The following is a 143445-nucleotide window of genomic DNA, read 5'->3' as shown; positions in this document are numbered from 1 at the left end:
TGTTCTAGGTACAGCCTAACATGATGCTTAACTTCGTCACTACTGCCAGGTCACTCACATACCATTTCTGCAAGTATACATGAATGGGCTACAAGTAGACTTCATCACTAAGACCTGTTTTTATATGAGGCAGTCACACAGAAACTGCTCACTTACCTTTGTTAGCTGCCTCTTCCTGTAACTACAAAGCTCGTCCACATGATAGCATGCTTTTTGAAGACCCTGCCTCATAGTGAAGTTGGAAAAGCTGCATTTACTTATTATGCATTGTGGTCTTGGAACTTGGAAGCTTCTGACTAAATGACTCGACTGACTGAATTTAAAGCCGCGATTTTCAACATTGTAACTGAGGAGTGTGAATGCTTTTATTCTCTGTTTCTACTTGTTCCATTGTTTTTATGCTGTGACACTTCACTGCTGTGTACTTTTAATATTATTTATGCCTGCAATGGTAATGAGATTGTGACTGCTGCTGACTTTTGAACAGGTCCCTCTTGTAAATTAGATTTTAATCTCAGTTAAACAACCTGTAGAAATGAAAGATATATAATATCATTTTTTGAAAATTATCATAGGCACACAGTGAAACATCGGTCACCCCAGGCATTTTAATGACAATTGCTATAATTTATAATTAAGGTTTCTGAGGTGTGTGTTTTAAAATAGGGGTGATGATGACTCAGATGAACTGAGTGATTTGAAAAATTCTAACAAGTATTTTCATCTCATCATTTACACCTTTATGTTTTTTTGTTTTTTTGCAGTTTGTTAGACTTGTATACCCTACTTTAGTAAAAGCACACTTGTACATTCACTAAAGTAGGAATTCTTATGGTCATACCCATCTGTTAGCAGTCTCATGCAAACTTCAGAATGCATCTCCCTCTCTCTCTCTCTCTCTCAAGTGCCTCTGTTTTAGGTGTTCTGATTTCTGTTAAGTTTGTCTAGTTGTGGTTGAAGGCAGTATCGCGGTTTAAACAGACAGCCCGTGTGACATGGTCGGCCTCCCGTCCCCGTGTGATACATCGCGTATTCCAGGAGAGTACCTGGTAAGCGTCATTGAAGCAGAATTTACATGTTCGGAAAAACAAGTTTGCCAGCCCTTCGCCGTTCTGCGGAGCGCTGTGCGCTGAGTTGGAGCTGTTGGCGCTTCTTTTCTAGGTCAAGGGCTCTCCCTGTGGCGTGCTGCCAGTTGTATCCATGGTCTCGTTTAATCCAGGGAAATAAATCAGGCTTCCACTGAAACCCCTGCTCTGCTCCGCCAACTCCAGCTCAAACAGACACTCAGGACACAGTTCACTTCACAAACCCCCTGAGGGAGGGAGTGTGTGTGTGTGTGTGTGTGTGTGTGTGTGTGCTTGTTTGTGTGTGAATGTGTGTGTGCATGTGAGAGTGTGTGTGTGCACGTGTTTGTGTGTGTGTGTGCATGCGAGTGTGTGTGTGTGAACGTGTTTGTGTGTGTGTGCATGTGCGTGTGTACGTGTCTGTGTGCGCATACGCATGTGTGTGCAAGAGTATGTACAGTACGACTCTGTGCATGTTTTGCATTATTTTGCGGTCTAACCCTTTGAGGTTCTGCTTTTTGCTCCTGTTGCAGTGCCACTCCCCGTCGCAGGGTCTGTTTACCCGGCTCAAGGACGTGCAGAGACTAATTTGCTCATTCTGTGAATCCTCGACATGGACCCAGCCCCAGAAAAGCAGGGAGCAGAACTTTCATAAGAGCTGCTCCCAGAGGGCTGGACTGGGCAGGATTTCAGTCTCCCGTCCAGCAGCCAATGAAAGGCAGAGCTCTGAGCTCTGCAGCTTATCCCTCAGGCTAAGTGACTAAATGAAGCGTGTGTTCAGTGTGCTTTTATTTTGACTCACAAAACATGTTTAGGTACTTTCAGAGTAACAACCTGGCATGGAAGTAACATGCGCAGAAGGACCCAACTGAGATAAGAACACTATTTCTTGTTTTTTTTTTTTAATGATCCTGACAAAATAAAAGACAAAATGAACATTCTTTTGTCAGACTGAGAATCGGTTCACCTTGCTTATGTAAACGGTCCCCAAATCAAATGGAATTATTGAATTAGCGTGTCAATCACTGGGTGATTTGCTGAGAGGCTACTGATTAAACAAACTGTGGCCATAACGGTAAGGACGAATCCTAAAAGAGGATTTCCTAAATCAATTTTGGGTTGAGGTTGCAATAAGTACACTGCTTTACTGCTAACCCTACCCCCCCCCCCCCCCCAAAGCTCACCAACAAACAAATAATTTAAAAAGGGGAAGCAGATTGAATAACTGAGACTCAGCAACAACTTGGAACTACCTGTTCAGTTAGATTACAGCCCTGACCTATAGCTACCTGCACCCTGGAACTGCTGTCACTCGACTGACTGAAGGTTTAAAGACTCATACGAACTTTGACCGAGACTCCTGCTCTCCCTTCTGCAGGACGTCCGCCAACCCCACATGAAAAGGTTACTGCTCCCTCTCACATTGTGGGGACTCTGCTGTAGAGAAAGTAGGCCCACTGCTAACGCCTGCTTGCCAGAGGGGGAACCTGCTGGCAACTCCGGGTTCTGCAAGAATAGAAACCACATGGCAGGCTGACGCTAGCTTCAGAGGAAAAATCCATATTGAGAGAGAGAGAGAGAGAGAGAGAGAGAAGAAAGAGAGAGAGAGAGAAAAGAGAGAGAGAGAGAGAGATGCATTCTGAAGTTTGCATGAGACTGCTAACAGATGGGAATGGAACCATATAAGGTCTCTTCCTCTGTGGTGCGTTTTAACAATACTGGAAGTGTAGAGACAGCCTTTCCCCAGTTAACACATCACTGAGAGCTCTTCCTCTCTACTGAGCATAAGGTAGCAGGCTGGAAGAGTTCACCTCATTACCACCTGCCTCACAGTGCCCTCACTTCTCTCAAACCCAGGACTACCACGCACTCGCACTTCTGAGTCACCCCAGGCAGCTGCAAACAGAAATGGAGCCGCAGAAAATACGAGGAGGGCACAAAACCAGGCATTCATTTTGGGCTGGTGTTTTGCTGGAATGTCATCCAAAAGCACGATTCTCTGTCATTGGTCTGTACATGGAACACGAGACGAAAGACGCCCCCTGAATTTGTGAAAAGGGCCGTCAGGTTTTTTCACAATGTTTATCAGCTACTAAAGGCATGTAAACCTCCCTGGGTTATTTCACAGGTTTTCAGGCAGAAGTGTTGACGGGTATATCCACAGTAACAATGTCAAGGCGCTAACATGGATTTAACGGGAAACGGAAACCTTATGAACTATTTTTGTAAAAACAATGACGTTTTATTTTTATTTTTTTAAAGTAAGTTTTGGTTGCTGAAGGACAAGACAATGCTGCAGGCTGTAGAGTAGGGGAGCCAACCCATATACAAGCCCTCCCATCAATCCCAAATCCCCGCCCCCTCCCCACCTCATGTACCCGGCAGCATAATTCCCAGTTGTGACACTTTCAGCACTGTGATCATATTTCTTACTGCATCCCTCTCAGCCTTCCCCTGTGTGAATAAAGTGAAAATATAGAAGAGAGGGTGGACTGTTTTCTCGATGAAGAAAAAGGATGAAGAGAAGAGAGAGCTAAATGCCTTTCCCTGCTTCCTGTGTACTCAGTAGGAAGTGCGAGTGACCCCTCTTCGCCGCGCGTTAGCAGAGGAGATGAGCTCAGATGAGTTTGAGCAGCCCCTTGCCGAGACGCTGCTCTGCTATTTTTAAACGTCTGTCAGCGTGCAGCGCTATGCGCGCACGTTGTCTCACATTGTGCCGTCTGTGATCGTATCTCGTCGTGTATCATGTCACCATTTCGAGAACATTTGTAAGTGACTTTAAAACGTGTACTTATCAAAGACGGTAAGTCAGACTTTTCGCACAAATGTTTCAAATGGCTCCAACAGTTCTGAACTAATGGTGAATTTCAGGGGCACTGCTTCTTCAACAACAATTTGAAATACAGAGAATACACACAAACACGCACACACAGACACACACACACATGCACACACACACAAATATATAGAGAGGGCTGTGCATTACTACTATCTGTGTAATTCCCACTATAAATATGTTCTTGATATTCTGGATACATACACACTCTCTCTTTCTCTCTCTCGCACACACACACACACACACACAAACACAAATATGCAGACACGCATACACACACAAAAACAAATGAACACATGTGCATGAACCAACACATGAATATGTACACAGGCACACACACAAACACCTACACAAACACATACACATGCACGCGCACACACACACACACACACACACACACACCACTGAACTGCTATTGTCCCCTGGCTGGACTCCACTGCTGTGCAGCTGGAGACTCCCCCTCCCCCACCCGTAGCGTGTGAGGTTTTGGAGGCATGAGGCCCCAGACTCCTGGCATACAGTACATTCCTCCATCCAGACTGATGGAGTGCCACGTTTTCTCTGACCCCCCCCGCCCCCTGCCGCCCCCCCCCGCCCCCGGACCCCCCCCCCTCCTACCCTCACAGGCCATCCCACCAGCCCTGGCTGAACGCTGCTACTTAGAGCGGTGCTCAAACGGGGAGAGAAATGTTCCGGGCTCATCGCGGCGCGGCGAATCCCAGCAGACTTCATGGTTTTAGCAGGTGCTTTTTAAACGAGCGCAGCGGGCGCGCGGCAGGCTTGTTTTCCTTCCTGACAGCATAACGAGCGTCTATTTCTGGCATACTAAAAATGCAGAGGTGGAAAAACGAAGACTCAGCTCCCAGCGCCTCGGCTGAAGCACCTCACTTGCCAGCAGAAAGACATCCAGGAAAACCCCGGGCCTAACTCACGCACCGCAGGTCTCTGCGGGGCTGCGTCACAGTCAGAGCAAAGTAGCTGCCGCCTTTCATCTGCGCCATTTTCTCCAGAGTTAACCCTGCGTCTCCTGCAAAAAAACAGCCCTCCGACGCATGTTATGCGACTGTCTCTCGCGTGCTTTTTTCGGCTGAGAGTAAGTGATATATGGTGTGTGTAAGGGGGTCTGATGACTGTGTAAACAGGGTCGTCAGCAGCCTCGCTCTTCCCCGTCGGAGGAATCCGATACGCTCTCCGCCAGCATTCTTTCTCGCCTGTCCTCCTGGCGAAAGTCTGCCTGGAGTCTGTCTAGACTAACAGGTGGCCATAACGGGGGCGATGACTGGGAAAAATTGTGAAACTCTGGGAACACCACAAGCCGGGAGTCATTTTCATAAGGAATGGTATGAAAGAAACTTACTCATTCAAACACTATGACTGCAGATCTGACTTAGTTTTGTCAGAATTGACATTTATATTTTTACATCAGAGGGCTGTTCTCAAAAACTTGAAATTTAAACTTTAACTCTCCAATTACTCCAGTAGTAGTAATAATAATAATAATAATAATAATAATAATAATATTTAATTTAGAATTTCTGGTTAGCATAATACGTATTTAAATATATTATGTGTGTTGACTATATAACCAGTCTTCCTGAAGTAAAAAAACAACTATAAAGAACACAGTACAGCTCACACAGCTGCCTCACAGTGTACCCGCAGCTCCGTCACCAAGTGCTTAGCTGTGACTTTCCCCCAGTCCACTGATAGTACTACTCACTGCAGCTGACAGCACATGCTGAGGCAGCACATTCCACACTGTTACTACTTCAGATGTTTGTGGCCCAGGAGCTCTCTGATTGGTGGGTGAGGCTCTGACTCAAGGGATTGAGGCAGCCAATAAGGAACTGGCCCCGGAGAACAGGAAGACAACTGCATAGTAATCCAACGGCTTTTTATTTCCAGGTCAGACTTTTTTTTCTTTCTTTTTTTTTTAGGTAGAATGATTTTAAAGCAACTAACTTTGTTGAGATTAATCTATAATCTATAAGCTATAGCCCTTTGGAGTATTTTGAGCTTTTAGTTCAATTAAATTTAATAAATGGCCAGCCTGTCCCTAATTATTGCCCCCCTCCCTCTCTCTCGCTCTCTCTCTCTCGCACACACTCTCTCCTCATGCCTCACTACGTGCCAAAAATGTCCATCTGCCTCTCAGCTGAGGGCAGAACATACTGTCAGCGAAAGTCACTGAGCCTGCCTCCCAGCTTCTGGGAATCAAAATTATTGAAAATGAATAACACAAGTGTTATACAGTCGTGTGCTCACTGTCTGCAGTAGTCTGAATTCTCTGCACCATTCAAACAGCTGAGAGGCAAGGTCAAGCAAACATGCCTCTTAGCTCTACTGTTTCCAGCTCCTCTCTAAGACCAACTGTTTCTAACTTCATCCACTGCCAAAAAGCAAGAGATTTAAGTAAATTTAACACAGTGGCAAACTGCAGAAGATGCATGTTACACCGTTCGTTGTTTCTCTGTCACTGAAAGTGTTACAACAGTTCAAATGACATAATTCAGGCAGGTCTGCACATCTGAGTGAATAGATGTTGTTCTCAGCTTGGTATTCTGATTAGCAATATCCTCCTGTTTTTTTTTCAAACCTGTCTTTAAGTTGCTGTTTTTCCTCAGGTTTTGGCATTGAGTTTGTAATTCATTGTCTTTGTTCTACTAATACAAACAATAATTGCATGTGCTTACTTCAGGGCTGGGCGGTTCCTGTCCCCATGGACCAAAGGGAGTGTTATTTTTTTCCTGCTTCAACCCATAATTGTTTCATTAAATTCATTATTTCAGTGGGAGGTTAAGTCATCTTTTACAATCAGTGTAAATCCATCTCATCAGCCGAAAGTTAACTTTAAATCCTGCGGGACATTAAAAGAACATCCCACCCTGACTTACACTCAACCAAACCGCGGCACGTAGCTGAGATGGTGACTCAGTGAGTTTCAGCTGTTTCAGTTTGGCTGAATTTCTCAAGGGGAGACCACAGTTGTGCGTTTTGTTTCAAATGTACACTTTTTGCCAGGGTTACTGTTACTGTTACAACAACCTCTGTGATTCCTTGCAAATGCATGAACAATGAACCATGTAAGAAGCAGTGTAATAACTATTTACTCATGGTTAACCTCCCGATTAATGGACTGAGATGTTAAACTCCAACATTTCTCTTTGAGTTGAAAAGTCACGGCAAAACATGTTAATTTGCTTGATCCTGGAAGACTCCAAGCTCCCGTGTACAATCGCACATATTTCATAATGCTTGCAAGCGTGGGACATTAAATATTGACAGATCTGTTAATGAAGGACTTCACAGCTAAGTGCAATCATACGTATTTTGTAATAAGCTGGTTCACACCCACAAGTGGTTTGTTAGATTGCTTTGTGACCGCGTGCGCCAGGGGTTCCCATCCTGATGAGAGCTGATTTATTAATAGCTTGCGGCTGCAGACTAAACTGTCACTGGTTCTATCCATCTAATAGAGAGGCCCGGGCCTTCTGTCTACAGCAGTAGCAGCAAGCGTTTATTGATATTGATTTCAACCATAACCATGGGCACTCCACAAAGCTTTTTTATTTATTGATAAGTCCGACAACAGGGATGAGGGAAACAGTTTACAGCTGAGTGGATAAGACTGATGAAATGGAAAAATGAAAATATCTCACTGAGTAATTAGGCTGTGTTTGGACATGGGGGTAGGGGCCAGCCTTTCTGTATGTGACTCACGTTCTGATTCACGTTATGGGATGCATGATCTCACCGTCTCAGAGAGCATCTGTCTACGTGCATCTATAGCCAATTTAGACTATTTCATGTGTCTGTTTGCTTGTTCAGACCACTTTTTAATTAGATGCAATATGTATCGCATTTAATATTGATGACTTATAGGTAGCCCCCTTATATATTGAACAGGGCATTACGTCACCAGCTGCCCTCTGCACAAAGGTACACCAATGGCCTAGGATCCTGGTCATGTGACAGTACTGCCACTGGCTCAGCTCAGTAAGTACAGACAGCTACTCAAACTGTTAATTTTTGACCATGATCAATCATGTTGACCACAGTGCACACCTCCACTTTTTATAACCTGAGGAAAGGCATACCGAGGGTCCCCATATGAATTAAGACAAAAATGCCACTGCACTTGAGCACTTGAGATTTTTTATTGAGCACATTTTTTATTTCCACCTAAGACGCTAATTAAGGGCTCCGTTTGAGAAAGTTATTTGACTAAATCAATGCGTGTGATGACAAACGCACAGTACCCTGAATTTCACTGTGTCGAGAGAACAAAAGAGAACCTGCCGGGACTGCGGTGCTCCAGGAACGCAGGTGTTTGGCGTTCATCAGAAAGCGTGAACCCCGCCGACCCCTTTAACCAATACCACATTACATCACCTGTCGCGGTCTTCCCCTGTGGTTAGGCGCGGCTAACGTTGTTGCTGCAGCTGCGTTTTGACGTCTGTAGACCTCAGCGACAGGAAAAGTGCAGGAGCGGAGATTAGCAGCAGATAATGAGCGGACCGCACGTACCTGCCCGCCGCTGTGTCCTCATTCAGCTTCACGGTAAAAGCACCGATAAGGTTGTGGCAAAACCGGAAGGTGCCAGACTCATTCCGAACGCATGCGTACAATAGCAGGAACTGCTCCGTGCATGGATCCTTGTTCGTTCTTTTTTGTGTTGTGTTGCGTCTCGATTGAACTGCGTAAGCGTTTCCACGTCCCCTCAGTAATGACTAACTGTCCAGTCCCACAGTAGTGGTGTCGACCGGTGAACCGAACTAATCACAAAGTTCAACCTCACTGAGAAGCAAGGAAATTTCATCTGAAGAGTGACAACGATGTCTGGTGTCTAATAAAGATTCCCGCATAGGCCTACTGGAACAACTGGAGAAATAGAGATTGATACGAGAGTTGGTCGTTGGTCTCCTGACCAGTCGAGTCCATGTTACCAATACACATCAATACGGCAAGCTTCCAAGGGTTCCAAGCTTACTGCCTGAAGTATAAAACAACTGGCTTCACAGAGTGATGTATGAAGTAGTTAATCTGTGGATGGAAAAAAACAGTAGTGGGGAATCCATGTAATCAGATGCTCATATGACCCAGTGCCTCAGTGAGAAATTTAACAAAGCACTGAGGGGTATCCTAAGCTATTCTATCTCCAAGATAATAGATCAGTAAGAATTCCCACTGGCTTTCTGCCTGAGCATTGCAGTTATAACGCCATAACTGCCTTGAGAATATTTATATTCCTTCAGCAGTCCAAATCAAAAGCTTTCTCACCTCCATGGAAAGCACAAGCGGCCTACTTTTTGAATGATGTGTGCAATAAGTGGCATGTGCATGGGTGACATCACAATAAATCAAATGTTTAATATGCCTTTGAGCAACAGATTCATTTTTATCGGAATCATTACTGGTTTTTGCACAAATATCAAAAAAGGCAAGACAGTTCAGTTTTACAAATTATTGTTTGGCAGCTCAATCAGTTAAGATGACTTTACCCTGCCATCGCACGTCTGAATGCGAAAGTCAATGGAAACCATGGGGAGGATCGTTTAATGTCGGCATGGTTTCCGTCCGTTACTACTGTATTAGTTCTTCAAAGTTTTTGAACTAGTTTCATTCCGACTACCATTTGTTGTCAGTGAGAGAGCTGCCTCTCTCCAATCAGTTCAAGGTCTCCTAAAGTGCTGTGCTACTTGTGCAATGTAAAGAGGTCGCTCCCGTGCTCCTTTCACAGGTTTGAGTAGTGGAGCGGTGATTCGAGAGCCACTCTTGGTGATTACAATTTGGAGAGAATTTTGTTGTTGTTTAAATTGTCACTAGTTGAAGTGCATTAAAGAGTGCAGTTGTACTTCTATAGTGCTCAGGTCTAAAAGAGAAAAATACCCTTAAAAAGCAGTCATTGAAATTCAGCCATCAGAGTCATAATAATAGTGAGATGGTGGTGATTGCTAATGTACACAGATTTATGGAGGATATTTGGGGAATCATTAAAATGTTGGACGATGCCCGTTTGGCCAGATCGAGTGAAGTGGTCGATATATGATTTGTGCCTGGTGCATAAAACCAAGCATTAGCCCTGAGTTTCATTTTCTAATATTTATTGACTTATGTAAGACAACATTATACATAAAAGCCAAAATAAAGACCATTATGTATATAAAATGTATTTATTTTGTGGCCTTGAAGTTCGAACATTTAAGATTCCGTCATAAATAGTGCCACACAGCCCAGAACATTCTTTATGCTTTCTAATGGTTGCAGAACTTCCTCTATTTCTGTGACCTCGCAGTCATCATGAGTGACCCCCAGCAAACAGAAAGGGCGGGGACTGGCAGCTCTCCGAAATGTTGTTCGGAGCAACAGAGTCCTGGGTCAAGCAAACGAAAGAGCACAAATATTTCTCTGCTGTTCAAACATTGACACTGAACGATAGGGCCAGCTGCACACCTTAAGCGACAGCCAATCAATGCAAAGCTCAATGAAGTACCACTTCCTGTCAAGGTTCAGCACTGCCTGCCAGCTCTCTTCCCTAGAAGCACTCAATCAAATTCAGGCAAGTCTCCAGGTCTTTTTTCTACCTCCGATGGAAAAAGTCATGCACCATATTCAATGCAGTCGAAAACAGAAATTCCCCCAATGTTTTCCATGTAATGAAACCAATTATTGCCACTTTCAGATGTATGATGTGACATATTGAACTTTGAATTTACATTTGCAAGTGGGAACACTTTGTGTATTTCACATTTAACTTGAACTGTCACATATAACTATAATAATTATAACTATAATTCCCCGCATTCTGAGATGCAGGAAGTACATTCCACAGTATATTGAACATACATCGGCTTCCCTCCAGCTTCTTTAAATAGGCAATTAAAATTCCTTTTACTGAGGTAGTAAAAGTTTGCGGGAGTACCTCAACAATATTTTCTTTGTAATCTCTATAAAAGGCTATAAAAATGATCATGTTTTGCTTAGAATATTTTTTCATTAGCATTTCTGATTGCCTGGCACAGGTCTATTTTGTGAGGTAAATTCACCACTGTAATAATTTCTCAGAAAATCCCTGGCCGGCCGTACTGAAAGAGCTTGTAAGGCTGGTCTATTTGACCGCGTGTCCAGTGTCCTCTGCAGATATTATACACCACCTGTTTTGATGCCCTGTAATACTTGTTGCTAGGGCAAACGGGCAAGGGCAGCGGTCAGCCCACCTATCAAGCCTCAGCGTTTCCCATTGGCAGGACGAGGCGCGGTCCGCTGGGACGAGCGCAGCCAGGGGAGGCATCAGCGTGAGGAGCAGGGGAGGATGGGTACGTGACCTCACCGGCCCGGCACGCCACGGCGGGCTGACAGAAACAGATGCACCGCATAATCCGGCTTCATCACATCGCGTCCGCCAACGCAGACGCAGATGGGCAGAAGGCCGTCGCGTCCGGGGGAGGGGTCGGGGCTGAGAGACGAGCGTGACGGCCCGCCTCCGGGAACGAAGACGCATTCCGCTGGCGTCTCTGCGCACGCTTCCGTGCGGGAACACGAGAGTGAGACACGCGTGAGAGACTGCGCACTCGTGCGCGAGCGTACACTCGACTGGCGTGATTTCACGCTTGTGCACACGCACACGCGCGATGTGTTCGCGTACGCTTACGGGCGTACTGTGTGTGTGCGCAAGTGCTTGTGTAAGCACGTACGTGCACATGTGCACATGTGCGTAGAAGCCATTCAGACAAATTTTGCGAAGGATCCGTGGAAACGTGCTGTTTAGAAGAGTTTCCTCACTGTGTCCTCAGATAACCCGTGCTTGTTTATTTATTTATAAACACAGTTTTCGGTACTGGGAATTTCCCCTGAACTGAATGACCTCCAGGGACACCACAGCACAGAGGGACATTTTTTCAAATAAGAACTTTGTTCTTAACTGACCTGCCTTGTAAAATTAAGGTTTAAAAACTAAGAAATAAATAAAAATGAAAACAAAGAAGCAGAGAGAGAGGTGGGAAAAACAATCAGACTTTGACATGGAGGAATATTAAACAGGACTTTTCTCTTTCAGCTGGCAAGAACATGATCATCTTGCATTAATTCATGTATAAAACTGAATGCGCAGTATATGAATTAACATATTTCTTTCCTCATTTCTTATTTAATGGACAGTACAAAGTAATATAAATATCACTAACATCAGCTAGTTGTTTTTATGTTTATAGGGCATTGTTCCCTTGACCACATTACTTTATTAGATCATTTAAAAAATGTCCCCCATAAACTGCATTCATTGCTAACTACAGTATAGAAAAAATGTCCAGCAAGACTGGATAATTGACTACATTATTTGGCTAAAACGGAACATTGGTCTCTCCTGCAGGCCCTGGCTCAATACTCTGGAAGGCTGTAAAAGTAGTCGCTGGGTGGCTCATCCTCGTCAGGCTCTGTTCCAGTCTGCAGGCAGGCCCCACGGTCTGGTATACCACCTGGGCCCTGCCAGGGCTGGCTGTGGGTGGCAGCATTTAATGCATAACTGGCTGCAGCGTGATACATGGGCAGAGGGGCTCAGTCACCAAGCCCGCCGCTGATCAATCAGGTGCCCACGGTCTGCTTTCTGACAATGCACATGCGTCTTCCTCCCAACTCCAGGCCTACAGTATGAAAACAAACCATCTAATGCTTGTAGGAGTGACTGTCTGAGGCCTCTTGAACTAATAGAGGTTGTGGTGTAATATAAGTGGCTTACGAATACAATCAGGAATCCCAAACTGAGAAATTGTGGGAAATCATGTCTTCAGCTTATAAAACAGATGCTATTTTCATCAGCCCCGTTTCTCTCAGCCACACATGTATTAGTTGATCACTGGCGCCCACTACTGGACACCAGTAAGAATTGGCCCAGTATCCTGATACTGTCCTGCAGGCATTGACAGCAGTACTGAATTTACGTTTACATTTCATTTCTGGAATGTAGCAGATGTTCTTCTTCAGCGCAACTGAAACATTATTGCATACAATGCAGTACAGCTGGAGCAATTCAACCTGAAGTAATTCACATTAAATACGATGATCCAGAGTACATCGACAGTCACACAGCCAGCAATTTTACCTTTGGGTTACAAGCCCAGTTCCCAGCAAACAGTATACACTGCTGCTCCGTTAAAAAAGAGCAAAGCTATATCCCACTAATATAACAAACAATACAGGGGTAGTGGTGTTTAATTTGTACACCATTGGTCTTTCATTTGTTTATATATACTGCATTATCATTATCATAAAAGGTGATTGACAATTAGTTCCAACAGTTAAAATAGTGTGCTTTTACTCTTGTAAAATGTGGACAAGTATACATACTGATTTTTGTTGGGAAAGGTGGCATCAAGCGATTTGCATATGCTCAACATGATGATGTCACTGGCAACTTAACTGATCACTGGAACCAGGGAATAGTTGATTTCTTTTTTTAAAGGCAGTCAAACTGCATAGCAGGTTGTGTGCTAACTACAGCTGTTCATATTACTCTTAATATTTAAAACAGCAAATTTTCAAGCATAGGTTATTCCCTGAAAATTGGTTCAGTTAACTTGTCCTTGATTTCACAATTCTGGGACTGAACTGACATTCAATGGTGGTTGAAAAGCCGGCTGACATTTTTGGCTTTCTGTTGTTTTTCCCTATTTTGTCAACTAATAAAAGAGCTGTAATATGAGTGTCAAAATGTGACACACATTGTGAGTTTTAATAGCAATAGTAGACTCCTGATTCCTGAAATAAGATTGCCATAATATTACTCATTAATCTTTTAGAAGTAGGTCTTTTTGGGCTTTTAAAGTATTAACAATAACTGTGAATAGACTATCTCAATTAAGTAAATTCACAGAAACGAAAACCAAGCTATTGAATGTCGAAAGAGGTTGATTTACGAGAGCACGTTGAATTATTTTCTCATGAATTTTAAAACCGATGCATAAATGCACTGACAAACTCAATATTTTAAAAACATACATTCAATACATTCACAAAGACATACATACTGTACATACATTCACATGCTGAAAGGCTGAAAATTCAGTTTATTCATAAATATTTCATTGCTGTAACAATGTGTAAATACTGCTGAAATGTCACTGAAACATCGTGAGATCGGGGCGTGAGTCAGACAGGCGATCGTTCAGTACTGTGCAACTCGGCCAGTTCGGGTTCACAGCTGCAATAAGTAGCTTGAGTAACGATGTACAGCCGTGAGCCTGGGACACCGCAGAAACGACAGGCATTCCACTGCTCGAACAAACCGGCCAGACAGGCAAGCCTCAGAAAAGCATCTAGAAAAATACCTCTCTTTTTCACAAAGATAAAATCATCTTTCTCAGTGAAATTACACGTAGCCTACTCCGCGGTTAATGCGAACCTCCGGTTACGTCAGAAACGAGTCCTCAGCCGAATTCCCAGCAGCCTTTGCAGTGAAGTTTATGCAAACCGAAAGATCTTCAGCACTTATATTGCCCTTTAAAGCAAACTATTGGATCAAAACATAAATGCGTCGTCCCCAAATGGCTTCACTTTTCAAAAAGGAAAATTGAGCAATGGTCTAAAAAAAAATAGGAATTTCTCCAGCGTTCTTTTAAAACGTACTGCATTTATCTTTACTTTCAGCTATAATTTTCACCTGAACGGGCGCTTAAGCAAAGAAACATCTAGGCATAGCCCTCATACATGCCTACAGCTGGTCATCCGAAATGACTGTTAACCCTAACAGGCCATAAATAAAACAATGCGACATGACCGTGCAGCTACAGATGTGGAGGACACCGCGATGGGCAATGAGTCATCTAGGAGTTCCCCGGGCATTCTGGGAATCCCCCCCAGGTTCCCAAGGCCGAGGCCCCACTGCATCCCGGGCCGGTCACCTCGTGCCGACGCGCTTGACCACGATGGTGCCGGCCACCACGTCGTAAACCGTCCGGTTGTGCTGGAAGAAGAGCAGCGTGATGAAGGCGGGGAACAGGAAGGGGATGGAGAAGTTCTTGATCAAGGCTCTCACCGTGGACCTGCGGTCAGGAAAACAGGAAAGGGGGCCACGGTGATCTGGGGCAGCTGATTGGACGGCTCCGGTAAACTCAAGACACACAGGTATGGAGTCTGTTACACATGTTAAGCCTCACACACAATCCTGGCCCATCCCAGGCTACTTACTGAAGCAACCTTGGGTCAGCTCCAAGTGCATGCGGTCAGTCTAATGAGGTTTACCACAGACTATCTGATTAATCCTTCACTGTCTTTGTCAAGGATGCTACATTCCGGGGGGATTTCATGAGGAGCTAATGGGCTAACATCTGCAAATACATTTAGAAATATGTCACAGAATCAGATTTCATCCAGTTGAATACATTTCCAAAAGTTACTCAGCTAATTCCTTAATTCACCACCCTGCCCCCCCACCCTGGACGGAGTGTAGCACAGTGGGTAAGGAACTAGACTTATAACCGAAAGGTCGCAGGTTCGATTCCCGGGTAGGACACTGCCGTTGTACCCTTGAGCAAGGTACTTAACCGAAATTGCTTCAGTATATATCCAGCTGTATAAATGGATACAATGTAAAAATGCTATGTAAAAAAAAGTTGTGTAAGTCGCTCTGGATAAGAGCGTCTGCTAAATGCCTGTAATGTAATGTAATGCCCCCAAAAGGACATCCCTGTAATCCAAATTTAAGCAAATTTAATTAGTTTCATAATGAACTAAGCTATAATTATCTACACACAGAGACTTAATGTGAACCCTGAGCAAGAAACCAGCCCTGCGTGTTTCCAGCACAGGGAAACCGAGCAATTCACATCATAACAAGGCTGAGTACATCTATTTCCCCTCTATTTTAAAGTGCAGGTAAGACACTGTTAAACATACCACGATCTGAACAAACTAAATATTATTTAGTGGCATACTACACCTTTTGACCTCTACTGCGAAAAACTACTGTTTTTACTGCTATTATATTGTTTTCTATATCTTCTCAATTTTATCGTCAATTTTTATTTTTATGGTAGGCATTAAGTCATTTATTTATTCATGCAATAGGTACGTTTGTAAACCTGGTCTAATACAGGACTACAAAGTTACTTTAGGTCATCCCTGTAATCCTAGATTACAAGATAAACACTTTCCCTGGGGTTCATTGCTTCATTTGCGGACAGTTCAGAGAAAGTGAACAAGTTTCCAGCTTCAAACTCCTGATGCCCGCACTCACGCAGAGAGGGACACGCTGGACGCGGGCACCACCCGAACCCGGCTGGACTGCACCGGGACGGAGGTGTCACACGAGACCACCTGCAGGCCCAGGAGGAACTTCCCAGGGGTGGCTCCGTCAACTCCAGAGATGCAGGCGATCTTTAAGGAAGAGGGGGGAAAACACGGTAAATCCTGTCAATTGCTAAGGTAAGGTCTCTTCACCTTTCTCGCAACGTTCAGTTCTGCACTTCCCATTCTAGTCACCCCCTCTCTCTCTCTTTTTAGTCAGGTCTTGGTATTTGCTGTTAATGTGCCAGTCCCACTTTGATTGCTGTTATTGGTCAGGTGGTGATATAACGCATTTAGAAATTAAACAGAAACAAGTTTGCCTACAAAGTGACGCCCTGTCTATTTCTTGATTATATATTTTGTAAAAATGTTCAGCTGGTCTATAATCACACTCACGCACTCTACATTTCAGCTGTTAACGAGGCTGTGATTAAAATGTATTAATGCAATTATGTTTTACAAAGCTAAGTGATTTGGCATCTTAGTCTTTTGAGAGGCCCTGGCTCCTTAAATATTGTATCATAAAGCCACTCTCAGACTGTTGAGGAATCATGGGATGGTAAACAGAGAGATCCCTTTCCATTGTGATTTTAAAAAAGAGCCATTCAAATTAGCCTCTGCACCACAGAGGGTCACAAAAACATCCCTAACAGCTTTAGCTCACATCTACAAAGATTAAAACACAAATGAGAGATGAAAGTATGAACTAGGAGCTTCATTCTTTGCAAAAGAATGAACTGCGGGATCATGGGTGGTGTAGTCCGCTACGGTCCTCTGAGATGCTCTCGCGCAATAGCAGTTCCTCCAGTCCATCAGACAGCTGAGATGTGCTGGTGCCAGCTACACAGTCCTCTGGAAAAGGACCTGCTTGGTGCGGCTAGCGGACTGGAGAGCGCTAACATGCACTCTCCTGAATGCATGGGAGGACGCCGCAGCATCGGAACAGTTAGCCTACTATTACTAATGGACTTGCCGAAATGGTGGAAAGAACAGAATAGATAAATAAATGAGCTGTTAAAGAAAATTATAGAATGAACTGCCAGGCTCACCTCGTAGAAGCACACCAGCACCCTGTATATGAGAGCGACCATCATTATCTTCTGCAGGTCCTCCAACGAAGTGTCTTCAACAACCTCTCCCACGATATAATGCATAGCAAACTTTGAAAAATCCCTATGAGCAAAACAACATTAGACATATCAAATGAGAAATTCCTTTTACAGTATGCTTGGAAGTTTCATGTCCCACTATGCCATTCAACAAATGATTTAAATGATTTTAAGACCTGGGCGCCATATAATTTCCTGGCTAATGCCGAATGAAGAGTTATGAACAGTTATGCTAAAAAAAATAATGTGACAAAAATAATAGCAAGTCATTTGAGGATATAATATAATATAATATAATATAATGGTTACAAAACATGGTTACAACAAACACTAATTGTTTACTTCTTGTCGTAAAGTTTTAATTTAGTATATTCATATGACAGTTAACTGGTGAACTTTTCAGTGCATATTGTTGCTGATAAATGTTAGAAAGTAATGTGAAAATTTAAATAAACCTGATTTGGTGGGTTTATCAGAAGAGAAAACACCTAACCTACATAAACACACAACTCCTTTCCAGAACAGAGCCTTGCCATGTACCTCACACTCATTTTGAGTCTTAATATTGGTAACATGCAGTAATGACAAACTTTCGTTGAGAATGTCCAAGTCTTTTAACTCACTTCGCACCACTTAGCTGCATGATGCCCAGGACAATGGTTGCCTTCACACAGAAGAGGATGATGAAGTCCACCGTTTCAGCTAAGAACCGGCGCAGAGGAGAGGGGATGGCATATTCCTGACCTGGAAAGTGCAAGCCAAATGCCCAGCATCCATAAACAGTTTAAGCAGCAGTTTAAGGATAAGTCTTTCTTTGTGTGTGTGTGTGTGCAAGCACATACGTGCATGCATTTGTGTGTGCTTGTTTGTGCGTGTGTGTATAATATAGATGTCACATTTCATGTTTAAAAAACTACAACCAGGTCCCATCAAATAGGAATGGACAAATACAAAGCAAAGATACCACAAAAACTAGGTCAAACTTCTGACTGAAATATATCTGTATGTGGACATTTTTATGTGACAGTATCTGCATGTTGCCATTTCAGTACAAGAGTGTTTCAGAGTGCGAATGCTTGTTTATATAAAGGTACATCCTTTGATGCTGTTATTTTGATACAGTGTGCAATGGAATGAGTGGGGTGTGAACTGCCCCTCCAGACCACCCCTAAGGGAACATAACAAATCTGACTTTGCAATGCCCATTCAGGTCATTCCTCCATATAAATAAACTTCCCATTTGAGAAAATACCCCTGAGGGTAGGCTGCCGCAGCCCCATACTATGAGTCAGTTAGACGTCCTCTGATTACAGATTCCGACTCGCTATGAAATGAGCTTTATTAATGCTCTATAAATTTCCCCCACCTACAGTATGTAATGTATTACTCCATTACATCGCATACCATCTCCAGCAAAACTGGCAAGTGGGTACGGATCTTATGATGTTTGTTTATTAAAATGCAGGACCAATGTAATCTGTAAGTGGCTGTAAATCAGAAAAGGCTTCTGCTTTTTTCAAAAGCTCATCTCTGGAGAATTGCTGGTTCTGAGCCACTGGATGAGCTTTGGTAATTCACCAATGATTTTAGCATTTATGTTAATGTACATGCCTTGTCATCATCGGATGCTACAAATAAAGAAATATCCAAAAGAAGAACAAGACCTGAAAACATAAACTTTGGTCTACATGCGAAGAAAACTGCTGAATATTTCAGAACGATAAAACTAATTTAAGGCATAGGCCTAATCTAGCGTTCACCATACATCGAAAAAATGTGTGAGTGGTAGAAAAATCTTCCATCAGTCACTTTATTAGCGCATATGCCCATTGCAGAGGTTGTTCAGAAAAGGGGTTTCAATTACGGCATCTGTCCACCCTGCGCAAGGTTGTGCAGCGCTTAATCCTCCTCAACCTAGATCGAGAGAATCACACCTCGTCTCCACAGTTACACCATTACTGGCGGGGAGGCGGGGGTTTTACATCGTGGAAGCCCAAAACGGCTTGTTAAACAGCAACATTAAAGAAATATGTCAATATTCCAAGTTACCTCGTTGGTGTACATTCCCATTTTGCGTTATTTGCACGGGCCTGGCGGTGTTGGTCACTGAAGCACCAGCTGTCACCTGCTCCGTCCGAGCATCAGCGGCGAATGCGGGGGAAAACGAATGGGGAGAGGCAAAAATAAACGGATTATTATGCCAATTGCTGGCATCTGAATGGGCATGGCCGGGTGGCCACAGAGTCGCTGCCGGCGTTGAATTCACTGTATGTGGAAAATAACACGGAGGGAACGGTGGAGCAGAAATCGCCGTCCAGATCTGCCAGTTGACATATCCGCAATAGTACTGCCACATCCATTCCTGCAACTTTCGACAGTATTCCGTTGTTGTCACGTTTTCATCTGTAGGTCGATCTTGTTGGGATTCCGAGGTGTGCTGATTGTCTCCAGTAATGTTACTTGTTGCCATGTTACCTTCACCGTAATATCTCACCTTGTTGACGTAGCAAAAACGGTTCTCTTTAACGGATAAACCTTATCCTGACACAACCATGCTGAACGGTTTTCGAAACATCGGACATTCAGAGACCTAACCAATGTGGAAAAACCATACAAACATGTTCTATTTCATAATACCAAATGTTACCCCATAACAATCATACATTCCAATCATGTTTAAATGCGTTATAATTGATTAAGGTCACCGTATTTTATTGTACAATGTTTGTTTAAAATCGTAATAATAATACCCCTTCACTTCAGAGATAATGGTATGGACCAAACGTAAAGCCTCCTTAAAGGTCAGCAATATCCAAAGAACGTTCTATGGCAACGGGAGCTTTTGTTCGTAAATGGATTTAGTTAGCAACGGGATTTATCCCTCAAGCGTTGATTCTGACCTAGAGCGGTTGCATGCACTTGCGTGCCAAACAGCTCTCTTCAGTTGTCATTGTCTAAAATGCATAAGCTACTTTTATGGGCAGTAACTGTACAGTCTGTCGGAAATTTGGGATACATAGTAGCCGGTAAGAATGAATAAGTAGGTGGGTCCTGCGCATTGCTCTTTGGTAACAATGCAGCATGGTCACTCCCTGTGCTAGGTAAACCCTCTTGGGTTCCCAACACAGATCCGTATCTGAAACGGAACCAACTTCTGACATCTGAATGACAGCCTGTATTCTAGCGATGTAAAGAGTCGGGGAGAATGTTATCACGTTACCATGTGAAGGAGATTAACTAACCCACACTCAGATTTGTACGGAGAAAATTCATAATGTAGGCTACATTGCGCACAATGCAGCATGGCGTATCCATGCACAAGTTAGTAGGCTACCTAGTTGCAATTTATTGCTCCCTACTATACAATTTATACTTATATTACTATTACTACTGTACACTGAGGCAAATTGTACCAACAGCAATGAAGTTGAATGGGCATTTTAAATGGAACATAAAATAAGCTATTATTTTCAGGCATTAATGCAAATCATGACATGAGATTACAGCCTTGAATTAGTGTTCTGTAATTACTGAGTACTTTGAGGACAACAGTGCTGAAAAGTAAGTTAAGTGAAAAGTGCATCATTCCTCGTTTACCTGTAGAAAATAAAACACATAACGTCATCACAATTAACGTAAACAATGAACATAGCTATAGTTTTAATTTACAGCTAGTCTGTGGGCTAACGACAGTCAATGCACACACAGGCGTTTTCGCTTGTATGAGACCCAGACGAAACGTTTACAGGCCAAACATCCAAACATCGGTCAAAGAAACATCAGTAAACGCTTCTGGAACTGGAGAGTGCAATTTCTTTCTCTTTTTTTTTTTTTTTTGGCTTGAACAGCATGGGTAGCAATATAGCTACTCTGTACTCTAGTAACAGATAAACTAACGTTAGAAGAAAACCCCTAAAGATAACGTTCAGCATAACTATAACAGTGAGCTAAATACATCAGCTAACTGTCATAGCTAACATTGTCTTGCTAGATAGTTTGGGGGCGATAACAACATAAATAGAACAAGCAAGATAATTAGGCCTACCTGTCCAGCAAAAAAACTGCAAGCTCAGCATCACTTTTGAAGCACTTCAAGTCAATTAGCTCTAGCTGAAAAGCCAGACCGATGTTCTCATTTCATTGGTCTATCTATTGTGTTCAATTTCCTTTATTTGGTTATTCAATTGTTTTCTAATTAGGTAGCAGTTTCTTGTAACAAGATGCGTTCGTTGGTAGGCCTGCCTTTGTCGAGGGTTAATGCCTGATATCAGCTGTATAATATGCAAGGAAAACTATGTAAAAAGTTTAAGTCGCGGGAAAGTTAACTGAGAATATGAGACTGGGGCCAACGAAGAGACCGTTTTTTTTTTGTTGTTGTTGTTGTTTTGTTTTGTTTTTTTGCCTTTAAATTTATCGATATCTGTGGGTATATGAAGGAAATTTAACCAAACACAAACAAAAGTGTTCTTAATAAACTTTCATGCTGCACCGTTAAGAAAAATTAAATTAGAAAAAGTATAAATAAAAGCATTTCTAAGAATTCCCCACAGCATTTTTAAGAATTCACCACAAGACGGCAGCAAACTCCTTCTTTTTGCAAATGCTGTTAAATCTGACCGTTTGCATGCATGTTTTTGTAGTTCCAGCCAAAATAAAACATGGTGCACGTAGTGTTTACGAAGGCTGCCAATTTAACATAATATAGCCAATGTGATTTGTTTCAAAATTGTAAAAATTGTTTTTTATTACAATTTTAATAATTCACATGGAAATTCTCATGGGAAACAAACCCCTGAGACCCAACTTGGTTGAGGCATGTAGAGCATAAATATTCTAAATAAAGTTGTCATTAAAATGATGTACAAATTTATAAAATGTGAAAAACAGATATTATTAGGGGTGTTTGCAATATCTTTTACCACACTAAGGCTGGAATTGAATCAACCTTAAATTTTGTCCTTAACATTAACATTTGTCCTAAAACTAACTCACCAATCTGTTTTTGTGAAGAAAAGGTGTATTCTTGCATTTATCTGTTTGTCCAGTATTGACTGAATGTATGCTTAGCTGTCTGTAGTCTGCTTGTTCAGGTAGATATCTGTGCTGGAGCATTTAAGTACATGACCTCATATGGGGTAACAAATCATATTCCAGGATCCTAACTAATCCACATACCTTCCCATGCAATTGACAATTCGAATAGTGAAACATGTATTTGAAAAAGGCATTATCGTCTTTTTTTAAATAATAATCTACAAGATTCAGATTAGGGATTGTGAGATTTGCTTTAAGAAATATTTGGTGAATAATTTTTTTTTCCATTTTACTCTTGATGTCAAACCTTTCTCTGGCAATTTAGATTTTTTGATACATGTAATACATCTTACGGTGTTCTGTCACCCACATGGTAATGAAGTGTCATGATATAGGAAGCAAGTTGTTACATGATGTTATTTATTTATTTTATTTATTTTATTTATTTTATTTATTTTATTTATTTTATTTATTTTATTTATTTATTTATTTTTTTGGTGGGGGCAGGGGTGTTCTTATGACAGCATAGGCTGATTTCTCTGGCCTGTTCATATTAGCTTTAAATCTCAAGATTCAGTCCGGCTTCATCAAGGGCCAAGGCTCCATCAAGTATTAGGTCAATTAAGTTCTCTGACATCATCAACACAAAATCAGTCACAGGCATTCTGCTATGGCTGATATGGCTATTCATAATATAAGCATGTGTTCTCTTAATATGATTTATACTGCAGCACTTTGTTAATCATGAAAGGGATTAACTTTGCTCCCCCATGATTCAGAAACGTACTTCTTTTTACCTAATGGGAGCTTTTACACCTTAATCCCAGTTTCTCCACGAGGAGTCAGCTGCCGTCTTGCAACAGAATATGTCTGTGGTTGGGGGGTTGGGGGCTCTTGCTTGCCTGCATAAGAAACACAGCCATCACAGCATTAATTCAGAAATGTATCTAACTGATAAGATTAGAGTGTGTAGCCTGTGCTGCTAATTGCAACCAGAAATAGTCTGCAAAGTCTCCTCAAATGACTACGCGCTGCTGACATCCTGTGGAAGAATTTGGGTGGGTGGAGCAGAGTTTATCACTGATACATGTGTTTTTTTTTTGTTTTTGTTTTTTTACATTGGTACATAGTTCTCTAATGAGAGATTCTGTTCCTCTAGTTGATTTGCTGTGCTGTTAGCACCTACAAGAAGTTTTATTAATAATAAATATAATAAACAGAACAACTGCATGATTCAGCTGTAACCTTAGAACATTAATGCATTCAATACTAAAAGATAAAAAAATCCAGCACTACTTCAATAATTTAAAAAAATGTTTTGCATATTACTGAAAACACAAATGAAACAGTATGTAGCGGAGCTTTGCTGGACACTTAAAGGCTTCTCAGCATTCAAGGAGTTGAGTTGCCAAAAAAGTTGACGCTGCTACATTTTCTTGAGGTACTTTTGTCCTAAATGAATGCCCATGTTCTTGTTTTGTCACATTCATCTCTTAAAAGCTTTGTTCACACCAGTGAACAAAATTGCAGACTTCTCGCATGAAGCCATCAGTGAATAGGTGGCTTGTGTGTGCAAAACTCCCAAAGTTAAATGAACAAATAATTATTGTTTTTTATTCTGCAGAAGGGGAGTCAGTTCATGTAACAGGATGTGTGTCCAAAGTTCCACAGAGGGGCATTTATACCATTCATGTCACAACATTCATGTTTACCTTGAGCATTAGCAAATCATGCAGAACTCCTTCCCCACTCTCCCATGATCTAAACCACAACAAAAGTTATAATTATGAAAATATTTATTGGTCAGTTAATATGGTATCAGTTATATTATGCATACATATGCAAAAGCCATAGTGTACCAGTATTATTGTATATAAGAGGACAGGACAGTAGTTTCTTTCATCCTGCGCATAGTCCTGACAGGACTGGATGCCACTCTTATTATCGACTCTCATGTTTGCACCCGACAGCAGCGGGGCAAAAGGTCGCAGACCGCCGGTGGAATCTATTCCGGAAACGACTGATTTGGGATCAGACAGTCGTAGCAGTGGTCAGCTGTGAAAAAGCGGCGGTGTATTAATTTCTCCCTCTTTGTCTCCCTCTGGCCGGGCCGTATTTGCTGACGGCGCTGGGCCGGGCCCGTGAGTAAGCCCTAACGACCGCGCGGCCCGCTGAATGGGCCATCCCAGGCGGAACGGAATCGGCCCGCCAGAGGATGATCCCCTGTGACAGGCCGCCGAGTCACGGGCCAAAAGTAACGGGGGCGAATAAAAGGCTGCCCCGCAGCATTCGCTGACCCCTGTGGAACGGGCCAGCGCGGCGGGATTACGGCACCGGGCCGGCGCGTCCGCTCGCGCGCGGGTCAGAGCGGCCCCGCTTCGCCCCGTCTGGGCCGCCAGGCTGGAGGTCGTGGGGTTCCTGCGCGTGCCCGGGCCAATCGTGGCTTCGGCTCTGAAATGCCTGGGCTATCATTCGCTGAAGACGTGGGAGTGCTCTTGCTCTGGGACCGTCTGCGAGGGTCAGGGTGAACGTTACCTCCGCCATTTCAAAATACTGCGAAGCCCTTAAACTATGTGAAAGAATAATACTGTGTGGAGGCTGTATTACTGACCCTATCCACAGGAGCTGGGCTCCTAGCTGCCTGCATGCATATACTGCTGTATGATCAAGGGCATTCTGGTTAGTCCAACTGATGGAATTACAGCAGACACAAAACCCCCCTTCTCTAACAAGGCAAGGCACAACAGACCTTTAATCTCTCATAGAATGAAGTGGGAATAACAGGTCAATCCCCGGGTAATTAATTGAATAATTTGATTCTCCGTGTGTAAATAGAAATAAAAATATGTCACTTAATGTATTTTGTTTTTGTGTGTCCTCAGCCATTTTCACACAAGGAAAATGAAAGGGAAAGAGGTTTTTTTTATCAACGAGGCACATCAAATTAAACTTATATTAACATTTTTGAAATTATAAGCATTTGAGTTGAAATAATATGTTTTTCTTGGCTGCTTCTGGTAAATTATTATTTTTCTGATCAGATATGTTGCAAATATTTATTTAATCAGATCATTTATATAGGTGTTTGTTTACACATTTCTGAGATACTGGGCTAACCTAAATTATATTATTGCGGTCACTAAATAGAGTATTAATGATAATGATGTCCGTTAACATAAATGTAATAGTGTGACTGTACAGTCATATAATCATGTGTTTGTTTTTACATATATTGTTTTTACATATATTTTAAAGTTGTGTTTTTAAAACTTTAAAATATAAGTAAATACTTCTCAATTATTCCAGTGTCTGATATAGGGTTTCAGGTCAAGTGACCATAATACAGAAATGCAGTTCCGTGTCTGAGATTGCCAAGAAGTGTTGAAAATCCATATCATGGACCTCCTGATGGGTTTGTGAGTACAAATAGCAATTAATCATTTTGATACATACGGCAAGAAAAGTTTTCATAAGCACAGCAAATTTTTAACAGTTTTGTCAAATGAATAGTGAGATAGGGTAGGCTTTTTATCATCCAAATTAATGTATATCTAAAAGCTCAGCTCTAGCTTTTAGTTGAGAGTCATTTATTTCACATTGCTGACCTGTTACCCTGTTAGAGTATGCTGCTAAATCCCTTGATGAAGACTGAAGTTCACTGACTGAACCTAATTGGAATTTCTTGAAAGTATTCAGCGCCAAGGAATTTACAATTAATTCTCTAAGGCCACAAAGGAAGGGGGGTTCAAGGGCACTGCAGATATAATGCATCTGCACGACAGAAAAGCGTGTAATGAGGTCATATGAGCTCACAGGACAAATGAGCCTAAATTTGAGTTTTTAAAACTAGTGTGTTAACGCGTTAGAAGGATGTGTCGTTGGTTTGCGGTTATATTACATTGTTTGAATGCTTGAATTCTGTTATCGAATACAGCTTAGAGCAGGGGGTGTGTGGGGGTTAGCTTATCTTGCATCTGTCTGCAGAGCTGGCTATTTGCTGAGTAACTGGCATTGAAAACAAATGCAGGACCCCACCTGAGAATCAAATCTCCTGTGTTGTCTTTGCACAAAGACATTTTGAAAGAAAACACATTCAGCTAATCACGCTGTCTATGGTTCTATCAGATATTACGTTATTTGGGCAAAATAATAAATTGTGATTTGGCTTTATTTAGAGATTCCATGAAAAAAGGAGCATTTTGTTTGGGGCTATTGAATGTCCTACAAAAGAAATAACAGAAAAGCTAAGGTTAGATGACCTTTGAGTTGTTCACATCCTTACTCGGCTATTCACATCTAGTCTTGAGACATAATGCCTGTGCTGGACACTCTGGAGTGATTCAAAGGCAATGCACTTGCACTTTATCCTTACATTCAAATCACATTTTGAAATGAACATATGGCCCAATTGTTAAATGTGCTGTGAATTTTCTTCCTAGTATTAATCATCAGACTATTGTATTGTTATTTTCATATTGTTATGCATGTTCAATTACTGGTTTTATTATAATTAATAATTATTATAATTTCTTTTGGTTATTTAATGACATAAAGAAAAATTATAATATTTATGTCTCATAGGTTTCCCTTTATTTACAAAACCTACATATTTTATGGTGACTGGTTCATTTTGGGGCTTTTATTTAAAATAAAAGGACTGGTTGTATTTTGGAAACAACAGTTGTAGCTAGATTTGGCAACTGAAGCATGTGAAATGTTTGGAAACATTTTGCGGCACATATATTTGAAAGGGAGCTCCCATTAATTAAACGAATTGCATATGCTTGCCTGGATCACAGGGGCATTTAGAGACAAAGAGTCTTGTGGCTTCATATGGGATTTGGCCTCAATCCTCCTATCACACATTCCTTTTGTCACACTGGGGATAAAGCTCATTTGGTCCCAGTATACATTTGGGTCTTTTCTTTGGGGGCAAATCACATGATTCTGCTTTTTTTTAAGTAGCCCATGTGAAAGATGGAGTGCCCGAGACATCAGGGTTGACATTCAAAGATCTTCCCTTTTATTACAATGAATAAAGGAAATATTGTATTTATATAGTAGTTTTCCAGATGTTCGAAGTGCTTTACAATGATCAGGGGGAAACTCACATGAATCACTACCAATGTGTAGCACCCACCTGGGTGATGCACGGCAGCCATTTTGCACCAGAAGGCTCACCACACATTAATTGAGACAGAGAGGGAGGGAACATTTTTTAGGTGATTAAATCAGGGGGATGATTGAGAGAAGCTTGCAGAGAGCCAGGATGGAAATTTAGCCAGGATTCCTGGGAACCGGGGAACGCCCTTTTTTTTGGAAGGAGTGTCATGGGGTTTTTCCTGACCACAGCCTTGGTCAAACATCTCATCCGAAACACAGCATCTCCTACAGTACAGTGTTCCCATCACTACACTGGGCCATTAGGAATTATTCTATTATAGCAACACCACTTCCAGCAGCAACGTGGTTTCCCCCTGAGGTCTCCCATCCAAGTACTAACCAAGCCCACACCTGCTTAGCTTCAGCAATTCAGCAGGAGCAGGGCACCTGGAGGTGTGACTGCTGGGAAAACCAAGGGAGCAAAGCAGTCTGCCTGTTTGCTATGAGAATGAGCTGCAGACACAGCAGATTCCCTCTTGAGAAATCTCTGAAGGTTTGTTTTTGCCTGACTTGCTGTATTGTTCATTGCATACTGGACGTGAGTCATTTGCAAACTGGGAAGCAGACCAGTTCAAGCCACTCATAACATGACTACAATCCCACATGACCAGCCAACAAGCCCTGTGTCAAAACTTTTCAATCTGTGCAATGAACAAAACTGACCTGTAAAATGAAACAAAAAAATGTAATAATTTAAAGTTCATTTCTTTTTGTACTGTGTTTGTTGTGAGTAACTGATAATAATAATAATGCATATAAATAATATATGAACCATAAAATAAGAAAATTGAGAGGGAACTATGCAGACTCTCAGCCCTTAAAAGCATTAACTTCACCTTTTGACCTCATGTAAACAGACAGAATTCACAAGAAACTTCATGCGTCCACACAAGCCCCAAACTTGGGTTATTTTGCATTTTTTCTCTTTTTTTCTTCTTTTTTTAGCCAATACACCCTGGACAGTTCACCAATCCATCGCAGGGCCAGCTGGTGGAACGTAGAGTGAAAACTTTCACCTTCCGACAGAGGTCATTGCAGTGATGAGATGCTTTCTTAAAAGTAAGTATGTATAGTATTATGTCACAAGTCAGATAATCTAAAACCAACGTACACTCTCAAAGACTATTTGACAGCTGTCATTCTCCAGTCAGTGTTTGACTTTACTTTGAATTTTACCCAAATGTAGGGAAAGGGTAAAAGTTGGCTTTACGTGCTGCTCGCAGAAATGTCAGCTCAAGACAGATGACTTCCTTTTTCCTCTGGGCTCTCACAAGCAGAGCACGTCGGTTATCTTCCAGAACATTCTGTGGAAGGACACCACACATGCCTGGGTGTGCTTGTGTACCCATTGTTTCTAAGCGCATTCATTTATAAAAGCAGAAGTTCCTGAAGGGGAAACTGTTACCATGCCAATGAAAAGTGAGAGAGAACATTGCCTTAAAGATGGAATGTACGACCTTGACTTCGTTCAACACTATGCGGCCAACATGTCATGTTTGAAACATTTTGTGATTCATATTATCCAGGTTTGCTATTTCCTGTTTTGCAATAAACAGCTCTCAAATGGACAATCTAGATCTTCTACATGTGGACACATCAGAACAGAGTTATTATGCACAGGAGATTTGCAGTGGTGTACTAGTTTGTATATCTGGGGTGAGCAGATCTAGGAGCCCAGACAGGGTGGGGGAAAGAACATGCACTCTGAAAGTACATAATATTCCCACCAATACAGCTTGTCACAGATTGTACTCCCTTCCATACATTGTGAGTGAGTGGGTTCATGCTGGAGACAGCTTTACTGCATGAGTGCGTTAGTCTGCCAACAGTGCACTAAGGTCAATAGACATACTAAAGTACTATAATGGATTATGCAGTTGAATATGCTATATATGGTATATTATTATTATATAATATTGTTCACTGCTATGGATGCTGCTGTCATATTGATGATTATAACGTGCTTCCTTCTGTATTTTTGGATATCTTCTCATTGTTTGTTGGGAGCTTGCAGGAACACTGCACTTGATGAGGACAGAGGACAGGGCCCAGCAGGTGCCCTGGGTGGGTGATGCAGCCAGGGTGTCTGTGAATTCTCCACCTGCTTGTGAAGGCCAGAGCGGCTTGCTGGAAGCCCAAACATAAACATAGAGCTCTTCCCCAAAACTGTCTGCCCCTCCAGTCTACTGACCACCCGGATTCCACAGGTTCTCAGCCTAGCTTTATCTCCGGCATGCCGGAGGCAGACAAAACCCCCACCCCCACAGCAGCACTCTGGGCGGTCAGCACCCAACACTCCCTTTCCAGGCGGCAACAAGATGGAGGCCGGTTCTGTTCTGTTTCAAGGGCTCACCGGGAATGTCCCTCGCAATCTTTAAAACTCCTCAGTCATCTTCATTTTGTAATGCACACCGGTAATCCTCTGGTCACTGAATGATAACTCATTGCTTTTTAATATCCAGCAAACTGTACAGAATCTGTTCAGAATCAAAAATCAGCTGGAACGGTGGTCCCCACCTTGCTGTCACACACAATCCACTCCAGTGATTTTGCCATTCTTAAGTTGTTGTTTACTAATTGTATTTCCGAGACGCCACACAGAAATCTCACCGAAATTATGCTATCACTTGTGAATCCCTGATTGATTGCTTGATTGGTTGTTGGTCTGATCGACTGATTTAAAAAGACATTTTTACCATGAAATATCATTTGTTATGACAATTTTATGGTCTCTTTAAAAAGGTATGCGTAGGTTGTTATGGAAATGTAGTGGTTAGGTTCAAATCTCAAATTGGGCACTAATGTTGTACCTGTGTGCAAAAACTACCTACACTGACTTCTTCAGTAAAATCCAAGCTGTTTAAATATATGGCTGATGAAAACATATGGTGTGTACATTACTTAGGGACGTGGGGGGAGGAGTGGGGTTGAACAATAAGTAAAGAAATACTTAATGAATTAGACAGAAGTTGGAAGTTTCCCTCTTAAAATAGAAACAAAAAAAGCAGTCAACAATTGTTTGTATTGTAATTTTCAGGAAATTACAATCCGGCAACCAAACAAGTACAAACTGACTGTGAATCAAATATACAACCGCCACCAAATTCTGAATTTTAATTGTTGAGTGGGGTTTGCAGTAAAGGCTCATTTTGTTACGTGTAAAGGAAAAAGAAAAATGTCATTGCATGAAAGGCAGACTTCAGAGGAATCAAAATATCATGCGCATGGTTGTAACCCTGACCTTGGACCCTGGATAGACACAACCAGGCAAGGATGTTCCACCGTGCTGTGGAAGAAAACAGGCCGGGGAGGACGGATGGGTGTGAGTGTTACACTGAAGTGGTGATTTCCAGATGTTTCACAGGGGATGTGAGCTCATTCCTCTAAAGATACATGTCCTGGCAAAACAAAGTCAATAAGATACAACTCTAGTCCACAAGCTGCATATTTCTCTATGTCCCATTGGTGTGAAATTGTATAAAATATGATGTGCATGCGATGTAATGACATACAGAAAATTCTGGCTATAAGTAGGCCATTAAATTTGTGTGTTTGACTAAATTCTTGAAGGGCTTGGGGAGAACTGTTCAACGAAAAGAATATTAAGTATAATATGCACATGAGTATACTGTGGCTGGTTCGAGCACAGGACTCAACAGATTAATCAATTTATGTTTCCCATGGAATGTGACTGTGAATAAAAATAAACTGTTATTTGTTTTAATCTTCACATTAACGTGCCTCACGTCTCCTTCACACATTGTCTTCAGGTTCATATAGGAGTAGAAGCAAACTCATTTCCCCACAGAATAATTACTCTTGGCCATTGTACAGTTGCAAAGGATTGTGGGTGTTGAACCCTGTGCTATTTAAGTAAGATCATATCTGCTCCTTGTCAGAACAGGGAAGCTCCTTATTTTCCCCTCTCACACAGATGACAAATCCCTGGCAGGGACACTGGAAATACGGTTCGCATGCATGTTTGAGTGATATCGTGTTACGTGCAGCTTTGAACGGATTCACGAAATAATGGAATCATTTACGATTCTCAAATGATGCTACATACATTCAAAAAATGAAATACTTGTCCGTTCTGCATCTGGCCTTCTGTGGTGCATTTAAGTGATGTTCTCGATATGGGGTCTTAACTATAGCTGCTGAAATGTAGGCCACAAATGATGACAGACCATGAAGATTCATAGTGTTTTAATGCCTTCATACTTTGGTTTTCAATAGCTGTGGAGTGAAGACTGAGGACTGACTTCTATTACCACTTGGAATCTTTCCCTTTGTCAACTTTGTACAGCCCAGGCTGTGACCAAATTCATTGTGCTGTGATTGTGGCAAATGGGAAACATTACCCACAATACTACCTGTTTTTGGCTGCTTATGCCATCAACCATAATCAGTGTCAACCCATAGTTTTCCTTCCTCCCCCCCCTCCCTCAGTGCAGTACTGGAATCTTTTCTGCTGGGAGCCAAAGGCGGTAATTCATGATGAAGCCACAAAGCACAAGGGAAATGTTTTACTGTAGAAGGAAGGGAATATATTTCCTTGCTGAACTTTGACATTGTGTCCTTTAAAAAACTATTAAAGCACCGATCCCCTGTATACATAGTGAACTCTTACCTTCCCCCAGCTGTGGTATAGTTTAACGCTCATGCCCCATCTTTAAATGTTGTTGTGTCTGACAACCACGTAAGTTATAGTATGTAGAGTAAAGAATCTATAACACAAATGCCTTGCCATTGAAAGTCACTTACTATTGCAGACAAATTTAATCATTCCTATGAGGAATTTTTTAATGGCTGCAAAGAAAGATCTGAGAGTCTGTTTACAATCCTTTACTTTACCTTCCAGGAAAATTATCTATCAAATATCAATATCAATTTTTATCTGAAACTGTTTTTGCTCAATTGATAGTTTCAAGCAAAGGAAGCTATTTCATAATATGCTGTTCAGCTTGTGTTAAGATCACGAAAAATGTCTTAAATTAACATAAAGAAAATGTTATACAATAACCACTTAAAAAAAACTGACAGAGTGATCTCTTCCTGCCCTGTAGAATTTGTGACTAATTTGTCAATGAATTTTGTAACATTTTGATTGGCTTACATCAGCTTCTTTCACTTTTCAGTTTTGCGGTAGAAAACGGTTTGCCATTCTGTGAGGGTAAGCAAGTTCTCAAAGATGCAGATTCCAGAGAATCTAGAGCACTACAAAAGCAAATTGGGTATTTAAGATTTAGAGTCACTGCCTAGCTAATAAAAAAGTTAAACGCAATATTGAATTGATAACATATTCGTGGCCAAGGAGCTGGATTTGTCTTGAGTTCAAAATAATGATCAAGAGGCTCCAGTGACTCACATGTTCAAGAATGTTTGGCAAAATCATGTGATGCATGGAGGTACTAAGTTTTGCCTTTGTAAAACGATTTGCCATATTGTATGGGTCAAAAATGCATATGCGACTTTCATACTTTTCATACACATACACAATAGTTTTGGAATATTCAATATTTTCACATTTTCACAATGTTTGGGCATAAAAAATAATAACCATGAACTATGAACAAACACACAACTACATTGTGCAAAAATGCAACAATGGACAAATGGTTTGGTTATTCTTGAACCTCCAAATTCAGTTCTGCATTAACCTCAATAACACTTTATGGTCTTTATGGTCCAAATCTATGTTTCAACTTCCACACACTTACTATCCACATACTATCCAGCCTGTTTGCTGTGTTCTAAACACAAACACAAGCACTTAAAAATATCCTAAATTTACTTTTGACCTAGGACAATACCTCCTGTTTAAATATTTTAAAGTTAAGCCCTACAAAGGTTGTGTAACAAAATGTTTTGTAATTTGCATATTACTGTATTACAAATCTTTAACACTATACATTTTGGTAATATTTAATTTCTCAGACATATACAGTATCACTCTTGAATGCACTGTATATGTACCAGAATGTACCTTAATGTTATCTTGTATAAGAACATAAAAACATTTGAGGTTACTCAGTAGGGAGCTGTATGTCTTGGCACGTTGCCAGCAGCAACAGCATGCGCTCAAAGACTCCCAACATACGCAGGCAAATGAGAAGGGGTGCACATTTCACTTTGTATCAACAGGCAGCAGCTATGCAAACCTGCATTCAATCTAAGCTCTGGTCGGAACAAGAGATTCAAAGACATATTTGTGTATTTTGCATTAAGGGGTCACTGGGGTGAATGGAAAATATTGCCCAAAAAATCAAAACAGTACTTGGTGAAATTTGTTGCTCTGAAGACTGGCTAACACAGAAAACATGCTACCATTTGGAATAGACAGACCATCATAGAGCTTAGATTGAATCATCCACTTGTGTCCATACTTCACCAGACCGGCTATATCAGTTTAAAGTGTGCCGACCCAAATACACAGTATGAAGAGTTATTATGTGACATTATACTGATGAAGCTAACAGATTGTTTCCAAATGTCTGCCGCCAAAGCAGGAAAAGATACGTTCACTCCTGAAATTAGGTTTTCTGCTCTATAACACTTTGTTGGATATGATCAGAGATACATTCATTCATTAATCACTCATAACAAAGACAAAGCAGTTATTCATGTTCTGGCTTTATCCTTCTGCTTTTCAGCCACAAAATGGCTACCAAAGAGTTTTAAACATTTTTAAGTGCGATAGGACAAGCAACTCAATGTGTGCATTTATCCTGTCATTTTGGTTGGAATTAAATACAGCTATTTCTTCTCTTTCAAGAAAGATTTTTTTAGATCACAAAAAAGAATGGTTTTAAATTTTTATTAAAGCACCACAAGATGTTAATACTGAAGGAATCATCTCAAAATACAGGGCACAGGTTTGCTTTGGTGTTACAAAATAAGTGAGACACAAGCAGCCATTTTTAGTCTTTTGCTCATTGAACTGAGCTGGGCGTCTTCAAATCCAGCCGTCACAAGGGTCAAACTGCATCAAGCCTCCTTGACGTACGTTCTCGTCGCCACAACTTTGCCCATCGTACATTTCTGTAAGGGAAAGGCATAAGAGGTTAAAAGGCTGCACTTGTATCCTACTGTCAAATGCCGAATTTGGCAAGAAAGCTTGAACACTCAAAATATCCACACAAAATAAAATGTTGCGAAAATACAAAACGAAATTCAATCCAGAGCAATGCCACTAAAGCAGCCCAAATGAACATTTCTCACACACAAGCTTATTGAAGACTTTGTAGGCTACTTAAAATTTATTATAAGCATGCCATCTGTCACATAGAAAAAAACTGAACAAACCCATGCACACAACAATGAAACTTTTTCCAGTTTATCCAGTTATTTTTGTTTTCAACTGCTAAAGAATTGTGGAAGTTAGGAACATGCATTTCTGGCAATTTTTTTACATCAATGTGTCCATGTTTAGGCAAAATGTAGTTTTAAACAGGATAGATGGGCTCAGTCACAATCTCTTGGTGGTCTTCCAAATAAAATGTATTCAGTGGACGCTGCATCGTACAACCTACATTTCATTTCCATATTGCATTTTACATTTCATCTCATTTCTCCCGACCAGACAAAGGGAACATGCTCTTACCGCTATCAATTTTCCATCAACAACTTCTCTCTCTAGCGTCGTTTCTTTTCCATCCCAGGACTGTTTCTGCACAAGTTTGCCGTTTTCAATGGTTACTACGGTCTACAAATAAAAAGAGGAAACAGATCCCGTTATTTCGGTGTCAGCGTGCTTGCAGTAGTCTATTCCCTCAAAGCACGAGGACAGCAGTCTAGAATAACACCCACCTTGGTTTTTCTGTCGTCAGCGGTAATCTCATCGCATTCTTCATTCAGTTTGAATTTGAACTCAGTGGTTTTGAATGTGCTCTGAGACTTCATACAAATTACTCCTTGATCCTCTACACTGAACGTCAGGCTTGGTTTGGCCATATTCCCCACCTGACGAGTGGCAAAACCTACACCTGCAAAATGTACAATAAACAGTTAGCGCCCAGCGTAGCTTGGGAAGACCTAAAACGGCCAGTGTCTGTACTCCATGAACACAAGGACAAACTGCAATATGCGATAATACAGAAGGGGTGAAGTACAATAACCAGTGCATAAACTACGTTTGAACTGGCTTTCGAAATTCAATTTAAATTGTTTTCTTATAATCATTTCATGATTAATAATTTCATAAAATAACTTTTGGATTAAAACTTGCAAACGCATGTATTTTATTGTTTAATGAGGACATTAAATAAAAATCCTAAAACGCATCTTACCCAAAGCCTTCATGTATTCATCGAAGTTCTCGCTGGCCTGCATTCGCCATGTCCCTATGAATTTGTCAACCATTTTTATGCTTTAATTTCACTTCTTAGATAATTCACAGATGCGTAAATTCCACTTCAACTATAAGTGGGTAGATTCATTTGATGGTATTTAAAGGCATTCCCGTACACGTGTTCGTTTCAGCACACCAATGAACGCATTGAACGTCACATCAAGTGATTTCATAGGAGAGCGGTTTAAAGAGAAACTGGGAGAAAGGTTTGATACGCAACCGAACACAAGATGCGCAGAGCATTGCCAAATTACATGTACTAAGTCAGAGGTTAAGCGTTTCAAAATGTAGTAGCAGACAAACACGGGAAATGTTTGTCCCCTGGAAATATGTGGGCGTGACAGAACACTTCGGAAACATTAACAATCAAGGAAGAAAGATGCTGTTGCTGGCTGTAAGGGTCGGCTGATTTGTGTGTATTCGGGAATTAACGCTCTTAACGCTAGCCAACATTTAAAGAAATTGCTTCAAAAATTCAGCTTTTGAAACCAGAGCTAGCAACTCCCACAATGCACAGCTCTATACAGTATTTATTAACAAAGACAACAGTTTTAAAGGGTGATAAACAAAAAAAGTATGCAAACCTAAACAGGTGAGATATTAATTTCCCACTAAGTTTTTCTCCCAGTGGAGGTTTCTTTCGAATTATGTGCATTATTTAAAAGTGCAATGCTCAAACAACTGTAAACCAGACGTACTACAGTGACATTTACAACTACAGTGACAGTACTACAACTACAGTGACATTTTATAAGGTTGGTCTTACATAATCAAATTTGATTGCAATCCAATCTTGTTCCATAATTTTGCTTTTCATTTTCTTAAATGACCTGAGGTTTTTTCAATATAATAATGTGTTTAAGGACAGAAAATTCAACAAGGCTAGTCAAAAACAGATTTAAAACAAAAGATGTATGTTAAGAATGCTACGTGCAAAAAAAAAAAAAAAAAACACACTATATTAATTGTATCATTTCACTGAACAAAGAATTCAATAAAAAAGAAACATGCATCCAGTTTACTTCAAATCTCTTTTTTATTTAATCAAAACACAAATTACAGATTTTTACATGTATGTACACACACACACACATACACCCACACACACACACTCAGAAATAAAGAACCAACGGCCAGGCTACTTCTTCGACGTCTCCTTGGCCTGAGGGTCTTTGGCTTGACACCTCGACTGAAGAGCTGACAGCATTTCTGCACAGGTCAGGTGTGCTCCTTTCATTAGCAACTTATCTCCATCTACTGTGGAAAGAACAAGAAAATAACCCTCAAAGTGGACTTAATGCCAAGCACAGCACAGCACAGCACAGCACAGCAAAATGTCTTCAAAACAGTTTTCTGCTTCACAACACATAAATATATACAGCGTGTCTTTCACTGTGTCACATTTAGACATTCACATTTAGAGTGAAACATTTATCAACGCATAACCTTTGAAAAAGACTCGATGAGACTTTTTCTCAATTCCTTGGTAACTGAAACAGAGTGGGTTTTGGTTGCTTTTGTGAACTGCAAGCCCACAGTCCTTTGCTGTAGTGATATATTCAATTGTGTGGAATGAAATCCTACCTGAGACAGGGTTTCAGTCAGCAGGACTTTCCCTGCTTCACTGTGTATGAGAGACTTCTCCTTTCCACCAGCTGCACATACAGCACAGCCCTCAAACACAACGACTGCACAGCTCAGCTGGTGGAGTGAGCTGGCAGCAAGCTCAGAGGTCAGCCATGCTAGTCTGCACTCTCCCAAATGATGGTGGACATTCCAGTGATGGGATGGGCCTACATAGACCACTGGGCATTCCAGTTCGGAAGAAGATGTATACTAGGGCATACACATTTCAATAAAAAGATATGGACAAAAGCGGCTAGGTGCGTATTTGTTATAATGAGTGTTCAGGTTCTAAATTGACTTACTGAAAGTGATGTCAATGACGGGCTGAGATCTGTCGTGTTTCACCTGTGCCTTCACCTCACAGTTCATGTTTGAAGACCTGGCTTTCTCTGACCCAACCCTGGTAAGGAACTCCCTGTATGAAAAAAAGCAACAGGAATCAATGAGCACCAGTCGTGTCTGCAAGGCCAGAACTCACTGTGATTTCAATGACTTCCAAAACCCTGACAGGACACTGCTCCATCATAAGATCCACTATCACATGTGTGACGTTGAGTGTCAAAGCACAGAGAACAGACAAATTGCTTAACACTCTTGATCTTGAGTATAACTGTTTGGACTTCAAACCACATTAAGTTCTTGCATATTACCAAACACTAAAACCATGAGGTAACTGGACTATTGTGATTCAGGGTCATGCAGGAGAACACAGTCATTGTGATTAAGGAACTTGGCTCATGAAAAGAAAATTATAGATCTGAAAAATTAGATACACCTTTCAATGAAATACATTTGAGAAGGGTATTTATCCCAAATTTCTTCAGTAAATGGTAATTCATGCCACACACACACACACACACACACAAAGGAAAAAATAATTAGCCCTGGAACATAATCACAACCTCAGAAAAATGCACTGTCGGGGATGTTCTGATAGGTTTATCTATGCAGTTTGGTACCATGCCTATTTTAATGAAAATACCTACTTATTTTAACTGAAAGCGAATATGTTAAGACAAAACACATTTGACATTAATTTGGAAGTTTTTGCCAAATGATAAAACGGTTAGCTTGCTAGAACAGCAGAGCGCTACAAGTTTTTGCCTCTTTATTGATTAGGCTACACATTGCACACTGTCCAAAATAGATCTCAAGTGTTCTGTGGATCCAGATGCACAGACTATTTTCAGTACAATTCATAACTATGTACGCAGAAGCACATCTGTGGAATAGCTGAATCATTAGGTACGACCACCCATAAGAACACAGCAGGTTATAAAAGGAGCTTTGACACAATTGAAGGAAGAGCAATCGAAACAGTGCATTTTAGGAACAATAAGAGTAAAGGTTAAATTCATTTTACGCCTATGCCCCCAGTTCTGCTTGTGACGTTTCAGGCACAAGTGCCACATTACAAAATGTAAAGACCTTTCTTTCCAACACGGTTTGCTTATGTGCGCTACAGCATGCAAATTTAAAATATTCTGATTTCCAGTTCCAGTGCAGTAATACCCTTACAGTAGAAGAGCCACACTGGAAAGTGAGCCAGTGTTGGATATCACAGGGTAATTCTGCACTTCAACAACACAAGCCCACCTTAGCCACTGCTCCATTAACTAGGCATGCTGGATCATTATTTCAGGAAGCAGGAAGTAACAGGAAGTGTAATTTGTGACCAGTGAGGTAAAAGGTAGTTTGGTTGTGGGTGTGCTACCAAAGTGGCACGATGCCTCCAGTGCTTCAGAATTACGAGCATGAGAAGGACACATCCCATGGAAGCACGTGTAACCTGAGTGGCTATCAGCTCAGTGCCTATCAGCTCTGTGCAGCTTTAGTTTTATCACAATTTGGAATTGTCAATTCTACTCATCAACCTCCTCATCACTGAAACATGCTCCATCGATTCAGGAGAGTGCAAGAACAGCTGGCCACAGCTGGCATAAGCACAGTTTGCCCGAGAGCAACACAGAGGCAGGAGAGAGTGTAATAAAATCTAGAGAGCTAAGTAAGAGAGCTGACCAGCATGAGGCTATAAGGAAAGAAGACTTAGGAGGCAAAAAGTCTTGTTAGTACATTTCCCACTTTTACAAATCAGGCTCTTCCCTATTGCTCAGAGTAAGAATACGGAATTAAAACCAACACCGACGGTTTCAGTCATTTGTAACTGAAAGCGGATTTGGTGTGATGTACTTTCACCTATTTTATTTAAATCGTTCTTGTTACTTTTACACAGGTAGTTGTTTTAGTAGTCTCCATTTCTTTGCACTTTGCCATCGTCAGTTATTCACTCCATCATGTAGAACTGTAGAAGCTGTTGTCTCAGATATATATGACCTTTAGTGTTAAATGCAATTACAGAAGCAATACAAGGAAGTTAAATTATGCTCTGACGCGGGCATCTCATTTAACCACTTGTGTAGCGTGGTTGAGTGACGGTCTCGAATGTCATACTAGTTGGGTAGCTAGCAGAGAAACGGCTACAGCTTCCATTTAATCAAGAAGCTAGTCAATGGTTAAGTGACAGTCCAGTTTCTTGCGTAGTATACTTTCACGTTAAATGCCCCACGAAATAATGTTATTCAACACAGTAAACACGTCAAGGCACGAAATATGCTCAAGGTCTGAACGCTGCTAGATATGATACGACCTAGCTAAATTAGCAACTTAACAATATAAATTATTTACTTCGTCGTATATTAAGGAATTAAATGGTTGTTTATAAACGGTTGTTTATAAACTATCTGTTTAACTGATTATTCCTACCTTGTGGAACGAACATTAGATTCGAAAGGACAAAACTGCACTACAATTTTCTTCACAGCCTTCAAAACCACTCCAGCTTTAGGGGCAGCCATTTTTGCTAAAGTGACCTTTCAACTGTGTGCGTAATTTTCAAACTACGACTCCCACAATTCAATTGACGCCTTTTGTCTGCGCTGACGATGCGCAAATAGAGATGTAAATAGGGAGGTGAAGCGGGTGATTGCTATCCCGTCTCTTTCAAGTGTACGTGCTGAAACAGATCACTCAATTTTAGCAGAATGTGTGCATTATCTGCGAAACATGACACCCCGAGTAACAGTTAATTCTACACCGGTTATTTCTTCCAGTCTAGATTTCATCCGTGAAACACTAGTCTAGATGATACAGCCAAGTCAAATACTGTATATGCATTTATTTCTGATACGTAGGTATCAACTGGGAAAAAGAGAACTGAGAGCTAAAGATTTGTCACTTTGTGTTGAATTATAATGTAGCTAATTGACCAGTTTAGGAAATATATGGCATTTATTCAAATCAATTAAGAGCCCCCTGGCAAAGAAAAGAAAAGAAAAGAAAGAAAGAAAAACCCAAGGGCAACGCTGCTGCAGATAACGGCAAAACAAATGTATTATGATGTATTACTATTGTCTTTCACGGGTAAAAGCATCCGCAGCTGTTGTTTTAAATTCGCAACAGTAGATGGCGCTAGTCGATTATATTTTAACATTCCAAGCTGCAGTGTTGAGGTTCTGTCACTAATTGATAGTTTAATAAAAGCGCTAGACAGCAGATTGTATGGCTTGTTGAAGTGATAGTAGATAGGTGAAACCACCACTAATATATTACATAGTTTAGAAAACTGGAATATTTTTCTGCATTGTATCTTTTCACCCCACAAAAGCCAGACTCTATAATACTCCCTATTTAGGAGTATGTGCTCCAGAAAATTGATGTGTGCTAACTGGGAAAATTTTTTAGGAGCAAATATACTATTCAGGATGCATTAATGTGCTCCTACATTGTTCAATTGTTCCTTGATAAAAAACAATGTTAGTGCTGAGCCTTAAAAAATCAGGTAAAAAAAAAAGCCACAGGCACTTTACTGCACACACAAACAGTGCAGCACTCTTACGAAATAAAGGAAGTAAAAATCAAACGTAAAAAAGCACTGAGAACGGTTTTTAAAAAATCAATTTCATTTTCAAGGTTGTTGCTTTAAATAGAACAAGATAGCACATTGCATAAACAAATTTCAAAAATTAGATTGCTCACATTGCACTTATTATTTATTAGACACGGAATAGTATGAATCACACATCCAGTACTTTCTTACACATCTATTCCGGTGGTCAAGTATTTTTGCTAAGGTTTCCCTAGTTTTTCTTTGGTCTTACTAAAATTGGCTACTGAAGAAAATGAATTAAGTTTTTTTTCTGTGAACATTGCCAAGGCATAAAATACACTTGGGACTACATTGCACAGCAAGGTGATTACTGGGAGAAGTCCACTGAAACCATTGCCAGCTTATATCCTTGTCTTCCAGGCTCAATAGAGAAGACACTGAATACAGTCTGTTTACTGTTTTGAGAATCCAATGACATTACTCTCCTCCGGCACCTCCAGCCAGATCCAGATCAAGGGCTTGATCAGTTGTATTGTGTGCTTGAGGTGGAACACATCAAATATATGGAATCGGCTGTGGGTACCTAAGGAGAGGTTTGGGAACCACTGGCCTAGATATATTGCAAAAAGAGAACCTTATAGGCAGGCATATGAGGGAATCTTGTTGACGGGTGGCTTTACATTTTAAAAAGCTGGCCATTGGTTTTGGGTCTAAATAGATGGAGAATTTTAACAGCTCTCCGTTTGCTATTTCCCATTCTACTCGCTTGTCTCTGCGTTGCTAGTTTTGTCAGGTTCAATGTGCCAGCGTGTCACTTAAGCAGCGCTTTACTGTGTGACCGGGACATGATTTAAAAACATTTAAAAACTTTTTTTACAAGAGCCTTCAAACATTTAGTTTACAGCATCACTACAAGGCTGTCACTTACAGGTATGCAGTTTTGATTTGCAAGGATCATAAGGGTTTGGGTCCAAACAGCAATCTAGAGCCATGAGAAAGTATGTGCCCCCTTCGTGATTTCCTCTATTATTGCATATTTGTCACACTGAATGGTTTCCGATCTTTAGAGAAAATGTAATGTTAGACAAAGGGAAACAGACCAAACACAAAACACATTTTTAAAAAGATTATTTTAATTATTTAATGAAAAACGTCATCAAACACCTCGTTTCACTCATGTGGAAAAGTAATTGCCACCTTAGTTACTCAGCCAACCAAATAACCAAATTTAATTTATAATTAGATTCAGCTGATTAAATACAGTTAGGCTTGATTGCAGCCAGTCTTGTTGAATCTAAACCTCACTCATACTGAACATTACTATTAGTGTGAAGTAGTCACCACAAAGATTCTACACACACACTTTGCCATGATCAAAGGAAATTCCAGACGAGATGAGGGAAAAAAAGTTGTTGAAATATACAAGTCTGGAAAGCCATTTCTAAGGCTCTGGTACTCCACCGAACCACATTGAAAGCCATTATCTCCAAATGGAGAACACTTGGAACAACTGTAAATCTTCTCAGGAGTGGCCAACCCGGCAAAATTTCTCCATGGGCACAGCAACAACTCATTCAGGAAGTCACAAAAGGTCCCAGAAGAACATTCAAAGAACTGCAGGCCTCTCTAGCCTCAGCTAAAGTCCGAGTTCATGACTCTACAATAAGTGACTTGGCAAAAATGGGATTCGTAGGAGAGTAGCACAGTGGAAACCACTGTTAACCACGAGAAACATCAATGCTCGTCTCACATTTATAAAAAAAAAAAAGCACCTGGATGATCCCTAAGCCTTTTGCAATAATCTTGGGCAGATAAGTCAAAAGTTGAACTTTTTGGATGACACAAGTCTCATTATGTCTGGTGTAAAGCAAATACAGAATTTCACAGTAAGAACATCATCAAGTACAGTCAAACATGGTGGTGGTAATATGATGGTGTGGAAATTCTTTGCTGCCTTGGGACCTGGGCAGCTTGCCATTATTGAAGGAACCATGAATTCTGCTCTGTAAAATTCTTAAGGAGAATGTCTAGTCATCAGTCCATGAACTGAAGCTAAAATGTAATTGGGTTATGAAGCCAAAATTCTAAATGCAGAAGTAAGACCACATCTGAATGGCTAAAAAGGAACACAATTTAACTTTTGAAGTGGCCTACTCAAAGTCCTGACTTGAACCCAGTAGAGATACTGTTGCAGGATCTGAAACGAGCAATTCATCCCTGAAAACCGACTTGTTTGTCTGAATTACAGCAGTTCTGCAAAGAAGAGTGGGTTAAGAGTCCTCCACAATGATGTGAAAAACAAATCAAATTATAGGAAGTTGTTATTTGTTGCAGTTATTACTGCTAAAGGTAATTACATTTAAGGGGGCAATTACTTTTTCACATGCGTGATACAGGTGTTTGATAACTTTTTTAATTAAAAAAAGAAACAATAATTTTTTTACATGTGTTTTGGGTTTACTCAGGTTCCCTTTGTTTAATATTACATTTTGGCTAAATACCTGAAACCATTCAGTGTGACAAATATACAATAAGCGGAAATCAGGAAGGGCCAAATGCTTTTTCACAGCCCTGTATTATGCAGGACAGTACAGCAATAGGATGCTGAGTAACATTATTTTCTTACTGCCCCACACCCTAGTTCTAAACTTAGAATTAAACTTGCTTTCATAAAGTCTTTGGGCTCTTCCTGTGAGGCGAAGATTTTTTTTCTGTTGAGATGACACAAAGAACTCAGACTATATTTAGACAAGGGCATGAAACACACACTTCCTATCAACAAGATGGCTCCTTTTTTTCTCTTATGGAACTGTGACAACTGAAACTACAGTGACCACATACAATTGTGTAAAAATAACGTAAAGAAGGACAAGCACAAGAACAGCAACAATGCGATCAAATTCGCCAGGGACGAGCAGGCGAATAAGCATGAGGGTAAAATGGTTCACATTTATTTTCCCTTTGTATTCCCACAATTACTACAAATATAGTGTTTGGGGAACATGGCCATACTGGGTCTACAGATTTTATATTTGGCCATGTAAAAATCGGTGAATGTAGGGGAGAAAAACTAAACTGGTTAAAGGAAAGTCCTAGCTGTGTATAGGCTTAGACAAATTGCCTTTACAGAATTAGGAATTAAGTGTTTCATTAATGGGAGTTTATTGATGGTAATCCTCAGTCTTGCAGTGATAGAGAATCTGACAAAAGTTTGTAATAAATACATAATAAATACAACTACAATATGTGCTTATTTATTGTGTCCACATGTTATGGTTCTTACATTCTGTGTTTTTATGTGTGCATGAAGGTATCATTACCATCAACAGATGAACAAATATTCCCATCCACAGGTGTTCACACATGACACAGACAATAAATGTGCATGTAAGTATATCATTCTATATATCTGTTCAGAAAACTAGACAAATAAATTCAAATAGACATTCCAGTAATTCTATGGTCATATAAAGTTTAATACAACATCAAAGACAGTTTGTAAACTAACAATTAAAAACTTTCAGAAAGGAAAAAAATGATGGTTTTGGACCTTTAACGAGTTTTACCAAACACTGTCCAGATTTGTTCTTTGGGAGCATCCTGAGTGGTTGTTTATGAACCATAGCTGAGACAGAAAACATTTTTTTTTTCTGCTACTGTAATCTGCAGTAGCTGCAGCTTGAGACAGGAAGCTTTAAAACAAGCTGTACACTGTTTTGGCGATACTGTGAACAGGCAGTACGCTCTTTGAGAAAAAAGTAGAACTTTCAAATTCACGTTAACAGAGTTCCGACTTCCCTCACTTGTACAATATTCTTGAAGGAGTTCTGGCAAAGAAGAACATAGGGCTTGACCTATGAGTTTGACCTGTACCACATGTTCTGCTGACTCTACAGCCTTCAGTTGAGAGGAAAATGCACAGGAGTGGTTAAGTGAATTATTGCAGTACACTCTTTTCATTGAGGCAAAAAGACAATAACAAGACATAAGCAGATTGTGACGTGTGTAAAAATCATAATAAATAATTAATTTGAGTGTTAAGATTTTAATTCAGGACATACATTGCTTTGAAGAAAAGCGCATAAAAGATGCAGTATAAATAAACATGCACAGAAAACATCCACAGCAAAAGCAAAAGATGAGTGAGATGCTGGACGTGGTTGTACATACCACCCTGTGTGTGGTAAAAGGTCAGATCCTAATTCAACACTCACATTACATGTTTGGCAACTACATAAATATTATAGACATTCTCTCTGTTTTATGTACAAAGAATATTGTCATTCCGTACCAATGTCAATGTACTTGGGGAAGTAATCTCCAAGACTGAAGGTCTTGAAGGCGGAAGGCTGAAGGATCCTACTATGTAAAGCCTTTACCAGCTGCTAATATAAATACTTAATCCAACTCAGTCATGAGCCTGTCGTTGTGGCCTCCCACACTTCCATTAGGTATTGCCTAATGTGCTGGTAGGCATACCACTATGCATGACAAGTAAACACACTTGTTTTTGGTTATTCTTTAAGAGACCACTTCATTTTCGCGTTCCCCAAAACAAAATGAGAACATCCTGGTTTGTAATTAAGGATACTTCATGTGTATAACATCCACCAACAAATCCGGTTGCATAATAAGATAAAACAGTGGACTGTACATTGCGATTTGAAGGCAGCACTGCTGTTCATGCGTGAAAAGGGTTAACCAGCTGCGGACCACAAGTCCCGAGAGTCATAGCGAGGTTCCTTGACAATCGCCGCTATATCTGTCACTCCTCCCCAACATCTTGGCGGAGAAGAGGAGGAGTATCTAGCTGCATAGTCTAAATAGCACAGTTCTGGTATGTCATGAAGGCTCTTGCGTGCGAGACGGGGTATTGTGTGAGAACGCAGCTTTCTATTTTGAATTATCGCAGTTCTTGTCTGAAAACAACAGAATGTAGCCTACAAATCATGATTTAATTGTAATTATAAATAAATCGTTCTCTGTGTAGGTGGTGATACTTGAGACTACAGAATTAAGAAGGCGAGTGTGCATTTAACATTAATCGGCTGTAATCTTATGGATGATCGCTTTTGGTAAGTGATTTACCTTACCTCTCTGACCGCAAAATGCTTTTGAAGTTGATCATCCCCCTGCTGTCTTCAATATGTCAGGGTTTTAATTAAGTGTACTGTTGCTATGGTAGCTCCGTTAAACTTCATTGATTTGCTGTTTGTGCGCAGCTTGTCAAAGGGGGCTTCATAAAGTAGCTGGCTAGCAAGCGATTTGCTTTGATTCGAGGTAAACGAATTTAATAATTTGGTTTCTAATTCATTAGGACGGGAAGGGCAGGGGCACCATTTGGAAATCCGGTATTCTAAGCATCGTTGTTCGGTCCCCACATGTTTTATTTGCGAAATTGTGAATTAGTTTGCATGCGTTATTGCAACCAAGGCAAGGGGGAAATCTGAGCTAGCTGTCCAACTACAATAGTGCCGAACTAACATAGCAGCGAGCTTTTTTCTGGCGACTAATCAAAGTTGGAACCGGCAGCATTGAACGCGGATTTTATTAGCAGGTTTTGTGGTCGGCTGTTTGCTCGATATTTTACCTGGGAAGCTAACGACTTCAAAATCCTTTTGTTAACTAGCTTGCGTCTCTGTTTACTACTGCACGTTATTGCGAAATGTGAAAATAAATATTGATATTTTTGTATTGTATTTGAAAGGTACCAAATTATAAAGTCACCGTGAAAAGGACGAGGTTCACTATGGACTTGGGATGAATGTGCATGCATTAATTCTTTAAAAAAGACATTTTGCCCCATGTGTAAAATAGAGAGAGACAGTTTGTATCTAAGGGGAACTAAAACAGAGCATTTAATAATCAATTTCCAATAGATATCTCTGTTGAGATTACTTTAATTCAACCAGGCTATGCATAATTAGCACGAGCTATTTAAAAAAATCCCTCCTGCTGAAAAAGTTAGCATAGTCAACAAATGAGCTCTGTGCAAAGTGCATTTCTATACTCAATTATTTTGGAGGTTATATTTATCAGCGTTTATGCTGCTATATCAGTTTTACGAACAGTTCTAACCACGTCGATTTAGACTGTTTTATTATATCTCAAGATGACGCAATGTATGGCATACCTACCATTTGTAGTTCAGAGTTCAAGAGTTCACCCAAGACTGCAGTAAGATCAGCTCCCTCTTTTTTTCTCCCAAAAAGAATAGTCAGTGATTAATTTTTGCTTCAGTTGATCTTTCACATGTCTGCTCTTTAAGCATCACAGCACTAATAGTATTTCATAAAGTTTGTTAGGCTATTATACACACGCAATAATGGCTGATTTCCTTAATCAATCGGTAACCACACTTCCTCAGCTCCACCTACTGGTAATTTAAGTCAGGTGATCAGCTGGGCATGGTTTTATTGTGTTTGGGTACCAGTGACTACATTTGTATTGAAGTCAACCTGGCTTTTTGATGGGTACTGTTGCCATCCTTTTAGGCTGCATATAAAAGTGGCCCCACCATAGGCATTTTTTACTGTTCCTTTTTATTTCATTGCACAGCACTGCATTGAAAGTCCCTGTGGTCACTCAGGGTCACTCGTTATCCTTGAAGAAAGCATCTTGCTTAAGTAGAATACCTGGCCTCACAGGCTATGGAGAGAGTAGAATCTTTCAGGGAACGGTAGTCCTAGGGACAACATATTTTGTTCTTGTGTTTCCCAGTCAGGCTTCACAGAAACTGGTTCTGCAGTGTCAGAAAAGCGTTGCAATGCTTCTCAGTACCAAAAGAGGAAGACCGAAAGAGGAGAGTGAAACTTACCACTTTGTGTCAAGTGACTGGTTCCTCAAGTTTAGATTGGTGCTGTCAACCTCACGGCAGCTTCCAGTGATAATTTTAACCCTGTGGTAACGTATAATATTTTCTGTTGTTCAAAATTAGCTTTGGCTACATTTGCCGCTGTCAAACAAACGTCTAAGGACAGAATGTAGCTTAAACAAGTGGCTTATTAGACAGACTTGTAATCAGTACTTTGCCCTTTTCCACTTTAACTCTTACTGTTCGTCTTTGTTTATATTCTTTTCAACACAAGTCAATAACTGTTCATGGTACATCTGCCTAAAGAGAGGGCGAATGGGTGGGGGGGACGGGGGGCAGGTAATTGATGCCTAAAATGCTATGAGGATGGAGAGTTGTAATATGTGCTAATGTATTCTGATTGAATATGATCAATACCATTTAAATTATTTATTTGTCTTAATTGGATGATGAACATTGGAAGCACTGTTCAAAACATTTACCTCAACTATTTTCCATTTTAAACACCTGTTCATTTGCTAACCGCAAATGTAAGTACCCTATCACTTGCCTTGAAAACGACTCTTCATCATCTACGAGACTCTAATATTGCATACAGTCCAGACATACTTGCACACTGTTTGCTTTTTAATACTCATTAAGATTCAGCAACCATAGATGCCAGTGTATGGTATAGAAATGTATATTTAGGCTTTTGATCTAAAATGGCTGAAAGCCTATTGTTTTGATAATGAATTCCTTTTTTCTACTCTCACTTCCCCACATAAAAGTTGGCAGGCGTACTGGCCATAGTTTTAGCAGTCTGTACAAAGCTTCTCGTGGCCCTGCTCTATGCCCAGAGGCATTGCTGTCACGTCAGCGGCATCCCACAGCGTTTGCTCATTCACCACGCACTTGGCGCACTCGCCAGGCGTAGACTCGACAGTGCTCGCTTGTGATGCCCAGTATGGTGACTACACAAACCCGCCAAAATTTTCGGTGAATTGTTTGAGGCTTGAGCGCGCTGAACTGTCACAGTCCGCTAACGCACGCAATGCACGTCTGTGTCAAACATGGCCGCCAGACATACTTTTACCCATTTCAATATCTTTGTACATAATTCATTTTCTCATGTCACGTCTGTCACTGCAGGCAGGACTGCAGGTGCGTCCAGGAAGACCAAGCCACGCCTACATACGCATTGCCTAACATTACTATTGCGTCCATTTCGTTGGCGTCCTCCCATTCAACCAGCGTTTGTCGCATTTCTCAAGACCTTGTTTCCGGTTGTACACATGACTGTAGTTCTCAGGGGCCAGCCTGTCAGTCTAAAAGCTTTGTGGTTGCCTGCAATCTCTGGTTGCTCTGTTTGTGATTTGAGTAGTCTTGAGAAAGGAACCGAGACACTGGGGTTAACGAAAACCCACTTTAGACCCAAAGGCAAATAAACAACTGAGTAGTCAATGCACTACTGTACATAAGGGAAATGAGTAGGCTTGTGGCATTAATGCACAACACTTAATAAATCAGTGCTCTTTTCTGTGGAAGAGGTAATAAATGATTCATTTGTCAATATTTTACATATGAGTTACTTTGTAAACAGCTGGTGTAAACAGTACCTGGAACCGTTGACTACAGAAGCAGCCTTACCAGGTCATTGCTGAGGCTTAGCTTCTGCTGACCTATGAAGAACGAGGTCTATTAAGCGTATTATGACCTTGTAATACAAGGGTGTCAAACTCCTGTCCCGGAGGGCCACCGTGTCTGCTGGTTTTTGCTGTGCTTCAGCACGAGTGATTCATCTGAGTCATTGATAGGCTAGAGTGCACACACCTTGTTCTCGAGGCCCTAATTGGCTGCTGATCGAAAGGAAACCACAAACACCTGCAGACACTGAAACCCTCCAGGGCTGGAGTTTGAAGCCCCTGTTGTAATGCAATGTGTGTGTGTTTTCCCTGCATGGTCTGGATGTGCCTATTCCCATGGAAGGCAAGGTTTATGTCACTGGTTATTTAATGGTACAGAGTTGTCAAGATCTCCCAGTGTTAAAGCATTTCTTAGCTACGCTGATGGCATCTTTCAAGATGACATTTCCCCATTGCCAGAGCATGCTTTGTCTCTCAATAGTCTGAGGACCGTGACAGACATTATCCATATGGCCTTCTGAAAGGATACCCGAGACTGTTTTATGCTACCATCAGCTTAGCATAGGCCCATTTTCTTGTGGAAGAATTTAGGCGTATTCTTCCTGCGGAGTTCCATCCCCCTAAGCACGTGTATGTCGCCATGATGTCTGCTCGATGTAAAGCAATTCATCGGTATTATGTAGCATTTACAGTATTTGTTCACTGGCCCTTCATCCCCGTTACGTTTCTGTTTGACACATCGAGCAGTGACGTCCCGGTGAGAAAACGCTCTAAATACTACACCGTATCAGTGAATCTTATTACATCGCGTAGACGTCGCGGTGTCCATGTGTGCTTACAGGGATATGCTGCAGACCAGGGATACCCAAATCTGACCATTGAGGCCAGTTGTACTGCTGGTCATTCTTCCTCCCTAATCAGGACTGCTTTAAACCTGGTGAGTTAAATCTCTGGCCAATGGTTGGCATTAATCAATTAATTGCTCTCAGGTTGAAAATAAAACCAGCAGCACTACAGGCCTAGAGGGCCAGATCTGAGAGTTCCTGCTGTTGACTGCAGTGCTTGCAGGCTGTACTGGCCACATACCATGACTCATGGGCCCTATTAAGAGGCTCTACATTAGTGACTCTGTTTTTGTTCATTACTCTCCTATATAGCACTTTCACTGTGGATATAAAGTTCCAATAAAACGTGAAAAAGAAATCCGTTTTCATATGATGTTGTTGACATTCTGGCAGTAATGATGAAAAGTACCACATAATACAGGCTACATTTAAATTCATATAGTCTACGCAGTTTAAGTAACAACTAAATAAGCATTGACACTTGTGCTGCTGAGCGAACCAAACACCTGAAAGTGTGTGAAACCGCCGTCTTTGTCCGTGTTGTGCGCAGTGACGGCGTGTTCACGCGTCGCTGCGGCGGCGCGGGCGTCTTGTCTGGTCTTGCCCGCTCAGGGGTGTTATCAGGTGGGCTCCTCTGCAGTTTCCCCAGGATAACAGGTAAGGTTTTTTGCTCGTCGCCTAACTGAAGGTCTGCCTGGTGCTCAGACAGAAATTGTAGGTTTGTACAGAAGCTGTCAAAAAAAGAAAAGGTTCAGGCCCTCACTTTGATTAAATGACAGCTTGTCCCCATCTCCCGGCTTGCTGCGAATCCTAGACCCAAATTTGAATGTCTGCGGACGGCACGGGCTACTGCAAGCGCATGCGGAGGCTTTAATGCATGACAGCTCTCGTCTCACCAGGGTGGCCTTGCTCTAAATGCCTTAACTGCAGGAGCGCGTGCAGCGTTGTTTTCCGCCGTTTTCAAAGCCTTTGTGTTCCGATGAAAAAGGCAGGCTGGCAGATTGCAGGTTTACCCGCCTGCTCGAGCGGCGTTTTAAGAGTGCGGCGCGCGGGCACAGCAGGCTCCTCCTGCTGGGTCGGCACAGCGGGGCCGAGTCGCGGCTCGGCGCCTGAATCGGAGCGGGACCCGCGGCGGCGGGCGCGGCGGGCGTCCTTCTGCGGCACGGCTCCCCGCGCGTCCCCGCCGCACCACGGACTCCCAGCAGCCCCGGCGCTCGGTCTGCGTACGCGCTGCAGCTGGACGGGATCGCCGTCTGCAGGAGCACTGCCCTGTTGTTCCGTTGAAAATTCAGTCTTGTGACAGAAGCTAAGCCCTGGGGAGGTCATTTGTAACACGAGTGGCGAAGGAGAAAAGCAAGCCTGTTATTTGTCATATCATACTACCCTGTACAGTTAAACAGCACAGGTGTGTGTGTGTGTGTGTGAGGAAAGTGGCTTAGATTTTTCACTGGACGTAAGTCAATCCGCGCTGACCCGCGAGAGATGGCACTGATAATGGGGCTGCGGCGGACGTGGAGGTCACGTATTTCTCCTCGGTCCCTCCTGGGATGGATGCAAGCCCACAATCGCTGTGATCTGGGTGGTCTTGGGCGGGAGAAGTGTGCGTCTGATATTTTTCACCATAATTGTCCTCGGTGCTCCACACAGCCTGCGCATTTTACAATTAACCGGGCCTCCCACTTCCCTTTCCTAATCGCTTGCAGGGGAAATGGGTTCGTTATCTAGCAAACACATATTAATAAGAATCTTTCAAAAACACAGCCGCAGACAACAGGCTGTTAACGGCCCTTTTAAGCCGAGATATTCCACCTTGGAGCAAAAGTGCACCGTTAACGTTGAGGTTGCTTTGTTAGAGATATTTTTTCAGGCCTTCGGTGGCTTTGAGATAGCTGGAGTCTGAGGTCTTGACAGAGGTCAATGAGCTGAAGGGGGCTGCTATTTCTGTCTGCTTGATGGCTCAGGGTGAACCCAAGTGCAGTCTTTGCGACCTGTTCAGCAGTTGATGCTAATAGGTCCTGCTGTGACAAGACCACAGTAATGCTAACCGAAGACATTGTCAGAGGCCAAATGTTTCCCACAAGAACTCCGTGAGCGGCATTGTCCCATCAAACCGGCGGTAAACAGAGGACTGAACTTTCTCTGTAGTGACACCTTCCGCTAAGACCAATTCTTCGCTAATTTCTCACTCTTAGAGTCGTCCTTTCTCAGACATTGGGACGGAGGTTACTGCCAGGGGCAGAATCTTACAGATGGCAGTCAGCAGCTGTTAAGTTTGAATGTGCAGACAGACTAAAAAGCTTGAGGCTGACCATGGTCTGATGTAAATGAATAACATTACTTGAGGGCGCTGTACATGTTAACAGTAAATCCACAGGGTTATTGACTGTGGGAGAAGCCATTCTTTAAAGTGATGCAGTTAAGACCCATAACATTGCATTTGTAAATGTTTTCCAGGTTGTTAAAAAGAGGCAAATCTATAGTTGGATATCTGCCAGGAGGACAGTAGGCTATATATACACGTAGCTTCCTCTTTTTCACAATTCCATTCCGCTTTGTGATTGGTAAAGAATTGAATTTGCAAAGCTAAGGCACATTGTTTGAGGAGAATGCACAGTATGTGAACTCGATAGAAAGAAGGGATGTTCTGGGTCGGGGATAAACCGGTTGGGCCTTTCTACCAGGGGAATACCATTTTAAAAAAGAGACTGATTCTCTCAGTGTTTGGTTGAAGTCGAAAAGCATTCTTAAGTCACTGTAGCACCAAGTAGGTTAACTACATTAAAATAATATATTTTTTAATTTGTTTGGTCATTTCATTAGGAAAATCAAGGTGACTTGGGAATACAAGGCCAATGTGTGGCCAGTCAATTGTGGTGTGGATGTTTAGGTGGTCAGTAAACATCCCAAATTTTATATGGGACTCTTGATGACCACAAGATGCTTCTAGGACAGCACCTGCTGAAGTCCAGTGTCTCTATCACCCTACTGGGGCACTGGAAATTGTACTCTAGAGGGAACCCTACTGGTCTATTTCTAGCCTGAATCCCCCATCCAAGCAAGCACTAACCTAGCCTAAGGACAACACTGCCGAGCAGTATGGCTGCTAGCCTCAGTTTGTTCTTAGGTATTCAGTGACATTGAGGGAATTTTTCAGTATGTGATTATGATATGCATGGTGCTATAAAGCATAATGAACAATGTGTTTGTGAGATTTTCAGTGAAGCTGGCCGCTAAGCGATTTAAGGTGATGAGCCGAGCCAAGGTGGCTCCTGGCGGCGCTGAAACTCAGCAGTGGTAGTCCTGGTGTCAAACCCGGCCTCCAGGGTTCCATGTACTTCACTTATTCCACCCACCCATTTTGTGATTAATCCTGGCCTGTCCACTCCAGTTGGAGTGTTGTGAGTATTAGCGCATAGAGTGTGCCCTACACGGCCGCGTATCAGTTGCATTTTATCTGCTGATCTCAAAGTTGCGGTAAAGATCATCTTGTGATCTGATGAAAAGCTCTGTGCCTCTGTAGTGTTGGCGTGTTTGCTGAGTAATAATCAAAAACCGGAACTGCCTGCTTTACAAAAATCGTTCGTCTTTGCAGGAAGGTGGTAGAAGTCACTTGTCGAGGCTTCGCCCTAGGAGAGGAAAGGGCGAAGGATGTTCCAGCTTCTGCTTATTTCTGATGTTCTCTGCGTTTCTGCAAAATGGTGCTCCCCAGCTGGGTGCTTTCTCAGGGTGTGACCCGGTGAAAAGAGGCCTGCCCACATCTCAGCTCAGTGTGGCTGCACGAGCACTTTCCTGTGGTTTCTAGTGCTGCTACATCCTCATTCATCTTCTGCAGTGATGCACGCTCTGACTTTGAAATGCTGGAGGTTAGGTGTCATCGTTTGCTGCGCGCACAAAGCTCAAATGTTAGTTTTTTTTAATTCTGGCAGCTTATACAGCAGGGCTGCCCAACCCTGTTCCTGGTGATCTGCCATCCTGTAGTAGGTTTTCACTCCAGCTCTAACAAAGCACACCTCATTCATCAGCTATTGAGCAATTGATCTTATTGAGCTGCTTATTAGTAGAATCAGGTGTGCCAAATTATGGTTGAAATGAAAACCTACAGGACGGTTGATCTCCAGGAACAGGGTTGGGCAGCCCTGGCATACAGGGAACGGTTGTATTCAGCAGGAATGAAAATGACGTCCCCAATGTCTGGCTGTTTCAGCCATTCTAGGTCCCACTAGCAGCAGGTAAACTGCTGCCTGTTGGTGGACTCTGTTTGGTACACTACCCTGCTTCTCTGACGATGGCTGAACCTTGGCTGAAGCCGCAATGCATTGATGGCGATATTTCCGACCCTGACTCGGTACAACCTCGGTGGAGCTTTTCCCGATCACTTCCAGCTACGAGCTTAAACAAGCGTGGTATATTTTTTAGATTTTGTTGTTTGCGTAATGGTAACGTTGTTGAGACTGAACATCCCCTGAACACTACCGGTGATTTCGTGTCGCAGCGCTCGGAGACGTAGCGTACACGTTGAGATTTGATGCTCAACTTTGGTCCCCGTGTCCAGGGGCGCGGCTTGTCCCCAAATCCTCAGGCTACCACCGCGTCCTCTCCTCCCCGACCTCCGACGTTCCGGCGCGTTCGTCGCGGCCGCCCCTGCCGCTGTGGGAGCTCGGCCGCTGTGCCTGTTCCCGTCTCTCGTCAGCGGGAGGCACAAAAGAGTGCGGCAAATCAGAAACTCACCCCCTCCCCAAATAACTCCCGCATCCTCCCCCAGCTGTTAGGGCGCTTCCGGTGCAACGAACCAAAGTTAATTAACACGGAAAATTTTGTCAGCATATTTAACCCTGCCTTCATCTGAAGGGCTTACAGTAACTGCGTCTGAACAGGGCAGATAAAACCGCAGCTGCTGAACGTTACTGCCTGAAATTAAAACAGGGAATATGACTACAATAACTCTATTACATATTTCTACCTGCTCATTCATCTGTTAATTTTTTAGGGAATATTTAGGGAAATTTTCCTCTTCCTGTTTGTTGTTAAATAGTGACCAAGTCACTAAATGGGAGTAAACGTCAAAGGGGAATTTCCTGGATTGTGTTGTGGAAGGTATTTTTTTAGAGGTCCAGCTGAGTCTCAACTGGACGGCTTGATATATGTTGATTACTTTTACTCTCCGTCTGGCCGAGCGGGTCTGTAAACATCCATCGTCTGGGCTTCCTCAGTGGCTCCGGTGGGCCTGGAACTTCGCTCTTAGAATTACGGGCCTTGGCTTTCGTTCTTCATTCGGAGAAGCAGAGAGCCACATTCACAGAGGCGGGAAGCGTTGGTCCCGTTTGAGATCAGGACCCTCTGACAGGGCGGAAAGGAGCGGTGGGACGAATGGGGTGGAACCCGGGGACTGTCTGAGCTCCTACCGAGGGGTCTCTCATGTCTCACCCCACCCAATCAGAACTGACAGGAGGCATGAGCAGGTGTGCCAGAATGTATCATGTGACTTCTGGGTCGGCCACATAAGTGGAGACTAAAGAATATGAAGTCATCACAGATTCTATATCATGTGTTCACCCCGCCTCTGTTGAGCTTCTCACTCACGTTTGCAGACCAAGGGAAAAACCTTTTCGAACGTTTTCGAAAAAAGGTTATGGAATTTCCCTTTTAGTTCTGTTGCTTTCACTTCCGTGATTGGAACTCCCCAGATCATTAATGATTTAACGAAAGCCCCTGCAGGGCGGAATCACTTGGTTATTTTTAAGGCCGGGCTGGGATTGAATGTGATACAGGGAAACTGCTGAAGCTACTCCAGAGCAGCGTCTCTCCCTGCAGGACCGAGATTTAGAGAGAGAGGTGCAAAGGCTTTCCCTGTGTGCGTTACCTGAGCTGGTTTTGGTGCATGAGTGTTTGCGAGGCCTGCACTCAGCAGCACAAGCCTGACCCCCCCCCCCCCCCCCCCCACCCCACCCCCTTACAGAGAGAAGACCTGGCCGTCTGTTCGTCAGGAAGCTAAGCATTGTGGGAGTGCTGAAAGGCCTGCTGGAACCCTGTAAGCCCTGGCCTTAGTCACAGTCACATAGTCACAGTTTTGCGATGCCACAGACCAGGTGTAGTGTGAGTTCCTGGTCATTCTCACAGGAACTCACGCCCCTGCTGGGTGTTAAAGTACTGTTTACAGATGTGACATACCCATACAGATGGGCCATATTGAGAGTCAGGCTAATGCTGAAGACGTGGTGTACATTTAGCTTCCTATAATGCAGTATTCTGTACACTTCACCCCATGCCCATTCTCTACCAGCCTGCTCCCTGGCCTGTTTATGACCGGGCACAGAAATGGCATAAAGTGCCCAATAAGATTATGTTAATGTTTTAATTAGGTTCAAATCATATTAGATTGCAGTCATTAGTAGCCTCAATGGTAATTCTATGAGATAATTAATGTTTAGTGTTACGTTATCACTGTATTGATAATCCTATTTATGTTGTTAAATAATTATGGTTTATTGTCCAATTATAAGCATGTTATGATTATGTTTATATTGTTGAATTAGCTGTGTTTTGCTAGTGACCTTTCTCTCCCTAAATTTGGGTTCTGGACTGTACAGATGTGAGCTGAGCGTTTCCAGTGGCGACAGCCAGTCGGTGCCGTATCGCATTATTGAGTGCGTGTCCCTTCGGAGGGTATTCTCCCCTTGGTGAATAATTCATGTGTTTTCACATTACCTGACTGTCTGTAATGGTCTGGGAGTGCGCCGGAGTCATGTTCGGTCCACAGGGGCCACACTCGGCGCTGTGGCCCCCGGCATCATAACTCTTGTGGAGGCCTGTCATGTTAACGGCTCATAACGTGGGCCTGAAGACCCTCCAGCCAGACCCAGATCACAGGCATAACTGGATCAGCCAGCTTTGCGGGAGCTAATGCGCAAATGGTAATCAATCCCTCATTCGACCAATCCTCTGAGTCTTACTCTCATAGTGGTCATAGTGCATCGGCTAATCAGCCTGGGATTGGTTTCAAATGTAGTTTTTCTTCTGAGCTTACTGCAAATATCTGTAAAGGAAATCTTTGATTGGCATTATAAATTAGCATCATAATTGAATATCAGGTTTAATCGGAAAGATATTTTTCGTATTGAGTGTCACTGCTCATCAGTAGCATCCCATTTTGTAAGCCAAGATCCGTGTTTTAGAGGAAGAAGATTAGGCTAATTGGGACATTGGAGTTTGAACAATGATGGGGTATTGCAGACCGTAATCATCATTTACCCACTGAAGAAGGAAAAATTGTATTTTTACAAATCTGACGTGCTTTGTATTTGAGCTGGGAAGTGTGAATGTGTGTTTCAGTTTTGCACATCAATCAAAAAACAAAAACTGGATTGAGAAACTCGTAATGAGACAAGAGCTTAAAATCTGTTGAATGTCATTAATCGGCTCTGGCAAGCCTCAAGCACATGAAGTGAATTGTGCTTCGTTGGTTTTGATATGTGACAAAAGGCAAAATATCAATGGTGACATCTCACTATTGGCAATGCAAAATGTGAAATGTGTCGCATTTTTGATACTTCTGTTTTCAAGCTTAGAAACTGACTTTACAATCAAGGGGAATAATTACTAAGAGGTCTGAGTGTTGCAAGTGAGCATAGCCCTATTATTACTTTAATTGAAGTTCGTTGGAAATACCATACGCCATCCTTTGGGACTCCAAAGTGAAGTGTTTTGTGATTTGCCCACAATTTTCTGTGCTTTTGCAGAAAATAATTAAGAAATGTCTTTAAGTGGCCTTAAGTGCTTTATTATGGATTGAGAACCTTCCTCTTTGTGTTCTGGCTGTACGGCAGATCCATGCCTTCAAAGAGTAGCACTGTGGGTTTATTCTGAAATATTCTGACCGGGCTTCATTTTATGTTGTCAAAATAGGACCGCATTTCTTGGAAAAAAAAAAAATTGGTGAAAATAACTACTGTGACAGAGCAAAAAAATCCATGGGTATTATTTCTCCTGTGGATTGGTTTGAGAGTAAATGCTGTACAAGTGTGAACAATCAATGGGAATGCTTTTCAGTTGGTGTCCTTGTCCTTGAGTGTGTGTATATGTGAGTTTGTCTCTAAAGTAAATAAACCTTTGATTACACAGAAGTCTGTGTGCAAACATGGTGAATTATTTGGCACCATTGTCAAGATCCTGCATCGCTGTTCAGTGACGTCACTAAAAGCTGGAGTGTCATTGGACTGAAAAGGCCTTAGATGACCTGTTCTGCTGCACAGGGTGGAGTAGAGCATTTGTGATGGTGTGAAAGGCCTTAGATGACCTGTTCTGCTGCACAGGGTAGAGTAGAGCATTTGTGATGGTGTGAAAGGCCTTAGATGACCTGCTCTGCTGCAAGGGTGAGGTAGAGCATTGGATGGTGTGAAAGGCCTTAGATGACTGTTCTGCTGCACAGGGTGGAGTAGAGCATTTGTGATGGTGTGAAAGGCCTTGATGACCTGCTCTGCTGCACAGGGTAGAGTAGGAGCATTTGTGATGGTGTGAAAGGCCTTAGATGACCTGTTCTGCTGCACAGGGTGGAGTAGAGCATTTGGATGGTGTGAAAGGCCTTAGATGACCTGTTCTGCTGCACAGGTAGAGTAGAGCATTTGTGATGGTGTGAAAGGCCTTAGATGACCTGTTCTGCTGCACAGGGTGGAGTAGAGCATTTGTGATGGTGTGAAAGGCCTTAGATGACCTGCTCTGCTGCACAGGGTGGAGTAGAGCATTTGTGATGGTGTGAAAGGCCTTAGATGACCTGCTCTGCTGCACAGGGTGGAGTAGAGCATTTGTGATGGTGTGAAAGGCCTTAGATGACCTGCTCTGCTGCACAGGGTAGAGTAGAGCATTTGTGATGGTGTGAAAGGCCTTAGATGACCTGTTCTGCTGCACAGGGTGGAGTAGAGCATTTGTGATGGTGTGAAAGGCCTTAGATGACCTGTTCTGCTGCACAGGGTGGAGTAGAGCATTTGTGATGGTGTGAAAGGCCTTAGATGACCTGTTCTGCTGCACAGGGTGGAGTAGAGCATTTGTGATGGTGTGAAAGGCCTTAGATGACCTGTTCTGCTGCACAGGGTAGAGTAGAGCATTTGTGATGGTGTGAAAGGCCTTAGATGACCTGCTCTGCTGCAATAAGGGGGAGAGTAGAGCGTTAGCGTTAGCGATGGCATGGCAGCCGGTGATCCTGTCTGGTGTCTGTCTGCCTCTGCAGCAGGAAGAGCAGAGCAGGAGACGACCGTTACTCTCAGGAGCTCACTCCAGAGCTGCCCCTCTGCCCCTTTACAAACCCCGCTCACACATTCAGCACAAGGCCAGCTCTACCCACTCTCACATACACCACAAGACCTGCTCTACCCGCTCCCACATACACTGCAAGGCCCTCGACCCGCTTACCCATACACATTCGCTGGCATGCTCTCACACCGCATGGCACGCTCTACCCACTCACACATACACCACAAGACCTGCTCTACACTGGAAGGCCCTCGACCCGCTTACCCATACCCATTCGCTGGCATGCTCTCACACCGCATGGCACGCTCTACCCTCTCACACATTCGAGGCCACCCCGATTCAGCACCTGAAACAGAATAATGGAGAACACGACTTTTCATCTTTAGTGGGGAAGGTTCGTTTGTATTAGTCGCTGTACTAGGAGGTTTGTTTTAAGATTTCAGAAGGTAAATGGAAACCCGCTATGAATATATTTTTGTTAGATTTGGCAAGGCATCTTTAAGTAAACACAGATTTGGCAGGCGTCACAAAGATGTGCTGAGGATATGAGCCTCATATTTTTTATGTGGATGCCCTATGACCTTTACCATCACGATTGCTGTCCATACGTCCATTGTCATTCCATCCATTATCTGTTGGCAGCTAAATCTCAGGCTCCATGTTTGTGAACATTGGGTCTGCACATATTCAGTTTTGGGCAAGGGGTCTTAATGTATAAATAAAAACAGTATTGACAGGATTTTATATTTAATTCAGTTCCTTTGGCCCGTTACACATCCAACAAGGTCAACTCAAGGGCGCAGTCAGGTTTTGATACCAGACCATAGTGCTCATCTTTACACCATCTTTACCTGGTGTTTTAACAGGACAAACCACTCAACAGCCCCATTAGTGTGTTATGAGATGTGATATATGAGATACGGTATTCGTATTATGGCTGATGTAAATGTGACACAGAGCTGGGTATAAAAGACACAAAAGAGCCCATTTTGCTGTTCTTGTAGAGGGAAAAAGTGAACATCTTGTAAAACAAACTCTGTTAAAGGTTAGCCTGAGCAGAAACTGCCTGGAGTGCAAAGGAAGCAGAGCCTCCCGCCTGTTTGTATGAACTCCACTGCAGACCTCACACAATGGACCATCAAAGCACCGACGCCGACAGCTTCAAAGCTAGCCATGGCTACAAAAAAAATTATTATTCTTTTTTTTTTTTTTTTGGACTCCCCTTTATATTATCACACAGTGTATACTCCCCGATTGGGCGGCTGTTTCTGAAAAGATCTGTGTGTACGTGAGACACCAGGAGCTGTAGGTAATTAAATGTGCTTGGCCCCCCCCCCCCCCCCCCCGCCCCTCTGAAACGGACACACAACGATCCTTCTGTGGCATGAGTAGGCGGCTCAGAGCCCTGCACAAACAGGGTTGGTTTTTTTCTGAATGAGTCGCGCTGGACAGCTGTAGGCTCCACATGCACAGATGCGGTCAGCAGGGTGGTGTAGTGGCTAGGGCGCGGGACCACTGGACTCCGTACACTCCTTATTTCTTTAGCCTGCCCACAGCTTTATAAACAGGCCGGCTGATCAGCGTCAAAGTGTGGTTCGGATCATAGTTTGTAATGAGAGACGGAGACTTTGGGGCGGCGGGGGGGGGGGGCTGAGAAGGAGGATTGGAATTTTGGCCTCTCTGGATTTGAGTGCCTCGGGCCAAATCTGAGTCTCTTTTGATGATGTTTCCATGTGTGTTCAATTTTAAGTGCCGCATTCCTTCGTCCTGTTTGCGGCCCGTGCTGGTATGACAGGAAGCGTGTGCTCCCGCCGCGAGGTCGCGGTTTAGCTCTTTCCCAGCGTCGCGATTCATTCCTGAACCCCCTCCGGCCCCGCCCCCCCCCGTTCCCAGCCCCCACCCCCGCCAGCTGCACCCCCTCCCCTGGGGCGTCTTTCGGCAGATGAGCCCGGTCTTGTGAACGGAGAGCGGCCCGTGACCTCTGACCCGAGCGCCGCTCCCCCCACCGGCGCTTCAGGGATTCCAGCGCGGCCCCTGGGAGAGATGTTTCATTCGGCTTTATTTTTAGGCTCCGAGGGAAGCCTTTCCCCTCGGCCCCGGCTTTGTGTAACCCCCCCTCCACCGGACCATGCCCCCCCCAAGCCCCTCCCCCCCACGAATGTGTATGGGACGTACCCCCCGGGACGCGTTCGGGGGAGAGATGCGCCTTTAATCCCACGTCCCGGGCCCTGCCGGCAGAAACCGTGCGGAGGAACGCGTCCATCACTGGGTTGGTCTTTTACGAGCTCGGGCCCTGTGGGCTTTCTAATGACTGAATATACCGGCCGGCGGCCGGGAGCTCTGTATTCACTCACGTCGATACTGCTGACGCAAAGCCGGACTCTTCAGGCTGTACGTGCGTCTCTCCCCCAGCACCAGGTTCCTCTAAAAATACAACATTTTAAACGTTTTGTTCTGAGAATTATTACAGAATCCCCTTTTGAGAATGTCGCTTTTCGACCGAGGCTGCTAAATGACACCTGCTCGCTCAAAATTCCCATGGTGCACGTGTCCTTTTAGAGAAATGAAGGTTTTCGTTTCATTTCTTGTGTTGCATATCAAAAACAGATATGAAACAGATGTGTAACAGGGCAGATACAGCAGGTACTCTATTTTCTTGTTGTCGTTTATTGCTGAACAGAAAGGCCCTTTTGTGCGTGTAATTTAGCCGTTACTGTCATGGAAACTCCAATTTCTCAGTTCTTGCAGTGAAAATAACCTTCCCCCCCGGGGCTTCAGAAACACTTGAAACTGCAGAATGGATGCGGCTGGCTCACATTTTCCTGTGATAAGAAAGGTTTTGAGCTCTAATTGCAGATGGGGCCCTAGAAGAGTAATCTGATAAATGTGTGGTACCTCGGCGTAAGTGTCCGCTTTAAAGCGGCAGAGCGGAGCGGGGGTGGCGGGCGCCATTTCGCTAACGCCCCGCGTCACGTGGCAGTGTTGACTCCGCTAATAGAGGAGGAACAGGCAAATATTGGAAGATAATTGACGATTCTAATGGAGGGCTGCTCTGGAGAGGCTTTCTGTGGACATAACGCGGGCACTTTGATGCGATAAGGACGGAGGGGAAATTGGATTCGGCGGGGTGGGGGGGGAGGGTGGGGGTCGAGAGCTGGCCCATTACACCGCGAGAGGGTTCCAGACTCCGCCGCAGCAGGGCGGGTGGAGGCTGGGGTGCGCTGCAGGAGCCCCCCCCCTCCCTCCCTCGTTCCCAACACCCCACTGTGGATCCGCCCCCAAATCGGAGACCCCTTCGCTGAACGGAAAATTCCATTGTGGGGTTCTGGAGCTGCCCTCCTGTGTTTCGAGCACCGTGACCTCCGGGACCCTGGAAGCCCGCCCCTGTCTGTTCATCTGCGAATTTCACGCCTCAGAGACTAACGGGATTTCTCTGCGGGCCGCTCCTCCCTGCCGCCCTTCTGTGGTTCCCGCTCCTCCTCCTCCTCGTGGCGGATTCATTTCCGCGCCCCGCTTGGTTCTGCTGTTATCAAATTTGTGAAAACAGCTTTGCAACACAGGGTTCTGTCCATCGTACGTGTGGGATATAGGGGACGGTAGCGAATGCTACACAGGTTTAATTTGCACAGATATGGCCTTGTTACCACAGTTAGCATAACAGTAAGCTCAGCCCAAATGTACAGTACAAGAGCAGCTTACAGAACCAATGGTGTACTGATTTACCTCATTTAAATTCCAGTGCCGCTGGACAAGATCTCACATCTGTTGCTAAAAAGAGAGGCTGCAAGCTCACACGGCTCAGTACCCAGAGTGTTGACATTCTGTGAAGTCGCCAAGATTCTTAAAGCAAAAACGAGTTACAAAAAAACAGATTTTACACGTTCTTACATTGGAATTCTTAGTGTATCAGGTCATCGTATGTTTTTTTCTGTCAAGGGAGATGAATATTTGGAGGAATTCACCTGAAGAATACAAATTTTTCAGAGCTTTAATTTTTATGCTTAGTATATTATACACAGGACATATTTGTCTACTGTAGATGCGAGAGGTGTGGTTGTGTTTTGATTGTTTTTCCTTTTCGTTTGGAGGCGAGCAGGTGAGCTGCCTTCTAATTCTGGGAGGTGGGAAAGGGTTGAGAAGGGAGTTTGGTTAAACAACATAGCATGCCACATTCTTTTGTATGTAAACCAGAAATCATAACATCCTGAAAGTAGGTGGGGTGTGGTCACACTGGCTGTACAGTGTAGTGTTAAAAGTAGGTGGGGAGTGTGGTATGGTCGTACTGTTACAGGTTTTCAGTTCTGTGGTCGCGCCGGGCTCCTGAGTGCTTGAACCCTGGAGCTTCCAGTCCCGTGGAGCTCCTCTGATAAATGATGTGAAAGAAAGGTCAGTTTGGGGGGGGGGGGGGGCGTCGGGGGGTGCCAGGAATCAGCAGAGCTATGCTCTAGTCACCCCCTGCCCCCACCCCCCACTCACACACTCATGCACACAGAGAAGTGAAAATCGAATAAATCAAAAGTAGGGAGGAAGACACGTTCCTCAGCAGGGACATCTGCCAGCTTCACTAAATCACTCTGGGGCTAATGGATCGCAGAGGGTCGTGCTAGAAGCATTCCGCTCCCATCCAGTTTGCACTGTACCCCCCCACGCCCACATCATCAGTACCGTTCCTCTTCCGCTAGCGCCCGCGATGCTAGTAGCGCTGTCGCGGTTGTTGTGCTGTGTTGTGCTGTGCAGTGCAGTGCACGCTGCAGGGGGGCGAAGGCGAACGCGCTAGGATCTTCTCTCGCACGCAACCGGCCCGGGAGCGAGATGACGAATCCGACTCGACGCCCGGCCTCGCCTTTTCTGGCGCGGTTAGCCAGACGCGCCGCGGGACGGGAGTCTTCTCGCTAACGCGCCCCGGTAATCCCCTTCATCCGGCCCGCGGTGCCCGTCCGTCGACCGGCCCGACGAGGTCCCGCGCGTGGGCTTTCGCTCGAAGGCGAGACCCGGCAAGTTTGGCGCTAAGCTGGTCCCAGACCATTTCTGGGTGTTGCCTTCATGGCTTTTTCACTCCGTCAGTTGAAATGGGTCTTTCATGTCTGATTTTCCCATGGCCTTGCCAAATGGCTTTCATTGTCTGCCATTTGGACACTTCCTGTTTAGACTCTTTGCATTAGTAGATTTTCAGGGTGCAGCCCTTTGACCGAGCCAAGTCCCACCGTGGCCATCGTCGTACATCTGCGAATGATACAAATGTGAACTGGTTTAATACTTTGTGAAAACACCCCTGGCAAAGATGACAGCCATGAGTCTTTTCGTATAATTTGTGATAAGGTTAGAGAACACATTTGGAGGAAGTTTTGACCATTGCTCCATGTAGAACTTTTCAGAATCATTGCTATCTTTGGGTTTGCGCTCATGAACCCCCCGCTTCAGTTCAGACCACAGGTTTTTGATGGAATTTAAGTCTGGAGACTGAGATGGCCATTGGAAAACATGGATGTTGATTTCACTTGAGCATTTCTGTTTAGATTTTCATGTATGCTTGGAGTCATCTGGACAGTCTACCTAAGTCCTAGCTTCTTAGCAGAGACAACCAAATTTTCAGCCAGAACTTCCTGGTAATTTGTTGAATTCATTGTGCCATTGTTGTAAAATAATGTCCCGGGACCACTGCCAGCAAAACATCTCCAAAATATCAATGACCCACCCCCATATTTGACAGTAGGTATGAGGTGCTTCTCCTGTATGCATTCCTCTTTTGCCGCCAAACATGTTGATGGTGTGTATGGCCAAAACGTTCAGTTTTAGTCTCATCTGACAATAGCACTCTCTTCCAGTCATAATTCAAATGAGGTTTGGCAAGCTCCAGATTCTTGTTTTTTTTTTATTGTGCTCAGTAAGGGCTGTCTTCGTGCCACCCTTCAAAAGAGTTAGTTGGTATGGAGGTGCCATTTTATGTTTTTTTTAGACTTGTTAACCGCAGGAAACAAACTAATCTCTGCAATTCTTAAACAGTGATCCTTGGGTTATTGATGGCCTCCCTCACCATCTTCCTCACCATCCGTGGGGACACCATGCACGTGCTTCCTCTTCCTGCCAAATTTGCAACCATTCCGTATGTTTTACACCTTTTTATTATTGCCCTTACAGTGCTAAGTGGTATGTTTAACCGTTTGTGTCTCTTTCTGTACCCATTACCAGACTTGTGACGGTAAATTACCATCGGTCTCTTCTGAATTGACAGTTATTTGGCTTTTCCCATGCTGATGGATGACAAAGCGATTTTGTATGCTTGTTACCTTATTTCTATTCTCAAGTGAAACAGGAAGTGATGGATTTGACCCAATATAGTTCCTTTAAACTGAGATGAACTAAAAGATGAACTACTTACAATAATTGTTAGGGGTGCCAATGATTATGGCACCTATGGTTTTCAGAAAAAATTAGATTACTTAATAAAAAAACATTGACGCGTGAGAGTAAATGTATTGAAATAAAAGTATATAGTTTAGCCTTATGTTTGAACATAACATATAGATTATCATCCGTGTCATTTATTATATGCAGCCTTTTTTCTTATTTCATTTTTATTAAGGGTGCCAATGATTCTGGAGCCCACTGCAGCTGTTCTGTGTGCTGAGCCCACGGTGACGAACCCTGCTAGTCTCTTGCTAAGTGGCCCTGAGTGGTTTAAAACGGCTACTTGTTTCTGTTCAGACATGTTGGAAATACTGCTGAGCCTGTACACTCTGAAAATAGCTAATTCCTCTTTTGTGGCCATGCTAAACTGTGGGGCTGTGTTTAAGGCTGGGTCTGCACTACACCCAGAAGCATCAGCACCTTTACTGTAGCTAGCTGTGCTTTTATGGAGTACAGTACAGGGGTCATGCAAGAGCGCGACTAAGGAAGCAGAGCATGTTTAGCTGTTTGTGATTAAAAAAAAAAAAACAGAAGATACTGACTTTACCGTTTTGTGCTCTCCTTCTGAAGACAAACTCTCGACTCAGACCCATCTTAACGTCGATGCTTTTTCTTCAACGGTATGTCTATGGAATGTTTTACGTTCACGTTAGGTGTTTTCTTATTGCAAAAAAAAGTGACATTTGAATTTCATTTGTAAATCAAATTTAAGAAAGCGGTGTTGACGGAATCCGGGAGCAGGGCACAATGGTGCGCTGTTGCCTCATGGCTAGAAGGTTCTGGGTCCGAATCCTGGAAGGTTCTCTCTGGTTTCCTCCCACAGTCCAAAGACACACGTGGGTTAGGCTAATCGTTGAGTCTAAAACTGCCCCTAGGTATGAGTGTGTGGGTGAATGGTGCGCGTACCCTGCCATGGGTTGGCGACTTGTCATTACCTGCCTCTTGCCCAACGCAAGCTGGGATAGGCTCCAGCTCCTATCTTTGTGGATATTTAGTAGTATTAAAGGTTTTTTTTCTTTTTTTTTTTTTAGTTTGGCCTGCCTAACCTAAATGTTTTGACTTTACTATACCAACCTCATGTTTGATGCAGTGGTCGTATTTCAGGTTTAGGTTTATCTATTGAGCATGTCTGTCAAGCAAAATTGCCAGTTATATTGTCTAGTTTATTATTAGTCTATTGTTTATTATATTGTGTAGTTTCCTCTTTTTTTGTGAATGCAGAACTGAGAGAGAGAGAGAGATACAGACAGAGAGAGAAAGAGAGAGAGAGAGACTAGCTTAGAGTGTGTTAATGCTCACACACAGACAACATTGTTCAGCAGAACTGCACCGGCAACATAGTGAGTCTCTGCGCTTTGAATGCTGAGCCACAGCCTGGAGACCGTAACCGGGGTGACGGAGAGGAGAGCGCGCTCCCTGGGCGCGTGTGTCCGCCACACGCCCACGGTGTCCCTCGCTTCGGACAGCTAGCGGCGCGCTCGCATCAGGCGGCAACCGCGCGAAACCTTGCGCATCATCATTCCGCTACTCGCTATTACTTAGCATTTTGGGAGTGGGAGTGTATGCGGTTTCTCTCTTATGAATTACCATGAGAACCATTCCTTTTTTCGTGGGGCCATCTTTTCTGTGCAGCACTCTCCCCTATTTCTCACATGGATGTGGTTTTGGCGGTTCTAGGTGCAAAGCTTTCTCGACTCTGTAGAAAATGAACAGAAGTGCCCCCGTTCAGCTTCCTGGACTTGTTAAACATTCTGTCAGGGGTTCACTTCCTTGTACGGAGGGGGGGGGCAGCATCTAAGTTTAATAGGCTTCTTGGCATTCTTGTCTAAAACAATGCATGTAGAATGAAGTAGAGCTTCAACTCTGCACAGTAAAATTCTCATTGTTAAATCAACTTACGGAGTGCGTATGGGTCCTGCCTGGACTCGTTTGTACTCTGCTAGAGTACAGTTAACACTGCACATTTTACTGTGTGATTATGTCAGAGGGGAGGGGGGCGGGGGGGGGGGAGGTGCGCAGAGGTCGACAATGGGCTGCGGGACGGCTCGGAGAATACAGGAAATGCCTGTCTCTGGTGACACCGGCGAACGCCATCTCTCTGAGCTGCAATCACTCAGAGTGGGGCCATTAGAAAGCGAGCCAGCCTCTCGCCCCTAACTGCCCCACTGCTCCGGAGCCTGGGGGTGGGGGGGGGCTGTTCCCCCACGGCCCCCAGACCAGTGAGGAAGATGAGTCCTCTTCTCTAACGGAGGTAATCTCGCTCGCTCTCCCAGAAAATGAACTTCAAAGGCATTTCTGCTCCTCGTACGGGAAGCACTGAACAAGGAGCCATTTCCTTAATCTCGCGCGCTGTCATTTTACCAAAGTGCTAGAGTGATGGGATGCCCTCCCTGAACGTCCTGTTACTTTCACTGAGAGCTGGACGGATGACAGAGTGTCTTTGGCTTTCATTCGCGAACGATAAGAAAGCCAGTCCCCACAAAAGTTCGCGCGGGGAGTCGGGGGAAAAAAGCTGTTGCGTGCCAGTCAGCTAATCAAAGGGATGAATGCTGTGATTGTGTGGTGGCATCGTTTCAGTTGATTAACGCTGCCCGCATTAACTGGGAGAAGGCCACGCCCTCCCTCCGCAGAGCAGCTGTCGATTGGTCGTTTGGTTGCCCCGGGCGCGGTGACCCCGAGCCTGCGGGCCCTCTTCCCCTTGGCAGCTCCAATGATATCAGAGATGCAATTAGTCACAGTTCGTTTCAGCCCTGACGGTATTGCCTCAGACAGAGGAGGGTGGCGTCTGGTGGCCAGCGCAGGGCTCAATTTAACCGTCTTCGCCGTGGGTGTCTGGGACAGGAACCCCACCCCCCTCTCACCCTCCGGGTGCACACGGCACCATCCGACAATCTCTCGCGAGGCCAGCGGGCTCAAGACGGCGGCCCCCGGATTCGCGTTCTCAACAACACGATATTTAAAACGTCTCCCCATCACCCGGGCCGACATACGCTGCAACAAAGCATTTGGTAACCGCGAAATGAATCCGAGAGACTGATTTAAAAACCGATTCCTCCGTTGTTTCTCTGTTGATATTTGCGGTCAGGCTGCCCGTTGCCAGTATGAATTTGTGTTGGCAGTTATGGCTCAAACTGACTTGGCTTAAGTTACAGTTTTATGGGTTGTCTCTGAAGAGGAGAATATCTTGTACAGCTGCGCAGGACTGAACTGGCTCCTGAGCGTAGTAGCACGTGCTGCTGAAGCAGCTTTGGATTGTGCGCCCCCCCCCCCCCCCCTCGTTCGCTGGCCTGTGGGGGGAGGGGAGGGGGTGTTTGTTGCGCTTTTTTGTTTATGAATGACATTTTTCCAAGATTGGATTATTTACTGACGGAGCAGCCCTGGGCTTTCACACGAGAACCCCGGACCGGACGCTTTCTCAGGCCGACCCAGCTGCACGTCCCCCGGTGTCCCCCGGCGTCCCCGGGGCCCGCGCGACCTGCCGGGGGCGGTCCCAGCGTGCCAGCTCAACGCGTACCGCTCCGACTGCCTCGGCCGGCCCGCTGACTGACTGACGGACTGACGGACAGACGGACGGACTGACTGACGCAGGCTCATGGTAACGCTGTGGGATGAGCTGGGATTCAGATTTTCATGCGCGTGCCAGCAGCCTGCTGCCAGGTGCTTCTATCCAGGCGGGAGAAACAGGTGTCACTGCTGCGTACGCAGTTTTCCCAGAGTACTTCACTTCATCATGACGCACGTGTTTGTGTGACACGAATGTAAAAAAAAAAGACAGTGAATCGAGGTTGAATTTTTTTCACGTATATTACACATCTACCCTTGAAATTTTTCAAGCGTATATGTGCATTTTTAAAAATAGGTATGACTGTGTACGGTATAAATATGGCCTATGTCTTACAGCCTCTGCAAACAGAACACAGCGTTTTCACTTATTTTTCTTATTGCTTCGGTGAGAAAAGTGAATGTTTCGCAGAAGAGGAGACGGAGGAGTGCAGTTCCTTTGTCACTGAGCAATGCCTTAATGACTTCTGAGACGGGGCTATCCTCGGCAGGGTCTGATTATTTTCTGCTCTGGTATCGATCTCTCTTCCCTGTGAGCTCCGTCTGGACTGCACACATTACACACCAGCACGATGGCATAGCCTTCTGTTCTGAATGTTACTGCGTCTTGTTAAAATGACAGTAGTACTGTGTAACTGCGGTATAGTTGCAGTACTCTTAAAGCAATAATAAATGAATGCTTATACAGTGTTGTGAAAATGTATTTACCCCTTTCCTGATTTTCTCTATTATTGCATATTCGTCAACTGCAACCAAACTTCCTATAATTAGATATCAGTCTTTCACATCGCTGTGGATGAATTTTAGCCCGCTAGTCTTTGCAGAACTGCTTTAATTCAGACAAATTGGTAGGTTTTCCAGCATAAACGGCTCATTTCAGGGCCTGCCACAGTATCTCTGTTGGGTTCAAGTCAGGTCTTTGAATATTACCAAGCTAAAACTTACATTTTGTTTCTTTTCAGCCATTGAGATGTGGATTTGCTTTTGTGTTTTCGATCATCACATTTTCCCCAAAAAGCTTGGGGGATCATCCAGGTGCTTTTTTTGTAAACGTGAGACAAGCATTGGTTAGCAGTGGTGTTCGCCTTGCTGCTCTCCCATGCATCCCATTTTAGCCAGGTCATGAACACTGACCTTAGCTGAGGCTAGAGAGGCCTGCAGCTCTTTGGATGCTCTTCAGGGATCTTTTGTGACTTCCTGGATGAGTTGTCGCTACGCCCTTGGAGAGGTTTTGGCAGGCCGGCCACTGAAAATTCACCACCGTTCCAGTTGTTTTCCATTTGGAAATTATGGCTCTCACTGTGATTCACGTTCCAGAGCCTTCTAAATGACTTTGTAACCCTTTCCAGGCTGATATATTTCAACAACTTTTTTTTCCCTCATCTCTTCTGGAATTTCCTTTCACCGTGGCATCGTGTGCTTGTAGAAACTTTGTGGTGAAACTTCGCACTGATGGTAAGGATCAGTATGGCTGAGGTTCAGGATCAACAGGGCTGGCTGCAATAAAGCCGCTGCTTTAGCTGTGTTCAAACAGATAAATCTAATTATCAAAGTTGATATGATGGTTGATAGAGTAACTAAGGTGGCTGTTGCTTTTTCAGATGGGTGATATGGGTATGTGACTTTTTCATTAGATAAAAGTAATTATTTTTAAAATGCATTTTTACATTTACTCAGTTTCCCTTTGTCTAATATTATATTCTGTTGAACGATTTGAAACCTTTCAGTGTGATAAATATGCAATAAAGGAGGAAATCAGGAAATACTTTTTCAAGGCACTGTATAATGGGCAAGGAGTCAACATTCTCTTACTGCATCGTGTGTTTGCTGCATCCATAAATAAATCAATTTAAAAACTCCCATTTTTACACTAGAGCAAGGGCACTGCAACAGGATTAGACCCAAAGCACCGTGGCCTGGGGCAGTGTCTCATAAACAAAACCGTGGCTCGTTTCCCTTCCACCCTGCACCTCTTGGCACCTGTACACCAGTTTTTCTTTTGCACTACGAACAATTACTTTTTGCTTTCTGTGAAAATGTTGCCATTTTCCTAAGAAAATCTCTGTCTCTGTACGGTGTACTCTTGAGTGTGTGTGTGTGTGTGTGTGTGTTTTACGCTTGTCCGATGTGGTTTTGACCGGACCAGAGATGAGATGCTCTTCGAATTGGGACCGTGGGAGAGTAGCTCATTTTGCCTGTTTTTTTTTTTTTTGACGTGCGTGCCTGTCGCCGGGGGCAGCTGGGAGGGAGCGAGCGCTTTGTCACGCCTCCCAGGGAAGTGGCTGTTCTCCGCGCCGTGGATTAGCGCTGGGGTTATGTCTCCCATGATATAATGCCATTATGATGTCATGCTGGTGTTAAGCCAACGCATTTACTATGCCATGCCGAACCTGTCATGAGAGGCTGTGTCGTGTTTTACGGTTCACTCCCAAGGGTGGCTCATGTTTCTTTCTGTTTGTTTATCTGCAGGAAAAGAAGTCTAAAGAACTCCTGCCATCAAGGTATGGTTCTCTTTTTTTTTTTGCAAGTACTTCTTAATTGTTGTTTTGACTTGTGCGTTAGGGGATTGCTGGGTGATTTGTGTTCATTATTTTATAATATCAATATTGGTGTTTTGATGGGTCACTCAGTTTGAAATGATGTATTTTGGAAAATGTATACTGTGGCTTCTGGATAACACCTTAAAGCTTTCCATGAATGTGAACGTTATAGGATCTTTTTTAAAAGTCAACATCTATTTGAAAATGCATCCCCAAGGAAAGTGTTCACTTGGATGCATTAACCATACACCAGGTCACGTGGCCTCGGTAGCGCTGAGTTATCTATATGGCGCAATTCCCGACCTATCCTCTTGTTTCATTTTTATTTCTCTCAGCGAACAACTCAAGGTGCCTTTTCAGCCATTGGCAGTTGCTTATTCAGGGAAATCTGTATTGCCCGTCTAAATGTAATTAATTCAGTCTCGGTGATATAGCAGCACCATTAGAATATGATTTGTTTTACAGACTCTATTCGCGTTCTCGAATGTGACCGTTCCAGAATGTCTCCTTGGAATCAGAGCCGGGTAGTGTTTGAGTATTTATTTTCGCATACCCTTGTCAATGCAAAGTTTCGTACACATAGCACCGGGGGAAACAACCGACGCTTCCATCGCCGACAGCCACATTTGCATAGGGTCCACTGGCTCACAAAGGGCTTTTTCAGAGCGCATGCAGAGAAACCTCATGGGACTCACAGTCGCAGACTCCATCGGCATGCGCTCCGTGCCGCCAGCTCTGTGGGCCGCATATTGTCGAGTCGTTACTCTCTGACCCCATTGCGTTCTGTGTGTTCTTCTGCGGTCTTCTGTCCTCTGTCTGCGGGAGAAAAGGGATTCCCTTCTGCCGAAGTGCATCGCTGCCTAGTGCTTCCTGATTATCGGAAGTTTTTTTCGCTAGTAAATGCCGCAAAAATAAAAATTAAAAAATAAAATAAATCAATAAATAAAAAACAATGAGACGGTGAGCACACATTGTACCAAGCTGGAGAGCTAGTCGTCTGATTCTTATCTCTCTATTCAATCCGTAGAGGTGTGGCACGGTCGCCTTGCCCCCCTCCCGGTAGAAAATAATGCAGGACGGGGGCCTGATTTAATTTGGCATGCCTTCGGGCAGATTTCAGAAATGGTCTATACGAAGGTTATTTTTCAAGTGCGAACAGCTCAGATCAGCACTCTGTTATTCTTCAATAGAGTGAACTGCAGTGGACCGAGTTGTTTTTGCACAGCACAGTGATGCATTGTTTTGCCGCGGCGGGAAGATTCAGGAGGATTTTTTTGTTGCCTGGGCTGCCCCCTGGTGGTGAAACTTCACGCACCTTACGGAATTCCGCATCATCATCATACGTGAAGAGTATCGTTTTGTGAACAAATACCGCCACAGATTAAGTTGAGTGTTATTGCGTGTGTTACAGCTTGGGTAGACGGTACCTGTGTTTCAACGAGTTGTTCATGTAGCCAATCATAGACATTGGGTCACACAGATAAATAAAATGTCTGAATATTTTTTTAACTTAAAACTATTAATTCACTGATTAATCAGGGGTACATGCAGACCCTATGACCCCAATGTAGTCACGTACGTTGGGGTATACACTTTGTCAAATGTGTAGTGCTTTAAATAGTTATTTGCAATCACTTTCTGAGCAAGTTAATTATAGAACATTGCATTACAGGCATTTAGCAGACACTCTTATCCAGAGCGACTTACACAACTTTTTACATATATATAAACGCACCCTTTGTTTTTTACTGGAAGCAGACCAACGTAATAGACCGACACTTACCTTGGTAATCCATCAAATTAAACTGAATGATGTATTAAGATTGCAAGTGAGTAACAGTGGGAGCAGTGCCCAGGCAAAGTGCTTTCAGGTGCTTTTTACCCTCACTGGAGGGAGGAAAACTTTCCAGCAGGCAAATAATCATGAGCAATGCTGTCTGTTCTCAGGACAGTACATGCAGTAGGTTTATATCATTGTCTCCTATGGTAAACATTGGAACTGTCTGGCATATTCTCAGAACAAATGGCCACACCTGTGTTACATTACATTACAGGCATTTAGCAGACGCTGTTATCCAGAGCGACTTACACAACGTTTACATAGCATTTACATTGCATCCATTTGTACAGCTGGATATATACTGAAGCATTAAGGTGCAGCAACGCTCAAGGATACAACGGCAGTGCTCTACCTGGGAATCGAACCTGTGACCAGCTCCTTACCCGTTGTACTACACTGCCGCGTTCTCTGACGTTTAAAATTTCAGCGTTACCCTCTGTTACACCCCTCCAGGGCGGTGACCCCCCCCCCCCCCACGTGCCGTGAGGCTGCCGACCCGGAGCGCCCCCTGCAGATGAGTGTGGCCCACTGCGCGCGATGGCTCCTTTGCTGAGTGGTGCGTGGGGCTCGGGTGTGGCGGAGGTCACGGGGGCGGCGGGCAGCGGGCAGCTGGCCCTGGTGGGCACCATCGCTGCCCTCGCTGCCTTCCTGCTCATCTCCCTGCTCTTAATGCTGTGCGCCAGCTGCCAGGGGTGAGTGCCTCTGTGCCGCGTGTGACCTTCACCGTTGCATTTCCTGTCTGTGCCACTGCTGGATGTGTATTTTAAACCTTTTCTTTCACAGTGTGGTTGAGGTGTTGTATTGCCATTGCTGTTGGTTTGATCCGTTGTACTGTAGTTTGTAACCTGAGTTTATTACCTTAGCGTAGCATTGCTAATGTCAGTGAAGGGAATTAAGCGCACGTTCCTGTACCCCGTTGTACATGTGAGCTTGAATCTGGGGGAACGCACAGATCTGTGTCTTTGTTCTGCTGGGTTTCTAACCATGGCACTGTGTGTGCCACAGTGTGTGCCAGAGTTAGAACGCCTAACCCTAAGCCTAACAGCTGATGTTTCTGTGTGTTTCTAGACAAAAGAAAAAAAGCCTGCCAACTGGGGACCATGAGAACCTGATGAATGGGGTGTGTATTACTCTGAGCAAGGACAGAGCTCGCAGCTTTGACTGCATTTTGAATAACAAACTCAAGGCAACTGCATTTTTTTGTGCATATTTGCGTGTAATAGTAAAAGTGGGGTTGTAGTCTTGTGCAACCTGGACTCTGAGCAGACCAGCACACGCATGCATGTTCCTCTTTGCTTCACACATTTGTTGGGTGTGTGTCACACATACACACACACACACACACACAGACCAAAGGCAGATAGAGACACATAGGCACACACTTACACTGCATACACACGCCTGCACACGTCTACACTCGTAAACACACACACACGCGCACGCACTCACAGATTCAAACCCACATTCCATGCATGCTGCACACGCTCCTCTCCCACACACCCAATGCTGCTGCACGGCACTGTGGGTAGAATCTCATGTTTCACTCGCAGATACTATCCCCCTGAAAAAGAGAACTTCGCACATCATTGTGACTTGATGATTTAACAGCTAACCACACTGAAAGGCCAGCCGTGGGAAGCAGGAGATATGTTCACAGTTGGTCTCACTTTGATGCACATAAAGCGCATCAGGTTGGATGCACTTTTTCATTCACATAAACGTTTTCTTTTGATTGCATTTTCCTGCAATGAAACCACTTGAAAAATCTATTTTTTTTCCAACAACAAAAAAACACAGCTTTATTAATAACTGTGATAAATTATATAGTCACATGCCCCATGCAAAGAGCAAAATTCAATAAAATATTTGTCACCCAGTGACAGTCACATCAATCATTAATGCACATTTATAACTATATTTATAAAAATATATTTTTTGCATCGCAGACTTCCATTAATAATACATATTGTACCTGCATACTGTCATTTTCTCTCTAATTCTGGTATCGTGCTATAAAAATAACATTAGACCTTTTTTGTCAACCAGCTATAAAATGTAAACACACACACACAAATATATATATTTCTGTATATGTATGTGTGTTTGTCCTTAATACTGAGTCCTTGACAATTGAAGTTTGTTCTTTTACAAAATGATTGTTTCTATTCAAAATCAGTGTTCCTCAGTATCCTCACAGCAGCCGGTTCCTGAAGGGGCCACTAGGTGGCAGCACAGAGCTACACTAGTTCACTTGCACGTCGGCTGAAAATCCAAACAAAGACCTGTAGACTGCAGCAGCTTCCCTGGCGGCGGATGCGACGATGTCATCGTTCGCAGCGCTAACAAAGGGGCGCCGTGCTGTTGATCCCAGCCAGTCTGGGAACCTCAGTGACCGAAGGCGCTCTCTCCCCAGGTGTCGGAGAGGGAGGCGTTCAGCCAGTCTGTCGACAGCCCCGCGACCGACATGGTGGCCAGCAGCTCCCAGAACGGGCCGCTGACCTGCGGTACAGGTGAAAATCCCCTTTGTGTGTCAGCCGGGGTTCTGATGCAGGCTTCTGTAAACAGGTGCCTGGTGGGATCCGTGTTCCATTAAGATACAGTGTGTTTGAAGGTGTAGCTGGGCTCACATTAATCCAGTGTGTCAGCATGGGGGAGCGGGCTGCTTTCAGTGGCTTTAAATGACAGTTTGGCTTGTGCTGGGCTGGTAGTGAGCGGGGCTCTCGTCCTCCACACGCAGTTCTCTCAGAGGACACGCTGGACACCAGTCCTCACCTCTCGGAGGAGATGCTGTCCAGCCAGTCTGAGCTGAGGTCCTCCAAGTGCCACCAGGACCGCGAGCTTCCCAGCATCCCCCCCAACAGCGCCCTGGACGAGGCAGGGGCGGGGGCGGCGGCGGGGGCGGGGGCGGACCCGCAGGCCTCCGCGGGGGACGGGACGTACGAGGTGGTGAAGGAGACGGCGTCCCGCGACGTGAGCGTGGAGGACTCCCTGTACGAGACAGTCAAGGAGCTGAAGGGCTCGGGCTCCCAGGGCCTGGCCAACGGCACGTCGGCCTCCAGCCTGTCCGACGCGGCCCCGCCCATCCCCAACGGCCGCCTGAGCCCCGCCAGCCCGGGCAGGGCGCCCCTGCAGGCGGGGGACGAGTACGCGTCCGTGGACCTCAACAAGAAGAGCCGCTACAGCGCCGACCTGGAGGCCCGGCGGGCCGCCGAGGCCCCGCCCCCGCCCGAGGAGGAGGAGGAGGAGCAGCCGCCGCCCATCCCGGACAAGGTGCTGGACGAGAACGACAACCAGGAGACGCCCCTTCTGCTGGGGGCGGGGCTGGAGAACGGCGAGGTGAGCTCTGCCCCAGAGCAACAGTGCTGGGGGGGGGGGGGGGGGGGGGTGACCAAGGGTTTATTTTTTATATGACCCCCCCCCCAACATATTAATTCACATAATTATTCAACATAATAGTTTAGTCAGGTAGTATATTCTATATATTGTGATACAGTACAGCATAGCATTGTTTTGAAATAATTAGCTATTATATTGCCTTGTTTGCAATGAATTTAATGATTCCCATTCCCCAACCTGTTTCTAAAGACCCCCCACCCCCCCTTCACACACGTACACACCTTCCTTGCTCCTCACATAAATGAGCACACACCCTGTTCCCAAGCGCTGAAAAATTGACAACATAAATAACGAACGAATAACGGAAATAATAGGCCTGCCAATAATTATGGTGACAATTGCGCTAATTGGGTGTTTTCAGGTGCGTGGCGTGAAGATACCCAAACGTTTTATCTGCAGCGGCTCCTTTGTGTTCGGACATGTGATTCGGTCGGGGAAGGAGCGAGGAGATTCAGAGCGCTTTTTTCCTTAGTTATTATCTTCTAAGCTGCCTACACGGCATCGCCGGTAGAATACAAATGAAGGCGTCTGTCTTGGAGAGCAAAGCGCTGGCAGACTGAACTCCTGACTGCCCTCCCGGCGTCTCCCAGCGTGGGGCGTCTCTGCAGCGCGCCGCGATCTATCACCCGGCTCCTCGGTCGCCACGGCTACGCTTTCTAGGAAGCGGAGTCTTTGTTTACGCGAATCGCGGTCCTTTGTGTCGTTCTTCGGGGATCGCCCGGCTACCTGCGCCGTTAGCCTTTTCTTGCCAGTTAGCTAATTAGTCATAAAAACCGCGTTTTTACGCCGCCTCATGGCAGTATGGGACCGCATGCTGAATCGGGGTCACCACCACCCGACCCCAATTCCACGTGCGAATGGGAAGTCAGCAGACGTGTTTGCCGCCTCCCTGCATCGCTACCTGGTTATATATTACGTTAAAGCCCCCGTGGAGCTGTTCGTCCAAGGTCTTAACTGCATCTAATTGGGACCGTTGTTGTGTTTTCTCTCATTAGGGGAATGTGCGCGGTGTTTGTATGCAGAGTGCTTTGTTAGGCTGATTGGAGAACCGTGGATACAGCTGTCGCCCCGCTGTGCTGTGACAGCGAATGAGCGTGTGGGGTCACCCTGGCGTGGGGTGGGGTGTTTTTTGGAGGGGTGTCGGGGGGGCGCTAAATCAGTCTGTTCTTGTGTGACGGGCGCTGTAAACCTCCACTGACGATTGTGCACACTGGAGATATTTGTGGGTCGAATATTACAGCTCTAATTTACTCTGGCAGAACTGTAGTAGCCTAGCATAGAGAGTTTTTGCAGTAATGCATCCACGGAGCCAAAATAGATGTGAAAATATGCTATCCGCTGTATTGGCACATGCATCAATCCAGAGTGTACACAGCAATCCAGAAAATGCTCATCGATCCAGTATATTTCTAAACTGCAGATAGGACTATTATGACAGGCCATTTAGCCTATCGTAGCTTGTCATCTAAAATGATGATAACAAACTATGTATGCAATTTTCTTCCATTAAGAACAACAAAAAACCAACCGCAATGAATACAGTAGTAATATTAACCAATATGACTTGCGACAGCCATAGAAACAATTATAATGTATAGTAGATTAAGATTTATGGATCTTATTCAGATCTTCCTGTGTTATTTAATTTAACGTAACATTTTAGCCAATCGTACTTTCATTTGTAGGCTACAATTTATTTTCAGATACAGAACACATGTACATCTTCTCAATACACACAGCATTCATGCAGACGTCTATATCACACGCTTAAATCCAATGGACACACATTTTACACAGAGAACCAGGAGTCAGACAGAGATTAGCAATGCAGAATGCACAGGGACACTGAGTACACTGACAACCATAACAGGTACTGGGTTTAAGGACTGTGTTCTATCTAATTGTTCTATCGTGCCTCCTTATATTTAATGCAAAATAAATATTGCTGGAAAAATAATGCAAGACTTAGAAAATAAATTATGACCACCTCATATAGACTATAGTGCATACATACAGCGACGTAAGAGCTGTAATTATGTCTTGTGAACTGCGTGAGCTTAGCCTTTCAGTTTTTAAGTGGAAATCTGGATTGATTTATTGAGTGGGCAGCGGGATGTTCAGCAGACGCACATATGGTGCTCATATCGGGGTGAAGGAATACGGGGAACCCCTGCCACGCTACATGCAGCGCACCCGCCGAGATCACAGATCCGTAATACATCTAATTTAATGCATTTAAATACATTCAGGATACACACGGAGCTTTCGCGCGCGGTACGCCCAGCCCCGCTTCCCAGCCACACGCCGGGTTCGCCTCAATCAGCCACCTGGCGCACGGGCGGCACGCGAGTCTACGGCAGTCACGCGTAGATGAATAACTCGCGCAGAGATATAATTTATTTTTGTGTCTTTGTTTTATTTTTTTTGTATTTTGTCCTGTGTTTTGTAATGGTGTGGGCAGGTCCCCTGGATAATTTCTATTGTGTAGCTGGGAGGCAGTACTAGATATATGGCACTCCGGGGATATCTGGCCGAAATCGCGAGGCTCCCCCGCCGTGCCACTTTCTGGCCTGTTGTCCTCTTTAGCTCTGGCCCTCTCCGCTTGCCCCCTGTCTGTCTCACGTCAGTCTTCCTCGTCAGGCAGCTGTCATGTTCGGTATCCTACCTGTCATTCCTCCACGAGTGCACCTGACGTTCAGCCGCATATCACAACGGCAGAGCTTAATGTCACATATCGCAACAGCAGAGCTTAATACGACGTATATCATAACAGCAGGATGAAAGAGCTTAAGAGCCGCGCGCGAGCGAGTTCTCCCACCGCACCCGCGTGCCACTGCAGAGGGGCTCTTTTAATTAATAACGGGTTTTTCGAAGCAGATGACGGGAAGGCAGCTGGTCCGAGGTGGCCTCATATGGGACCTCGCTCTCAGGTCACGTGACAGGAAGTAAATGCAAAATTGCGAGGTGAGATGGGATTCTCGCCAAGGTGCATTCCCGGGCTTCAGGACCATTAAATTAATTGGCTTGCTAATTAAACAAAGAGGAAAGATGCAGATGCTGCAGCGAATATGCGTCCTCAGAGTAATCATAAACATCTCTTAAAATGCTCTGATGCTCAATCATGGCCTGAACCAGTGGAATTATTAGGCTGTTTATTCCAGGCTGTCCTCTTTTCCCGGATACTCATTAGCCTCTTCCACAGGTTCACCAGAGGCCATTTACCCACCTGTCTGAAATACACAACATGCTCTGTGTGTAGCTTTCAAACCTTTATTCAGCTAGGCTCATTTTAAAATATACGTATATAGCTAGCTGTTGCAGAAGCAGTAGTAATTCAATGTAGCCTACTGTCTCTTCAAAGTAATGTTTTAGTTTTATTTCAAGTGTGGAAGTGAAACGCTTTGTTGTGTGTGTCGTTTGTTTCTGAACAGCTCGCTGTTGCTAGTGGCTTTGCAAGCTGGAATCGTTTTGACACCTCGTACCAGGGTGTGAAAAGCTTGAGTGATATCTTAAAGGGCGTGACTGTGAACCAACCATAGCTATTTCAGTTGATTTGCGCTGACTTGTGAAGGGCCTTTACCCTCAATTCAGCGGAAGGAAACAAGCTATTTCACTCGCTGCGATTGAACGTAATTGTTTATGAGTGACACAGGCTTGGCGATTTGAACACTGTCGGTGGAATAATGGCCTATCAGCCCACGCAGAGGGCGTAGAACTGGGATGCTGGAAATGGCATAATGTGATCTGAGCGGATGTGTTAGCGTAGCGATGGGGACGGTGTGGCAGCGCGGCCGGATTCGGCCACGGTGGCGTTCCGGAGTGGTTTCCTCAGAATACCGAGCGGCAGCTCTCTCCGAGCGCAGACCGAGCCGCCGGGAGCGCGATTATGCGTGATGTCAGCTGTGTCATGTGACCTTTTTCCCCCTCCTTCCACCAGTGGAAACAAAGAGCCGCTCTGTGCCCTGCTCTCCATCCTCTCCCTTATCACCCATACGAGCGGGCCTTAGCGGCATGGGACCGCCCTCCGCCACTCCGCTGGGTCGGCGTGTGATGCCGCCCGCTCCTGATTGGAGGCTCCAGTGTTTCACGCGAGCAAAGCTTTAAGCGTGAGTGATGTAGGATGCTAGACTTTCTTTGGGGTTATGGATTTGATCAAATTATTATTGTTTTCTCACAATTAATAGCCTACGTGTCCCATAGAAGCCATTCTGAATTCAGTTGGCAATAAAATGCTCTTTTCTAGTTGCTTTCAGTCATCAGCGATCAACGCCTCAAAAGCGTTTGAAAAAATGCTGTTGAAAGATCCTGTCGTTTTGCATCCGAAACGCTGCAGTTTTACAGCAAGGCGTTCCCGTGCGATTTACTCCAGTGTAAGATGAACTGATAGGGGAAGCGTGGCAGGGGGGGCGATCGGTACGGCGGGTGGAATAGAGACGTCAGCGCGGGGCTGACAGGGAGGCGGGTAAAGTTCTCAAACCGCCGCGCGGTTGATCAAACGTTCGCGGGGCGTGGGATCGCGGCCTCCACGGACAGCCGCGCGTACCCCGCCTGGAGGAAGTTCAACCGCTTCTCAGTGAATGTTTAAAGAGACCCTTTAATTATTAATGGTTCCCTTCTGTTTAATTCCTTCTGCTACAGAGTAGTACAGTATGCTGTACACAGCACCAAGGCTGCATATTAGCTATCTATCTATCTCTGCTCTGTCAGTGTTCATTCACCTTTTAAAAGGAGAAGACATTGAGTTTCACTCCAATATTGATTTCTGTGGTGGTTTTACGTACCATATGGGTATACTGACTTATTGCCCTTATTTTAATTTAAAATCAACTAAACGCGTCGTAATCCTTCGCCTGTGAATTGGTTTTCCTGTTTCCTTCTGTTATGTTTGCAGAATTTCCAGATCAAAAGCGATTGCCGGCGTGCATTGCTAATGGTTTCAATTAGTAGCTCCTCCATAATTAATTGGCGGCAACATTTTACCACTGTGTAAATATACAACCATTTCAGCGCATAAATGCTTCAAGAAGCTAGCAGACCGTATAATAATTGGCTCAACCGGAGGGCCTTAAATCTATTTAGTGTCCTCCAGTGCACCGCGTAGGGATTTTTGCTAAATTAAAAAATGTCACTTAACTGCTGTGTCTTTTTTTAAACGCTTGAGCAGATAAACAGTCCGCTGTCTCCTACCCTCGGACAGGAGAACGACCAGCTCTCTGAGAATGAGGTGGGTATTTGGTCCCGTCCCTGTCCTGTCCTGTCCTCCTAAGCTGGAGAACGCCCCCCCCCACCTACCTACTGTACCCACCCCCCTCCCCTTTCTGTGACCTGTACAGCTAGCTGAGGTGTTATTTTGGCCGTTCGCACATCCAGCGTCATTACTGCTCGTACCCTTGCAATGACCTCTCGAGAAACAGAAGGGGGGGTGGGTGTGATATATAGGCCTCTGCCTCTCATGCCCTGCCAAGCCGTCTGCAGCCTGCCAGCTCTCCCCGCGCTCCGAGTCCCTGGCCTGTCACGGCCACCCCTGTCACCACCTGTCCTGGAAACGCCGTGAGCTGCAGGCGTCCGGCCAGCGATGACAGGCAGGCCGGCCCCGGCCCAATAACACTGGGCCCCGCCTCAGACCCCGCCCCCTGTCCCTCACCGCCCCGCCCACTCCCCACTGCCGTTCAGCCCGCATCTGTTTGCATTGTTAGAATACTAAATAAAGTTATTAAGCATGTCCTAAACCATATATATAGTTTAAGAGTAGTTTAGAGCGGTGCAGTCCTCTGACCCGTGTGGTGTAGAACCAAAACTGAATTCTTATTACTGGCTGGCAAACTGTTTACAAACGTAAGTCATACAGAACGAAAACTAATAGTGAACTGTGGTAATTAAGTAATAATGTGCTTGATAATTGCTTTCTCGCTGGATAAACGGACCCATGAAATAAAGTGTGGCCATTGAAGTGCATGAGTGTCGCACGGTGACGCATTCTCGCCCGTTGCTTCCAGCTGTCCGCCATGTATTCGTCGGTGACGAAGACCGCCGCCGCGGAGAAGGAGGACGACTACAGCAGCATCGGCGAGATCAACGGCCTGCTGGCCGGGTCCACGTCCAGCGACCTGTACGCCTCCGTGAAGGACGTTTACGCGCAGCCCGACGCCGAGGCCCCGCCCCTGGACCCCGCCTACGAGACCATCGGGATCCCGAAGGCGGGGGGCGGGGGCTCGGCCTCGGGACCGGAGGAGCCGGCCCACAGGGAGCCCGACTACGAGAGCGTGGGCGAGGTGGAGCTCACCAGGGAGATCTCCCGGCTCTGACTGCAGCGCGCCTGGCCCCGCCCTCCCTTTCTGCAGGCTCCGCCCACTGCCCTCGGACCTCGCTCTCAACCGCCGCCTCACACAAATTCTTTCTGGACTTTTCGGGGGGCTGGGGGGGGGGGTCTGCCTTTGATGTTGTGTGTCTCAGTCCCTTTTTTCTGTCGGAAAGGTCACGGTAATGTGAGGCTTGTGTCAGCACGGCTGCCCAGTGGTCTAAGTTCATTTGTGTTGTGCGTTTTTGGTGACTCCTGTTTGTGCTGGTAATGTGGGGTTGCGGGAAAAGTTGCTCCAAAGTTGCTGTGGGTTTATTTCTGCATTCAGACCAGTGCTGAACGAATGCAGTCTTGTGGGCTGCAGAAGAGGACAGTTTGTCCTAACGGGCATAGATTCATAGGGAACTATAGGAAACACACCCAGTGGGAGAAAAAGAGACCCTTCCCTCTGTAACCACCCTGGGGTTATTTCCAACTTCATGTCATAACTGAGAGGCAACTAGAGTATATTTAAAGTAAGTTTTTTTTATTTTTGAGATATTTGATTTTATTTTAAGGAAAAACAAGAGACAAACTCAAAGTGAGAGTTTTCTCTATTCAGACCTGAAATACCGGCCAACTTTGCACATGTATTGTGGCTTTAAATGTTTTTCAGAATATTTTTTATTTCTAAAAAACCTTGATAAGCACAATACCTGTCCTGTGTTCTGATTGGCTGGGAGTGTTTATATTGAGGTTCTGTTTTATCTGTGATGCGCAGCAGCTATCTTGGAAGCCTGTACTTTCATTGTCTAATTGAAATCATCTTTCCAGTGGTAGGCCACAGACCTGGTGATACAGGATCAGTTGATTTTTGAAAAGTAACAAAAACATACCAAACCCCAATTCTCAAGGCCTGTTGCTGGCAAGACAAGGTATCACATTATGGAACATCTTTATTTCTTTCTAAGACTTTGTGGACATTTTAATGTGATTAGGCTTGAAAGATGAGCAGCTGGCTGAAGCACACTGCAAAGGTACGCATATGACCCTAGGTGACCTTGTATTGTAGCTGACTCACTATAGACATTATAAATGAACTGAGTCACTGAATACTTCATTTCTACAGCTTTAAATAGCATTCAGTTAAGAAAGTGTATTTGTTTTTAAAAAACTGCTTTTTGCTATCGGCAGCATCTTATTGTTATATGAACTATGAAAAAAGTTAAAGGCCTTACCAGCCACACATCAAGGTTTGGTAAGGCTCTGAGCATATTTGTTCATGCTGACATTGGAATCTTGTGATTTGTTTGTGTGTGTGTTTTTAGTAGCTCACAGGATTTTTTTATCTTGTTCTGAATGTTAATATTATCTGTCACCGTAAGTAATCACAAAATTATTTGGTAATCTGACGGTGTTTAATAACTTGTACCTTCATTTTATTTTTATTTAACCTTTTGCTTATATTGGGTACGTGTATGGTGGTCATGTTGAAGGACTCTTATGCACAGTGGAAGTTTTGGTACTGCAGCACAAGCCCCTGCAAGTTTGTCTTGTTAAAACGGCACTTAAAATGTCAGATTTAATTATTTTTCTGTCATACATACCCGCTGTTCTCACAGAGATGCGTGCATGTATCGGATGATGACAACAGGCCAAAAGAGGCCTGTGTCTTTTTGCAGAATAGTATTTTTTTCAGTTATTGCAAGGATTTACATTAGCTTCCTCGTTATTAAACAACCTTCACATCTGTCTATTCATGTTCACATGGGAACAGTGTATTCAGTTGTACCTCCGTGATAGGCTATCCGCTAACTGCAGTGAGGACAGAACAGCACATGCTGTTTGCAGTCTATTATACTGTAATTTATAGTTAATATCTTTTGAAACGATCATATTTTATAGAATAGTGGCAACTGTAAGACGCATGGCATACTGGTTTGACTGACAGAATAGTTTTGAGACGGAGGTCAACAGCTCATTAAAATTTGCCACGTGGGGGTGTATTGAGCCCTGTTGAAAAGCAGTAAAATAACATATATAAGCTACTGATATTTGTTTCTGTCTTTAAATCCAGTGTAGTTCCTCTTCTAGTGACTTCAATCCAGTCGTGGTACATTCTATCGGTGCAAAGCAGTTGCCATGTTTAAATGTGTTGGCAGGCATTTTTGAATATGCAGGTACTTTTATTTAAATATAAATATATATTTAATTGCTGTTGTTGAACATTTAAACTTTGTATTCTCTGCTTCAAGCTATCTGAATGCACATTGATATTTGAAAATAAGCATTGTAGAACTGCTGTAAGGTGCTATGACAAGAAAAGAAATGTAGTGCTTACATACAATATGTATGTCTTCTTTTCAGTATAGAGTACACGCATTACCGCAGCTGTCATCAATTTAGACCATTGTTATGGCATTTGTCTGATATTAAATAGACAAAGCGACGTCAGACTGAATTACCCAGTATTAGTGCAAATCTGCATTATGGAGGCAGTACATTTCAACCATTAACTGTCCTCAGAAAAATGGAAGCTTGCGTCTGAGATTTTATATGCGTTTTATAGGGAGTAAATCTCTTTGTGATTAATATTTATGAAAAAAAAATGACTCCCTCGCTCTATTCACGTGCCCTCTGATTATTCCATGCAGTGAAGTAATGCAATCCTTTAAACTTAATGATGTTCATGGAAGTGCCATAAATTGTTTTTTTATGATCTGTCAGAGGTGAGCATCGCTATCAGATTTTACAAGGTACCACATGCAGCGCTGTACGCAGGCTTTGCATGCCGTGAGCTGCTGGTGCAGCGTACATGAGGGTCAGAGAGAAGACCGGAAAAACAGGGAGCGCCACGGCTGCTAGCACCAGGAAACGGTCCAGCCTGTTTATCAAACTACCTATTCGAATAAAGAATGTACATACTTAAAGAAACTGCCGCAAGGTTTCGCTTTTTCCCCTTTGTGTGTGTGTGTGTGTGTGTGTGTGTGTGTGTTGGGGGAGAGGGGTCCTGTTCTTGAAGTATCCAGAAAATAAATTCAGTATCAACTGTAATCAGTACAAAGCATTATTCTTATTTTCTGAATATTTAAACAGAATTTGTGGGCTTCTGGTATACAAATGTAGTAATTGAATATTAATGGCAAAGATTAAAAGCCATTACATACAAAATAAATGTTGCACTTCTGAAAATGGTGAGAGTATCCTTGAACTGTTAGGTGACATGTATAAGCAAGATGCCTGCTCTCATTTTATAGTACTGGTATAGTATTGTTTGTCTATTTAAAATGTGATGCCACACCAGCACAATGCCCTTCTTTGGAGTTTTTCAGATTTGGAAAAGATGCTTACACCACATAGGCAATTCCCACATTGTTAAAAAAATAATAAAATCTTCAAAATAATAATATCAACACGGTGAGACTGAGAGGTTGGGAAGAATATGGTTGGACAGGGACTGGAGTAAATGACAGGGGACACGTATAGAGAGGAAGATTTTGTAAGGTGCCTCAGTACCAGTACTGCAACACATCACTGCTGAAGACAAATTAAATGTACAGCTAGCATTACCAAGGTCCCTCTGTGCTAGTGAACGATGGATGGGTGGCGATGGTGAAAGTCCAGTAAAAAAGATAAAAAGTTTCAGTTCCGTTGATGGATGCGTGAGAAATAAATTACTCGAGATAAGCAGCTGCGTTTGGCTTTACGGCACCATATTTATAAATTGAACAATGTGTAGTGTCGATGTAAATACTTTTTGGTGTAAAAATACACAAACTTTGATATATCAACTAGAGGGATAGATCCTATATGTCCTGGATTAAGGACAACATTGATTCTTCCACAGATACATAACTGCTGTTCCTTACGGCAAATTAATTTCTAAAGGTAACTTTAAACACGTCTTGCTTTTTATATGTAGGATCAATTTCGCTAATTAACTAGTAACTAATCTAACTTGAAATTCATTCATTTTTTCTATTCTGGACTAGATTACCCCCGTCACCCACAGTTAATTCTCCAAATGATTTTTTTAATGTTTCGTTTTTTTTTTTTTTTTAATTCAGGAATATTTGGGATCATTGAGAGAGCACGACAAAGGAAACCAATGGATTTGGTAGCTTAATTAAAAACGTAATTTCTCTCTAAATGCTGTATTAACATGAGGCAAATTAAGTTTGAAAAATAATAATGTGGGACAAGCAAAAAAATCTTCGTTCTATTGCTACATAGCGTATACTCCTGGTTCTGCTATTTTGTTTCCTTTCCGCGTTTTACTGATTTCCCCAAATTTGCTGACCTTCAGCAAATACCGTATTATAATGCCATATCGTTTGGCTCGTAGCAGTTCATTCATGGCCAAAGCCTCCTGCCGCGAAAGCTCGGCCTCACGAGGGATCTTTGTTTTGTTCCAGTGCACTCCGATTCTCGCTATTTTCACCCCTCCCAATGCTCTCCTTTCTCTCGCTATCATTGCGTCATTGTTTTGAATGGAACTTCCTTCCCATCTTATGTTACCACTGTTAGGAGGGAAACTGGCATTTCATCTCCGTAAAGGGAGAGTAAAATAGTGGAGGCGTGTGCTTCATCAGCCAATCGTAACGCTCGGTGGCCGCGAGACCGCACATGTTTACAGGCAGCATTCTGCCGGTAGAGGCACGGACACCAGTGAAACCTCTGCGGAATGGATTTCACTTGCAGAATCCGGAGTTGATCAGCTTTGAGATCGCATCGTATTTTCTCCGTGAAACTTGCTTTTGTTGATTATTACGTTACAAAGACACATTTTGCAACTCTTTTTTGTCATTGCAATTGTTTCGGTTTGTTATTCGGTGTTAAGATGGCCCTTCGCTCCGAAAAATAATGAAATCCTTTCCGTGATTTTCCTGCTACTAGCGAGCTTAAGGGAACGGCTACAGGAAAACAAACAGGTCGAATGAAGAAAGATCGGTGGCCGGTCGAATGAAGAGGTTGACAGGCTGTGTGGAGTTCTGCACTGCAAGCGTTCGAAGGCTGCGTTTTTATATTGTTTTTACATTTGGTAGCTAGCAACGCTTTCGACTTGATCTTCTGCAATTACGTTTTATTTGAAGTTGGAGCGAACCTAATCGCTAGCTTGCAAGCTATGTTATCACTCGCCAACGTTCACTTGGTGCTTTTAGATCATAGTCCGTCTGCTGCAGGATTTTGTTATTTTGATGCATTGACTTGCGATTTAAAAGTCGACGTTTTCGGCCGCCATTGAATAGTTAACGGTCCGTATTTGAGGGAAACGTTATGCATTCTAGGCGTCTGGTGAAGCGTTCTATCCTCGGGAGCCGAGTTTATGCGCCTAGCCCGACGGGAGACGGGGCTGTGATCACAGGAGTGGTGCAGGCTGTCAAACAGGAAAACAAGGATGCTTCGACTGGACCTCGCCGAAACGTGTACACGGTGCTGATGCAAGACGGAAGCCTGAAAGAGTATTCCGAAGACGAGATTGCAGTGGGCCCCGCTCAGATGACTGCAAAAGGACCGCTGAAGTCTAGCTTGAAGGTGGGTAGAATCGCTGTTTTGTTGTGCTTCTTCAGTGCAGAACCACTCAGTGATTGGTGCTTAGTATTACATTATTTGGCTGCAGGTATCTTGCTGCAGATTTGTCAGCCAACCCACCGCAGCAATTCTTCTCTGGGATGCAGGCTAATGCATATAAATATACGATTGTTGGGACACCACAGTGAAGAGATATAATTTAAGAAATAAAAAACAATGGTCTTGCGTTGACGAATTGCTTCGGAATGTATTGTGACAGGGCCCGCGCGCTGTTTATCTGACCTAGTAGGAGGCGGTACAGCGCAGGCAAACAAACAATCTCTGCAGTATTCTGTACGATGCGCTGTTGTTGCTTGCCAGCAAGCTACTGCTCTGTTTTTTGTTAGTCCCACCCGTGATTCATTTTGGCATGGTATACTGTTCTCCTAGACTGGATTTGTTATTCCAGTTTCGTCTCAACGTAAAAAAGGATTTTAGCTTTATAATTTTATGCTCCAGTCGTCAAATTATCTATCCCAATTGTATACACACAATAAGAAACAGCATCATATTTGTAGTTAGTAATCTGTTTTATTAGGAATATGATACAATGAGCATGTACCTTCCGTATTCCCACTATTAATTTTTTAAATAATAAAGTCCCCAGTTGCACAAATGGAGACGCATAGCTACAGTAGGTTATCCAAACAAAGAAAACTCGCTGAAGGACCAAAGAAAGGCATCAATCAAATGAAATACACTAAAATTAGTGAACTACAATGCCCATCCACGTATTTTGCAAAGTATACGATACTATACTTCCGTCGTTCCCAACCTTGGTTCTGGGAATCCCCTGTGTATGCTGGTTTTTGTTCCAACCTCAATTGCAGTCCTAGAATTTTAATAAGCTGTTAATTTTTCTTAATTAGGTGCTTTTCATGTTTAGAGGAAACACAATTATTTAACTGATTAGGTCTATTTAATTACTTGAAAGAGCGAAAAAAAATATTTTACTGGTCAAATTAAAGACTGAGGTGATTCAGTAGGGTCCTATTTGGTGAAAGCGTGGACACACGCCCACCAAAACAAACCATATGGTAGATAATGAGGAATTTGGAGACAAAGCAAATGACAATGAACCAAACCTGCTTTGGGTTAAGTTTAATGAAAAATTCTGACAGAACTTAAAACACGTGTGTTCAACATCCCAGCCTAATTAGGAGACTATTGATTCACCTCAGTCATTAATTTGAATCCGTTAAAAAAAATTGTTACTTCTTTTTATGTAATTGTTTGCAGTGTAGCTCAATAAGCACAATGTGAACATGGGAATTCTATTCTTCATGGCATGCATAGCTATTTCTGACATAATGTGGCTTTAGTGGATAAAAAATCCCTCTGAACAAGAAAAGCTCCAAATCACTAAAAATTAACGGGTTGTTAAAATTTTGGGATTGCAACTGTGGTTGGCCCGAAAACCAAGTATACACAGGGAATCCCCAGAGCCAAGGTCGGGAACAACTGTAGTATAGTATCGTTTACTTAAGAAAATATGTGAATGGACATTGTTGTTCACTCGTTTTAGGGGATTTTATTTGATTAATGCCTTGTTGAGTTGGGAACCTGGCTTACTTAGCTGAATGCAGAAGATACATTCCCAATTACCATGTGCTTGTGAATACGTTACAACCTTTTGTTATTAAAATGTATGTTGTGTATGTTTTCGGTGTGATTATGATATAATCCATTGTTCGTTTCCAAAACATTAAAACAACATTTTTTCAAAATGCCTTTCAAACCCTGTAAAGTATGTGAAAGTGCAACCGAGTGAATCGTCCAAGAACAGCTGCTGTGGTGCAGAAACAGCTCTTTGCAAAGGACATGTTTTAAGAATCTGTGGCTCTGGCAATCTGCCCAGAATGCCAAATGAGACCCATTCAGCTCCAGCATTGCCACTTGTTGACTTGGTTTGTGTGCTGAGGGGGGCAGAAGGGGGAGGAGTGGGAGGGGGAGGGGCAGGGGGAGTGGGGTGGCGGGATGGATGGGGGGGGCATTTGGGTTGTCCCACATACAGCTCTGCCTTCAAGCTCAGAAAGGCATCCTCCTGTTCTGTCGCGGGTTCTTACATGACGCTGAATCAAACGCTCTGAGGACTTTGAGAGTATTTGGTTGGGATGGAAATTGGCTGGATGCCATTTGCATGTGATGAGGTTGTGCTTAATTGTGATGCTCAAACGCTCATACTGAATCATTTTCAGCATTACATGGCCTTTGTAAATAATTCATTTGTAAGAATTATGTAAGGACATTTTGAGCTTTCCGCCTGGACATATTTTGAGGCGACAGTGCTGGACAGGAGTATCAGTGTTGCAGGATGATGGGCCTTTGGTTTTGCAATAATGGACAAAGCGGTCAAACGTACTGTAGCATAATGGTAGGCACAGGTCCCTTCAGCGCAGAGTGGTGGCACAATAGCTGTCTGCTCTTACACGAGGGATTATGGGTTTTGTCCTTCCTGTTGCCGCCAGGTCTCATTTTGGCACCCTGCCTGTGAGCTTTCTTGGATGTAGGCAATCCAAGAGAATTGAGGCATTGAATTTCCATATGTTTTAAAGCTTTTAAACAGAAGAAACTCATGTTTAAAAAAATAAAAAAAAAGTATAATCCTCGGGTAATAAAAAAGTATGAGATTCTGTATAGTTCATAAAACATTAAGAGACAAATAAAAGAGACTCTCAATTCAGAGAGATTTGCAGTGGGAGAAAAACAGAATTGAAACCTGACTCTCCTTCCCCCAGCCTTTGACTCGCATAACTCTCAATTCTTTCACAATGTAGCCATTAGAAATTGTTTATTGGCTTCATTGTCATAACTATTCACTGCATGAGTTGCCCCCCCCCTCCCCAGAAGGCTTTGCTGTGAGGCCTCCATCAGGCTACATGTATGCAGTAGTTCTTGATTACTTCTCAATATCAAAGCGCACATTTAACAAAGACCACTTAGCAACATTTTTTGTGGGGATTCAGAGTAAATATGTGCCTGTTTAGCTTTGCCGTGCTCTGCAGAAGCGGAGATCCTGTCATTGCCATCGATTCCCACATACAAGCAGCTAACAGACAGACCGCCGAAAGTGCCGCGACTGTCAAAGCAGTGCCCTCATCTTTTCAGCGGTGAGGACGGCATGCTGGTGTGGGCTCAGAAGTGTCTTCACACACCTGCTGGTTCACACAATGCACAGGCTTTTTTTAAAAGTCAAATAAAGGAAGTCGCCTACATGGAGAGGGCTGACACGTGAGCTTTGCAGTGTGAAAAACACTAGTTTTGATTTCCATTTATCAAAAATGTTTCCATTTTAAAATTATGAATTGTGTTTGTCGTTTTTGGTGCTTGAGGATTCAAAACATAAGTACCCGCGCGGGTCCAGATCAAGGTTTGGGTACCGGTGCTGGTTTTTTGGAGCAACTGTAAACTTCTGAAAAATGTAAAATCCTATTTAAACTACTGAAAATGCATTTTTCAGCAGTGCTTAACAATTGTAACAGTATTTAGTTATGTTGCTGTACTGACCATTGTGTCATAAGCTGGATGGCCAGTTGAGCTATAGGCTGTTTATTTGTTACTGATGGTTTATATGAATGGCTTGTAAAGTACTGGCCTTTATTTCCAAATTTCTTGGCTTGAGTCAAAGAAAGACTTGCATTTGACTGCATTGGCATTAATCAATCTTGGCATCTGTTGAACTGGAGCATCTTTGTCAAAGATGAATTTGTACTGGTGAACATTTTACATGTGTTGTTTAAGGAATATTTTACAGATTTTGTTATTCCCTACTCAGGTTCATCGTGATCGATGATCGTACCTCATTTAGAAATGGAACTCTCTAATGTGCAGTGCTATAGGCTGTGTGTTAACTCCTTGGAGCTCTGCAGGTTAGCCAAAGAGAATAATCTTCAGTTCATAGTATCATAGTAACAGCGTTGTTTGCTTTGGCATGGGTTTGCATCTCTTTGGCCAATTTTAACATTCTTTAAGTAAAGATGTATGGTATGAAGCTAGGTCGATCCGTATGTCTGTGATGAATTTGCGTAGGAGGCTTGTGTCCACTCTGCAGCCTCGTAGCAAGGGTGTGTGGGCATGCTGTGGAGAGCAGGTGTGTGGAGCGAGCTGTGGGCTTTGTGTCAACACTGCTGCAGAAAGACAAGCAATAAAATGTCCCCTTTTGATCTTCGTGTTCCATTACAGCAATGTGCATGTTATCTCACTCTTTAAGAGTTAGCCATAGGCGGGGGCATCAATCATTACCGTTCAAACAGCATGGATTTGGTAAACATTTTCAGAATTTTTCCTGAATGGTTAAACATTCATTTGTTGTATATTTTTCTTTCGGCAACCATAACAAGCAGTCTCCAAGCGTTGCTATTACTGTAGTTCAGTTTTAAGGCTCAGACTCCACCTCCCATAAGCCCTTCAGCGAGACATTGACACTTTTCACGTTGGTGGTGCGTTTAAAACCGAGTGCAAACCTAGGTTTTAAACATAGCAGATTTTACGAAATGACATCATTTGGCGGTGATCGTATTGGAAATGGAATTCACTGTAAAGGCAGAGCGCTACAGCAGTAGGATGTGGCCCAGAGGAAAAGATGGCCACCCCATAGCATGGCTTAGCAATGTTCAGGTTTCCAGTGTCTTCTTCAGTGGCACTGTCTGACAAACCAAGCCCTAAACGAGCCCAGCAAAGCTTGTGCTGGTCCGTAAGTTAAAGCTGTAGGCCCTGTAGTTGCAGACCCTGACTGAAACCTCTCCGTGCTGGACTGTGAAGAGGAACGTGACGCAGTGTAGTGCCATATTCAGCCAAAGCACTAGTTCTTAGTGCGGACATGCGCCCAGCGGTCCAAAATAAATATCAGTCCAGACGGTTGAGTGGATGCAGAATTTATAGGGATACACAATATAGAAATTCTGGGGCCAATGTCAATAAACAGTATTTGTCTGGCCATATTGGGCGATGTCGATGCCTCCCCCTTTAACATTATAGCACAAATGCAAACTGCAGCCAAGTTTCCACATTAGTGGACAAAGTTGATGAGCGCAGACACAAAGTTATGAAAGAAAAATGTATCATATTTTATTTGTGTAACAAAAAAATATACACATAAAACTTTCTTACTTTCTCATTGAGCAGAGAGCATGAGATTGGAGAGCGAGTCTGTATAACTGCTTGTGAGTTTGGCTGGTAAAAATGATACATTAAACCATTTACAGCATCAGCGGCTCATCAAATCCATCGCCTCTTTGGAGCTTGTATGTTGCTGTATCATTGGTCATAATCACAATTGGTCATAATAGTTTAATGGCTGATACCGATACGTCGGTTCTGTGCAATATTCAGCCAATAGCGATAGCCTACAACTCCGATATTACGGTGCATCTCTAATAATTGGCCATAGCACTGCCCTGGGAGGTAGAGCTTTATTCTCTGCCTCGTCTCACAGTAGTAGCAGTTCCTCTTTGCAGTTGGTCACCCGTGGCCTGCCTGCCAGAGTTCCAGCGATTGTGCAGTCCTCCAGCACAGCAAGTGGAGCCCAGCTGGGGTTGAGAGTGAAAAGAAGCAGGGGACCTCCTGTGCATTCTTCTGAACTGATGAAGGACATGGCAGCAATGAGACAAGCCTGCAGTTACACCTGGGCGCTCACAATTGGGAAAGAAAGAAAGCATTCAACAAAGCAAAGTTGACTGGTTGAACTACGGAGGAGGGGGGGAGGTTATTATATAGACTTATATAATAAGTATATGTTCGTTTTACCTAAAATGAGTTATCTTTAGCTAGCATCAATGGAGATTCATTTGGGCGTTGCTGAGGGGGATGCAGGCAAATATAAATAGGCAAGTGAGGAAAAGTTCAGACACAAATGTTTGTTGTTTGGAGTCATTACTATTCAACTCCATTTAGTTGAAGTTCAAAGAAGTGTATTTTATTATTTATGAACACATTACACAACTACATTAGGCGAGTAACTGCCCTGAAACTGAGGCGTTAACTAATAGGCCTCCATAGATCTTCACGGCAGACTCATCTGCGTACGGTGGTTTTCTCCGCTGACCCCAGTGCAGAGCAGACATTCATTTGCAGTGAAGAGGAACGCACGAGACCACGCAGGATTGCCGCGTACAAAGTGCTCATTGTGGAGACGTCGCTGATTCAGCTCGCCGGTGAAATGCGCGCGGTTCCAGTTACGCGTCTAGAGGAAAGCTGAGGAGACCGGGTGAAGGTAAACCCCTAGCTATGCGGCGCGTTTGCCAGAATACTTGCTCCCAGAATCGCCGTTAGCCTAGTTGGGTTTTAATGCTGCTATTGCCAGCGCCACAGCGAAGGCTTTTATATCTTTGCCGTTTGGTTTTTAAAAGGCGATTGGAACAATTGCTGGCTGAAGTAACTCACAAAAAAAATGCTCTTTACGAAGCTGCTAGTCCTGTAGGCCCAGATGTATCCATCATAAGAGCGCCTTGCATTTGTCCACAGATCTAGAGACTGCATAACGTTACGGTGTCTCTAGTTGTTCACCGTTCAGACAGCGGTGTTCCTGTAGCCTGAATTAAGTCTCTATATTAATTAATCTGTTTTTTTATTTATTTGCATATATGTATTTGTTTTGTATTTGATTCCAATAGTAATGTTTGATTTTTTTGCACTTTGGTCTAAACAGCAAGCTAGCTATTAATCCACAGCTATTTCTGTCCATTTTACCAGCTGTTCAGTTTCATGTCCTGTTTTTATACTTACACACCACAATAAAATTGCACAAGATTAATGGAACGCACAGCAAATTCACCATAATTATTTTGAGCGTCCATACCCAGACTATGCACAGGCGACTGTAAATGAATGCTAAAGGCTGTATGGCTTTGAAGTCAGTTGCATAGCTTGTGTGAAGTGATTAATGAATTATAAAGATAATTTCCAGCTTTATGATAGTACCAGTATGACTTTTTTCCCCATGCCAGGAATTTTCTGGCAATTTTGCAGCAATGGTTTCTGATATGAATGGAAGTTAACGGCCAATGGCAACATTTGTTCTATGTTGAAGTGGAATATGTCCGTACATTAAATGTGATAGGCCTGCAGATGTCAGTTTGACAGATCGTGTTGCTATTGGAGAATTAGCTGGAGTATTCATTGTGCTGTGAGCTCCCTAACCAGCAGATGGCTATGCGTATGTGGTTCCCCTTTGTAGTGGCCAATTTGGGTCTCAGGCTTTGACACCACAGCAGGAGTACCCTTCGATGAGTTATTAAACTAATTATAATACTGTTTCATATCATTCAATGTAATTAAACGTAATAGCATAGCTTTATGGCTTGCTTCGTTACCCATAGTTGTACTTGTGCACACCTGTCCAGTGTTTGCGAATGTCCATTTTCACCATCTCGAAATGGTTTTAAGCAGAGAATGTACAGGGCACTTCAAGCATTCAGCGTGTGCTAAAATGCAGTGCTTAAGCCCTGGTGCGCTTCCAACGAATGCAAAAAGAATTCTGGACGTTATCGGATGAGAAAATCCCTGCTATAACATTGCCATATCGGTTTCGACATCAGTTTGGTAATGGAACAAGTGGATGAGTAAATGAAATCCATGTCCAGGCCTATCCATCTGTGCATGCCCTTGAAAAATCCGGTTCCAGTTAAGAGATAGGTACAAGCGCCTGCTGTTGTTTTGGTGCCCCATATTGGAGGCGCTTGTCAGTCTCAGTTTATGCTGGATAAGTAACTGTGTGTTTCTCAGCAGCAGAGCTCCTGCAATGGTCGGGACCATCCGCCAGATTCCCAAAAAGGCGAGGCCAACTGCCTGGCACCGGAGCCACCGGAGGACCCGCGGGGGCCCGACTGCAAGTCCGGGGACCACGCCCGCTCGGTGTCCCTGCTCGAGCAGAAGCGCAAAGTGGTCTCCTCCAGCATCGACGTCCCGCACGCCAGGTAAGGGAGCCTCGTTAGCGGAGAAGCCCTCCTGTTTTTTGGTGGAGTGGGGGTGGGCGGGGGGGGGGGAAGCAGGTTGATGGTGGGATTGACAGCAGCAGTGCAGGAGTGCTGGAGGCGGGGCACAAGCCTTTGTTTTCGCCAGTGACGATCTTTCCTGCCTCTAAGGACTGCGTGTGGGCTCCTCAGAGGAGCAGATGATAATTAGGTACGGTAGAGCCACACTGTAGTTTGGTCTCTAATGCTGCTCTCACTGAAGTTTTGGGGCTGGGTTAATTCCCTTTCCCCTGTGGATAGTGCAGGAGTCCCTGATGTATACACAGGCGTTCCACATTGCAGGCCTCAATCTCAGTAATGGCTACTTACTCTGGGGCTGGCAGCATGTAATTGGTGACTTGAGGACTAAGATCCCAGGTTGCGATGATGCATTCTCATACCATGTTAGCATGTGGGAATAATGGACTGTGATACTGGCCACTGTTAATGGCTTTTAGGTAGGCATCTTTATCATCTTCACTGCAGAGCCATGGCAGGCGAATGTAACAAACCGCCTATTTAATGAATGGTTCGCAAAATGTCAGTTGTGTTAGGGTTTTCCAAAGCCATTGACCATTGTATTGCATTGCTGCTGAAATAAGATCTGAGAGGTTTGCTTTTTCAGCCTGTAGAAATACGGTAGCCAAATCTAAAAACCGTTTTAGAGCTGTAAATCAAATTAAGTTGGCATCGTGACCATGTCATTAGCTGGGAGTCTGTGAGAAATATTCAAATGGCTAGTGGTGTTCTTTCCAACGGAAAAACAAGCCAAGCTATCCTAGCTTCTATAGACTGGATGAAAATCCTAAGGGATGTTAGGGAAATAATTATGCAGATATAAACACAAATATGAATGCTGCTTGCCCAGAACCAAAAGAGGCACTTACCTGAAGAAAATTGTGTATGCTATGGCAGCAGATTGCACTAGAGTTTTTGTAAAAAAAATGATAATGATAAAATATAGTATTATTGCATCTCATCATTAGCTAGCTACATCAGTGTGCATGAGCCCGTTCCCATTGATTTAGTTTAATTTATTTTATTTAAATGAAAATTAAGTTATTAAAATGATCTCACTCACTCACTCAGTCCTGGTGTACGTGCTCAAAATGATAAGTCTGTCAGTGAGTACTGCTAGTTCAATGATTTACAGTGTTGGATAATATTTTATCCTATAACAACCGATCGTTACGCTTTTATTAAATGAGAGTTTTCAATAAAATGTGGATATTATTAAATGCTGATATATTAATAACAATAATGGGATATTTCTCTAACGCTAAGTTAATGAACATCATTACCCCAGTCTGTCAAACCAAAATGAATAATAGCATTTTTACTGTTGTCCGTCAAACTAGCTAATTTCAACCCAGGTCATGCTGATAATTTATATGCACTGAGTCCTAATCTGTGTCTTAAATCTGATGGCTTTTAAAAGTTGAAACCTGAGCTAATGATGGTTGTGTGCCAACAACCACAAGCCTATCAGTTTGAATTGCATGTGACTTTGAGCTGTGGCGAAGAGCCCGTGTCTGGAGCCAATGCCAGTGGCGTTTGCCGAACCTGAGAGTAAAAATCTTTTTGCTGACAAATGTTGTGCGAAGCTGTCTTCAGGCCTTATTGTGACTGGGATATTAAGAGCCAAAATAACCGACAAATCCAGAGTTAGTCTTTACTAATATGCGCCGACTAGGAGAAGTATTAGTGAAAAAAGTTGTGGGCGGGTTTTTATCATCGAGGGCAACGAAAATCATTTCACATACGTCTAGATGCTGTGAGCAGTAAGCATGCCAAATTAGGTCAGGCGAGGCTGTGAAATGTTATGCACGAGTAGCATTTTGGTACCATTTTGGGTGCGGTTGGGCTTAGATGAGCAGTGACGCCTTCTAATATTATCTGCAAGAATCTGCTCCATGCACTGCTAGGTGTGCAGCATAATGGAGCAATGCTCAATGCAGAAACTACGATATGGCCACAAATGGGGATATGGGTAAGCACAGACCCTGGGATCAATATCTAATAACTACAAGTGTGACTGGCTATTGACATCATGCCAGACCAATGAGTGAGTTCTTTCAAATGCTATTCATAGAATTGCAAGCAAATCTGTCAAAGAACAGCAAATGCACAATATGCTGTCTGCAAGTTAGGCCAGTAAATTATGAACAATGCCGAGAGTTATGCAAGGAACAGCAACAGAAAAGGAAATAGGGAAAAATAAAACCAAACGGGTCGCCATTCTGACTCAAAAGACTGAAGTTTTATGGTTCCTAAACAGTCATTTTATGTTCCCAGGAGTGTTGGTTATTGTTTTTTGTTTGTTCCCCCCCCCCCAGGCTTTCCAATTCCTAGATGACTGTGCTGTTTTTTTAAAATCACAAAATGAAAAAAATGGTGCTAACTGAACATCATTTGTAGCCCCTGTTTGGCAAAGATTTAGTTGTATTTACTTGAAACATTTACTGATTTGTGTTGTCCATATCCAGCGGTAATTCAGAACTAGCCTGTGTGTCTCTCCTTTTGGAACACAGTTGAGACTGTTACAGCGACTGTCTCTCTTACGTCTGTGACTACTAGAAACAGATCCAGCTGCAGTCATTATGGTTTTTCCTCGTGCTACATTCGCCAGAATGAAAACGCTAGCTGTTTATGGCTAAACAGAGACGTCTGTGGTTTTTGTTCCCGGAGTTCCTCGAGATGTGATGTGTTCAGCGGGTTGTAAGATTTCGCGTTACTTCCAGCTGACCCGCCATCAAGTTCAGGACCAAGGTTTAATTAGTGGCCTTTTAACGGTGCTTTTGACAAGCGGCAGTGTGGTGCTCGTGTGTGTTTTGGATTTTTACTTGCCAGCAACAATTTCTGTAACTGTCAGAAGGAACCAGAACGTTTGAGCTGACTTGATCCTCAGGTTATGGAATTAAAATGAAGGCCTAACGTGTTGAGGTGATGTAATTGAAGCTGACCTATCATTGCAACCATTAGCCATTTTGCTTGGTACGTGCAAGTGCCGCTTTTCCCTTTCCTAAATGAATTAAATTGAAAGGGATATTTCACCGTGGCCCTGGAAATCTAAATGCGTCTTCATTTGTGGAACAGAATCCCTCGAAGAACGTGACCTTGAGTATTTTATTGCTTCTTGGCAATGTTTCTGTTTTGCTGGTGTTAAAAAGATATGCCTTGATGTTCCGATGACATTCCATTAATGTAACCTAGATGCTGTAGTCTCAGTGAGTAATTTCAGACTTTCCTTCTATCTGTGACCCTCTGTATACTGCCTGTATTGTTTTCTTCCAAAGTGAAGTTCAGAGAAAAGAAAAAAGTTTTTGGTGCCCTTTAATGCAGTGCCTAATGTGCATTGCTACCAAAATACGTCTTACTGAGAGAAAAAATGTTGAATTTGGGTTTGTCTGTGAACTCATTTTCTCATCATGTTTTGTTTGCTGACCTCCTGATTAATGCACAGTGCAATTTTGCACAGGGTGTATGGCAATGTTTTTTCTATTGACCTATGACCTATTTTTTCCACTGACTGCAGTTTCCTTGTGTGGCACTTCTTCAGTTATCAGGAAACGCTGCTTCTCAGACTGTCCTCTCGGTTCCACGAAGGGGAATGTTGTTCCTGTGCACGTGCGCTCTAGCACACGTTAAAAGCTCCGCGCTGCAGTCCGGGGACATGTTAAATCTGAGGGTGCGTTTTGACTTCTGCCATTTTGAGCAGCTATAGAACTATGCTATTCTTGGAAGGGTTATTATTTTTGCTCACGCAGGAAATGACCAACGGTAATAAGAGCTGGTGAGCCGACTTCTGGAAACAGAGCCCTCGAAATGTAACAAATAGCCTTCGGAGAGCTAATTGCAAGCAGAGGAAGTGAAGTAGAGTTAGGGGGAAAGAGTACATTTCTGTAATTATTGCGGAGCACTAAAACAATACATTCTGGCCTGCAAAGATGAGGAACTGCATTATTGGAGTCTAGCTATGCATCTCCCGGCTGCAGTCACAAAATCTCTTTGTTTCGCTGTCTTCTTGCATGTCGATGGTACACTGAGCCCAAGGTCATGTTTTTGTTATATGCTACTGTTATATGCAGATCAAGAACATTCATTTTTTGTTCTGGTCTTTATCATTTTCACTTTAGCTTCTCATTTAATCCCACCCAATGCAATAGCTATGACTACCCTTTTTACAAGATGCTTCCTCATTGACTGTATCCACAGTAGTTTGTCAGCGTAATGCTAACTGCCACTGTGCATGGAGACAGCGTACGCTAGCACAGCACAGCACAGCAGCAAGCTTCGAGGAAGCTAATTGGACAGATCCTTTATTTGTGGGTTTCATCGGGGTAGGTTTCTGCATATGTCGAACAGACAAAATTGCCTTTCACTTCTGTGCACGCAGATCTTTTTCTGCAACGGTTGATAGTTTCCGGAAACGTGCAGGGGGGCGGTGGTAGTGGTGGTGGTGGTGGTGGGGCGGGGGGGGGCAGAGCGTCTGAACAATATGGTTTCTCAGCCAAGCTGTTCGGAGTTTGCCAAAGAAAACAGTTCGCTTCAGAAAGGGGTGGTGACTGCTGGTTTCAGACCATGTGATTGCCCTGTGAAAAGAGCTCCTCTCTCTCCTCTCTGCCCAGGCCAAAGATCTGCTGTGTTGGACGCCTTCCTGCTCGTAAACAGAAACTTTCACTTGAGCCTGCTCCTCTCAGCATATCTTATCAGATTGGATGTGGTCTCTGGCCGATCTGCACATCGAGTGCAATACTTTATAATGCATATCTGATGGGCTTTGCTAGCATGCCGTTGAAATAAATACAACAAGAATATTGGCCTTGCAGAAGGAATGCTGCTCCTGGTGAGGTCTGCTCTGTATGTACGGCAGTTTCTAGTGGCATGTAATACAGTAACTTGGTCCTGGGGCCCCCTGTGTATGCTGGTTTTTGTTACAGCCAATCTTGCTCAACTAAGGAGGCTGAACACACGAGAACTTCTTTCATATTTTTTCCCCCTTTAACACAATGCAGGCTTAGCTTGTTATCATTTTCTTCGGCTTTGAATTCTTAATTGCCTACCAAACAAATAGTTTAAGTAACCAGGTGTCCATACTTTCACCTGTTAGGAGCCTGTTGATTGAACTTAGTATTTAATGACATAATTTTTATCTCTGTGTAATGATTTGCAATATGAATAAGCACATCATGGATATGGGACTTTTATTCTTCATGGCATGTATAGCTATTTCTGACATAATGTGGCTTCAGAGGGCAAATAATCCCTCAAAACAGGAAAAGCATCTAATTAAGATAAATGAACAGCTTATTAAAATTCTAGGATTGCACTTGTGGTTGAAACGAAAACAAGCATGCACAGGGATCCCCAGGGCCAAGTCTGAGAACCAGTGAAATAGCATGTTTCTCAAGGCCTCCCAATCAGTAGGGGGCAACAAACAGCTATCAGTCCTCTTGACACAATTTTCGTGCAAATGGGCATATTAAAAATCTTAAATTAAGTGGACATATTTAGTACTTGGTTGCAAGTCCTTTAGATTCAATGGCTGCCTGAAGTCATCGAATGTAAAGGTTTGCAGAGCTGCTCATAAATCCAACGGAGGGGCAGCGCCTTCGTAGTTAACACCTGGGGGAAACCCACCACCATAATGCACCGAGGACATATTTAATATTTCATATTCTGTTGGAATTTTAATATTAGTGTGGCTCATAGAAATAATTAAAAGCTACTAAAATAATATTACGACACTAAGCATTCTTTCTTTTCATGCTGAATAACATAAATATGGCTTCTAAATCATATCTAGCTGTCACATTAGTGCTGCATTTTGAGAGGTTAATAGCAGGTTAATGTAGTATTTTAGTGAATTTTTCACCACCCAAAGATGCATATGATGCCCCATAATTTATTTTGTAATGTGCGGATCGATGTTTTAGAAATGAGTCATACTGAGGCATATTGGGAGTTGTAGTCATGACTTCTCATGTCTCATATTGCAAGTAGGCTTCTTTCACAGAACAAAGACGGAGGGGATGCTGGGACTTGTGTGTCCATCGCAGCAGTAAAGAATGGCATTTAATTGCAGTTGCGATAGGGCTGCAGATCATGATTAAAATCCCTTTTGTTTGCTACAGCAGGTTTTATAGGAGTATTTGTTTAGTGTGTGTGAGCTGCACGTGAGCTGCATGGTTGAATCCTGTTAATATATGAGGCCACTTACCCGCCCGCCTTCATTTTGTGGGGTTCATTGTGTCAAGGCTTGGATGCAATATATAAATATTCAGCAAAAGATAAATATTCATGTTGGTTGACCCAGAAATATCGTACCACAACTGCATTAATGAGAACCATAAAAATATCAGTATGATCAAATGACAAGTACCCTCTCTCCCACTCTTCACACACACACACACACACACACGCATACACACGCACACACACGCACACACACGTAATGTTTGGGGAAAGGACATATTTTTTCTTGATTTGTACTCCATAATTCTTTTTTAGCTTTGTAATAAAGCAATTTGCATGTGGTTAACGTGCTCATTCTCAGTTTTTATTTCTGGATATTTTTTATACACTTTGGTTACACCATGTCCAAATGATAGCACTTTTTATACATAGCCCTTATTTTAGATGAGTAAAAATAATTGGACAAATGAACTAAATCTGAAATAAAGTCATCGTATATAGTACTTTATTGCAAAGCCTTTACATTGAATGACTGCCTGAAGTCTGCGACCCATATTATCTGCCTTGGTGATGCTCTGCCAGCCATCTGTACTGTACTGCAGCCATCTCCAGTTCCTGTTTCTGAGGTGGTTTGTCTTCAGTCTTGTCTTCAGCAAGTGAAACACATGTTAATTTAGTTTCAGGACAGGTGATTGACTTGGCCAGTCAACGACACTCCACTTTTTGGCCTTGTAAATCCCCTTGGTTGCTTTAGCAGTGTGTTTGGGGTCATTGCTGCCAGTGCTTTCTAATGAGTTTCGAGGCATTTGGTTGGATCTGGGCAGATAGTGTGCTTCTGCACACTTCACAGAATTCATCCTGCTGCTGCCATCTGCAGCACATCACCAGTGAAGAAGAGTGAGCCAGTTCCAGTGGCAGCCATACATTCCCAAGCCATAACACTACCTCTACCATGTTTCACAGATGAAGGGGGTGTTTCGGATCATGAGAAATTCCTTTCTTTCTCAGCATTTCATCTTTCCATCACTTTGGTGCATTTTGCTTCTTGTGGTTAGCCCTTTGAAGCTATTTTGGTGTAGTCTTCTCTTTATGGTCAGCTTTGCCACATCTATGCCTACATCCTGAAGAGTATTGTTGATCTGTTCGACGGTTAAAAGGGGGTTTTTTCTTCACAATTGAAAGTATTCTTTGGTCATCTACTATAGTGGTCTTCTATTGTCTATCAGGTCATTTGTTATTGCTGAACTCACCAGTGGGTTCCTGCTTCCTAACAATGTATCAAGCAGTTGATTTTGGCTATGTCTATGATTGATTTATTCAGATTTTGTAAGCCTCATGATGGGCTGTTTTACTGCCATTGACACTTATTTGCTCCTCATGTTGAGAGACAACAGCAACGGACAAATACAAATTCTCTTCTGGACCTACTGTAATCTAATCTAATCAACTTTTTAAACTTTATTGTGCATGAACCAGTGATGCAAAGAAACACAGCTGGCCAAGAAACAGCTGAGCAGCCAAATGTCCAATTAACCTTGCTTCCCTAAAATGGAGGGACTATTTTGAAACAGGCTATAATCCCTGCTGTGGATAACCTGTAAATACCCTCAAATTAAAGCAGACAGTCTGTACTTCAGCCTCATATTCATTCTTTCATTGAAAACATACTGTGCTTGAGGACATATCCAAAACAACAAAAAATGTGTCACTGTTCCAGTACTTTTGCATCTAACTGTATATAATAATTTAGTTATAGTTGCTCATAAAAGCCTATACTAATATAAAAATACTGTCACAATAAAATTAAAACACTAATTATTTATGGTAGCCATGATGGTATTCAGTAAATAATAATAGGTGCTGCTGTCTTATCACACACGATAGTGACTTTGAAGCTTCTAACAGATGTGCTGTATTTGTAGCCCATAGATTTTATTGATGTCATAAACTGGTGTTCTGTCACTCCTGTTTTTAAGCATGCTGGGTGAACGTAAAAGGACTCTGAGGCTAGGTTATTCAGTCTGTAATTCATGCTGATGCAAAAACCAAGTCTTTGTTTTTCTCAGTACTCTTGGAGTGTGCAGTTTTGCTGTGCTCCACACACTTTATAATGGTATTCTACTCCGGTGGTTCCCAGCCTTGGTCCAGGAGACCCCCTGTGTGTGCTGGGTTATGTTCCAACCTCAGTCGCAATCCCAGAATTTTCAAAAGCTGTTAATTTCACTTAATTGAGTGCTTTTTATGTTTAGAGGGATAATTTACCCACTTAAGCCACATTGTCAGAAGTAGCTATGCATGCCATGGAGAATAAAAATGTCATGTTCTCATTGGGCTTATTGTGCTGTATTAGAAACAATTACATAAAAGAGCTAACAAAGTGATATAACTGAACAAATTAAAGCCTGTGGTAATCCTAATTGGTGAAAGTGTGGACACATGGCCACTAAAACGAACCATTTGTTAGATAATGAAGAATTCAGAGACAAAGCAAATGATATAGAGCCAAACCTGCGTTGTGTTAAAACATTCATTAAAAAAATATGAACAAACTGAAACACATGCTTTGAACAAACTAATTAAGAGCCTATTGATGCACCTAATTTGTTCAGTTAAAAAAAAAAATGTATCAACTTTTTATTTAATTGCTTGCAATATAGAACAAAACGTACAACGTGAACACAGGACTTTAAGTCTTCATGGCATGCATAGCTATTTCTGACATAATTTGGCCTAAGAGGGGATATGATTCCTCTAAACGTGAAAAGCACCTGATGAAAAAAAAATGAACTGCTTGTTAAAATTCTGGGGTTGCAACTCCGGTTGGAAGAAAAACCAGCACACACAGGGGGGGTCCCCAGATTCGAGGTTGGCAACCGCCGCTTCTCACCAGACACTACATCTGCTGGAGAGTCTAAGCTGTTGAAGCATTCCATGGTAATGTACCTCTAATAAAACCTGTTGTGGCCCTCAGAACATGGCTTAAGGCTCACTTGGCAATGCTCATGTGGCAGGGCTTTCCCCAGGGAAGTGAACACGGAAGTATTTCCATCACGTGTACAGAATGTGCCACATGCATGCATTCTAAGGTCTCTGTTGCCAAAATCTCACATTGCCAATTCCATTACAGTGCATTAACTTTTACCTTTTTAAACATTCAGGTCATAATACGGACTCTTGTAAAATAGTTAAATATATACATATATTTTTAACAAGCTTCACTTTTTGGTTTGGGGCGAAGACATTTTGACACGGACACTGCCTTGTTCTGGTAATATACTGTATGTCCAATTAAAATGGACCCCATAAACATTTTCATCCTTTCTAATTATGCCCATCAATTTTTGCACTGTAGTTGGTGATATAAATTATTGATTTCTGTCAAGCTGACAGCATTTATTAATTAAAACCGAGACAGACTAATTTAGCTCCCTGCATGAGAGTGTCATTATTGTTCCGATTTAATTTGGGGCAGACTCATCAATTTTATCACGGTTTAGCGTGAAGGGCCAGTAAGCACCACGGGGTGGAAAGCAGCCGAAGATAAGATCCCCTTCCAAGTAGAGAGAAGAGAAAGAGATTGAGATGTATAGGCGGCTTTCAGCAAGACGTCAGATGTACCTCCCTGTTTTTATTATTTTATTTGTTATTTTCAGTTTTTATCAAGTTTAGAACCAGCTGGATTTGACAAAATGGCAATAAAATCGCGAGCATGTGTACAGAATTGGGATTTTCTACATTCTCCCCTCTTATAATGTCGCACTGGAATGAAATGGGTGGTAATTTTGAAGCGGTGATGAATGATTCTCTCTGTGTCTTGTGCCCATTTCAAAACGGAGAGGAAGCTGTTTATTATCCTGATGTGAAAGTTAAGGATGTGGTTTGGGACCAGTATGTAGAGGTGATGGGGAGCATCCTCTCTCTCTCTCTCTCTCTCTCTCTCTCATCCCTCTCTCTCTCTCTGTCCATGAGACCCATTTCCCATTTCCTTCCCTCTCCAGTCATCGACATTCCTGCTTCTTGATCCTTCCAGGGTTGCCAGGTTACTCAGTCTTTCTGTCAGGCTCAGCTGAGAAGGCAGACTAATTAATTACAAGTCCACCGTGGGATCTTTGTTTATCCTTCGGTATGAAAACAAAATCAGTAAGATTTGTACAGTAAATTCCATCTTTTTTGGTGGTGTTGACTGACTGTGGAGTGAACCATCAGGCTTTGCCACGGGGGGATTCGCAGGGCTTCAATAAATAATGTCCTCCCCGCGCTCTGTAGGTTAATGTGCCAGATGTTGGAGAAATGTCTGCTGGAGCTCCAAGTGCATAAAATATACCGCACACTTAAATATATGATATACCGTGTGCTCCCAGTGTATATCACCCAGGTCCTTTGTCTCCGTAAGTACTGCTTTCGCCTCGCTCGAATCTTAACTGTCAACAAACGTGGATCTACTACGGTGCGCAACTTACGGTGTTTTTGCTGTCATGCCTATTAATTATGCATTAATTCCCTCATCCGGCGCTTGCTGTAACCCTGGCAATTTTGCATTGTGCGTGATGAGTAATGAAAATAATCGTGCAAATGAGCTAGTGAAAATATCGATCAATCGCTTGAGCGATTCCCTGAGAAGAGCAAATGAAGCGGGCAGTCAATCAAAGGCGGGGATGCTGTCGCGCACATGGCAACCCACCAGAATGGTCTTGACTCCGATAGACTGAACCGAGTATCAGTTTCCCCTGGTGATCCAATAAGGGCTTTTTTTGGGTTCTGCCTTCTGGGGGTCTTCTTTGGTTCCCCCCAACAGCGGGCTGGCAACCTTACACTGCCGGGACGGTAATTAAGACGAAACTTAAAACTGTGAGGTTGAGAGGCTGAGGTTACCTTGCCCTCAGTGCTCATTTTTCCCATCTCCGTATCTCTCTTTAAATAACCGCTAATCCACCCTTAGCCCTCCTCTTTAACCCTTAGCGCCGTAACGGGCGCAATCTCTCAAGGCCCCGGGGTGGGGTAAGGTGAAGGTCACGCGTTCGGCTGGACCGGGACATGTTCAGGGTCTGTTACCGGCCCTAGTCGACCGTCGGCGGTCGATTCGTCGCTTTTTGTGTTTTTAAAAAAACGGCTCGAGAAGCGAAAACGCCAGGTCGCGAAGTGCTACGTTTTGTCCGCAGTTTCCACCAGAGTCCGAAGAGCGAGGCTCGTTGTGTAATCGGCAGCACCGCCGTGTGACGGTGCTTCGTTCCCAGTGCAGGCGTATGAGTTTGCCTGTGTTTGTGGGGGTGTGGGTGTGGGTGTGGGGGGGGGGACGATGTTGAAGAAGGGGAAGAGAAAAACAAGCACCATGCCAAGCTGCTGCAGAGGACTTCTAACACACCTCCTCTCAGAAGGCTCTGGTTTTAATATCAGATCGCGGGCGTATCGATCGAGAGGCTGCAACAAAGCAGACGTGGAGCGATGGAGTTTGCCTCAGACGGAATGCGTCTGCGGTGTTCTCGCTCTCTCTGTCTTTCCTCTCGATGTCCGCTCGCTCTCTTCCTCTCCTCTCTGGCCGGCGTTTGCCCGGCGGCGTCTCCTTCGGCGAAGGGCGGTTTTGGGGGGGGGTAGGGTGGGGGGCGGTGTCGAACCGGTGGCCGCACACACGCGCAAGAGCGCATGCTCACGGTCACAAAGAACGCTCAGCTGTTGTTGTTGTTGCGCTGGGGATGAAATGGGCGGGCTCGACTCGTTTGGGCACGGCGGCGAAAAAAAAACAACCCACGAGGAAGGGCACGGTCCCGCCCCCCCGCTCCCGCCCCCGCCCCTCGCGGCATCCCCGTCGTCCTCCACCCCCCCCCCCCCCCGCCCCTAATAAAGCGCTCTGTGGGAGTGGCCGAGACGTGATGCTCGTAAACGCAGCTCTGTACCTCCTGCAGCCCGTGTGAACAATAACACCCCCCCCCCCCTCCCTCGGCTGTGTGGACGAGTCCTTCCCGCTCTCCTCTCCTCTCCCTCCCTTTGTCTCGGCGCTCTCCTGTTTTTCCCTCCGCTCGCTCGTGCTCAGATGTTATTCCGCCGCCGCCGCGGTCAGCGCCGCACGCGGCGCGCCGCCTCCTCCCTCCGGCCAGCGGCCGCGTGACAAAGACGTTACCGAACACCGGTCGTTAACCGCCGTTGCCGACGTGGAGGGCACACGCGTTAGCCGAATAGCAGCTTTTAAAGGAACACGCAAGTTTCGCCTGGTTTCTGACTGCATTTCTGGGCTCAGGGAGGGGAAGTTAGCTGCCCGGTTTCTGTAATTTAGAAAACTGAGATGACTTTAACTGCCTCGTTTGCCTGGTTTCCCGGTTAATTAACTGGTACAGAAAAATTGATTCTACTACAATCTACTGAATTCTTTGCACGGGAAAGACTGCAGAGTAGCGCAGTGGCACTTGGTGAAATTCCGTCATTCGGTTTAAATCGAATAAAATAAAATAAATAAAATGAAAGGAGACAGTTCCCCCTTCCCAGTGTGTCAGGTTTATTCCTTTAAACGTGACTTTACCGACAGGCATTGTGCCCGAGGAGCCCAAAACTACGGAGTAGAGATCGTGGAATTTTTTTATTTTCCTCGATTCCATCTGGCTGCACCCAGATATCGATCTCCCCTCTAAGGTGGGCTCCCCCCCCCCCCCCACCCACAGAAATAACACGCGGGGAGGGAGGGAGGGGTGCAGATGGGCGTGTCTGATTGGCGTTTCCCGCGGGGGGGCGGGGGTTAACAGCGTCCTCTCGGCCGTGTGTAATGGCGAATTATGGGCGATAACGCGCCTGGACAGGAAACCCGGGGGTGGGGGCGCCGTGGCTGTAACCCCCGGCGATCTGCCGCTCACTCGCTCGGACGGCCCTCCCGCTCTCTTTTACTGCTCCTCGGGGGCGCTCTCCCGGGCCCCTCTTTGTGCGCTCGGCCCCATTAAACCCCCCTGCTGCCCCCCCCCCCCCAACACAAGACCCAGCAACAACACAAGCCCGGCGAGTGCGCCCTTTAAGTAAATATTTAAGTGGGGGGGAAGCTTGTCCCCCGCAGCATGCGGGCGATGTTTGATGATGGGCGAAGATAGCGGCCGTAGTACTTCCTGCGGGCTCGGGCGCTGGGGGGGTGGTTTGGGGGGGGGGGGGGGGCGAGCTCCGGGGCCGTCTTCCTCGGAGGTAATGGCGAAAGCGCTGCTCCCTCTGCGCTGATGGGGTCTGTCTGTGGGGTCCCGGGGAGGTGGGTGGTGGGCAGGGAGCGAGGGAGCGAGTGAGGGAGGGAGGGAGGGAGGGAGGGAGGGAGGGAGAGAGGGTGGCCGGGCTGGCGGACACGCGGAGCCGTGCGCGGGGCTTAGCGGTAATGACGGGATCAGAGTCTCGGACACGGCGGCCGTCTCCGTCTGGGCTTAACACGGCCGGCCAGATGCTGCCGCTGCCCGGAGGTCACCGGAGCCGGGACCCCTGGCCCTGATGGAGAGAGAGAGAGGAGGGAGAGGGGAGGAGAGGGGGGGGGGGAGGGAGAGAGGGAGAGGGAGGAGAGAGGGAGAGAGGGAGGGAGAGGGAGAGAGAGAGAGAGAGAGGAGAGAGGGAGAGAGATAGAGAAAGAGAGAGAGTGAGAGAGGGTGGGGGGAGAGAGAGGGAGAGGGAGAGTGAAAGGGAAACAGAGAGATAGAAAGCTGAGAGAAAAGGCAGAAAACAAAACCGTGGCTGATGTTAATCCCGTATGAATTGCCGGTTACTCATTCCACGGTTTCAGCTCATACATGAGCGAGCGCTGGGATCCAAACCAGGTTTGTTACAGGATCGGGAACACTGCGGCCATAGTAGTACGTGTTCATGCATTAGCAGTATTTGAGTAGCATGCGTGTGAGTCTGCAGGTAGGGGCCAGTCTCAGCTGCTGCGCTGGAACACCGTGTCCCGCGTGCGAGCGCAGCGCTGGCCGTCTCAGGAGCTGACGTAATGGGCTGTGGCTCCAGAAGCTGGCTGGCTGGCTGGCTTACAGCAGGACGCTGCGCGAGGAAGCATCCAGTACACGCGAGCCAGCGAGTGGATCAGAACGTTACTCCTCTTTTCAGCGTCTCGAACCGCTTCATGACAAAGGGGGGGGAGGGGTGACTCACCTCCAGCGCCGGTGTGTGGGGCCTACCTGGTCCGGACGGAAGGCCGGCTCCTGCTGGCCTGCGGGCGCAAACCTCCAGCAGAACCCCGCTTTCCCCTGAAAGGTCCTTCACGCTTAATGCCGTCCGGGCCTGGCGCCTCACAATCGTCCGCTGCGTGGCCGAAGAAGGCCGTGATGGAGGGACGTAGGTTACAGGAGAAATCAGTGTAAACAGGGCTCGAAATGAACTTTTTTACTTCGTAGCACTGGTGCTCCCAACTTCAAAAAGTTAGGAGCACCCACCAAAATGTAAGGAGCACCAACAATATATGCAATAGATTTTTTGTTGATAAAAAACGACAATATAACAGTACGGTTTACAAGTAAGTTAAACTGTCAGGCCTAAAATGTGTCGACTCTTCAAGGAATTGCGTGTTATGCTTTCAAACGACAAAGCGCTTCTCGTCACATTAATACCGCTAACTAAATCAACCACCAGTAAACTGCATCGGAGAACTTAGCTGTTTCAACCGGGTCGCTACACAAAACACTACGTTAATGTTTCAAAAAAAAAAATGCCGTAATCGTTCGCTTCAACTTTTGATAGCTTTTGATAACGCTAATAAATTGAACATAAACTTTTGTCTTCAGGTAACATTAGTTAACGCGTTAGCTCTCTGTGTCACGTGACAGTGGAGTGCAGCGAAAGGGAGTGATTGAAGGCTAATATTAACCAATTTAAAATCAGCATTAAAGGTAAGAATGTAAGAATGTCAAGCTCACGATTGGTTAGAAGGGTCACCGTCGGCTCACAAGGCACATACTGAGTGTACTAACTAGCGAATGTACGGAGAAAGAGACGTTCGACTGGAAAAAGAAAAAAAAAAAAGGTCACTCCCAGAACAATTATTTGCACTCGCACAAATGCTCCCAATTATATTTCGAGGTCGCACAGATTAAATTTCGGGAGCATATGCGACCAAAATGGTGGCAATTTCAAGCCCTGGTCAGTGCTGGGTCTGTGTTGTTCGTGTGCGACGGCCCTTGGGAAGTAATACGGCGATAGTTTTGAGGCGGGGAGTCGCTGATCCCGACCGGGTCGTGCACACGGTTCGGCCACGTGTTTTTGGGGTCCCGGAAACGTCCGGTTTGGCAGAAGCGACGTGTAGGGTCCCGCAGAGAGAGCCGTTACATTGACAGGCGGACGCGGGCAGGGGCGGGCGGGGGCGGGGGTGGGGCGTCCCGTAAAGCTGTATAAATATCAGAGCGAGCGCGAGCTCGGCGCTGTATGTCGTCGGCGCGCAGATCGGAAGGTAAGCGCGGATATCCAGCGCCGGGGCGGAATGATTGTTTGACTGCGGCTGGGCTCGGCTGGGCTCGGCTTGGCGCTGGCTGGCTGCCAGATGCCTCGGCCTTCATTTGTCTTTACTGGAGGGAGCCGGGTGGGGGGGGGGGGGGGGGTGTCGGGGGGGCGGGGGGACCTGGCTCGCCGCCAGCTGCTGGGGCTCCACCGACCGACAGTAACCCTCCCCACACCCCCCCCCCTCCCCCCCGGAGCAGCCCGCACGGATGGGGCGGGAGGGAGTCGCCCCACACCCACGTGCACCGGGCAAACAGGCGGGCTTAGGAGTGGGGTGCGGCGGAGCAGCCTGAGAACAAAGGCGCTCCTGCCAAAATAACACCACGCCGGCAGTCATTCGGTACGGCAAGAAAGCCGGGCGCAGAAGACAAACGGTTATGGCGGGTTACATTCGGGGTGACACGGACACCAGACGCGCTCATTTTCCGTCCCTCGGACGCTGAGAATCGATTCCTCTTTTTCTGCAGACCGATTTGCCGCTAACGCTCATTAGAGGCGGGCACAATGCGTCTGTGTAATGATCTAATCTCACCATTCAATGGGGTTTGGTGGGGGAGAGCATTTATCTTGATTACGTGTAGGGTGGAGTATTGACTGTGCGGATAGTGCTATTAGTGGCACGGAGCTGAGATGGAAGTGCTCTGGAGATCACGCTCGGACGTCAGGACCGGTGTCGGCGCCGCGGCCGCGCGGCTCGGGGTTCTGAAACGGAGGGCGAGGGGGAGCCCGCCGGCTGTGGTTCTCAGTGAAAGGGAAAGATCGCGGCGGCTTCGTTCGGTTAAACCGGCTGGGCGGCAGAAAAACAGGAGCGCAGCCCGGCGCGGAGCCTCGGCGGCGTTCGGGGGCCGGGCGGCAGATGTCGAATCGCCGCAGGCAGCTAGCGGCGCGAGCGTTGCGGTCTGTCCCGCTGTCTGAGGGCCCCGGCGTTGGCCAGCCCGTCGGCAAACATACAGTGCCGCCAGCGGCCCAGTTCCAGGCCGGCTTCACGGCGGCGAGGACTCTCACATTGATGCTCAGTTTCATTGCCCCCGAAACGGAAACTGTGCAGAGACGCAGGACGGAACAGTACTGCATGCTCACGCTCCCTTGACTGGGAAATCAAATCCCTGGCAAGGAAACTGCACTGCGCACTAATTAAAGAGCCTGGCTATTGCTTCTGTTAGTTTTTAACTGCTGTTCTGTTGCATTTGATTCGTACTCCTGGCTTCGCTCAGCTGTGCAGATAAGAATGCTTTGACCCCCCCTCCCCCCCCGAAAATGTATCTTCAGAAACTTGGTTTGCGCTCCTCCCACAGTTCCACTGCCGCCCGCGAGTCTTGCTCTCACGCCGCGGCGTATGCAGACGCGCGTACGCGCGGGAGGACGTCCGTACCGTTAGCGGCTGATGTTAGCACTGCGAAAGGCTGTGGGCGGGAGGTCGCTGGTTTACGGCCCGTTGTTTATGAGGAAGTGAGGTCATAGCCCGGCGGCTGCAGTGAAGCGGGGGCTGCTGGGAGGACGATGAGCCGGGACTGCAGGCTGGGGCCGGAGCTGGAAAGCTATGTATACTGGAAATAGAGCACTAACCTTCATTGTTTGGTAACATGTCTATTATTATTTTTCTATTATGTCCCCCTCCCAACTTTTTTAGTTACCAGAAATGTTTTTACAAAAAAAACAGTATTGTGACATTTCATAATAAAACAGAACATTTGATAATACAACAGGCTGACCATATATCAGAGTGGGTGTAAGGAACACAATACTAGGCCCTTTGTTTATATATGGTCTATGGAACTAGCAAAACCTGACTGACATTTAGGAATTTAGAATGCCTGAATGGATATTTTTGGACCCGTAAAGAAGTAGGCTAACATCCAAGAAAATGCAACATAACTTCTGATAATATATTAACATTTCATAATACAGGGGGGATCCTGTAAATATTGCTATAAGCTTCATATCTAAAAATATCAATATATTGAAATATCATTGGATCTGAACAACAGTGACTCCTGGCTTAATGCTCATCGTAGTTTTGATCATAATTCCCACTCACCCAACCTCCTCTAACTTAAATACCACCCCATCTCCTGCTCTGGTGTACTGCTCTCCAAAACCAATCTGTAAAAAAAAAAAAGGAAGAACACAACTGACAAGAAACATGAATACACACAGAAAAAATAATCCATGACTCTACCTCCACTATCACAAGCCTTATTGGACTTGTTTTGAATCCGTCATGTGCTCCTGGTCTGGTCTGAAGACACGATGAGGACGTTCCCAAAAACCGCACACGCAACAGCCACTGGCGTGTGGTTCTTAAAACGAGCCGCTGGGCTCGAGTTCCCCGGCGTGGTTATATTTTGGTGGGACCGGGTCGCTACGTTCGCAAAACCTGTGGGGACGCAAATGCACCACCTGGCTTTCGAGACGCGATTAGCATCTCCCAGGTAACATAAATACAATCCTAAATAGTTTTCCAAAATAGATTTTAATGATCTCTTAAGGGTCTTCAGAGGTGTGCTGTGGGCCTGGGTTTTAAAAACAACTGCTTGTTGGCGGTGTAATGCATTTATCTGTCTAGCCACTACCCGGAGACCAGTGCTCTGTTCAGTAATTGTAAAATAATTTTTTGTCATTGTGCAACCCACAGTACGTAGAGATCTCTGAGAGGTTATTATGTTAGACTTTTGGTTAGGGAGTCAGGTTTTTTTGTTTACTTGTTTTGCAGGCTTGATTTAAAAGCTCAGACTTTTGCTTATTGCTGATATACAGTGAGCTCCATAATGTTTGGGACAAGGTTCTGATTTGGCTCCGTACTGCACGATTTTACATTTGCAATCAGACAATGCACACGTGGTTAAAGTGCACATTCTCAGCTTTTATTTAAGGCTGTCTATACACTTCGGTTTCACCATGTAGAAATTACAGCACATTTCATACAAAACCCCTTCATTTCAAGGCACCATAATGTTTGGGACATTTTAATCTTATGTAAATGAAAGTAGCCATGCTTAGTACTCTGTGGCATATTGCTTGCATGCAAGGACTGCTTGAAGTCTGTGACCCGTATACATGGCCAGGTGCTGATTGTTTTCTCTGGTGATGCTCTGCCAGGCCTGTACTGCAGCCATCTTCAGCTCTTTCTTGTTTCGGGGACTAGATGCTTTATGTTTCCTCATCAGTATATGAAACACATTTTCAATTAGATTCAGATCGTGTGAATGACTTGGCCAGTGAAGAATTTTACAGTTTCTGGCTTTGAAAAGCTTTGCTGCTTTAGCAGTACCTTTAGGATCGTTGTTTTGCTGTAGCATGAAACTCAGTTCATTGAGTTTGGTTGAATCTGAGTGGATACAATGCATATGTACATTTCAGAATTAATTCTGCTGCTGCTATCCACAGTTACATCATCAACAAAGACAAGTAATCCAGTACCTGTGGCAGCCATACATGCCCAAACTATTACACCCCCACCACCATATTTCACAGATGGCTGGGGAGTGCATTGTATCATGGGGAATTCCTTTGATCTCCACGCTTCACCCTTGCCATCACTCTGATACACGTGAATCTTGGTCTCATCTGTCCGCAATACCTTTTTCCTGAACTGCAGGCTATTTTAAGTACTTCTTAGCAAACTGTAACCTGGCCATCCTGTTTTCGTGGCTAACTACTGGTTTGCATCTTGCAGTGTAGCCTCTGTAGTTCTGCTCGTGATGTCTTCTTCAGACAGTAGTCACAGACACAACCATGCCTGCCTCCTGAAGACTGTTTCTCTTCTGTTGGACAGGTGTTTGGGGGTCTTTCTTCATTGTGGTGAGAATTGTTCTGTCATCATCTACAGCGGTCTTCCTTGGCCTAGCAGGCCCTTTGTGATTACTGAGCTCACCGGTGCTCTCTTTCTTCTTAATGACGTTCCAAACAGTTGATTTTAGTAAGCCTGAGGTTTCAGGTGTGTTTCCTTATTTCTCAGGCTCATAATGGCTTCCTTGACTTTCATTGACACAACTCCTCATGTTGACAGACGGCAATAACAGACTTCAAAGGCAAACAAAAAGCCTGAAGACTAGACACTGAAAGCTCTCTTATACCTGTACTAAGGACACAATTGAACACACCTGACTAATCAGAAACACCTGTGAAGCCATTTTTCCATTATGGTGGAAACATCAGTCCAAACATTATGGTGTCCTGAAATGGGATAAAAGGTGCTGTAATTTCTACATGGTGAAATCAAAATTTATAAAAAAAATACCCTTAAATCAAAACTGAGAATGTGCTGTTTAACCACATATTGATTACAAATGTAAAATTGTGCTGTACAGAGCCAAATCAAAACATTGTCTTATGGAGCTCTGATTTCTTGTATGGGCGTCATTCTCTCCTCTAATGTGAGGAGAACGTAAGGCTTCGGTGTCAGAGGCGGACTCTTTCTCCATCGCAGGTGGATGCTCTCAACTCCTCTCTCTCTCCGCTCAAACACATCTGTTTGAGATTCCTTTTCCAGCCCCGCACACAGTACTGAGTGAGGGGGTAGAGGGAAGAGAAATGGTTTCATCTGAAGACAAACGCAACCCAATTTGTATTTTTGTTCTTATTTTTTTGCTTTTCATTCAATTAGTCCTCCCCCAACCCACCCCCCCCACCCCCCCACCCCCGTGGGATTTCTGCGCCCGTCCCCAAACTCGGCGACACCGGCGGGCAGCGGAGGCCGGGGTCCTCGCCCGAACGCGAAACAGATGTCGGCGCTGAGAGATCACATTATCCTCCGCCGGCCGCCAGCGAGGCGTCTGTCCCCGGAGCGAGGGCAGCCACGGGGTTGGCGCATCTGTCCGGCCGGGAGCAGCAGATGTCCGCAGAACGGCTGTCCCTGGCGGGGGGCCCACCCCCACCCCCTCTCATTTACCCTCCGCGTTCGGGCCGCTCTCAGCCCCGCTAACGAGGGGGGGGCGAAGGACTGCGTTTCGGGAGGTTTACGCCCCCTTCGGTCTGGGAACGGCGGGTTTCTCCGCGCGGTCGCTGCGGAAACGCCGCGGCCTGTAGCCCCGGCGGTACCAGTGCTGGAGGCTGAAGTGTAGATTCGTTAGGAAATAGGAGCGTAAATTGACGGTTGCAGTGCTTTGGTGTTGACCAGCAGAAACGGAGTAGATTGTGGTGTTCAACTAAAACAGATTCTTTAGTGGGTTTATACGGTGGCCCATAAGGACAATCATGCTTCAATAGCACAAGCATAAAGGGAAGCTAGCTTTAAATCCAGAAACCGTTTTAGACTGATGAATACACTATGCTGGCACTTCTACCTCGCAGTTTCGTAAAATGTCAGAGAGAATATTCAGGTGTATTTCGTTTTTTGCAGGGGCCTGGATTGTGTTGTGGGACTGTAGATATAGGTGATGGATTAAAAACATCCCCACCCCCTCAGAAAAAGTTGAACAGTATAAAATCTGTAACTGAGGGCCCTTCTAGTTTAGACATAATGGTGTGGGCCACCCACTACCCTCCCCAGTGGACAGATAGATCGCATTTCTCTAAATCCACTCCACACCCATTTTCGGGTCCCACACGTCAGATGCACTCTGTTCAGTGGAACGCCTCCCCTAAGTCTGTTTAATCACTTTCCCCTAAGAAATGGGTGACACAACCGTGTCTTGATAAGGGCACTAATGACTAGTGTGATTTGGGGGCTTTTTTCCTTTATCTTTTTTTTTTTTTTGAGGCAATATGTCACATCTTAATAATACATGGCGTTTTTTTTTTTTTTCCCAGTGTGCAATATTTCATCCACGCACAGATGTGAGAGGCCTCGATTAGGGCGGCGTCTGGGGACGTTTCGGAAACGCTTCTCCTTCCCCTCACCCTGCCGCGCGGTCACGTGGTCCCGCGCCACCCCAAGGTGACCAGGAAGTGGCTCCTGCGGGGGGGACGGGACAAAGAGGGCCCGCGGCCGCCCGGGTGATTTACTCGCTGCGCGTAATGACATCATTTTCCCGAGCGGAGGCCCAGTAAATTAGGCTGTCTCTCTAATGGATTTCAGGGAGATTTTCTCCCTGCTTTTTTTTCCCTCTCCCTCTCGGTCTTTTCTCCGAGCTCTTTCTCCCCTTTTCAATCTCGTTTAAGAACCGTCTCTGGAGTGCAGCCCTGTTGCTTTGTTAGAGGGCCAGCCTGCATTCAGCGGCGGAGATGGTGTCGTGTGTTAAGAGGTTTCTTTGCAGTAGGCAACCGTGCCACTCTCCCGATGATTAAAAAAAATTCCCCCATAATGGTGGAAAAAAACACTTTTGATGACTTTTAAATCACCTTTAATCATCTATAAATGGAAAACTTCATTTGAAAGGTAATATCCTCCATTTGGCACGTATTCTGCAGGCTCCCGTCATTTACTCGCATAGACTGAGCTGTTCCGTAAAAGCAGAGCTACGAAGCTTTAGCACAAAGTGGGCTTGGAGGTGTATTCATATATATATATATATATATATACACACATACGTCCATATGGCGGTTTAGAAAGCACGGCCATGTTGTTCCTCTCACAGAAGACATCATACATCAGAGCTGAGTCCACTCAGTCAGCTCAAGCTTATTTTAACAGAGAGGGGTGAAGTCACAGGTCTTGACTATGAAAACGGAAGGAAGGGCACATACCGATCCATTTTCAGTCTGAAACTTTGAGTGTTGTGGTGCCATTTCTTCACCCAACATTTTTGTAATTACTTTCACTGACCGCCAGACATGCAGTGTGTGCGTTTTCTGTTGAACATGAAACTGAACATTCACTTTGATTTGTTAGAGATAATTGTGAGGTGCACCGCACACAGAGTCCATCAGGCACGCCCAGTGATATTCTGCCCCGTCTTGAATCTTCGCAGGAAGTCTGAGGAGGAAGTGGACATGGACAAGGTGACGGCGGCCATGGTGCTCACCACCCTGTCCACCAGCCCGCTGGTCCGGAGCCCGCCCGTCAAAGTCAACGGTGAGCACCTGCGGAGCCGAGCTCACACGCGCCACCACATGGTGGAGGAGTGAATTTCTGCTATCGTTTCTGTTTCTAACACAGCTGACATAAAGATTCCTCCCGTTAGCCTGTCCACTGTAATGGTGCGTTTGCCTGTAATGGTGCGTTTGCCTGTAATGGTGTGTTTGCCTGTAATGGTGCGTTTGCCTGTAATGGTGCGTTTGCCTGTAGTGGTGCGTTTGCCTGTAATGGTGTGTTTGCCTGTAATGGTGCGTTTGCCTGTAATGGTGTGTTTGCCTGTAATGGGCTTTGCCTGTAATGGTGCGTTTGCCTGTAATGGTGCGTTTGCCTGTAATGGTGTGTTTGCCTGTAATGGTGCGTTTGCCTGTAATGGGGCGTTTGCCTGTAATGGTGCGTTTGCCTGTAATGGTGCGTTTGCCTGTAATGGTGCGTTTGCCTGTAATGGTGCGTTTGCCTGTAATGGGCGTTGCATGGCTGCGCCCAGTGTGAGCGTCGCTTGGTTTTATCGGCAGATGTCTGAAGGGTGCCTGGAAGACGGGCTTCACCGTCCAGCTAAGAGCAGCGTAGCTGGAGTGGAGCGCCAGCGACCAGTCAACCTCCACGCGTCCCGGCCCTCTCCGCGCGACAGCTTCAAGCCCTTCCGCGCAGCCGGGCTGGAGCGCGCCGACGACGTCACTCACGAGCCCGGACAGAGCCCTCGCCGCCGCGGGGCGCCACGCCTCGCGAGCGAGGAGCAGCGTGTCGACGAGCCCATCCCCCGCAAGCGCAAGGTGAGCAGCCCCCTCGGGGAGGTGGGGGGGGGGGGGATGGGAGCGGAGTCGGGAGCGCGTGCTCAGCCAGACTCCCTCAGGGGCGGTGGACATGACCGGGGCTTGTGTTTGGAGAATTTTGGGTCCCAGCGCCGCCAGGTGTGACACTGCTGAAGAAAGTTGGGAGGTCTGAACACTCCAGGTTAAGGCCCAGCTGACTGAATGGGTGCTATTTAAGGTGCAGGCATTTCATGATCAGAAACCTGTCTTTAATTCAGTTATCTTACAGCATCCACTACACCTGTCTTCTGTATGTATAGTATGAGGTGTGTCCTATACCTACAAAAAGAACCAGTGGGCATTCAGACCCCCCAAGTCCTGTGTGGCCCAAACAAAGCTCTCCATTTGATAACGCAAACTGACAGTGCTGTCAGCCTGGGCTTTTCATTAAAAGGAGCAAAAGCCTGTTTAAAACCATCTTCTCCCTGCAGATAGCGCTCTGATAAAAAGCTCTCTGTTGTGTTTACTCTGTTGAAGGAAGAGGCTGTGAAGTTGGTCTGGGTCTCAGCCCTCATGGTGATACATCAGCAGTTCTGCGGAGCCTCTGTTTTTGCACGCAGACCTACGCCGTTAGCCTTCCGTGCGTTTCGGGCGTCCGTTAAGATTGTTCACACCTGCTCCTCTCTCTCCGAGCCTTTGACGTGATTACGCGGGGGTCAGAGTCCGCGCGACCGCGCGCGGGAGAGAGAGGAGAAACGCGCGCGTCCGGGCCGTACGGCTTCCGGAGCCCGAGCGCTGCGTCCCGATTCGCTCCCTCCCGCCGGACGGACTGGCACCCGAATCGAGAGTCCCCGGCAGAACCGTGGCTGCGCAGCTCAAGCGCCAGCGATGACATCATCCGCCGAGCAGCCGGAGGAAACAAAGGCGCCACGTTTTTCCCCCGAACGCGCGGATCGATCCTGCTCTCCGACTAACATCGACGGGGCGTGAGCGGAAAAAAACTCTGCCTCCCGCACGTGCCGCCATTTTAACTTTTCGATAAAGAGATCCTATATATTGAAGCGTGCCCCCCCTCTCCAGAGCGCACGTCAATTGTACCTGGTATTTTCCGCCCCTCCTTCCTGGGGCCGAATCGAACGGCTTCGCCCTTTGTCTCGGGGTTCTGTCTGCGGAGCTCGAGGACGCCGGGCGTGTGTGCTTTTTCTGTCATCGTCCCCCTCGTCCCTGTCATTCATGCCGCTTAATTACTTCTCCGTCACGCAGAAACACTTCAGGCATTAAAATGAGCGATTTTTCTTTCTGGCCTTCTTAGATCAATAACGGCAATCTAGCACACAGTAGCCGGCGACTGGGCCACTAACACACAGCTTTATTTGCTCACCACTCCCAAAGAGGGAGAAAATACACTGGAGGGACTGCTTAAATCTGTGAGCACCAAGGACCGAAGAGATAAGTCTTAAATATCATGGTCCTATTTACTCTCGATAGGTTAGGAGTGGTGTCAGTCTGCAAAATGCACTGACTGCTTCAGTCAAAATTGTGTGTGTGTGTGTTATTTTTGTGTACGGGAAATGCACATACACGTTCACGCAGACGTATGTCCCTGAATAGAATGTATAGAGGTCTCGGATACAGCCCTAGCTCTTTGGACTCAAAAGGCCATCAGAGCATAGTTTATTTTAGATTTTTTCAGAAGACGATCTTATTGAGAGTTTGAGTATAAATTTCCATTTCCTGTGCGTTCGAGGAGCTAAGCTGGTGAAAGGGTAAGCAGAACTGTGTGTTAAATGTTCAGTCCTTCTGCAAGCATGAAGCGTCAAAACCACTCCGAACTAGGCTTACATCCTGCGACAGCAATCGCTGTGGTTAAAAATACCAAGGTTCACATGCAAATAGTTGTAGTTTGCATGTAGTCTCGGTGGAGTAGCTATAGTTGTTCACCATTACACATTACTGCATGTTTTCTACAAATAAATACAGATCCCTGATCCCAAGTTCTTGTAATGGTGATTACAATTAGAGAGTTCAAATTACAGAACAATAAAAAACCCCTTGTATTGCATTTTTGCTGTTACAACACTACCATTGCTACAGCATTGAATATACGTTTACCCTGCAATCCAGTGTGCAAAAAGCTGAAACATTTAAACTTTCATAGTATTTCACCTAGTTATGATACCACTCCCGCAATTTCTGCGGATGGAGCTGCTTTCTCAGCGAGTGACTGGGTGAAATTGATATTGCTAGAGCCTTCCGTTTATTTCTTAGAGGCGAGAGAAAACGACAGTCGGTCACGTGACCGTTTGGGTGCTTTATTGCATCGTGTAATGAATGCTATTAAGCCAATTGAGACTGGAGCCCATTTCCCTTGTGCGTGTTTGTTTGTGTAATCTTCTGTCAGTGCCGTGAAAGGGCACACTCCCTGCCTCTCTGCATTTTCTCAGGCAATTGTTTTTCGCTCGTAATTACCTTTTTGGATGATTCACGCTGCCTGTAATTATTTAGACATGATCCGACATGACAGCCGGGTTCGAAATTAGGATTATTTCAAGGCGATTAAAAAAAAACGCCTGTGAAGTGCGTTTGAAGTGATTATGCGCAGGATCAAAATTTGAACGATGGCTTGCTCTCGCCGAGCTTGTTGAATTGATGCGCAAGATGGAATTATGTCGCAGGAAAGGTGACTGCACACCCTTTCAGGCTCACAGGGCTGAGGCGAATAGCGTTCATTTCGCCGCGTATTTATCCGACAGTTATTGTGTTGGTGCCTTTTATGAAAATGCATGAGGCAAAACATCTGCTCCCCGTGATCGATTTAAATATGAATGCTGCTCGGAGCATAACATAATGTTAATCATATTGGCGTAAATGATTTTAATCATAATAGCGCTTTGTGCAGTTTAAACAGAATTAAGTGGATAACACTTGATTTTCGGGAGCCCATTATATTAGCATTTTTTGACGCGGATCAGTGGTTGCAAACAAAGTAAAATTGGCCACCTCTATGGCATTGGTGCCTTTGACCTCTGTGTGAACTTTCATGTTTAGAGCGACTGTATGAATGCTCTTTGTAAGCTGTGCAATGAGTACATTTTCAGTGTAAAAGAAGGTGATGTTTGACTCTTTATTAAAATGCCTTATCCCTCTAGATTTTTAAATGCCATTGGCTGATTGGATAAAAGTTGCATTTACAAGATCTGAAAACTCTAAAGTTCATTTATAATTTGTTTACTTGTAAGCAAGCTCTCTTTTTTCTTTCAACAACGGAACAAATCATATGGAGATCCTTAATACATGAAGGTGCTTGTTTTACATTGGAACACGATGCAAGTTTGAACTTTTGTCATGGTACGACGCTATGCCTTTCTAGCATAAGCCTCTAGTTCAGTCTAATCCCAAAGCACAATCTCATTAACTTCGGGTTGCAAATTTACGCAAGCGATTAGCATTTTAATTTTCTAATCTTTTCTGTGAATGTCAACATCCAACCTCTCGACGACATGTAGAAAAACAAAAATGTGTGAAGAGCCTCATTTTGTTTTTCAAAGTGAAGGCTGCAGAGACCTCGCATCCTCTTCCAGAGTGAATTTTAATTTATCAGTTCAATTTTATTCTATTTGATTTATTTTGTATAGCGGTACATGATCACAGGATTCGGGTCTGTCAGGCTTATGATTGTCCAAACTCGACAGTGTTTTGACTGTCTCCACATCAAACAGTGCATTAGAATTAGTAGTGCATTAGAATTAGTGCTGAGTGTATAAGAAATATGAGCAAATTAGAATGACAATGTGAGTGTGTATGAAATTGAAAAACATTAGAATGAAAGTGGTGAGTGTCAAAGAAAAAAAGTAAATTAGAATGACAGTGTGCGGGTGGAAGTAGACAGCGAGGGGTCACAAACAACACAAAGGTGTTGCTTCCCTCAAACAAAATGCTGTGTGTTTCCATAACGTTTCTGCCTGGATCTTCCATCCTGAAGGAAGGACGGATGGGTTTTTCTAGGAGTCTGTAGATGTTCCTCTCTGGTTAATACAGTACGTTTTGCCTTGAGGAGTCGGGCATTATCTGTGTTCACAGTGTAGTCTCTGTGTGGGTTGTAGCCATTTGGTGATGTGTTTGTTTTGCCATCCAAAAAATGCACAGTGTAAGCAATTTTTTGTGTTGTCATAAAATAACTAGAATTTAAGATACTGCAATATTAATGATACAGCGTGCAGAGAAACATGTGGTACACTTTACACTGCAAGAGGTTAAGCATTTGAGCAGTTGTAGTCTTCCTTGGTAGCACGGTGTTTCCTTACCATGTAAAACGCACTTTTGTAAATTGCTTTGGCCAAAAGCGTCTTCTAAATGGCTAAAATGTAAACTGTAAAATTCTATATCTTTAATTTAGACACATCAGTGCATTGTATTCATTTAGAAGATGCTCTCTTACCCAGAGGAACTTCATGTGTAGAAATGTGGCTGGAGTCTACTTCTGAATAAGAGAGTTTGCTTTCATTAATGTGGTCGGGTTGTCTGTAAAAGTTAACTGTCCGTTAATGACATCAGTGTCTCACTGCTTTATCCTCTGTGGCCAGGGCCCCTTCTGCAGGGGAGGGGTGGCTGATGTCTCTGGGCCAAAGGCCTTGGACGGCTGGCTTCTGAAGGCGTGTGTGTCTCAGGTGCGAGAGTGTAAAGCGCTGGTGTGTGACCGTACGCTCTGTTGCTCTGTGCTTGTGGCAGAACTCCATGAAGGTGATGTTCAAGTGCCTGTGGAAGAACTGCGGGAAGGTCCTCAGCACGGCCGCAGGGATCCAGAGGCACATCCGAACCGTACACCTGGGGTAAGAGAACACGCACTCACACACACAGACACGCATGCACACACACACACACACATGTACACACACACACACACACACACACTCACACACACAGACATGCACATGCACGCACTCACACACACATGTACACACACACACACACACACACACACACATGCACTCACACACAGACATGCACACGCCCGCACTCACACATGCACACACACACACACACATGTACACATGCACTCATACACACACATGCACTCACACACAGACACGCATACACACACACTCACACACACAGACACGCACATGCATGCACTCACACACACATGTACACACACACACACATGCACTCACACACAGACACGCATACACACACACTCACACACACAGACACGCACATGCATGCACTCACACACACATGTACACACACACACGCACGCACTCACACACACAGACACACACACGCACGCACACTCTCACACACACATGTACACATGCACTCATACACACACACTCACACACACAGACATGCACATGCACGCACTCACACACACATGTACACACGCACACACACATGCACTCACACACACAGACACACACACGCACGCACTCACACACACACCTACACATGCACTCATACGCACACACACACACACAGACACGCACACGCACGCACTCACACACACATGCGCACACACACACTCACATGCACATGTACACACATACACATGCACACACACACGCATGCGCGAACACACAAGCACACACACGCACACACACACACACACACGCACACACATGCACTCATACAGACACACACACACGCACAACAGCACTGGTACCTGTCACAGTGAGCTCATCCACATACCAGGGCTCTCTGTTTGCCTGACTGCCTGTTATCTCCCTAGTGTAGAGATAAGGGATACATTTTTCCTTATCATGTAGCATATTTGCCGTACATGTGATTTAATTTTGACTAGATTGCCATCATAATGGCATTTTCTCCGTGGCGCACCGAGCACAAACTGGGCGTGGACAATGAAGACCTAACGAAATGCAATCTCAACTATCTAAATTCTGTCACCCTTCCTTCCTAACTCAACAAAACAGTACTTCACAATTGTGTTTTCCATGTAAATATTTCAAATATAGGGGCTCTGATGTATGGGGTAGAAGATAAATATTTTCCGGCTTTTTGTATGCTCAGTAGAGCAAATGAAACTTTGAAGCCTTTTTTCTGTTTAATTCGATGATAGCCTTCCGCAGCAAATAAGGCCCGGCAATTTAATTCCCATAATGCCGTCTGCCTGAATTATTTGTGCTAATGTGGATCCCATGCACTGTTCCTGGCTCTTATGGTTCTAATTTGTGCTCCAGAGAAACAAAATAACACCGGGGCCCTGTTGCTTTCAGTCACCGGGGCAGTGAATCTCTTAATCTCATTTATTTTCCCAAACTGAACCCCGTCTTTTATTTCATTACAGTACGTAAGTACACGCCAGGATGAGACCAAATGGGTGAAAGCCCTTTAGGCATTATCTCTACCTTCTTTTTCTCTCCTCCCTTCCTCTCCTTGTTTTCTTTTCCTGATCTCACGTGGTCCTCCCTCTGTTCTTTTTCCTCCTGCCGTTCCTCCCCCCTCCCCCCCCCCGGCAGGCGTAACTGCGATTCGGAGTGCAGCGACGGTGAGGAGGACTTCTACTACACGGAGATCAAGCTGAACACCGACTCGGTGGCCGACGGGCTCAGCAGCCTGTCCCCCGTGTCCCCGTCGGTGCTGTCCCCCCCTCCGCCCCCGCCCCCCGACCCCAGGCACCCCGACGGCGGGGGCGGGGGAGGGGGCGGAGCCAAGGTCGAGAGCTCCACCACGCCCCTCAGCCGCTCCGCCCCCAGCACGCTCTACCTCGTCCACGCCGACCACGCCTACCAGGTACCGCGTCCGATCGCGAGCCCCGACCCCCAACACGGTCGGTGGTCCGAAACCAGTCATGGCTGTTCTGTGAGGTCCCATCAAATGTTTCTGCATTGTGGCACGCCTCATAATTATTTTTAATAGATGTGTTGTGAACTCACAGTAATGACTGAGCTGTAGTGTAGTGCTGGAGCAGCTACTGGAGGTCGTGTTGCAGATTATGTTGTGAACTGTGTGCAAATGTCTTGTTCCTCAGCTAGGTACTTGGTGTATTGGTCTGTAAAAATGAGTGATGCAGGTCACAGGTCTTTCTGGGTCCCGCAGACTCCGTCGTTTGTCATCCAGATGCATTGAATTTGATGGGTAAAAATGATCGTATTCCTGATAAAACCGCTATTGTACAGACTGTCGTCGTGGTGTGTGGGTGTCAAACGGTGGTTGCATGTATTGTGTGCGCGTGCATACGTGTGTGTGCGTGCGTGCGTGTGTTTTTGGGTGTAAATTCCTCCTGCTCTCTGCAGGCGACCGCCCCGGTCACTATCCCCAGCTCCACCAACTTCACCCCCAGCAGCTGCAGCAGCGTCAGCATCTCCTGGCAGTCCCCTCCCGTCACCTTCACAGGTGCCTCTGTGAGTACTCTCTCTCTCACACACATTCACTCACACTCACACACGCACACACACACTTTCACTCACTCACACACACACACTTTCACTCACTCACACACACACACACACATACTCAGAGACACATACCCACACATGCACACTCTCTCATACAAGCTCTCACACACCCACACTTTGCAGGTTTTTAAAGAGCTCCGGTCAGTAGCTTTTCGTGTCATAGCTTTACACACAGATCGCACTGTCGATTAATCAGTCTGTTTACACAAGAAGCTCACAACAGCTATTTGGGTGCAGATATAAAGATGGCTTCTGCGCAGAGAAAAACAGAGGAAAAAGCTACACCGTACACACTCGCACACACACGCATGAACACAGATACAGATGCAGACATTCAAATTCACACACCGCTGGTAACCATCGCAGACCTCTAGGCGCACACACCTCTTTCTGCCTTCCAGCCCCCATCAAGCGAATTGATCTCTCCGTCATCAGCATCGCGGTGCCTCGCTTGAAGCTGCTGTGTGTGTGCGTACACGTGTGCTTATCAATATGTGACCGCGTGGGATACAGCAGTTTCTGTAAAAAAAAAGACAAAAAACAAAAAAACAAACCATTCCGTTGGCCACCCACAATGCTTGCTCCAAAAACCTCTTATGGCTTGCTAGGTTTTGGAAATAGGGTTAGAGCTCTTAAAGCCTTGTCCTTTTTTAAAATTTGTCATGTAAAGGTTATATTGTCCATTTCAATTTCACGCAATATTAAGGGCTAATGTATTTGTATCCATATTATTATTGTTATATTTTATGTTAGAGGTTATATAAAATGATGTATTTTGTCCTATTCAGCATTATTTGTTATCTTCTATCCGAGAAGGACTGGCTGAGTAGCGTTTGAGTCAGCGGCAGTTTGCTTGCTTTTCGTACCTAATGAGGTGGCTGTCCTTGGTGCAGACACACAAGCGGCGGCGCGGCCTCTCTTAGAGAGGATAAAGAGTCACTACAAAAACTGCTGTTTAGTACGGTGTTCACGGTCAGCAGGCGTACTCTTTCTGCAGAAATAAAGACCCTTATAATTGGATCTGGTTTAAAGTGTTTTGCTGACAGGACTGCCTCTTTATTACGAGGTAAGGGTGGATTTTTCCTTCTGAACGCAACATATACGACTGTGAAAATAAGGTACACTAAGGCACTGCTTTCATTTAAATTATTTTATTCTCTTTATGCACCAAAAAAGTGCAGAACCGAACCGAACCAAAACTGTGACACCGAGACCATGCACCGAACCATTGCACCCCTAGTGACTGCACATACGAGTGTGTGTGAGTGTGATTTGTGTGTTTGTTTGTATGAGAGTGTGTATGCAGTATGGCTCTTTGTGTCTCGAGTGTACGTGAGATAACTGAGATGACTGCGGCTGTGTTTGATTGGCTGCAGGCCTCGCCGACTCACAGTAAGCCGCAGAGTTTCGGGGAGCAGCGTCCGCAGTCCATTGCAGTGCTCTCGTCACCCCCTCGAGCGTCTGGCTCGCTCAGGTACTGCTCCGTTCACATTTTGACCTTTGACCTCTGCGGCCGTTTAATTTCCTTTGCGTTCGATGGTTTGTCTGAGTAAAGGTACCTTCGCACCTAGCGCTATAACTGTAAACAATAACAGCAATTATAATGATAGAAAGTTTTCACAAGCTCTGTGTAACAGTTGTTCACACTTATCTCTTATTTGTCCTGCGTTACCTTGCATGTAATTGCATTAATTGGAATCTTAAATCAGCTTGATATTTCTGGATATGGCAGAGATACCATTTCACTATATGGCCTTCCTCACAGACTGCTCAGTTGCTTTTCTAGTGGTGGCTTGTGTGCTCTGGCTTGTGAAACCGCAGGATGTCACTGCAATGGAATGAGCCTACAGTCGATTTGCGCTTTCAAAAAACGGGGGGGGGGGAGAAAGCGGGGGAGCAGCGATTTGTTCTGAATAAAAGACGAGTAACGCTCGCTCCTTCTCCGTCTGGCCCGGCAGGAAGTCCCGCGGGGAGGGGAAGAAGTGCCGCAAGGTGTACGGCATGGAGAACCGCGACATGTGGTGCACGGCCTGCCGCTGGAAGAAAGCCTGCCAGAGGTTTGTGGACTGAGGACCGGGGGGTGGGCACTCCGTGCCGTGAGGGGCTAAAACGGAGCCCGTCACCCACCGCTCCCACCCACCAGCACCCCCGCCCCCCTGCTCTCCATCTGCCCTGGGCTGGGGTGGAACTTCCAGAGGCGTCCCCCCCCCCCTGTGGACCGAGAGCCAGCCGCCCCCTCTGAGCGCGACCGCCGCGGAGGACGCCGCGCGCGGCTCTGGAGCCGCTAACCGCTAAGCGTCTTTTTTTTATATTCCTCTTCTCCTCTTCTCCTCTCTTTACTTGTTTCTCAAGCTCTGGTAGCGTAAAACTTTTTTGTCCGGCAGGAAGGAATCAGCAGTGAAGCTAAACATCGAAAAACTTTCCATTTTGTATGGAGAATACCTTTTTTTTAGCTTTGGAAAGGTGTAAAACAAAAAACAAGAAATTTAAAAAGGACGAGAAAATCATTGTTTTCCAGAGGATAATTCTTCGTATTTTATTCCTCTCTGGTTGACGTTGCTCCTTGTCCGTACTGTAGACTGCTACTGGGGGCGCCTCTCTCAGACTGCAGGCCCCACTGGCCCCCCCCCCCAGGGAATGTAACACAGTGTTTGGATTTAAGTGAGCGGGAGAGTGGGAGAGCGCCCCCTAATGGAAACAGACTGATGCAAAAAAAAAAACAAATGATAACAAAGACCAGGAAAGAAGCCGAAAAATTGACCAGCAAATATCCCTTGTCTCTGTCACGTTTTTCAGCTAGCGACTGCTCTCAAACACACACGCACACATACACAAACAAGCGTTGTTTTTATGCGTGTCTACTGATAAATTCTTTTTTTTTTCAGGGATAAGGTAGTAGAAAGCAAAACCAGCAGCTACATTTATATAAAAAACTGTTTTCTGTGCTCTCTGGTTTATATAGCACCGATATTTACTCGCAACCAAAAAATTGTATTTACGTGTCTGAACCCCGCCTCCCTTCACTTTTCCTCTTGTCATTGTTGAGTGGTGCGTTTTTGTCACAGTAACTATTTCGAACAACTGAAATGTTGTGGAAAATGAAGACAAAGCAAACTTCCCGGCAATAAGAAGGTCATCCGTAAAAAGGCCACTTTTTTGCCACCAGAGGGTGACCATCCTCTGGGTCAGTCCTACCGTTATTGAATTTAGACGGGCTGTGTTTTTCCACTCTGCACAGACAAAACAGGAGTCATCAACTGAAATTCTGTTTTTCAGTTCTAATAATGTTCTTTATCAGCTCACAGTCTTCACCACAACATAGCGGTTTCACAGAGTAGACCTATAGGAGATTAATATCTGTACGCGGAAGAGCTTAATACCTGTACCCTAAAGAGAACCTCTGCCCTTCTGTGATTCTACTTGTATTATTTTGTGTACTATAGACTTCAAAATAAGCTAATCCTATCCAATGCAAGAAATGATATCGCAGGTCTCGATTGCTTCGCTAAGCAACTGTTGAACTTTGCACACCAGAGAGGTTTAGAGAATCTGCGATGCTTTTATAGAAGAAATCCATGAGGGGAGCCATACCTTTTTTTTTCCAGTACTGATAAGCTTGACTGCGATTAGTATTAAAATAATAATAGAAAACGTTAGGAATTTTATGTATGCTTTGTGAAAGCATGTAAAATCGGCGATTCATGGTGAGGTCGTGTGTGACCTCTGACCTCACGAGCACTTACTCCACCGTGTCCACTCGGTTTGTCTTATTCTGTCACATGGCAGGGCCAGCACGGAACAGGAAGGACCTGGGAAACCGTTACCGCTTCAGTCACATACTTTCTGTAGTTGTATTGTGAAGGCCACTCTGCACTTAGCTCTCACGTGGCTCACTCTGGCTGCGCTGCGTGCGTTTCAGTTCGGTGTGTACGCCGTAGAAACCGACCGGCGTGAAAAAGACCAACCGCATCGTTGCGACCCTGCTGTGAACCTGGCGCCCTGCCCAGGTCAGGTGATTCCACTGGGTATTCAGATGGTCTTTCCACAGGACCCAGATTATGAAGAAAAAAAGACATTTGGATGCTCATGATGAACATTGGAGTTTGGCCATTCATCACTGGCCTGAAATTTTGTCAAATAGATGAAAGCTGGGCAGGACTAGTTTATATATTCTGCAGTTTTCTTGGGCCCAGAAGTTGTTCTGTTATTCTTTGAACTATTCTTTTTTTATCCTTTACTTTGAGCAGTATGATATTTCTAAAAGTGTGTTTCCCTGATCTTGTTTAAAATTTTAAGTTTTCTCCAAACCGAATCTGAAACTTGTTCTAGCTGAGCAAGCATAGATCACAAAGCCAGTGTGGGTGACTATTCCTCTAGCATGCAGTATAACAATGTAATTTGTCTTTTTAAAACTCTATTGCAGAACACACACACACACACATGCTCCCACACACACACACACACACACACACGTATCTGGTACATGTACTTTTAAGCAAAAGTTAGATTTATCCACTCACCTAATTATTCATGTTTATTATCCTTTTTGCACATCTCGTTTTACCAAAATGGCAAAGCTTGCAAGCTAGATTCCTGAAATAACTGTGAAAATTGGCATTATAGCACAGGAGCTCATTTGAAAGCAGCACGCCCATAAAAGAGCCTGTGTGAGAAGTATCTGTGCTTGCCCTGGTCTTGGGTGAGCTGTGAGCTCACGCCCCAGATGCAGTGGAACTGTGTCTTGGGTAGCCCTTGTTTGACCTTACGTAGGAGGGCAGCCGGTTTTCCTACGTGTACATCTATAAAGGAGTACCATAAGCTAATATATTTTTATTTGAGATCTTAAAATAACTGTTGTAGTCCCACAGACCTCGTTTCAAATAAATAATTCAAAGGAGATATAACGCAAAGCAATGAGAGACACCCTAGTGAAGCATCACACACTTGCATAGAGCACGGTTTTATGTGTTTTGGTCTTGAGAGAATTCAAATTCAACAGAAGAAAATCACCCAAACATTTGCAAGGGAAGAAAATGAGATGTTTCTTTTTTCCCCCTGGTAACAGCCATGCAAACCATAAACAAATCCGTTTCGGAAAACGATTTTAGTGCATTAAGCTAATTAACAATGAAAGTGAGCTAACAGCGGCACACGGTTCATTGGCTGCCCGAGGCCCTTGCCCGCTGCTTTGCCTTGTCCGTCACCCCTGTGTCACGTCGAATTGAATCTCAAAAGTTGATAATCGAAGTAAAGCCAAGGCTGGACAGCGAAGGTCTGTGTGATGCGGTAGTGAGGGAAAGGCCGAGGTGCTTGGCTTCACGTGTGGCAGTTATATTCGAAGGCAGCCATCTCCCCATCTGATGCAGCATGCAGGAGAGGTCTCAAGGAAACACTTTTGGTGGCCTCCCTCTTTCTACCCTGGAGCCATTTTAGAATGACAGGCAGAGAAACGACACCACTTGTGAAGTCTGGGGGAAAATCCATATTTTTTTGCGGATTCTTAATGACTTGATAGAACATTACCACAGGCAAGGATTTGATTAGTAATATATTTGCGTTCAGTTTTAATGAATTGTCATGAAACTAACAGATGGGTTCTACAAACAAAAACACTTTCTCGATCTTAATGGAAGCCTTGTAGCCAGAGTTTTACCATTGATGCTTGTTGACAGTGGCATTTTAACCAAGAACAAGCTATTCTGGATAATATTGTGATGCTGTGGCAATAGTAGCTACATTCTTTCTTAGGAGTCTGGGCCATCAGTGTGGTAAAGTTATTCTGGAATTCACCTCTGTTATGCCCCACACATTCACAGGACACACCCTACCCAAACTGTGGTGTCCAAGCCACTGGAATGGGATGCCTGTGGAATTGGTGCTTTGCTGGGTAGAACCATAGTATCAAAGATGCCATTGACCTCTTCCCCAAAAATGTTTTATGAATGTGCATTATTATTTCCAGTACATACAAATGCATGCCTCATCTATTTTTCAATTTTTTAGTCCTCATTTAAACATTCATGCACACGCTACACACACACACACACACTGTTAAATTTCACCTCATGATTCCAAATTCATACACACAAAGAGCTGTAAAATCTACAAAAATGGTTTTGTGGGCTCAGAAATGGAAAATTTGAGAATATCAGAAAAATGTATTATACCTCTGAGAGTGAACTTTTCTTACTCAGTTTGGCAATGTGAGGATTTCTTCCTGTTACTAGCTAGCTGTGGAATTGGCTGTCTGCCTAACAAAACAAAAAAAAACTAAGAAAAATATTTACTTTTGTTTTTTAATTTTTTAATCCCCTGTATTTATAAAACTGGTGTTTGCTTTAGATCATGTGATATAATCCATTATAGTCATTGCAGCATAAAGATGCTTGACGGAATCCCAAAACCCTGATAAAATGTTGCGTTTTTTTAACCGGGCATGAAAACATTTAATTCCCTTCATCAATGCGCACAACCAAGAAGCTAAAACGGAAAAGCAGCGTCAAGGAGCCTCCATTAAAGTGTGTTAACGTAACAAACCGATTTAAACACTCCTTTGCATTCTAACACTGAGAATGCATGCTTTGGAATTCATTAGAGACAGCATTTAATTTCTGTTGGTTTGTTTTGTTTTTTAACCACCTGCCAAGTGTTTGCCTGGCTGGACACGATAAACAAACAAAAGCACTTTTAAAAAGCCTGAAGCAAATCAAATAAGTAGACAATAGACTATTTGACCAAGTTACAACCAATTGTATTTTATACCGCAAAGCTAATTCGGTCCCAAAACTGCCGTGAATCACAGAAAGCAGCGCACATAAAAAGGAGAGGGCAGCTGATTTTTACGATTTTTATTTATTTATTTGATTTATTTTTTCGAAGGGAAGGGAGGGCAAAGCTAGGTAGAAAAACATCTCCAGCACCGAGTCGCTGAGTAAATCGCCGCGTTGTGATTCTGTCAAATCCTCCCTCTCTCTTTGAAGACTGGGCGGCGGTATGAGGCGAGCCTTATTAGATCGGTGGTGTGCAAGCCTGGCTTGAGTTCTGCCTAGCCCCAGCGGGCGGCCTCCGGCACTCGCTGTGTGTTCCCTGCATTGAGAACGGCGAAGCCTTTGTGCGCGTTTCGAATCGACAAACAATGGCGCCAGCAGGTGGCCGCGGAGAAATCTCTGTAAATACGCTGCCGTGCGCGTGACTGGACTGTACTCAAGAAGAAGCATCCCATGACACGCACAGTGGTCAGAGGTGGAAGTAGGGTTGCCAGATTTACAAAAAAAATAGGCCAAACCGGGAATCATGCACACCCACACACAGGCGACATAGAGCAACTTTAAGCTTGATTGCACAGTGGAGGAGAGGATGCTGTCGATAAATGGGGGGAAGTTAAGAAGGGGGTGAAACGTGTAACACTGCAAACGGATGCCATGCCAAACTAACGGTCAAATTTCAACCAGTTGAGTTATTCAGACCGGGAATATATTGTCCGTTTAGGACAACGAACTGGACCTGAATTTGAAAACCTGACGTTTCGGTCCGTTGTCTGGCAACCCTAGGTGGAAGTGAGGCGAATTAGAAGGTCGGTGATTAACTAGGAATCCACCAGAGCACTGTGAGGGAAATGTTCGAAATGACCAGCGGCAAATTCCTTATTTAAAATTCTTAAAATTTTGTTTTTCTTTTGAGGAGAATATAGTGGTCAGCTGTTCAGATAATTGTCTGGATTCCTGCTTTCAGCAACCACCAGGATGCAGTCTTTAAAGTTGGTTCTGCTGTGAAACTTATTCATGAAGCCCAAATAATCAGTGGAAGTATGAAGTGCCTCATAGGAGTCTGACATTTAAGAGGAGTTCTGTGATGTCACAAAAGAAAGCAGGGGTTTCCTTCTTTGGGAGTGTTTCCATGGAGCATGTGATTATCGACAGGGCGCGTTTTGAATGCTCCTCCCGATAGCTGAACTTTTATGGGGTTTTTTAGTCATTTGTCTGAATGGAGGCTTCAGGAATGTACGGGGAAATAGAGGAGTCTGTGCCTTGGTGATGTGTGACTGTGTTGTAACGCACAGGAACGAAAGAATGTCTCTGGTGTTGGCTGGTATGAGTTCTACGTTTTTCTGTCGGTACCCAAGCGAAAATGGGGAGACCTTTTCCATGCTTTGTGTACAAAAGGATCTGCTCTTTACTTATCATCCTGGGACTGGGTCGTTTGAACCAATCAAAGGTGATGGAGTCTTTTCCCCCAACATTACCGGGTTTCAATTCTCTGTACAATACTCTTGTCATTTTTGTTGTCGTTTTCTTTCTGGTTTTCCAATCTTTAGATCACCCCTTAAGCGAGATTCATAGACTTAGAGCACTTATGTACAAAGAACACTGCTATACAAATACGCTATTGGAAACCTCAGCCAATACAGCACTTCATCTTTGGGAAAACCAGGAATTCCTTCTTATTTTTTATTCTTTATTTTTTGGAAAAACAAAGGGTTAAACGAGTGAGATCACCCATCAGATCCAGGGAACTTGAGATAGACTCCCACAGCAGGAGTATGAGTCATTCATTTACCTGTGGCGAATACAAAAATTCCCTCTGTAGTTTTTCGGTCAAATGAACAGCAGTTCCTCACTGTGTCCAAAAGTGATAATTGGTCCGTGCCTCAGCCCCCCAGGAGTCGGTGTGATTTTGTGACTAGGGGGGTTTCAGGGATGGTCCCTGGGCTGCGGCTGCTGGGTGCAGTTTTGACTATCCCGGAAATTTGGGCTTTCTTCACGTGGGATCAAATGTAGGCAAGAGTTCCGCTTGGAAACGGCCTACACACTCAGAAATGATTCTGCTGTGAGGGAAGCCACAGGCCTGTCAACTCAGGCGAGTGCCCCTCAGTCCATGTTCTGTTTTCGGACACCGTCAGCGTTGTGGGTGGGAGCAGCACCTGACTAATGGCCGGGGAAGCGTCCATTTTGTAAACGGGTCGGTACGTTCGGTTCTTTTCTACAGGAGTCGTACAGCGGTTTTCCCTCATCAATGTGAACATTAGCGACGCCGATAAAAGTCTGAAATCTGCACGGGGAAGTCTCAGCGATGGGTTATCTCACTCTTCTCAACTTAACGACCGTGTTAACCTCAAGAACTCAACAACTGTCGCACTGGATTTTTACACTTTTACTAATATCCTACAACTGAACTGTATTTTTCATACTTGCATGTGCATGCAAAAAAACCTAATTAATATATAAATGTGTATATTGTGATGTGATGTCCATGAAACAGGCAGAAGGCAGGCAATAATCAAAATGGTTATTTTGGGGACGCAGTCAGTTGTGATCCCATTCCATTGCACTTAATCTTCCAGTTCACTTTAGCAGAAGAAGACACACCCATGTTAAGTTGAAGCTTACTGCGACCATTTTGTGCAAAAAGGCTGAAACTGATCCAGGGTCGATGTTTGTGAGGAAGAATCTCTCTGAACAGCTTGGCTCCTCCTCCCCTGGAGATGGTGCTGTCCGATTGGCTGGCTGCTCTCCTGCTGCACTGTCGGTTCTGGGCACTCAGCCAAAGGGTTCTGCAGGCATTCTCTCCTGAGAGACTGTTGATCTTTATGCTAACACAATACAGGAAGTGTGAGCCTTTTTTATTTTATGGTAAGGTTCCACTAAAGGAAAGTTCCATTGGCTCTTTGCGACAAACGTTAAAAGGACAAATTGCCTGCATTCTTCCTGCACCGGGACCCACAGTGATGTTTTTATACGTTTGACGCTTTCCTATTTTAATGTCTTTTTGTGTAAGAGGCAAGCAACTCTTTGTAACATTCCTCACATTGAACAGTATATTGTACAACGTTGAAGGAGCCACTGGGGAAGGAACGCTTTACACTACAGTATACTGTGTTCTAAAGGAAAACTCAGGACGTTTTGTCAATACAGGCGACCGTTGGCAGGGAGGTGGAGAATGTGAATTTGAAGCCATAACTGACCGTGCTGTGCAGGGATGCCCAACTCCTGGCCTTCTCGTCCAAGCGCTCGGTAAAATGTTCAGTGCTAAATCAACTCTCACAGTGTGCATATGGTCCCAACTGGACTCGTATTTACTCCGTTAAGAGTTGAATTAACACTGGACATTTTACTGTGTGGGATTCTCTCTCATGCTACCAGCTGGAACAAGGACTCGGTTCACCCAGTCCAACCGCACACACTAATCTGTTTTAGGTGTTGAAGGGCCGGCTGGGGTGATGACAGAAGCGGGTTTTGGGCGCAGGAGTTGAGCACCCCCCTAGTCAAGGAAAATGGTGTAGCGGGGATCTTGAGATATCAGGAAATTGCTTATGTTAGGGTGGTCACTCCTCAAACACTGTCAGATCCAGACACAGTTTACCTTCAGAAGCCTTGCTACCGAGGTCTCACTCACTCATTTGGTTCCTCTGCATTTGTCTGTTGTATACATTTGGTTATGCACTTTTTCTATCCTTTTAAACTATCGGACACATTACATAAGAAGTGTCCAGGTATTCAAGACACTCCATGTTTTTTTTGTTTGGAGAGGAAGCTGTGCAGGATTGTGATACCTGCAGATCCCATCTCACGACTCAACCTCAAGATTTATCTCCATTCTCATTTCAGTCCAAGTTTTTTTTCCCCCCCAGCGTGTTTATACATGATTTGATGAAGTCCTGTATGGGTCCACATTACATTAAAAGGAGTAGATGTTCTGGCTATGTGAGTAGCTAGAGAAGCAAATTTTTTGAGTAAAACCTAGGGTGTAGATTAGGTTGCAGACAATACAAATATGAGAGGACTACCCTAGTGAAAGACGTTTTGAAAATGACCACATCAGCCCTCTGTGAGATAGCCCAGCTTTCACAGATGTGAATTTGTGTCGATGTGAAGGAATGAAGCAGTCATAAACCTGTAGAGCTCTGGCTAAGCCTAGGCAGCTTTAGAGGTCACGTTATCCCCGTTTCTCTGCTAAAACGGTTTGACCCTCTCCCTGGGTACATCCGTGATTCTGAATATCAGGCAGCAAGCTCTTTTTTATGATTTTTACAATTAAACATGAAAAAATATACATCAGCTGGACTAAATCATATAGCATTTTTGTGTGTCCTTTTTGTTTTAATAAAAACACATTTTAAGAAAATGTAAAGCAATCTGGACCCTTAAAGACATGTAAAGCTTTGTAATTCTATGGGCTGGCTGGTATATGTTCAGCCTCTTAAACCTGTGGATTAGGTACAGACTGCTATAGAATTCATTTCATATCTTACATAAGCCAAGTGTTTTGAACTCCTGCCATGGAAGGAAATGATCATTCTCCGCAGAATTGATTTTCAGAGCCAGTCTTTCTCCATAGTATGTTTCTGAGCCCTTAATGGGGGTCTTGTCTGTTGAGCGCAGTCTTCGTCATTGCGGTCAGTTGGCTTTCTATCCCAGAAAGAAAGCAAAGGGCTTCCATACTGCTGGTCACACAGAAGCGGCCCGGGGCTGCTTCGCAGGACTAGTTACACGCATTCGTCTGTCCTCACGCTCGTGTCGTTCGTTTCCACGGGTCTACACCTCCGGTAAAATCATCCCTGTCCAATCACTCACTCGAGCGGCACAATCACCCGCCTGGGTTCAGTGCGTGCGATTCTCACACGCACACACACACACACACGCAGAATACCTCAGTCTACTAAGTCTGTAACGCTCTTTAGTCCAGCAGACACACTGGGTCCGGATAGCAGCGCTGACAGTGTTTGAGTCCGTGTCCTTTTCAGCGATTCAGGGTTGTACTGCAATACATCACACGTCGTGTACAGAACGCACTCGCCACACGCGGTGTCGCACGCGCCATCTCTCGATGCACCAATAAAGTTTTTATTTTTTGATTTTATTTCGGTTATTTCTACTATTGTCATTCTATGCTTTAAAAATAAATGTTGATTTCTTTCTCGAAAGGATCAAAACCTGGTGACTGTTAACTCTTCATATGCTGGCTGTTCTAGTTATCAGAGCGGTGTATATAGATATATATATAAACTGCCGTGGTGTCGTACAACGCTGACGTTGTCTTCCTGGTGCTTGTAAGTGCAGCTGTTGTCACTTCCTTTTTTGTGTAAGACCCCCTCGAGGGTTTTCTGTGTTAACTATGAGCTCCTGGAGATCAGTCACTGAGAATAAAGCCTTTTGGCAGTTGTTTACTATGCGATGTGTGAGGCGTGCTCCTTCCTTCTTTTTCAGGTAACTTCCATGGAAAAGGGCGGTAAGTTTTGGAAATTAACCCTTTATTGGGTCTTATAAAATGCACTCCACTTGTTCCCTTCACTAGCACCGTTTGAGTAGTTTGCTCTGGAGATCTTTACACGTGTGTTTGGTAAACTTGGGTCTTCCTTCGTTGGTGTAACTTAGTGACTGAATCTTTTGCCATTTCATATGTCATCACAGATTTTCGATGTAGAAACCACACGGTCTGCTCTGTGTTCTCAGCACTGAAAGTACAGCCTCTGTAGTGAAAGTAGTGCCATTGCTTATGTCCAAATTTGTTCTGGTTTTCTCACCCACTATAAGGGTATGGCTGTAGAAAAATGTATAGAATGAAAGGAGCGACTGAGTTGGTTCGTACAGAGATCTGGTGTCAAAGTGTGGCCAGATGAGACAATATTTGACATTTTTGGTCGTAGTAAAACGTGGTATGTCCGGTGCAAGCCCAGTACCAGCAGGCCAGGTTTGTGGAGCGACTGGGATATTGTTGGCCCGTGGACATCAGAGGCAGTCTCAGGGTTGTTCAGGCCTCAAAGTGCTCCAATATAAATCACTAAATCACATTTAAAAAAATAAATAACTTGTGTGGCCCAGGAATGGTTGTGGCCCTAAACTGCAGTGTTTACGCCAGCGGCCGGCTCCTACGACCAGCTTTCCCCGTATTTCAGTCATCGAACTTTAACTCTTTTGAAGTCACCGTTAGCCTTGCAGTGATTTACCAGACCAGTTTTAGTCTTTGAGCAGTCTTTTAGTTTTTGAGCAGCTCAATTCCAAGAAAAAGCCTTATCTAGGCAACATCCAGGTAGCACCATACACTTGCTAACCTGACTGTGTCCCGAGGGATATTATGCGACATTCAGACATTTTTTACTTCACTTTTCTACAACTTCAAACCAGACTTAAAAAAAATATATATATATTTTTTAGAAACTTCTTTCTTCATGGTTGAATCTTTGCTTTAAATGGACAGGATCTGAATGAAGATGAATTGTGTAAATTTTTACCATTCAAATTGTTCAAAGGGTTAAATACATGCACAGTCAAGACATCTGTTTTTTATCTAATATTTATTCATCTATATATACATTTTTTTCACAACTTGGAGATGAAGAATATTCATATGTGTCAGTATTTCAAGCTCTGAGGCCACAAAATGTGAAAACTGCAAGGGTATGTATACTTTTGCAAGCCACAGTATCTCCACCTGAAACACCTCCATACCACTGAACAGCAGGACCAGGACCTGGCACCGTTACTGAACACATGCATTGGCAGCACCTGACCCAAAAGACATGCTTTTATCAGTGTGGTTTTGCCCGTCTTCGTTTCTGTTGAACACAGCCACTCCCATCTTCAGTTGTTCCTCATCAGTAACCACAACAGGAGATCTTGATCAAATCCATCCCAGTAATTAAGTTTCTGTGCTTGAGACTGGAGGCTTTTGTTGTCTATCGCCCTCTTGTGTCCCTGCACGGTACTACATGCTACAATGTCAACAGCAACCAAGGCCATCTTGGTTACCTTTTGTCTGTTCACAACAAAAGTGGAGTGAAAGGCTCAAGGCAGTTTTTTGTGCTTTTATTGTGTTTTATTTAGCATTTGACATAGAACCAAATAAGGTCGTGCTGGCAATGTATTATGACCCTCTTGGATACAGCCTAGGTGTTGATTTTTCAGCAAACGGTAAATAAAGGGGGGGAAAATTAAACAGGCATTCATTTTACAATCACCAAATGTGGTTACAAGATGTCAAATCAGGCGACCCTGTCCACCATTACTGGTAGTAGTGGCCACACAGCATCATGTACTACACAGAGCACAGAAAGCAACAGAGCAGCAATATCACTCCTGGAAAACACTGACAACATGCAGCTGTCATTCACTTAATGCTGGCTTCATTTGCAGCTCCAGGTTTCCTAGTCAATAAAGTGGCAAACGGGAATGCGTGTGTATTACTGGAATGTACGCAGGACATTTCCACGTGAGACGTGTTCACACACTGCCATTATGAGAACAGAAAGCTCTGCTTCCATTCAAAGTGGGACAAAGTCGCCTGCTCTCCGGAGAAAGGGAAACTGGTAATGCCACAATGGACTGCAATCAAAGATACATTTGCATTTGTTTGCTAAAGCTTTAGGCCTTGTGGTACAGCCTACTTAAACTCACACCAGCAAATAAAGTTTTACTGTTAACTTGCGCGTTCACCTGCAAGCTCCAAACCTCAGCAGGACAACAGCATTGTTTATTTTTCTCTTTATTTTTTGCTTTCTTTATAAGATGGCTGAATTTCACCAGTCTCCACGGAGTCGAGTGTGCAGAACGTGTGAGTGACACCCAGCAGGACTGACAGCTGTCAGGTGGGGAAACTGATGGCAGAAGACTGCGATCACGCACAAGATGTGTAAACACTGCCAAGGCTACTGCAATCCCACATGGGGAAAACTCAACATGGATCAGCAAGCTGGCTCTCCATCCAACAAACGCCTGACACAAAGTATCTACTTCAACACTTCCACAAAATGTCTGAATCAATCTGGAATCATGGTTGCACAACAGCCTCGCTTAACTGTCGTCCATATTACGCTAAACTGACCCCTAAATTTAATTTGGTTAACGTAATTAAGTTAAAGAAAGAAATGCCATGTCCAATCTGTGACCATAAAGAGCAAAGTGAATTGAAGACACGCAGGCACCCTTCTGAAAGTAGAATCCTCAACAAAAAAAAAAACAATCTCAGCCACAGCCCTTTATAGCCGATTAGTGTATTAACAATCATTTATAGACTACATTCATACATATCATCTCCACTATATCTCTAAAAGGATCCCCAGTTCCATCGGCCTTTTGCTGTTAGAAATTGCGAGCATTCATCATTCAGTATTAGAATTACAAGTATAGAGGTGGACAGAGTACAATACGCTATAAACCATGAAATATATTAAATATATTTCACTTAATACCCCTACACAAATAAAACAAAGAGTGCCCGCTGACTATAACCGTATTTAAACTAGTAGTAGATCTCATGATTGGCACAGTAGATAAATATGCTTTGG

The 143445-nt window shown here is 44.4% G+C and overlaps 5 protein-coding genes and 1 long non-coding RNA gene across 12 annotated transcripts; 3 read left to right on the top strand and 3 right to left on the bottom strand.

Moving 5' to 3' along the window:
• Nucleotides 1–13941: 13941 nt before the first annotated feature.
• On the bottom strand, nt 13942–21413 carry fam8a1a (family with sequence similarity 8 member A1a). Of its 2 annotated transcripts, XM_064348178.1 has the most exons (6): nt 21334–21413; nt 19338–19413; nt 17912–18032; nt 17229–17352; nt 16130–16269; nt 13942–14936 (listed from the first exon to the last, which is right to left on the bottom strand). In XM_064348178.1, the coding sequence occupies exons 3-6, from the start codon at nt 17929–17931 to the stop codon at nt 14792–14794; spliced, it is 429 nt and encodes a 142-aa protein (XP_064204248.1). In that variant the 5' UTR covers nt 17932–18032; nt 19338–19413; nt 21334–21413; the 3' UTR covers nt 13942–14791. The 2 variants fall into 2 exon arrangements, with proteins under 2 accessions (XP_064204248.1, XP_064204246.1); XM_064348176.1 differs by lacking the exon at nt 21334–21413 and having other exon boundaries at nt 19338–20134.
• Nucleotides 21414–34286: 12873 nt separating this feature from the next.
• On the bottom strand, nt 34287–35931 carry fabp4a (fatty acid binding protein 4a). The gene is made up of 4 exons (XM_064348174.1): nt 35774–35931; nt 35295–35470; nt 35089–35190; nt 34287–34526 (listed from the first exon to the last, which is right to left on the bottom strand). The coding sequence occupies exons 1-4, from the start codon at nt 35844–35846 to the stop codon at nt 34473–34475; spliced, it is 405 nt and encodes a 134-aa protein (XP_064204244.1). The 5' UTR covers nt 35847–35931; the 3' UTR covers nt 34287–34472.
• Nucleotides 35932–36852: 921 nt separating this feature from the next.
• Nucleotides 36853–40382, bottom strand: mrpl53 (mitochondrial ribosomal protein L53). Its single transcript, XM_064348175.1, has 3 exons — nt 40225–40382; nt 37764–37876; nt 36853–37092 (listed from the first exon to the last, which is right to left on the bottom strand). The coding sequence occupies exons 1-3, from the start codon at nt 40314–40316 to the stop codon at nt 36974–36976; spliced, it is 324 nt and encodes a 107-aa protein (XP_064204245.1). The 5' UTR covers nt 40317–40382; the 3' UTR covers nt 36853–36973.
• A 5679-nt stretch (nt 40383–46061) lies between these two features.
• On the top strand, nt 46062–86830 carry pag1 (phosphoprotein membrane anchor with glycosphingolipid microdomains 1). Of its 6 annotated transcripts, none has more exons than XM_064348170.1 (9): nt 46062–46184; nt 46338–46422; nt 72313–72344; nt 74677–74915; nt 75292–75343; nt 76637–76733; nt 76961–77559; nt 82784–82843; nt 83616–86830. In XM_064348170.1, the coding sequence occupies exons 4-9, from the start codon at nt 74761–74763 to the stop codon at nt 83922–83924; spliced, it is 1272 nt and encodes a 423-aa protein (XP_064204240.1). In that variant the 5' UTR covers nt 46062–46184; nt 46338–46422; nt 72313–72344; nt 74677–74760; the 3' UTR covers nt 83925–86830. The 6 variants fall into 6 exon arrangements, with proteins under 6 accessions (XP_064204240.1, XP_064204239.1, XP_064204238.1 ...); XM_064348169.1 differs by having other exon boundaries at nt 46126–46224; XM_064348171.1 differs by having other exon boundaries at nt 46139–46217.
• Nucleotides 86831–88269: 1439 nt separating this feature from the next.
• LOC135260352 (zinc finger protein 704-like) lies at nt 88270–140331 on the top strand. Its single transcript, XM_064345585.1, has 9 exons — nt 88270–89431; nt 97190–97380; nt 119898–120042; nt 120517–120774; nt 125482–125582; nt 127227–127500; nt 128004–128111; nt 129542–129639; nt 130124–140331. The coding sequence occupies exons 1-9, from the start codon at nt 89174–89176 to the stop codon at nt 130233–130235; spliced, it is 1545 nt and encodes a 514-aa protein (XP_064201655.1). The 5' UTR covers nt 88270–89173; the 3' UTR covers nt 130236–140331.
• A 1758-nt stretch (nt 140332–142089) lies between these two features.
• On the top strand, nt 142090–142697 carry LOC135261667 (uncharacterized). The gene is made up of 2 exons (XR_010332008.1): nt 142090–142370; nt 142429–142697. It is a non-coding gene; the product is annotated as an uncharacterized LOC135261667 (long non-coding RNA).
• The last annotated feature ends 748 nt before the right edge of the window (nt 142698–143445 follow it).

Source organism: Anguilla rostrata, chromosome 8 (genome assembly GCF_018555375.3).
Source record: "Anguilla rostrata isolate EN2019 chromosome 8, ASM1855537v3, whole genome shotgun sequence".
In the NCBI taxonomy this organism is placed as follows: domain Eukaryota; kingdom Metazoa; phylum Chordata; class Actinopteri; order Anguilliformes; family Anguillidae; genus Anguilla; species Anguilla rostrata.
The sequence above is the reverse complement of the archived record's forward strand: the minus strand, read 5'-3'. Positions and strand labels throughout refer to the sequence as shown.

What these genes read in the sequence shown, in the direction of transcription:
- LOC135260352 (XM_064345585.1), top strand. Translation starts at nt 89,174, where the DNA reads ATGCATTCTAGGCGTCTGGTGAAGCGTTCTATCCTCGGGAGCCGAGTT. An exon ending in CTCACACGCGCCACCACATG is followed by an intron (nt 120,043 to 120,516) that starts GTGGAGGAGTGA and finishes TTTTATCGGCAG; the next exon opens with ATGTCTGAAGGGTGCCTGGA. An exon ending in CGAGCGTCTGGCTCGCTCAG is followed by an intron (nt 129,640 to 130,123) that starts GTACTGCTCCGT and finishes CTGGCCCGGCAG; the next exon opens with GAAGTCCCGCGGGGAGGGGA.
- mrpl53 (XM_064348175.1), bottom strand. Translation starts at nt 40,316, where the DNA reads ATGGCTGCCCCTAAAGCTGGAGTGGTTTTGAAGGCTGTGAAGAAAATT. An exon ending in TCTAATGTTCGTTCCACAAG is followed by an intron (nt 37,877 to 40,224) that starts GTAGGAATAATC and finishes TTTTTCATACAG; the next exon opens with GGAGTTCCTTACCAGGGTTG. An exon ending in CGTCATTGACATCACTTTCA is followed by an intron (nt 37,093 to 37,763) that starts GTAAGTCAATTT and finishes TTCTTTCCACAG; the next exon opens with TAGATGGAGATAAGTTGCTA.
- fam8a1a (XM_064348176.1), bottom strand. Translation starts at nt 19,758, where the DNA reads ATGGCAACAAGTAACATTACTGGAGACAATCAGCACACCTCGGAATCC. An exon ending in ATGCAGCTAAGTGGTGCGAA is followed by an intron (nt 17,353 to 17,911) that starts GTGAGTTAAAAG and finishes TTTTGCTCATAG; the next exon opens with GGATTTTTCAAAGTTTGCTA. An exon ending in TGCTGGTGTGCTTCTACGAG is followed by an intron (nt 16,270 to 17,228) that starts GTGAGCCTGGCA and finishes TCTTCCTTAAAG; the next exon opens with ATCGCCTGCATCTCTGGAGT.
- pag1 (XM_064348170.1), top strand. Translation starts at nt 74,761, where the DNA reads ATGGCTCCTTTGCTGAGTGGTGCGTGGGGCTCGGGTGTGGCGGAGGTC. An exon ending in ATGAGAACCTGATGAATGGG is followed by an intron (nt 75,344 to 76,636) that starts GTGTGTATTACT and finishes CTCTCTCCCCAG; the next exon opens with GTGTCGGAGAGGGAGGCGTT. An exon ending in GCCGCTGACCTGCGGTACAG is followed by an intron (nt 76,734 to 76,960) that starts GTGAAAATCCCC and finishes CTCCACACGCAG; the next exon opens with TTCTCTCAGAGGACACGCTG.
- fabp4a (XM_064348174.1), bottom strand. Translation starts at nt 35,846, where the DNA reads ATGGTTGACAAATTCATAGGGACATGGCGAATGCAGGCCAGCGAGAAC. An exon ending in TGAATACATGAAGGCTTTGG is followed by an intron (nt 35,471 to 35,773) that starts GTAAGATGCGTT and finishes TACATTTTGCAG; the next exon opens with GTGTAGGTTTTGCCACTCGT. An exon ending in TTGATGGAAAATTGATAGCG is followed by an intron (nt 34,527 to 35,088) that starts GTAAGAGCATGT and finishes TTTCCCTTACAG; the next exon opens with AAATGTACGATGGGCAAAGT.